The sequence below is a fragment of the Zingiber officinale genome, chromosome 7A, assembly GCF_018446385.1.
Source record: "Zingiber officinale cultivar Zhangliang chromosome 7A, Zo_v1.1, whole genome shotgun sequence".
In the NCBI taxonomy this organism is placed as follows: Eukaryota; Viridiplantae; Streptophyta; class Magnoliopsida; order Zingiberales; family Zingiberaceae; genus Zingiber; species Zingiber officinale.
The window spans coordinates 119,293,776-119,437,954 of record NC_055998.1 but is presented as its reverse complement, the minus strand read 5'-3'; the positions used below and the strand labels follow the sequence as shown (position 1 = coordinate 119,437,954).

At 37.5% G+C, this 144,179-nt stretch overlaps 7 protein-coding genes across 20 annotated transcripts; 4 read left to right on the top strand and 3 right to left on the bottom strand.

Moving 5' to 3' along the window:
* Nucleotides 1-3,044: 3,044 nt before the first annotated feature.
* On the top strand, nt 3,045-16,011 carry LOC122002220 (probable prolyl 4-hydroxylase 3). The gene is made up of 9 exons (XM_042557323.1): nt 3,045-3,365; nt 3,444-3,525; nt 5,109-5,206; nt 5,286-5,383; nt 14,346-14,475; nt 14,574-14,761; nt 14,897-14,974; nt 15,592-15,657; nt 15,724-16,011. The coding sequence occupies exons 1-7, from the start codon at nt 3,154-3,156 to the stop codon at nt 14,965-14,967; spliced, it is 879 nt and encodes a 292-aa protein (XP_042413257.1). The 5' UTR covers nt 3,045-3,153; the 3' UTR covers nt 14,968-14,974; nt 15,592-15,657; nt 15,724-16,011.
* Nucleotides 16,012-19,228: 3,217 nt separating this feature from the next.
* Nucleotides 19,229-27,258, top strand: LOC122002219 (katanin p80 WD40 repeat-containing subunit B1 homolog KTN80.3-like). 2 transcript variants are annotated; one of them, XM_042557322.1, is made up of 18 exons: nt 19,229-19,718; nt 19,959-20,089; nt 20,203-20,320; nt 20,405-20,631; nt 20,844-20,946; nt 21,155-21,225; nt 21,584-21,658; nt 21,724-21,867; nt 21,975-22,146; nt 22,249-22,779; nt 23,782-23,838; nt 23,906-24,030; nt 25,228-25,353; nt 25,789-25,863; nt 25,949-26,061; nt 26,257-26,376; nt 26,497-26,565; nt 26,711-27,258. In XM_042557322.1, the coding sequence occupies exons 1-18, from the start codon at nt 19,688-19,690 to the stop codon at nt 26,772-26,774; spliced, it is 2,352 nt and encodes a 783-aa protein (XP_042413256.1). In that variant the 5' UTR covers nt 19,229-19,687; the 3' UTR covers nt 26,775-27,258. The 2 variants fall into 2 exon arrangements, 1 of the variants encoding a protein (XP_042413256.1); XR_006117621.1 differs by lacking the exon at nt 26,711-27,258 and having other exon boundaries at nt 26,158-26,376.
* A 20,592-nt stretch (nt 27,259-47,850) lies between these two features.
* On the bottom strand, nt 47,851-63,837 carry LOC122002217 (ENHANCER OF AG-4 protein 2-like). 9 transcript variants are annotated; one of them, XM_042557314.1, is made up of 15 exons: nt 63,367-63,837; nt 62,509-62,585; nt 58,607-61,114; nt 58,013-58,529; nt 57,760-57,868; nt 57,388-57,500; nt 57,131-57,318; nt 55,958-56,531; nt 55,382-55,883; nt 55,187-55,270; nt 54,984-55,083; nt 54,667-54,875; nt 50,974-51,085; nt 50,763-50,904; nt 47,851-48,292 (listed from the first exon to the last, which is right to left on the bottom strand). In XM_042557314.1, exons 1-11 carry the CDS (start codon nt 63,475-63,477, stop codon nt 55,013-55,015), a joined length of 4,854 nt encoding a protein of 1,617 aa, XP_042413248.1. In that variant the 5' UTR covers nt 63,478-63,837; the 3' UTR covers nt 47,851-48,292; nt 50,763-50,904; nt 50,974-51,085; nt 54,667-54,875; nt 54,984-55,012. The 9 variants fall into 9 exon arrangements, with proteins under 9 accessions (XP_042413248.1, XP_042413246.1, XP_042413247.1 ...); XM_042557312.1 differs by having other exon boundaries at nt 50,763-50,889; XM_042557313.1 differs by having other exon boundaries at nt 50,763-50,885.
* A 1,731-nt stretch (nt 63,838-65,568) lies between these two features.
* LOC122002214 (eukaryotic initiation factor 4A-III homolog B) lies at nt 65,569-71,484 on the bottom strand. Its single transcript, XM_042557306.1, has 8 exons — nt 71,063-71,484; nt 69,320-69,560; nt 69,156-69,236; nt 67,700-67,807; nt 67,493-67,612; nt 66,826-66,993; nt 66,546-66,632; nt 65,569-65,869 (listed from the first exon to the last, which is right to left on the bottom strand). Exons 1-8 carry the CDS (start codon nt 71,356-71,358, stop codon nt 65,756-65,758), a joined length of 1,215 nt encoding a protein of 404 aa, XP_042413240.1. The 5' UTR covers nt 71,359-71,484; the 3' UTR covers nt 65,569-65,755.
* Nucleotides 71,485-71,796: 312 nt separating this feature from the next.
* Nucleotides 71,797-77,751, top strand: LOC122002216 (phosphomannomutase-like). 4 transcript variants are annotated; one of them, XM_042557311.1, is made up of 12 exons: nt 73,168-73,185; nt 73,268-73,312; nt 73,461-73,527; nt 73,778-73,957; nt 74,037-74,113; nt 74,830-74,865; nt 74,943-74,998; nt 75,079-75,178; nt 75,286-75,381; nt 75,487-75,576; nt 76,398-76,449; nt 77,497-77,751. In XM_042557311.1, the coding sequence occupies exons 4-12, from the start codon at nt 73,924-73,926 to the stop codon at nt 77,550-77,552; spliced, it is 597 nt and encodes a 198-aa protein (XP_042413245.1). In that variant the 5' UTR covers nt 73,168-73,185; nt 73,268-73,312; nt 73,461-73,527; nt 73,778-73,923; the 3' UTR covers nt 77,553-77,751. The 4 variants fall into 4 exon arrangements, with proteins under 4 accessions (XP_042413242.1, XP_042413243.1, XP_042413244.1 ...); XM_042557308.1 differs by lacking the exon at nt 73,778-73,957 and having other exon boundaries at nt 71,797-73,185; XM_042557309.1 differs by lacking the exons at nt 73,778-73,957; nt 77,497-77,751 and adding an exon at nt 76,739-77,475 and having other exon boundaries at nt 71,797-73,185.
* A 532-nt stretch (nt 77,752-78,283) lies between these two features.
* On the top strand, nt 78,284-80,593 carry LOC122002215 (probable 2-oxoglutarate-dependent dioxygenase SLC1). The gene is made up of 4 exons (XM_042557307.1): nt 78,284-78,616; nt 79,566-79,813; nt 79,885-80,215; nt 80,295-80,593. Exons 1-4 carry the CDS (start codon nt 78,335-78,337, stop codon nt 80,550-80,552), a joined length of 1,119 nt encoding a protein of 372 aa, XP_042413241.1. The 5' UTR covers nt 78,284-78,334; the 3' UTR covers nt 80,553-80,593.
* Nucleotides 80,594-80,635: 42 nt separating this feature from the next.
* LOC122002213 lies at nt 80,636-87,377 on the bottom strand. 2 transcript variants are annotated; one of them, XM_042557304.1, is made up of 6 exons: nt 86,815-87,377; nt 83,719-86,538; nt 83,018-83,071; nt 82,179-82,692; nt 80,955-81,323; nt 80,636-80,857 (listed from the first exon to the last, which is right to left on the bottom strand). In XM_042557304.1, the coding sequence occupies exons 1-4, from the start codon at nt 87,325-87,327 to the stop codon at nt 82,426-82,428; spliced, it is 3,654 nt and encodes a 1,217-aa protein (XP_042413238.1). In that variant the 5' UTR covers nt 87,328-87,377; the 3' UTR covers nt 80,636-80,857; nt 80,955-81,323; nt 82,179-82,425. The 2 variants fall into 2 exon arrangements, with proteins under 2 accessions (XP_042413238.1, XP_042413237.1); XM_042557303.1 differs by having other exon boundaries at nt 82,184-82,692.
* Between the last annotated feature and the right edge of the window lie 56,802 nt (nt 87,378-144,179).

The following is a 144,179-nucleotide window of genomic DNA, read 5'->3' as shown; positions in this document are numbered from 1 at the left end:
CGGTCAAGATACGTGTCAGACCTAGCGTGGTTAAGTAGAAGAACATCTTCTGCTGCCACCGCTTGAAATTCATTCCTATGAATTTTTCTGGCTTTTCTCCATGATTGATTGGCACATTCCCAATCGAGGCGGAGGAGGCCGACACATGTTGAGCCTGTTGCATCTCAACATTTTCTGCCGCCATGGTAACAGAACAAATCTGTTTTAAGTTTTGTTGGAAGTAAACCCGTTACAATCTGTGTGATCGTCTCATAAACTCTTTTCCATGCTTCTGAGTGCGTACTAGAGTCACAAGAACTTACAATCAAGTAGGTTTGAGCAGATAATCTCAAACTGTCGATTCTAGCGAGTCAAGCCACGTGCCGAGTAGATGAGTCGCGGACACCGTGAGTTGTCGAGCGGCGTCACGTTGCTGTTGAGAGTTGCTGACAGGATGTTGAGAGCTGCAACACGAACTTAGAGTGGATGCCGAGTCCAGCAGAGCGCTGTCTCCTTAAAACAGATTCGACCCCTCCGCGGTGCTCAGAGGATTAGGTGGACGTCTGTTTCCCAGGATAAAACGGTAAGATCACGAGCACAACCGAGCACTGGTTGTCGTGACGATCTGAACTAGATCCGAAAACTATCACTATTTCTGTTGAGCAAAATAAGTGCACAACAGAAGGGAAGGAAACATGGGGATTCAAGGAGGACAAAGCTCACAGATCACTTGAGTTTTTTTTTTCTCTTTTTTTTTTTCTGCTCTTGCTTCAATCCTCTCAAGGTCTTATATAGACCTCTATTAGCTTCTGTTCTACTTGTAATCTCGTTGCAAGCACAACGAGCAAGCCACGTTGTGGCTTGCTTGCTTGCCAACAAGCAAGCCACAACGTGGCTTGCATGCAAGCTGTGGCTTGCTTGCAAGCTTGCCACGTGGTGAGCAGGCAAGCTTGCCACGTGGCGTGCAGGTAAGTTGGCTACTTTCCTTGTTTTGTATACCGGCCAACAAGTTGTATGACTGATGTTCACAAAAACACCCCTCGGGTTGATGTCATCCGGGCCATGGATTCTCACCCCCTTTGTTCCGAATCAGTCGGAAGGCTTCACTTTCTTTGTAAGACTGAAACCCACACGTCGTATTTCCATTAAAATTTTTCCAACAGTATTAAACATCTCTCTGTCCAGTATTAGTAAAATCCAGGTTAACTTATGACATAGCATTGATCCACAACCCTAAAACTTATCTCGTACTGTTATATTAACCATAAACAAATGCAAGTCCACAGGACCTAATATCTAACTCAATTGTCATCTTACCAGCATATAATCCTTACACAGTTATTTCACTAGTTATTTCATCAAAAAACTATTTATGAACAATGCTAGTTTACACAACAAGGGCAACATTTGTAACCATAAAATATGCATGTGAAATGACGCCTAACTCTATCAATAATATTCACGAACAACACTTGTGAACAACTTATAAACAAAGCTCATTAACAATGTTTGTGAGAGAATCATTATTAGACATATTTGACAATATATATGGTTCTTTGTTCTTGAATGCTAGGGTTTTGAGTAATATTAGACATGATTAGTTGTATTCTGTTTTTGAATTGCATCAGAATCTCAGATTGTATCATTGCAAATCCTTGCTCCGGTCTTTGCTTTCACCTAACAACCTTTTCATTGAAATTGGAAGCTCCTTCATAACCCATCATTAGGTTCAGATCCTAAGGTTACTGCAGCTGCAGAATCCTTGTAATTTAACTGGCTATATTTTCACAGAACTTAACTCTTTCCACAAATCTCACATTATTTTTACGTGGAGCTCGAGTATCAAAGAATATTTTTGGACTTTTGAATGCAAAGCCAATTATGGTTGTTTAACTCCTATTTCTATTGCACCAATGGAATAATAGGATAGAGTTTTCCTCAATGTTCATCGGTCTTCCTGTTTACTGCCAATTTGCACTGCAGAAATGCTCAAATGGACGCTATAATGTTATTATTTCCTAAGTTTGTAGTAAGGATCCCAAATACTGGTATTTACTTTAGTTATCAAAATCTTTGTTCCTCTTAACACAAAGACTGTTATGAACATTGATTAACCTTCAATTCAAATTTCAAACTATATATAGGTCCAGTCAATTTGTTAAAATTATCTGTAATGTGTTAATAAATTCGACAACACTATGTTCATTCTATTGACTCATATAATTCTTGTAAATTGCATCATTAAGCCCAATAAAAGCTCAAAGTATGCTTGAGCTCACTATGTTTTCCTGGTTAATTATCCCCGTGTTATCAAAATTATATAAATCTAATTAAAATCATTTTAAAATAATTAAAATTATTATAACAACCTTTAAATAAATAGGTGCTATAACAATTATAGCAGTCACTAATATTATGGTAGTTATTTTAAATGATTTTTGACCTTAAGGTAATTTTAATTTTTTAAGATGATTTTAATTAAAATTAAATAATATGTATTAAATATATATATATATATATATATATATATATATATATATATATATATATATATATATATATATATATATAAAATGTGTTGTGTGTGTATATATAGTAATCTTTTATTAAATTAATTTGCTACTATAATATAATATTGAAATAAGATTATTTCTAAAATAAAAATGCTATTTTAAGGTTTTAAAAAAATAGGGGCACTTACCTTTTTAAAAATTCTAATTATGAGAGACACCCTTTTTACCTTTTATTCCCACAATTTTAAAATTATCCAAATGTCATTCTTGTTGGCTAAAATATAACTTTTTTTTAATAATAATAAAAAATATTCTCACAAATATTTAAATTTCCCACCTACCAAAACAGCTTAGTCAGGATTTACTGTCTTTATTAAAACGCACACCAACACTAACACCGGTAAGAAGTAAGCGCATAGGGACTAAGAACGAGGAGGGTGATCCAGGTAAAGCAGCTGATCCTTGAGGCCCGAGCCACGCGGTTCTACTACTGTGAGCAAACGAAACAGAGCCTTAAAATTTATATAGATTGGAAAAAGGAAATCCGCATCAGTTCGTCTCCCTTTTCCCAGCTTTCCTTCTCCGTTAGGATTCTTCGATTCACTGCCTTTGATATAGAAGCAAGGATCGGCGAGGAGAAGTGCAGGTTCGGGGTTCGTCTATGGCGTCGTCACTTCGGTCGCTGGCAATGAGGGAGGCCCGAGGGGGGCGGTTGTACGCCCGCATGTTCGTCGGTCGGAAGACCTCTAAATCGACCTACTTCCTTGTCCTTCTGGCGCTTCTCGCCCTCTCGCTTGTACTGCTACTGCTTCTCCCCCTCCATTTCGACGACGCTTCCATCCCCCGCCTCCACAAGCACTTCCTGCGTGAACAGTAGGTGGTGGATTTGTTGTTCTTGTTGATGATTTTTTGAGTCGGCGGAAGACCTGATTTTGCTAGTTGATGGTTCAGGGAGGGTTTTGGGCATCGAGGGCCACAGTGGACGGAGGTCGTCTCTTGGGAACCGCGAGCGTTTATGTACCACAATTTTCTGGTTAGTTTTTTGTTCTGCAAGGAAATCTGGTCTTTGGAGCATCGTTAACTATGTAATTTGCATGAGGCCCGAAAAGATCATTCTTTTTTACTGCATGTGTCTAAGGTACCTGAAAATTTGGGCGTGGGAATTAGAGATGATAGTAAGATGCTGTTTAGGCCTATTTTCAAGTGTGGATGGCTTAAAGTTGTTTATGTTCGAGACAAGTCTTGGACAAAGCTTGAAGAGAAATATGAAACATTTAAACCTCTTGAACCTCGGTCTTACCTAAATTATATTTCATCTCATGTTTTAGATCAAATAGTTAAACGTTTGAATAACTGATCTAATGACAAGAGCAGTGCAGCACCACATTCAAAATGTTTTTGACATTACAGCTCAACCTTTTTATCTTCCTCGCAGTTCCTTTTAAATGACCACATGAAGAACAATTTTATGCAGAATGATGATCACCAATTGTCATCTTGACTGGGTCCAAGTTATTATGCATATTACATTTTGAATTTATGCTAGGCTTACCATTTTTCTTCCAATATAACTTTTCTTTCCCAGCATTACATATTTGTTTTTTTGCGAGACCAGCCCTATTAACCTGACTTTAGCAAATACAAGAAAAAAGTGGGTAGAATATTTTTGGGGCATTTCTCATTAGTTTTTTTTTTTTTACACTAGTTATGGATGAATTTACTAAACACATCTAAGACACATTGTCATAGTACATGTTGCATGCCAATGATATTGCTAAACTCAAACTTGGCAGGGGACATTGCAATTGAACATTTTAGACTTAGTAACATAAAGACATAATATATGAAATTTAAATTTAATAATTAAGAGATGTAGCAAGATAATTGTTAAAATAGGAGATGACGAGTTACTTGTAATTAAAGATTTAAGTATCTAGGATTTTTTTTTTTTTTTTGCAAAAGAATGGAGAGATTAAATGAGATATTTTACATAGGATACATGCATGATGGTTGAAATGGAGGAGAACATTAGATGTTCTTTGTGATTGTAAGATATCTCTAAAGTATAAAAGGAAGTTTTATAAAATGATGATTAGACCTACTATGTTGAGCTGAATGTTGGACTATGGAGTGTATACATGAGCAAGAGAAGAGAAGGTGGATATAAGAACATACGAGGATAGATAGGAAAAAAATGAGAATATTAGAGAGAAAATCGAGGTTGCACCTATTGAGGGAAAACTTAAAGACATGTTTAACACGGTATGGACATGTACTTAGACAACCAATAAATGCCCTAGTTAGACGATGTGAAATCATGACAAATATGTATATTAATCAAGGAAAAAATAACCAAAGAAGACGGTTAACAACAATAAAATTCATTTAGACATAGATGTGGATAAAGTAGTGGATTGAGCCCAATGGCACAGGAGGATCCATATAGCTGACCCAAGGGATAAAGATCTAGTTGTTGTCGTTGTTATTGTTGTTCTCATTAGTTTATCTTTCTAGTTGTCCTATATGGCTTTGATGAGTGTGCATATGTATATTTCAAGTTTGACAAGTGAATGCTTGTATTAAAATTTTAATTTTCTTGTGCAATATAAATTGCAGTCCAAGGAAGAATGTGAGCATTTTATTATGCTAGCAAAACCTCATATGAAGAAGTCAACAGTTATTGATAATTCTAATGGCAAGAGTAAGGACAGCAGGTTAGCATATTATCGCAGGTCAATGAGAAAACAAAATTCAGAGTACTATCTTTTGACATTTTGAATCTTCATTATGTAGGGTCCGGACAAGCACAGGCACATTTCTCCATCGGGCGCAAGATAATGTAATCAAGGCTATTGAGACGAGGATAGCAAATTATACATTTATCCCAGTGGGTATGTTATTGTGATTTCTTTGAAAGGTTCTTATAAATCCCTAGACCGCATAAATTCTATGAAACAAAATAAGAATCGTAACAGGAAATACAAGAACATGAGCATGGATCTAGTTTCAATGAAAGCATGGCAAAGAAAACAACAAATATAAACATGACAAGGAACCTGATTGCAAAGCCATGATCCTTGTCCTTTAGCATCGTCTGAGAATCCAGGAAGAAGAAGAAGAAGAAGCAAAAGCAAAATGAAGAGATCTTCCAAGGGGCTTAGGGTTGACGGTGCCACAAACCTTCATTAACGGGTAACGAAGGAAGATGTCAAGATGATACCCTAAACCCTTGGGGGCCTCCCCTTATATAGACAATCAATCCGTTATCAACCCATAGATGATAATGGATTGGGCTCAAGGGTCCTACCCATTCAACCCACATTCAATAATTCGAAATCCAATAAAATTAAGTTATATCGCTTTATAAGGGTTTGATTTGTATTCATATGTATAACTTACAATTAACCCACTAAATAGAGATAATATCCAACAATCTCCTACTTGGGCTATATGTGAATTGTATACAAAATACAAGTAAAACTTTAGTTGATATCAAACTTTATGGGTACAAGATACTTGGTATAGGACTAAAGAGGTCATAACTACTATATATGTTGTAACAAGCCCCAACAGTAATTATAATATTAATGTCATTAATGACATAGACCAAGATGTGGATATGTAGAGTAGAAATTACATAAAATATTATCAGTACATGTCAATTTTTAACTTGTCCTGAATGACCCAAAGGTTCTGATCATATTTGTTAAAACTTTATGCTAAACTGCACTAGCAAATCCTGATCTAAGCCTTATGATTCTTAATGGAATCCATATCATATTTACAAACATCAAATGCTAAACAGTAGTATTAAATCATGATACTTTATTTTAGAGTATCTAACAAACAAAATTCCCATAAATATTTTGAACTTCAAGTACGCATAATAATCAAAATAAAATGTTTAACTTTATTGACATAGAACAATAAATAAATACAGACTCTTACTAGATGAATTCTTCTTCTATAAGAAGAATTCTCATATCCACAATATGCGCATGAAATACCTTAGGCACCAATCCCTCAGTTAGTGGATCTGCTAACATAGAATCTGTGCTGATGCACTCTATCATCGCCAAATGACTCTGAACTCTTTCTTTGACAATCAGAAATTTGATATCAATGTGTTTGGATTTCGACGAACTGCGGTTGTTCTTAGCATACAATTATGCACTTTTATTATCACAGTTGATGGGTTGTCAATGCCATAAGTGACTGCAGCGCTGTGATGAAGTTCCGCAGTTAAATCCCGTGATTAGATGCTTCATAGCATGCTACCAATTCCCCCTCTATAGTAGAAGTGGCTATTAGCATCTGCTTAACGCGCTTTAAGATATAACCCCTCCAGCAAACATGAAAATATAACCCGATGTGGATCTCCTACTATCTGAACATCCAACAAAATCATAGTCTGAATATCTAATCACCTTCAGGTGTTCTGACCTCCGATACGTGAGCATGTGTCCCTTAATTCTTTACAAATGTCGTATCACTCTATTGTTTTCTAGTGCGACAATCCTGACTAACATATCTGCCTAACATCTTTAATATAAATACTATATCTAGTCGTGTACAAACCTGTGCATACATGAGACTTCCCACAGATGACGTATAAGGGAATTGTTCTATCTCCTTTATTTCAAGTTCAAGACGTGGACACTGTTGTAAATTGAATTTGTCACCTTTGGACACAGATGTGTCACCAAGTGTACAATTTTGCATGTCATACCTTATAAGCGCCTTTTCAATATGAGCATGTTGTGAAAGTCCAAGAATGTCTTTTGAACGATCACGACAAATCTGTATGCTTAAAATAAAGAATGCTTCACCAAGATCTTTTATTTCAAAATACCAGATAGAAATAACTTGGTTTCATGTAGTAGACCTTTATTATTATTTGCAAGCAATATGGCATCCACATATGGGACAAGTGTAACAAACTTGCTCCTAATGAACTTGATATATATATATATATATATATGCACTGATCAATAGGGTTTTCTCTAAATCTAAAAGAGTTAACTACTTGATTAAATTTCCAGTACCACTAACGGGACACCTATTTCAAACCATAAATTGACTTCTTTAATCTACATACTAGATACTTTGAGTATGAGGACTCAAAGTTCTCCGATTGCACCATATATATAGACTCTTCAATGTCTCTATTGAGGAACACAGTGTTTACGTCCATTTGGTGTAGCTCTAAATCAAAATAAGCTACAAGCACTATGATTACCCTAAGAGAATCCTTCGTCGTCACAGGTGAGAAAATCTCCTTGTAATCAATGTCTTCCTTCTGAGTAAATCCTTTGGCAACAAGATGAGTCTTATACTTTTCGACATTGCTCTTTGAATCTCGCTTGGTTTTAAATATCCATTTACAGCCAATAAGTTTCGAACCTTCAAGCAATTCGACAAGTTCCCAAACGTCATTGTTTGCTATAGACTTTAACTCTTCTTGCATAACGTTAATCCATCTTTCAGGATTAGAGCATTGTTTGACCTCTTGGAAAGATACAGATCACTTTCCAACCCTATGTCAGAATTATGCTCTTGGAGATAAATATAATCACGTGAAATTTAGCACACAACATATCATGAAAGTAAATACATGGCATATCATGAAACTTAGCACACAGCATATCATGACCTTAAGTACATAACGTATCATGAAATTTGACCTAGCATACATAAATAGACATCACAGCATATCATACTCTTAACATATCATAAAGCATCGCATGTGAAGTTCATGGGAGGATCTAGTTAGGTCTCTAACCCTAGTAACAAGGGGTGGCCGAAACATGTAAAATGGTTTGGGTTAGCAAACAACAAAAAGAACAAGTGAACCCTAAACATTTATCATTTCTTAGAACATAAGGGACATCTTAAGCATGTTAGGTATAGGTTCCAAGCTTTCTAGTTCCTTTTTCATCAATATGAGGCAATACCTCAATCTGAATGATAGACTCCTCCAATTGCATTAGAGATGACACGGGAATATCTTGATTCGCTACTCCCACTGGATGTGCAATATCCATAATGTGCGGTATAGAAACCATACTTCTACTAATTGCACTAGTAGTGATCACAAGAGGATCGCTAACGTTTTTCTCAAAAGATACTTCCCTGACCTTATCACTCCCACTGTCCTCGATAAATTTAGTGTTTCCCGTTTCGAAGAAAGATTTATTAGTGGGATCATAAAATTTATATCCCCTTGATTTCTCAAAGTAACCTACAAAATTATAGCTAATTGTTCTTAAGTCCAATTTTTTTTTGTTAGGCATATAAGGCCTAGCCTCGGCTAGACAATCTCAGACGAGTGAATGTCTAATGCTAGGTGTCTACCTGTTTATATCTCAAATGAGATTTTAGTTACTGTCTTACTAGGTACTCTATTAAATAGGTAAACTGCAGTCTTGAGTGCAACGCCCCACAAAGACTTTGACAGAGAAGTGAAGGTAATCATACTTTCACTATGTCTTTTATGGTTCGATTGCGACACTCAGCTACACCATTTTGACTAGGTCTATCAGTCATGGTATGCTAAGACACAATCCTATACTTAGCAAAGTAAATCACAAAAGGTTTTGGACATTGTTCACATGATTCATCATATTGACAGTAATATTCACCTTCAGGTCGATCGACGACTTTAATTTTCTTACCTAATTGATTTTCAACTTCAGCTTTGAAAATTTTGAACATGTCCAATGATTGTGATTTCTCATGAATAAGGTATAGATAGTCAAATTAAAAGTAGTCGTCTATGAAGGTAATAAAGTATGTGTGTCCATTCCATGATGTCTTAGGGAATGGTCCATAAATGTCCGTATGTATTAGCTCTAATACATCATTACATCGATTTGCTCCCTTATTCTTTTCATTAGTTGTCTTCTCCTTAACACACTCTATGCAGATATCAAAGTCTGACATGTTAAAGGAATCAAGAATTTCATGTGACATTAACCTTTCTAGGCGTTGTCTGAATGTATGTCTTAAATGTCTATGCCACAATATGGACGAATTCTCGTTAGTCAATTTGCATTTCATACTTATATTATGCATTATCACGTTATCATTCGTAGGAGTTATGGTGTTTAATTGATTCTAAATCCAAAAACACATTAGTTTCTAAACAAAGCCTAAAAACATTAATTGACTCTACTTTAGCCTTCTTTCCATTCCCCATATAGATGTATCTTTCACCATCAAGTAGAAGTCGGCTCCTGAGATAACTCTGCATAGTGACATTTATGTGAGTAGTAACACCAGCATCTATCCACCAAATGTCAGTGGTTACAATAACCAAATTGACTTTTGGACTAACAAGAGTTAGAAATTTACTCTTCTTTATGCCAGTTGGCATACTTAGGTCAGTCTTTCTTCATATGACCTTTCTTCTTACAGAAGGAACAAGTGGATTCCTTATCCTGCTTCTTTTGCTCTTTATAGTCAAAACCCCTAGAATCTATAGTTTGATTTCCTTTTCCTTTATTGATTTTCTTTCTCTTCTTGCCCGAACCTTGGAATCAGATACTACGTGAGCACTTTTAGGTGTCTCACGCCTCAGTCTCTCATCCTCTTACAAGCACCGAGTTATAAACTCATTCAATGCCCACTTTTCTTTTTGAGTGTTATATGAAATCTTAAAAGTAGTGAACCGTGCAAGTAGAGACATCAAGACGAAATGCACTAATATAAACTCAGACATATCGAGTTTAAGAGCTTTTAGACTTATGGTGATATTGGACATCTCTATAATGTACTCCTTGATGTTTCCTCTGTCGTTGTTATACCGCATAATTACCAACTTCAAAAGAAGTGTGGTAGTCTCAACCTTTTCGTTTGTCATGAAATGGTCTACTAATTAACTAACGAAACTCCAAGCATCCTCTCCCTTAGTTATTGAACCTTTAATTGGTGTCAGAATGGAAAGTCTCATGATACTTAGACACATACAGTTTGATTGCTCTCACTTTTCAAAATCAGTTCTCTACAGTGCTAGCACTGATCAGGGATGCGGGGTGATCATGTTTCAATGCATTGTCTAAGTCCATGTAGGACTACGACAACGTACTATTTCCATTTAGCAAAATTTGAACCAATTAAGATCGGGATGTTATTACTATTGGCAGAAACATATTGCAGTGAAATTAAAAGAGTGTATATTATATAAGTTCATGATTTAATTGAAGCCAAGAACATGAATTAGATTATGCAAATAAAATGAAATTTTAAATGCATATAAATGGACTTTTTAAGAGATACCTAATACAACATTGCATTTTAATATGTGGACTAAAATATAATTTGTTAGTGATACTCTCTAATATAACTCAACCTTTAGTTGGCCACACAATGTGCCTTCCTTTGGACCGACCCATTGTACTCATAATTTAACACTTTATATGAGTTATAATTTGACTCATATCTCACAACAACCTTAATCAGCCACGCAATATGTCTTTCTTTGGACCGACATAATTTGTGGATGATCTGAACAAAATAAATTTTATTCTATAGTTGGAAGCTACCTTGAACATATATCTAGTATAAAAGAATTTTCCTTTGGGCCAATTACTTTTACCATAGATATATACGTCTACCAACATAAAATACACTAAAACTACCTAAGATGTCTTCCTTTGAGCAGACACATTCGTTCAATTTATTAGCACGTGTATAGATTAAAAAAAAAAGGGCAACCCGGTGCACGAAGCTCCCACCATGCGGGGTCCCAGGGAAAGATCTATTGTACGCAGCCTTACCCTGCTTTTTGCAAGAGGCTGTTTCTAGGATTCGAACTAGTGACCTTTTGGTCGCATAGCAACAACTTTACCGTTGCACCAAGGCTCCCCTTCTAGCACGTGTAGAGATAGATCCAAGAAAATCCTAGGAACTTCAATCGAACAGAAAAGCACTTGATCAACCTTAATAGCTCCGAATTAGGCTTATCAATCAATTGTTATCATACGACAATCGATTGGCTGATGCCAATTGATCACCACAATCGATTTAAACGCATACTGCACTCTACTTTAGGATCATTAATCGATTATTGATGTGTACTAATTGATTGGACAAACCAATCAATCCTGCTAATCGATCACAAATCCTTCTGTGATCGATATCACAAGTCTTAATTGATTAGCAATCTTGGCAATCGATTTGTATTCACCAATCGATCTTCCAGTCGATCCCAGAGCTTCTATGCTTTATTTTTCAATCCATCAATCGATTGGTGAAAAATCACCGATCGATTAAAATTGCCAATCGATTAGTATCTTTAATCGATTGGGTTGATCAATTAAATCGATCAAGTCATGATTTTAAGGTTGTTAATCGATTGGATAAATTCTGATTAGGCCGATCAATTCCAATCGATTTTATCGCGACTTAAGGCTTTTAAGTGATTGGCAAATTTGTAGCCTCAATCGATTGACCTAATGGATCAGAAATTGATCCTTTATTCTATCCGGTCGTCCTAATCGATTGGTAAAATTCACCAATCGATTGATGTAATTGATTGGCCCAATCTATTTCCATTGATTCTATTCGCTGATTTAGACTTGGTAATTGATTGTCAGACCAAGGAAATCAATTACACCAACACGATTTAACCTAAAATTAGGTTGAACGCCATAGTTTTCAACAAAGAAGACGGCAGTTTACCACTGTTCTTCGTGTTCTTCGTGAAACTCACAAAAAACTTGGAAAACTCAAGTCTTTCCTAGGTTTTCTTATGCAAGATCTTTCAACAATCTAATTCTAGAAAAACTGTAACTACTATGCAATTAACAGATCGACAAAAAACCAAACTTTATTGCCATACAATCAAAGAAACATAACCTATGACTCTAATACCAATTAAAAGGTTATCGTATATGTTGGGAATATAATCAAAGTCCCACATTAAAAATACATGGAAAAGTTCATGGTTTTAAAACGTGAAGATGTTTTCATTGGTATGAGGCATTTTTGGTAGAACCCAAAAATAAATCCATGAGAACTTAGACCCAAAGTGGACAATATCATACCATTGTAGAGATATGTGAATTCTTTTGGTCCTAATAAGTAGTATTAGAGTCATGGTATACCGGATGCCATGTGGGCTGGCCCAAAGCAGGTCAAAAGTAACCGAATGTTTGAGGGGAGGCACGAAGCAAGTCAAGAATGACCGAATATTTGTGGGGAGGTCCAAAGCAGGTCAAGAGTCACTGAATGCTTGTAGGGAGGCCCGGAGCAGGTAGAAGTGACCAGATACTTGAGGGGAGACTCAGACCATGAGAATGCGTGTGAGGGAAGGATTGTTGAGAGTACAATCAAAATCCCACATTGAAAACACATAGAAAAGATCATGGGTTTAAAAGATGAAGATATTTCCATTGGTATAAGGTTTTTTGGGTAGAGCCCAAAAATAAATCCATGAGGGATTAGGCCCAAAGTAGACAATATCATACCATTGAGGAGATATGCGAATTATTTTGGTTCTAACAGTAAATCCCTAGACCACATAAATTCTATAAAACAAAATAAGAACTCGTCACAGGAAATACAAGAACATGAGCATAGATCTAGTTTCAATGAAAGTATGGCAAAGAAAACAACAAACATAAACATGACAAGGAACCTAATTATAGAGCCACGATCCTTGTTCTTTAGCGTCGTCTAAGAATCCGTGAGGAAGAAGAATAAGAAGCGGAAGCAAAACGAAGAGATCTTCTAAGGGGCTTAGGGTTGACGCGCCACAAACCTTCGTTAACGGGGAACGAAGGAAGATGTCAAGATGATACCCTAAACTCTTGGGGGCATCCCTTATATAGGCAACCAATCAGTCTATAGATGATAACGGATCGGAATAAAGAGTTCTACACATTCAACTAATATCCAATAACCCGAAACTTAATAAACTTAAGTTAGATCATTTTATATGGGTTCGGTTTGTATTTATATCTACAACTTACAATTAATCCCATTAAATAGAGATAATATCCAAGAGTCTTGTGTTAGAAGTGCTAACTTTTTGTCTTTTTCCTAGTGATAGCTGCACCTAATGTTCTATTTTAGACTATGTCAGAAGAAAAATAGGATTCAAGGGTATGTGTGGAACTGGTATGAAAAGAGGGCATGAATAAGTCAAACCCTTAAAGCTACAAAGTATATTATCGAAGTGTAATAGAAAGTAGAATTATATAAGTTCTATAAAACCAAAATGTTGGGAAAATTGAATATCTTGGACCAGAAACCAGTGGAGTCGTGTAGGTGTTTGACTGTGACACTGTGATAGTATATTTTACACATTTGATTCTTGCTTTTCCCGTGAGTTCTTGAATGACTATATAAGGATTTTGTGCTTGCTATTATTATAAAACTTTGTTTTCAAATTGAAGACAATTATAACTTGTAATGGTGTTGGAGAATTATCATAATTCATCAGGATGTGCACTTTAAATTAACTGGCAAACAAATGCGTACACTTATGCTAAATTTCTTGTGGAAATAGAATGGTCGTCATTTTACTTTACGCAAAATGTGCATGTACCAATTATTAGATAATAATTGTGAATACTTTCTGGTAAGATTGATTTGTATCTGAGAGTTGTATTGGTTGTCAGGTTGACTTCAAGTAGGACTTTGCTACTCAATTACTGCTAGTTATTCTGTTCTGATTCGTGATTTTGATCGATTAATCTAGATTTCTACTGAGTTCAATGAGTTCTTACTAATTTAACACTAATCATTCTGTTTTATTTGTGATTTGACTGACTAGTATCGACTTCTACTTGTAGCTTGTTGTGTGCTTTATCTTTTTTCACTATCTTGTGTCTTATCCATATTTTGTAGAACATGGGGAAGGGCTTCAAGTTCTGCATTATGATGTTGGGCAGAAATATGAACCTCATTATGACTATTTCTATGACAAATTTAACATTAAGAATGGAGGTCAGCGAGTGGCTACTCTTCTAATGTATCTGTATGTCTCCATCTTTACATCCTCAATATCTATATTTTTATGTTTCTTCAAGTTATTATGCACAATTATTGTTGTTTTACATGTGTGTATATGTATAGTTCGGATGTTGAAGAAGGTGGTGAGACAGTTTTTCCCAATGCCAAAGTAAACAGCAGTTCTTTACCATGGTACAATGAGTTATCAGACTGCGGAAAAAGAGGTCTTGCTCTTAAGCCAAAGATGGGAAATGCATTGCTTTTCTGGAGTATGAAGCCTGATGGCACTGTAGATCCGTTAAGTTTACATGGTTGGTTGTTTCTCACTACCATCCTAAGGAAATGTTTTTGGTTGAATTTCATTCTATGAAGAAGCATTTGTTTCTTATTCCTCAATTTTAGCTTTTTTTTAGACATATGGCTATCCATTTTAACGATGCTTATAGGTTCGTGTCCTGTGATCAAGGGAAATAAGTGGTCTTCCACAAAGTGGATGCATGTACATGGGTACCATTGATGCAAAGGTATTCTTTATCTTAAGTCAATTGATGACTTTTGTTGTTTCATAGTTCTATAACATTTCTCCAAGTTCAAAAGCTAATTTTGGAGCGAAACCGTTTTCTCTATGTTGCCTTGGTGACTACATCTTTGCCCAATGCTTGAATAAGTTCATTATTGTCAGTCCTCTTCCATCTTGTTTATATCAACTATTATTTGGAATAGAGGGAGAAGTTGATGCAGAACAGCAACCATTTGAAAAGTAGAAAAAAGAGGAAGAGCCTAAGAGATAAAAGAGGGGGGGAATGAATTATATTTGTCTATCACTCAAAAGGCCTATCGTGGTTCTCTTATGGACTATGTTCAGCTACTTCAGTTGCTTGGATCCTTGATGTTCTGCAAACTTAACTTAGGGTCAGTTTACTTTTATGGAAAATAGGAGAGGAGGGAAGTGTCAAAGAATATGTACACATTGATAGAGTTTCAAATGTAATCTTGTTAGCCTTTCTCTTCCTTCTGACTTCTCATCCAAGTATTCACTTGCATCCCAAAATTTTACCTACACACTGCATGATTAGCAACCCATGTTTTATTTTTCATCCTTCTATATAATAATTTGTTTTTGGTTTATTTTTCTTTGCAGATCTCGCTTGCCAATCATTGTTTGTCAATCCCTCTTGGCCCGACATAATAGCAACATTCTTCGAAGGTAAAACAATTTCGTTAGCACGCATAGCATATCAATAGTTCTTTGAACAGATATGTTTGGCTGCAGATATGCAAACGAACACATTTTCCCAGTGGCAAACAAACATCCTGTTTATGAACAAATTTTCATCAGGACTTCAAAAGCATATTGCATCATGATATATGGAATAAAAATGTTTATCAACATGTATGCAATAGAATAAGAATGTGCCTTGGTTTTTTCTCTCTCAAACTTCAGCTTGTACCACAATTGATGAGAGTTGAACACCAGGCTTCATGCTTTGAGATCATACCAAACTTTAATAGTTAAAATGTTAGATATTTACATGTTTAACATGATAAAGATTATAGTTAGTCATTTTTTTTATGAAATGAGTGCCGTTGTTAACTCAGCATTGTGGATATATATATATATATATATATATATATATATATATATATGATAAACTGATGCTCATGTATGGAAGAAAACAAATAAATTACTAACTGCTGGGATTTTTTAAGTTTCACATACAATTTCTCTCATTTATGCTTGCGTTTATAAGACACCATGCGAATCAACTTAAATGCATTTTTTAAAACAATTTTATTCTGACACCAACTAACTCTTCTACTTTTATACTTTTGTAAAAAAAAAAAAAAAAAATTTGGTGCAAGTGGTTCACATGCCCTAAATATTAATTGCAATTATTAATAATTCATACTTTATTATTATTATTATTATATCATGATCTTTAGGATTTAATTGTCAGCTATTTATTATTGAGCTTTTTGTTTTTTGGGATAATAAATTTAGATATTGAACTGTTCTCCGTTATACGTATTATTGAATTTATTTTAATGGTTGATGAAAAATAATAAATTTATGTGAAATTGAATTCATCATTCTCAGTATTAATAAGGACTGGATATTGTTAATTAAAAATAAAAATAATATATGCAAACTTATTTACTAAAAGAATTATGATGCTCCAAGTAATATTCTTTTATCTTAATATAATTTCCAAACCCAAAGTCTCCTTGTTTTATGGAGCTCAAGCAATTATTTTGAGAACATCATTCATGACTTGGTCCGAACACCATCAAAGAAGCTCCAATACGAAACATCCTTCTCACTTAAAATTCGAGAGTGAGAACAGGAAATATGTGATTAAAGCATTAGGTAATGTTTTGCAATTGATATAATCACTTGTTTCCCTCTAATGCATGATGTGTTATCATCATAAGATTTAAGATTCGAATCGGTATATCTGAAGTAAATACTTTCTTTATATACTAGTCATTATTTTAATGACTTTAGTAGTCGTCCGTGATTTATCTTCTCTGTGTTGATCTTGAAATGAATAGACGAGAAATCTAGGGACGAATATATTCACCCTTTACCATCTTGATTATAGCCTTAGGGTCACCATCAATCAATCAATATCCTCATTTATTTTTAATTCTAGTATACAAAACAAATTAATCCTCAAGATAACAAATCCGGTTCCAGAAAAAAATTTTTATTAGTCATCAAAACAAAATTAAAAAATAATCACAAAAGAGACTTATTCAGTTAATATTTTTATGATTATCATCCCACTAGAAAAAATTTATAGCATGCACCATCGTTAAGATTCGATGATTAAATACCTAATTAACCACTTAAAAATATATAATTACTATACCATTATCACAAAAAAAATGTGGAACCGTCACATCAGCGGCCCCCCTAGAGCCGGTCCCACGGATATGGAGGGAGGTAAATGCAGGTACACAGGTGGAAAGTGCATGGCGGAGACGTTAACCTCAGGCAGTGACACCCCGAGGATCGACCCCTGGACCTTTCAGTCACAGAACCATGCACTCCCCATCTGTGCTACGCCCTGGGGACTACTACACCATTATCACAAGATCCTCTAAGTATTTGTTTGCGAGGAGGTGGTCCCCTCGGATGGGTCTAGTGGTTAGCACATGAGATGTTGTCACCATGAGGTCTAGGGTTCTAATCTCGGTAAAATCGAGGTAAATGTCTCCCTTATGTGCTAGTCACTATTCCAAAGACTAGTAACCGTCCGTGATTTACCTCGTCCGTGTTGGTCCTGGGACGGATTAGCGGGAGCGCTAGGGGCGAACGTATTCGTCTTTTTGCCACCTTGTTTGCGAGGAGGTGAAGGGAAGAGGAGGGAAGAGTAAAAAAAGGAAAGGAAAAATTTAAAATCCTGTTTGGGAGTAAATGAGTTATGGAAAAGAAAAGTAAGGAAAAGTAAATTTTAATTTAACTTTCTTTTATATATGAAACGAAAGAATTTCTTACCTCCTGATTTAGAGTATAAGAAAGTATAAGGAGAACTAAAAAATTATATATTCTAAGTTTATCCGTGTTCTATTATATTAATTTTAAAAATCATTGTTTTAGATATTCTTTGCATCGCGACAAAAACACTCGCACCTCTCAACTCACACTATCCGACACTCGCACTCTGTCGATACCGATGCCGATTTTGACATCAACACTGATTTCGATGTCGACGTCGATGCCAATGTCAATGCCGACTTTGACGTCGAGATGCTAACTTTAACAAATGAGCTACAATTACTTGAATACGTAAGTTTTAACCAATAAATATATATAAGATATACTAAATTTTTGAACACATAAGTCTTTAATAAAAATAAGAATAATTTTACAACTTTATATATTTTATTTTAATTATCTTCACTTCCCTCTCAAATATGATAACATATATTACAATTTTCCCTATTTCTCATATAAAAAATTATAAATATTTTACTTCCCGTCGGACTCCCATCCATGATCTCTTTCATCGTAAGGAAAGTTGAGGAAAGTAACTTATGAGTTGTCCTTCAAAATTTAATAAATAAATAAATATTAAAATTATGTATATTTCCCTATAGTGGGCATGTGTTGACGTAGAATGACTATTAATGGAATAAACAAAAGTTGAATTAGGAGAAAGGTTGCAATTGGCCTGACTCTTCAACAGCAAGATGGGACCCACTTGGTGAGCCGCCTAATGCAAAACTCATTTAGGATTATGAATGTCAAATTTCATGTGATTTAATAATTAAATTGGGAGAAAATTAGGTTTACTCTTCACACAATTATTAATCTAAATATGACATAAAATGAATCACGGATAGATTTTAACCGATAAAAAATGATAATTTCTGACATGAGTGATCAGTTCAATCTACATATATTATAATTGAGGATTAAATTATAAATATCTAAATGATAATTTTAATGTTCTACCAGGATACATAATTTTGGAGACCGATTTTAACTGATAAAGATAGATTGGGTGATATATTTAGTAATTTATTTTTAAATTAGAATGGGCAAATTAAGATGATAATGGGAAAAAAAACAAGCTTATCATGCAGCAGTCAAATCAAATTAACGACAAATTTAAAAAGGATTGGATGTCAAGCTCAACTCTTTCTGATAAGTTTGTTAGAAATTATATAAAACAAAGAGGTTTAGATTAAGTAATTGAGATTACAATTACAACTGCTCGAAATATTTTATATAAATTTGTTTATGAATAGTTGGGGAAAAAAATACATTTAAAAAAAACTCTGTGAGAGAGAGAGAGAGAGAGAATCGGGGAGGAAGAGAGCAGGTTTTTGAAGAAGGTCAAATCACAGCACACAGGCACAAAATTTGTCTCCCAGAGAGCTCCATTTTCTCCCTCCATCTCTTCCTACGGTCTCTAGGGTCTTCTCTTCCCCTCTCTTGGTCAAAGATCGCTGCTTTGTTATTGCTTGGTGGCTTATTGCGCGACGGCGGTTGCGGGAGGTGCAGTGGGCATCGAAGACGGTGGGGGTGGACTTCAGTGGAGTGGGCTTTCACCTCCGTGCGGGTTGATTTGCCGGAGGAGGAAATGCCGATGAGTTGGAGTTGTCAGATTCGCCGCGGGCCTGAGCGGCCCGATCTATGATGAGCGAGGGTGGTTCGGGCTTGCAGTTCGTGAGTGGTCTGATCCGTGCAAGAAGCAGCTGCCCTTTGTTTCTTAGACGCTACCAGCATGGCCACTGCCAAGCGCGCTTACAAACTACGTATCCTTTTGTTGGCACAGTTCTGTCGGATTCAAACTTTCTCTAGGTTTTTTTTTGTCTGTTGATTGTAAAAGGCCCGCGTTTGTTATCGAAAACGACTTTTTTTTTTCCTTTTTCTTTTTGGGGATTCCAGTGTGCAGAACATTCTTTACCTACTCTCTTGAGATCAATCTGAGTCATTTGATCTCAAGATCTCACTTTGCCTTATGAGATTTGGTAACCTTAACGAAATAAATCTAGAGGAATTTGTAGCACATTCTTCCAATGTGAATTGCCTAAAGATTGGAAGGAAGACTTCGAGGGTTCTTGTTACTGGAGGAGAGGATCACAAGGTCAATCTTTGGGCTATTGGAAAACCCAATGCCATATTGGTGGGCACCTTTCCACCTCCTAACACATATTCAAGCTTGTGGTGGCTTCCTGTATGATGCAAGTGTTCTTAGTTTATTATAACTGCATTTTTATTCTTTTTGGCAATATATAGAGCCTATCCGGACATATGAGTGCAGTTGAGTCAGTAGGTTTCGACTCGTCTGAGACACTAGTGGCTGCAGGTGCAGCTAGCGGATCAATAAAGTTGTGGGATTTGGAAGAAGCAAAAAGTAGGACATCATTTTTTCAGCAGTACTTAGTTATCATAGAAAGCAGTGAAGTTAGTTCATGTAACTTGGTTTTTCTTTGTGCAGTTGTTCGTACTCTCACAGGCCACAGGTCAAACTGTATAACAGTCGATTTTCACCCTTTTGGAGAATTCTTTGCTTCTGGATCACTAGATACAAACCTAAAGATATGGGATATCAGAAGAAAAGGATGTATCCATACTTACAAAGGTCATACACGAGGAGTTAATGCCATTAAATTCACTCCAGATGGGCGGTGGGTTGTTTCTGGTGGGGAAGATAACACTGTGAAGGTTTTTACTAAACCTTTGGAGTTCACATGTTTTCTCTAATTGGATTCTTAAATTATTATTTTGTCAATCATTTTTCATCAATATAATATCAAGTTTAATCTGCAGCAAGACAATTTTTATTGTGTTTTATTACCACAACAAGTCCTTTGTACATTTTTGTAGACGGATGAATTCCAAATCTAATGTATCTTGATTTCCAATCTTATTGACAGCTTTGGGATCTTACTGCTGGAAAACTTCTGCATGATTTCAAGTTCCATGAGGGTCAGATTCAGTGCATAGATTTCCACCCACATGAATTTCTACTAGCGACAGGTTAGCTTACATGCCACTTGTACTGGGATGAAACAGTGAATGTGTGTAAAATAAACCACCCACAAGAATTTTTTACTAGCAACATGTTAGCTTAAATGCCGCTTATATTGGGATGATACTATAAACATGTGTCAAATAGATTCTATAGTTAGCAATAGGCTATATGTTTTCAATTGCCAAAAGCTGAATTTTTCCATTTAATTTGCAGGTTCTGCTGATAGGACTGTTAAGTTCTGGGATCTTGAAACTTTTGAGTTAATAGGATCTGCTGGACCTGAGGTAGTCCATCATGTTAATTTTATTGGAAGTCTTGTTTTTTTCTCTCAGCTTAATTGTTTATGTCCATGAAGACTAAGATATTTGAGCAAAGGATAAGGTTCTAAAAACATTTGCAATATGGAAACACTTAAAGAATTAAATACTGATAATTTAATCTATCTAATAAAGTAATATTCACAATGTAAACATGAAAATCTATTGCAGTTTGATTCTTAGTTACAATGTAAACCTGAAAAATGACTCCACATGCAGCCTTTATTTGTAATCATTCATTTAACAGGCTTCATTAAACAACTGGTATGCTCTTGCATTATCACTGAAATTTAATGTGTGGTTCACTTGCTGAAATTAACTCCAGAGTTCTGGTGTGCGTTCTATGACCTTTAATCCTGATGGGAGAACTTTACTTTGCGGACTGCATGAAAGTCTGAAGGTAAACTTAATTTCTTAATTACTGTATTTATAACTTCTGTATGTATTAACTATGAATACCCCCAGGTTTTTTCTTGGGAACCAATAAGATGCCATGATGCTGTTGATGTGGGGTGGTCTAGATTATCAGATATGAATATTCATGAAGGAAAACTTCTTGGATGTTCATATAACCAAAGCTGTGTTGGAGTATGGGTTGTGGACCTCTCTGTGCGTCTTAACTCATTTGTGATTTTAATATTCTATCATTTATGGTTTTGGCAGAAGCATTCAACATCCTGTTAGTTTGTACAATAACCCATTATTCTGAACTACAGCGCATTGAACCATATGCCAATGGTGCTGCTGCCAAACTAAATGGGGAAGCAAAATCTACACCAAGTGGTAATTTAACTATGCAAACTGAGAGCAATATAAAGTCTAACATGGTGAAGTTATCCTTATCACAAAGCTCAGAATCTAATCCTAAGGAGACAAAATCAGTACCATGTAAGTTATTCATTTATCTTTTGTTAATTATCTTCATTACTAAATTCAGTGGTGTCTAAATGCAATGTAGTCTTCTCTTCTCTTTTTTTTTTCAAAATAAAGCAAGTACAGGCACAGCCATCCTTAGCACTCCTCAAAAGACAGGGACAAGTGCTTCCCCCAAGCCAACTGCTATAACACCTTCAGTACCTTCTGCTACTACTGTTAAAAGAAGTTCCTCAAAATCTAATGTTACCACAAGTCTTCAGTCCATCAGCAAAACAAATATTATACCTGTTATTGTCCCCCGAAATAGCCCCAGACCAGAGTTATCCTCTGATTCTTCTAAATCTACTGAAGTTGGAAGGACAATACAATCTGATATCCAGTCAAAATTTTCTAGTTCCCAAAATGTATCTAACGTCAGAGAAGATTCAGACAAAGAAGATGTCTCTAAATCTGGATTTGTGGCAAGTAGGAATACTGAGCAGATTGAACTTCTAGGACAAAATGCTATATCTTCTGACATTCCTGTAACTCAAGCAATGACAGTAGCTGGATCAAACAACTCGGATGATGTTCGACGTGTTACAGCAGCAAGGGTCAGGACTAATTTGTTCAGAGAGTCACCTGCAAATTATGATCAGGAAAATCGTAAGTTGTGAAAATCCTTATACTGGTTGGCATGATACTTTTGTGATTATTCACTCTTTTCCAGGTCACAACTTGACATTTTATATTGCCTATTTTTGTACATCTATGCTCTTGAATTCTTATAAGCTGCAAGAGTAGTTGGTTGAATGAGAAGCTTGCGGAATCTTTTGGGAGGATAATATCTCTTATGCAATGGAAAAAACTACTATTTGTAAATCCAATATGTACAAGCAAGTACTCAACATAAATTTGTTTTCCACATCCTCTTTTGTCTGATTGTGACTATGATTTGTTTATGTTTTTCTCATTCTTGACTTATTTTTGTTGAGACATACATGGTAGATGGGGTGCATGAGAATTGATGCATGCTCATAAAGCAAACTCATTATGAGTTACTTTATTAACCATGCAACTTGTTTTATGATATTGACACATAATTAGAGGCATAATAAAATACTTCTTGTATTACAACTTGTGAGATTTACTTCGTGTTTGATATCTATTTTCAGTGCACATTTTAATATGAATTTAGTGAAAGGGAACAATTTTGATATATTTTTTTTCATGCTTCCCCAGAAATGTAAAATTGCAGGAAGTTATCGAATTATAAGCCATCATTTTACTTTACTAGTTGTTGATCTGTGACAAATACTACTTCACAACCAAGACACTTAAAGCCTTGTGTGCATTTCTTGCCATTAGTTAACGGTCAACTGGGAGAGGCATGATCCTTGCAAGAATAACAATAGATGATTATAGTGCTGTATTAAGCTTGTTGAAATTAGGATAATTACCACTTGGTGATGATTGTTCGATATGACCAGCTCTATTACAACATCTGGAGAAATTGGATATAAAGTCAGCATTTATATTCTTTGCATCTTTTGCACTAATGTTAGTTCAGAACCATTAACTCGCTTGTTGGATGCTGACATTTTCACCAACTTATCAATCATGGACATTTTTTCATTGTTATGAATGAATTTTTTGGCTTATGTACAGACAATATTAGAATCCAAAAACCAACGGAAGCATGCTCTTTTGTTGTTCCCAAAGGAGGTATTTACTCACTGTTGCTTCTTGATTATGTGATTATAGTTCATATTTTAATTTTCTAATGCTTTAGGAAGAACAAGGTCGCTTGTTGCAAATTTTGAGAGGGAACAACGTAGGGCACTCTCTCCAAGCTATGATGGACCAAGCTTAAGTAGTTTTCCTGAGGCAGGAGCTGGTGCCATCTCATATTCTCTGGTAAATTTATCCAATCTGTCCTTTCTTTAGTTTCACTATATTGTTAATCATATATTTGCATTTGACTTTGAATTAGATGGACTGACTAATGAGTTAAATATGTTTGCAACCTAAATCATGAAAGAGATTATCTTTATTGCTAATAGAACCAATGGATACCTATTCCTTGTTTTATGTTTTCCCTGAACAATTTCCCTTTGGATAATAACAACTATTGTTTTGTGAACTTTACTGTTAATGCCTAACAGACATGCCAGTTCCTTTTATTTATTTAATCATTATAAACTGCAGGTCAAACATTGTTTCTGATATTTTTTTTTGCATTTTCATGGATGAATTTGAATGTTATTTCGGGGATTGTTTTCTCTTTTAATACATTCTTTTGTCTTAGAGCAATAAAAATGGTTTGTTTGTTGGGCATAGAATCTACAGGCTAGTTTTTGCGCTGTTTGTGTCTATAGGATTATAGAATAACGAGCACACTATTGACACAATTTTAATAGTGTGCTGCTTTAGAATCCTTGAGCTGGGGTGTATATGTTGTACATGCTCAACATTGATCTTCACTATTGATATACATTACCGGTGGACCTCTAAGAGAACAAATACACCTCTAATTGTTCAAACCAGTTATCTAATGTTTTAATGCTGAGACTCAAATTCTCACACGGGTCTCTTCCTTCCACGCAAATGCTCCTGAGTTTTCCTTTCATGAATCTATTTTGACACTGCCAAAACCTCCCATACTGCACCATTTTAGAGCTCGTCCTCTTCCAAAACACTGCATCAAAACCTCTCTTCCAACATTCTCTGTGCTTGTCTGTTGTTCTGAACAAATCGAAAGAACTTGTCTTAGCTTCGCTTTTGTTTAACACACCTTTTGCTGCTTCCATCCCAACGTCTACTCAGTGTTGCTCGTCTGTTAGAATCCTATCCTCTGGTCTCTCTTTCAGAAAACTTATCTGTCTCTTTTCTGAAAGATACATTACCTGTCTCTCTTCCAGTGCCAACAGTGATTCTCACTCCCCCACAATTCAGAATGTTGGAGTCCTCGAGTATCTCCTGAATGCCTCCTACCACTGGTCTTTCATAACTGTTTTTATTTTTTATTTTTCCAAAATTTAGGATATTCTCTAGATCACTTCATTTCTTCTGAAGTTACTCTTGACAATTTTTTTTTTTAATCATACCGAACAGAGGAGCCGGAATCAGTATGCTGAAGAAGAGACAATATCTGCTTTGGATGAGGATTCTATTGCTTTTCTATTGAAAAAACATGACCAATTTTTAAATTTGGTGCAATCACGATTGACCAAATTACAGGTAAACTTTTATTTTCTAGCAGCTTTTGCAGTTTTGGCTGGTGAATATACTATTTGCACACAACAGCAACAGCCAATGTTGCCAATCAAAAGTTAATTACTGCTTTGCTCTGTAGGAAAAAAATGATTAAACTATGCAGTCAACATAAGTAAACTTTCTGGATATCTATATTACAGTTTCATATGGCACCCTTTGGAAGCTCATGTAATTTTTTTTCTTCTGGTGATTGTATATTATTTGCATTATCAGCCAAGAAAAAAGTTCCAAGTGGTTATTGTAAAATCAAATTGGAAGCATGATTATGCATGACTAATCCTTTCTGGAATATTTCATTAGAGATGTTTTACCTTGATGATGAACAAGATGCATTATAGCAAGTATTTGAAAATGAGTTAACAATGTGAATGTTTTTTATCCTTTACATGCAACGTCCAGATAGTTCACCGGCTTTGGCAAAGAAATGATGTTAAAGGTGTCATAAATGCAATTGAGCAGATGTCTGATCATGGTGTATGTACCCTTATCCAAATTCATCAGATATCTTGCTACTTTGATAACAAAGATCTGCATCTAACTTGTGTAAGAATATAAGCAGGTATCTTCTGACGTAGTAGATAATCTCAAAGATAAAAGTGACCTTATCACTTTAGAGATATGCACTTCTCTTCTTCCACTTCTCACCAGCCTTCTTGAAAGCAAGATGGATAGGTATGGTTTCAGTAGTTCCTGCAGACTGTGTTTAGATGGCTTGTTCGATTAAGTGCTTCTAGGCATCAAAAGTTAAGTATGCATATTATCTACCAGTTGCATCTAGTTTGAAGCTGGAGTATCATTGCTCACATTGGTTTTCCTACAATATTCCCTCCCCCGAAATAGTTGTGATGCATGTCACTATCTTTACAGACATTCGAGTGTTTCCTTAGAAATGTTGTTGAAGCTGGTTAGGATCTTTGGTCCTGTAATCCGTTCAGCTTTGTCGGCGGACCCATCTTCTGTTGGTGTTGATCTTCAAGCAGAACAGAGGTCTGCTATTGTTAACATATATTAGTGTTTGTGTTTATTTTTATCTACTAAATTTTAGCTTTCTCCTTCAAGTTGTGATAGCTTCTTCTAACACTATCTCAAATTCTCAATCCATGGCAGGTTGGAGCGCTGCAACTTGTGCTTCATTGAGCTGGAGAAGATCAAACAAAAAATTCCTTCCCTGACAAGGTAATGAATTTGCTGGCACTATAAAACAGAGGAACTCAAACTAGTTATCAAAATGCCAAGTATCGTAGTGGCTCTTTAGTGATTCTCATCAATATACATGATTTTTCACATCGAAGGAAATTTACAAGGGTTTAATGTTCAACAGAAAAGGAGGATCTGTCGCAAAGACTGCACAGGAGCTGAATCTTGCTCTTCAGGAAGTGTTATGACTAACACATTCATACACATGTCGAGTTGATTTTCCATTCTTGAGATCCCTCCCCTCATTGTAAAGCAGATCATCATCGAGCTGCCTAAAACTGCATGCTCGTGTAAGGATCTGACTTTGTTCTGACATCTGACAGAGGAAGAATATGTTGTTCATCAGGCAGCTTATTGAAGAGTATATGAGTATGACCACAGTCGAGCTTGCAGTTAGATAGTGTTTGAATCCGGACACTGAATTTGAAATCAATGTTGCCTGTAAGATTGCTATTGTCCAAGGGCATTATGGTTTGTGTTTTCCAACATGACATGTTTGGTTGTTGTATGAGTTTTAATTTGCTCCATTGAATCATGTTGCTTGGCCATAGATTGTTAAGATGAAAAGGCTACAGAGCAACTTTTTTTTTTTCCTTTCCTTTTTCTTTGTAAAAAAATTTCTTGTATTGCAATTTGCACAGTGAAAAGGTTAAAAATGCCTCGGACCAACCACTTTCTGTAGGTGATGATGGTCAAAGTGCTGCACAAATTATCTCCATCCATACATCTGAATTTTATAACTCGTGAATGTGTTTTCCTTGACTTATGGCTAAGTTTAATTCTTAAACAGTGTACCAGTAGCTCAATGCACAGTCATCCATTTCATTAAAACTGGATTTTGGATCCTTTCTCTTGGCAACTTCAAGTTAGAATAACTAGGCTTCTTATACATTATAACATAGCTGCAGTACGGAAGTGCAGATGAAAAGCTGATCATTTGGAAACAGAAATTGCTAAATCCATGCTTCTAGTTGGAAGATGATTTTTGTTAGTCCAAGTTCCTTTAGTTCAAGTTCCTTCGATCCATGCCTCTTTCTCAGACGTGATTAACATTTTACAGTTTCATATGGCTTTAGGAATGCACAAGCTTTGAAGAGAAATGGTGTCTGTAGTTTTACATGGATGAAATAAATTGAGATACCAATTTCTGGATTGGGGTCTAATGAATTGTTGGATTAGTGTCAGACGGTAGGATTAAGTCCCATGGATGGATTAAATCCAATTAAATCCATACGGATGGGCTTAATCTTCATAAGATAGGTTTACACTTAATTAACACATACAATTAATTGTTATTAAGGAAACTAAATTCCAATTAAATGATATAATGCTTAATTGCATATAAAGAGATTTTGGATTAAATAAATGTGGATTCAATGTATAGATTCAATAATCTGGTATTAATGTCTAATAATCTGATTCATTAACATTAATGACCTGTTAATGATGAATAAATTTTAAGGTAAACAGTCACTATAGGATGAACTTGATATATAAGGGAAGATGCTCATGAATTAGGACATGTTCTTGAGCTTTTCTTAGCGATGTAAGATCAACTCTTCGCTAGCTATTGTTTGGATTTTCTATATTGTTTTAAACATTAATGATAGTTAGATCGTGTTGTTAATGCATCCTTTCGTTCATTATTAATATATCACAATTCTTACAATTGGTATCAGAGTTTAAGATTAGCTTATTGTCAATTTTTAAGGCATACAGATTATTTTTCAACGATTTAGCACATATACATCAATTTTTGCGTTTGATTCCATATGGATAAGTGAAATTGATGTATATCCGTTGAATGTAGTATGGATAAATTGGGATTTAACCTATGAATCTAGGTTTTCACATTATCCATGAATAACACGATTGGCGGCACGGTTTTAGGATTCTTTGGGCTGAAAAATCGCAATAAGAAATCAAGATTTTCAGTTACTAATTGATTACCCTATGGGTTCAATTGATTAAGATGTTCAAAATCACGAACAGAGAGTTCCCAAATCGATTTGGCTAGTCAATTGATGTTTGCCAATCGATTAGAATGAGGGCAAATTGATTGGGATTGTCAATCACGACGAAGGCTTCCAAATCGATTGGGCTAATCGATTGGTGTTTACCAATCGATTGGCATGAGGGCCAAATCAATTGGGTTTGCCAAATCATAACTAGGTTCTAAATCAATTGGGTTAATTGATTGATGTTCACCAATCGATTACATGAACCAAATTTGCAAACAGAGTTTCTGAATCGATCGGCTGATCAATTGGTGTTACCAATTAATTGGGCAATCGATTACAATTCATTAAGTTGTCCACAGAGAGTTTCTTAATCGATCAGTGAATTAATTGGCATTCGCCCATCAATTAGAGTGGATGAACTGTAAAAAGTGACCTTCGGAATCGATTAGGGGATCGATTACTGCGTACTAATCGATTAACAATGTTGGATAATCAATTGGCATGCGTGTAAATTGATTCCCATCTATTCTTAATCGATTAAGAAGGGTATCAATCGATTAAGAAGGGTGGCAATTGATTGGTATCTGATACCAATCGATTGATAACTGAATTTAACTTAGTTTTCAACTGTTTTCCTAGATTCTTCTCCGCTCTTGCTACTTAATCAAACTTATACTATTGCTAAAGCGAGAACTATTGGGGAGACTAGGTGTATTAGTGTCGAGGGATGTATATCTATGCTCCGGGTGATTGGCCTAAAGGAAAGTCATTCTTATATCGGATGTATGTTTAAGTAAGCTCATGAATTAAGTTAAACTTCTAACTCATGCGCATAGTGTGACGACCCAAAGGAAGGAGCACTATGTGGCCGATTAAAAGTATTATGTGTTAGTTGAAAATACAAGCTAAGGAAGCTCGTAAATAAAGTTTCATGCACATAATGTGTCCGCCCAGAGGAAAGTGAGTTATATGACAGATGAAGATAATTATGAGTTATTTGGAGAGTATCAATAGCAAGTTACAATTTAGTCCAAAGACTTAATGTAATGTGTTTATTGCATTTTGTTATTGCACAACTATAAAGACACATGACATGTTTGTTAAATTGAACTATGTTCTTTGCTTTTATTTATGTAGTATTCTCAATGTCTGTTAATCTGAACAATATTCCCGTACTTACTAGCACAAACTTTGGATAATGGAAAGAGCATATTATAGTGTTATTGGATTGTATGGATCTAGATTTTGTATTTAGGCATGATCGCTATGCACCTTTAACTGATAATTTCACTATGGATCAAAAGGTGAACTTTGACAAGTAGGAGCGATCAAATCGTATGAGTCTAATGATCATGAGGATGTCTATTCTGGAATCACTTAGGGGTTCAATAACTGAGAATGAGGATGCCAAAACCTTTCTTAAGGAATTAACGAACCGATTCAACTCAAACAAAAAGGTCGAGACTACTACACTTCTCATGAAGTTAGTATCCATGCGGTACAACGGAAAGAGTAACATTATGGAGTACATCATGGAGATGTCCAACTTGGTTACAAGGCTTAAAACACTAAAGCTAGACATGTCTAAAAGTGTCTTTGTGAACCTTATCCTAATCTCTTTGCCTACACAGTTCACTCCTTTTAAAATTAGCTATAATACTCAAAAGGAGAAATGAACATTAAATGAGCTCATAGCTCAGTGCATACCAGAAGAAAAGATATTGAAGGGTGACACATCTCATAGTGCTCACTATGCATCCTCATCTCAATATTCAAATAAGAAGAAAAAGGATAATAGTAAGAGTATGGGTAAACAACTTCTAGTGACCAGGACTTTAGGACATAAAGTACAAAAGCAACAAGATCTGGACCCAACCTATTTCTTTTGTAAAAAGAAATGTCAACTGAAGAAAGATTATCCTAGATACGTCAACTGGCATGTCAAAAAGGGTATACTTCTGAACTTTTTAGTTCAGAAGTCAACCTACCTACTATACTTAATAACACTTGATGAATAGATACTGGTGTAATTTATCACATAAGTGTAACTATGCAGGGTTGTCTCAGAAGCCGAATATCAATTGATGTTGAAAGATTCATCTATACCGGAACTGACAAGAAGGTAAAAGTAAAGACAATTGGTGTCTTTAGAGTTTCTTTGGGGATCAATGTACTTTTGAATTTGGAAAATACATTTGTAATGTCGTCTTTTAAGCGAAACTTAATTTTTATTTCATGTTTGAACAAATCTGGATACATTTGTTTATTTGAAAATGAAAAGTTTAGTATTTTTCGAAATTATATCTTGTGGTACGAATTCCTTGATTGACAAACTATACAGATTAGACACTATAACCTATATGGATAATATTATGATGCATAATATAGGTGTGAAGCGTGTTGTGACAAATCAAAATTCATCCATGTTGTGATATAGCTATTTATGACACTTTAAACAATGCCTAGAAAGGTTAATGTCACTAGAAATTCTCGATTCCCTCGATATGTCATATTTTGGAATATGCATTGAGTGTATCAAAGAGAAAATAGCTAACAAAAGTAATAAGAGTTCAAGGAGTAGTAGTGTCTTAGAGTTTATACATACATATATATATATGAATTGTTCTCTAAGGCTTCTTGGAACAGTCAAACATACTTTATAAGGTTTATAGATAACTATTCCCGATACAAATACTTGTACCATATTTATAAGAAGTCACAATCCTTAGACATGTTCAAACCTTCAAAGTCGGAGTTGAAAATTAACTTGGTAAAAAGATTAGCGCTGTAAGATCAGACTGTGGTGGTGAATACTATGGTAGATCTGACAAATTAGGTGAACAACGTCTTGAGTCATTTACGGATTACCTTGTTGAGTGCAGTATCATGGCACAATACATCATGCCCGGGGCACCTTAGATGAATGGTGTAGTAGAGCGACGAAACCAGACCCTTAAGGACATGATAAGAAGTATGATTGCATTTTCTTCTCTACCAAAATCCTTGTGGGGTGAGACACTTAAGACTATAGTTTACCTATTCAATATAATTCCTAGTAAGGTGGTAACAAAAAAACCTCAAGTTGTGGACAAGTAGAGTGTCTAGTCTTAAGCATCTACATGTCTGGGTTTGTCCAGCTAAAGCTTGACCCTGTGGACCTAACGAAAAGAAATTGGATTTAAGAACCGTTAACTATCATTTTGTAGGATACTTTGAAACTCAAGAGGTTTCAAGTTTTTCAACCCCTTGAGTAAATCCTTTTTCGAGACGGGAAATGTCAAATTATTGAGGATGGTGAAAGTGATAAAGTCAAGGAAATATTATTTGAGGAGAACATCGATGATCCTAATATAGTAACTACCGATTCGACTAACATTGAAATGATTATCATTCCATATACAGTTAAAGTTGTACAACTAGGAGTAGTTAACCACGATATTTTCATGTCACCTCCAATTCAATTGGAAGGTACATCATCTCAAATTGAGTATTTCCTCCTATGGTTGAGAATGACTCCCAACCACCTCAAGATCAAGTGCCACTAAGGAGATCCACTAGAGAAATGAGATCCACGATATCTTGTAATTCTGTATATCTCCAAGAGCATGAGTATGACATTGGGTTGGAAGATAATCCATATCTTCCCAAGAAGTTAAGCAATACTCTCATCTAGAAAATGAATCGAAACCATGAAGAAAGAGATAAAGTCTATGGTAGACAATGACGTTTGGGAATTTATCGAATTGTTTGAATATGTGAAACCTATTGGTTGTAAATGGATATTTAAAACCAAATGAGATGTTGGTGTGGGAAGCACCCGATGATCGAACCTGTGTTTTAATTATGCCAAAGCGTTCAAAATTAAGTTATTTTGTTATCTGATATGTTAATTGAGATTGCAAGAAAGTCCTAAGTTTACTTAGGTAAAAATCCTAGATGCGATTAGGCAGGTGGAAAACCCCTAGGAGTTGGTAACCCTAGGTCCTAGGGAGTGGTAACCCTAGGTCCTAGGGAGTGGTAACCCTAGGTGAGAACAAGTCCAAACTGCGGTTAGGCAAATGGAAACCCTAGGGGGAGATAACCCTAGGTTCTAGGGGGTGGTAACCCTAGGCGGAAAGTCTTGGCAGATCGAAACTTTAGGCAAAAGTCCTAGGGGGCGGTAACCCTAGATGAAAAATCTTGGTGTCGCGAACCAGGTGAAAAGCTTGGGCGGGTCATGGAGCGACGTCCAGCGGAAAGACCTGAAGAGTCGGGCGCTGAGCAAAATTCCAATTAGTTTGGAGGACCGGACTGGCAAACAGATATACTCTCCTGAGTAGAGTAGGTGCGGACGCGTTCCCCGTTAAGGGAACAGTAGGCGTTGATTTGACCTAGGGTTTCCGGTCAGGAATCCGAAGTCAGAACCGGACAATCCGGTGACTGTCGAACATCCTTTTATATTCATTATTATGTGCTAACTTTGTGTTGCAGGGTATTTTTGGGACTAACATATCTTGTAGGGACAAAGGAGCATGTTTTGCCCCAGATGAACAGTACCCGAGGCGCCCTCCATGAAGCTTGGAGGCGCCTCAGGTGCAAGGCAGAAGCTGCGCAGGAAGCCAGGCTGAAGGCACCCTCATGAAGGCTTGAGGTGCCTCAGACAGCCTTGAAGGCGCCCTCAAGGAGTATGGAGGCACCTTCAAGAGGATAAGTGGCAAAGAAGTCAGGCCTTATCCACGCGCGGCTAACCCGGAGGTTGGAGGCGCCCTCAAGGGGCTTGAAGGCACCCTCAACAGCCTTTATAAGGCAGTCTCGACCAACAGCTTGAATCAAACAACTCCCAAGCGATCTTTCAGCCGTGCACTGTGTTGGGTGATCAGTGGCCGGCTTGAAGGGAGGTTGGATAGACGACACCCCTAAATCGATTGATCTTCCTACACTTGTTAGTATGCGCAGCGAAATATACAAAACAAACAAGCTAAAGGAAATTAAACTAAAGACAAGAAAGAATGCAAACCAAGCTACATGATCATTTACATGGTTCGGAGATAAAGCTCCTATTCCACGGCGTGTCCTTTGTTGGGGTTGCAAGGTTGCAAACATAGTCCCATATTGAAAACACATGGAAAAGATCATGGGTTTATAAGAGAAAGATATCTCCATTAGCATGAGGTCTTTTGGGGAGAGCCCAAGAGCAAAACCATGAGGGCTTAGGCCCAAAGTGGACAATATCATGTTATTGTGGAGATATCTATATTCTTTTCGATCCTACATCCTTAAGGTGGACGATCCCTATCCGTCGGTGGATTACTCCCTGGAAGACCTCCGGCTAGCTCGCGTAACTTCTTGTGGGTGGAGAAACCTCACCACAACTCTCACCAAGGACTCTTTACAAGCTAGGGCACAGGTAGGCCTACTAATAGAGACTAACCACCTCTATTTCGTCAACTATAACCAAGCTCCCAAGCTTTAGTTATATAGGTCACGGGTTGAAAACCCCGCCTACCAGTTGACTGCCAAAACATGCAGTCGACTGCCCTCTGTGAAAATTCGACCGTTACATCCCAACGGCTCGATACCAGTCGACTACTAAACTTACAGTCAACTGGTGCAGTCGACTGATCCACACTGACCGAACGAACAGAACCATTCTGTTCGCACCCAGTCGACTGCACTAGTTGACTGCTATAACATACAGTCGACTGCTACAGTAGCGTTACAGTACTGCTACAGTAACGCTACAGTAAAACCCTAAAACTAGGATTTTAATCCGAGTACAATCTCTCGTGCACTCGTACCCTCACCCTTATGACTCACTTGATGTTTCTTTGCAGCCTTGACCTCTTGCCTTTAAGCCTACTTCCTTTGGCTCTCGTCCCTCGGATGCATTCAAGCCCGCGGCTCGTCCCAATGCCATCCTTCGCGTATGCCTCGAAGTCGCTTCCCTCGGCCCTTGTCCTCGCTGCCTTGTCCACAATCCCTCGGATGCTCCATCCTTCACCGGACCCGAAGCCATCAACCTGAGTCACATGTGTATCCTGTAAACCTGCACAACTCAAATACACATATCAAATACAAGGGTGAACCTAACTTAAACCCTTTGCTCAAACACCAAAACACATGGTCGTACGGACCATTGGAATTGTTCCAACAATCTCCCCCTTTTTGATGTTTTGGCAATACGTTTAAGTTAGGGAAGACAATAGCAAATAAATATGCTAAAACAAATGGACTTATGTTGCCAAGACTACACACTTGGACTTACACCGCCGAATGGATTTACGATGCCAAGGCTATACACTTGGACTTACAATGCCAAAACAATGCATCATGCAGTGGAACCTATCCCAAGGCTCCCCCTACACCTATGCTCCCCATTGAGTTAGGAATTTTCCCACATGGATTTTTAAGAACATATCCCAAGGCTCCCCCTACGCAAAGGCACTAAGGTTTTCCCAACTAAATCTTACTTCTCCCCCTTTGCCTAACATCCAAAAAGCTTTCGAACAATATCCCAATTATTGAAAACTTATCATCCAAATGACCCTAAACTCATGTATTTATCCCCCATGGATCTCATACATCTATACGAGCTGACCCGGTCAAAATCCAGTGCTGAAAACACTTTCAGACTGGTATCAGTCGACTGCAAAAAGTATCAGTCGACTGCCCCCATGAAAATGAGCTTACAGAGACATTCTGTGCTAAAAAATACTATTACCAATCGACTGCTAACTGTCCCAGTCGATTGGTACACTATTCATGCAAAAATCAGTCTTTTCTGGCCAACTTCAGAAATGCGCCAGAAATTCCATAAACCTCCAAAAATTCTCAAATTTTGTGGAAATGTCTATTATATCAATGTCTACTTGGGAAAAATATATACAAAAATATATTTATCACAAATCCGAAGATTGACACAAAAATACAAAACTAGCTAAAAAGTTCAATTGAACCTTGACCTAAAGTCCTAGTTTTGGCTTCCTCTTGATGTATTTATAATAACCCACAATGCATCCCTGGCATTGGTTTATATGGAATCTATGCATCCAAAATCAATTTTCATGCTATATGACCCCAATTGTCATATTTCTTGCATAAAACACAACCCAATTGTGCCAAAACCCTAGGTTTGATACTCAAGTCCGTCTCCAAACCACTTAGCACATTTCATGACCCCTCTAGACTCCCAAGTAAAATTCACTTGAGATTCATTGGCCATGGGTCCCAAATTGACTCTTTAAGCTCCCCCTAGAGCTCTTAGTCATAGCCACCTCCCTAGGTGACTCATCCACAATGGCTAGGCCACATTGGTGCACCTCTGGTGACACTTGGCCTACAAACCTAACTTTCTTAACCTTAGACATCTTGTCCTTGGTTAATTTTTTCTTACCTTTAAATGACTTTCCCTTGCCATTTATTGGCTTCTCCTTGCTATAGTCATATGCAACCCTAGCATAAGACTTTCCCTTAGCCTTGGAGACACTAGATCGATATCCTAGACCCGATCTATCATTGTTGGGTCTTTGGCTACCCAACACCATACCTAAACCCTTAGATCCAACATTGAATCTTTCTAGGGTTTTCTCCAACTTATCAAGCTTTGCCTTTAAAGCTTGATTTTTCCCTTTCTAGGTTCCTAAACCTAGAGTCAACATGTCTACCTTGGACATTCTTAGACCTACCCATTTTTCTAGGCATATGTCTCCCCTTCTTTGGATTAATACCTTGAGCCTCCTTAGGTCTACCATTTCTAGAGTTATCATGAATGAGTTTCCTAGGATTATGATCCATATATACCCTATTTCTATCATAATATCTAAAACCAAAATTATGCATTGGTAGATAATAAAAATTATTTCAAGCATGCATGGGAGTAAGAATTTAAATTTGATCTCAAATTTAAACTAGGGTTTACCTTACCCTTTACCTTTGGAGCTCCCCCTTGACATGAGCCTTCATTCTTCTTCTTCTCTTTCTCTCATTTCTTCAATTGTGCTAGCTTCTTGATCTCTCCCTTCTTGAGACATTTTGTGTGGTAGTGTCCCTTCTCCCCACACGTGAAGCACACAATGCGCAATCTCCTCCTTTGGGCTTCTTCATTCCTACAACCCTTGTTAGTGTTTAAATTTACTTGAATGAGTTTAGGAGTTACCTTCTTCTTACCCATTGGGCATCTACTCTTATAGTGCCCCTTCTCATTGCACCCGAAGCACACAATGTGATCTTTTGACTTTGCTTCGGTGGAGGTGTTCACTAGGTTGACTTCCAAGACTTCTTCTTCTTCTTCACTTATCTTGGATTCTTCTTCAACCTTTGAGGATGTAGATGCTATATCTTCCTCATCCACACTTGTGGATGGCCTTTCCTTTTCCTCAAATGTGACCAAATTCACTTCTTCTTCTTCTTTTGATGTTGAATTGGTCTCCACATCTGATTGATCCTTCTCTACTTGAGCTTCTTCATCCGTTTCTTCGGATTTTTCCTCCTCTTGTGTAGACAAAGGTTCTTCCCATGGAACCTTCTTTATCTTGCTCCACAAATCATGGGCAGTCTCATATTCACCTACACGACTCATTATATCATTAGGTAAAATATCAATTAAAATCGATATTACCTTTGAATTTGCCTTTGACCGTGAAGTTTGCTCCTCCGTCCAATGACGCGGTCGGAGTCTCTTTCCCTTCTTGTCCTTCGGAACTTAGAACGGCTCTTGGACCACCATCATGATGTCCCAATCCGTGTTGAAGAACATCTCCATCTTCATCATCTAATATGTGAAGTCCCATAAGCCTCCGCCTTCAAACTTTGGCAGTTCTATCAAGCCGGTCATCTTTGCTTCCTCGGCGGTTAGTCCGACAGAGAGCAACTTGGCTCTGATACCACTTGTTAGGTGATCGGTGGTCGGCTTGAAGGGGGGTTGGATAGACAGCGCCCCCAAATCGATTGATCTTCCTACACTTGTTAGTATGCGCAGCGGAATATACAAAACAAACAAGCTAAAGGAAATTAAACTAAAGACAAGAAAGAATGCAAACCAAGCTACACGATCATTTACGTGGTTCGGAGATAAAGCTCCTACTCCGCGGCGTGTCCTTAAGTTGGACGATCCCTATCCGTCGGTGGATTACTCCTCGGAAGACCTCCGACTAGCTCACGTAGCTCCTTGTGGGTGGAGAAACCTCACCACAACTCTCACCAAGGACTTTTACAAGCTAGGACACAAGTAGACTACTAATAGAGATTAATCACCTATATTTCGTCAACTATAACCAAGCTCCCAAGCTTTGGTTAAATAAGCCGCGGGTTGAAAACCCCGTCTACCAGTCGACTGCCAAAACATGCAGTCGACTGCCCTCTGTGGAAATTCGACCGTTACATCCCAACGGCTCGATACTAGTCGACTGCTAAAACTTACAGTCGATTGGTGCAGTCGACTGCCAAAACATGCAGTCGACTGATCCACACTGTCCGAACGAACAGAACCATTCTGTTCGCACCCAATCGACTGCGCGGTCGACTACACCAGTCGACTGCTAAAACATGCAGTCGACTGCTACAGTAGTGCTACAGTAACACTACAGTAAAATCCTAAAACTAGGATTTTAATCCGAGTATAATCTCTCGTGCACTTGTACCCTCACCCTTATGACTCACTTGATGCTTCTTTGCAGCCTTGACCTCTTGCCTTCAAGTCTACTTCGTTTGGCTCTCGTCCCTCGGATGCATTCAAGCCCACGGCTCGTCCCAATGTCATCCTTCGCGTATGCCTCGAAGTCGCTTCCCTTCGGCCCTTGTCCTCGCTGCCTTGTCCACGGTCCCTCGGATGCTCCATCCTTCACCGGACCCGAAGCCATCAACCCGAGTCACATGTGTATCCTGTAAACTTGCACAACTCAAATACACATATCAAATACAAAGGTGAACCTAACTTAAACCCTTTGCTCAAACACTAAAACATATGGTCGCACAGACCATTGGGATTGCTCCAACACACTGCTCTAAAGACGATCCAGAAAGTCTATAGCAAGAACCCGACGACCCGAAGCTGCAACTTTCATTTCTTTATTGTTGGTATAGCTTTCTCAATATTATTTTGTAATAACTTTTTGTAATCTTTTGCGCTATTATAGTTGTTGCCCAAAGTAAACGCTTAACGAGTGTGGGCCTTGGAGTAGGAGTCGTCCAAAGCTCTGAACCAAGTAAAAATACTTGGGTCCGTCTGTGTTTGTTTTAATTTTCGCTGCAATTACTCGTTAAGTTTTTCGAATACGAAAAGTGAAAGCCACGAGCGCTATTCACCCCCCTCCTAGCGTGTTTCGATCCAACAATTGGTATCAGAGCGGGGTCACTTCGATTTGGTGCAACCACCAGTCAAGCATTTTTTTCTGTGGTGATTTTCAGTTTTTCGGAGTCAATCGGAATCGATATTCTTGTCGTCTTCCGATCCAGTTTTTTTTTCGTAATCGATTTTTTTTCTTAAAGTTGGTGTAACACCACTCGAGATCACATATTAGTTTTCTTATTTCCCACACTACTAATCCAGGATCAAGTCCTGGGAAAAGTTCTATTTGTTTTTGTGCGCAAGATTTTATGGCACTCCAAGAAGGCTATAGCACTGTCCGTCCACCGCTCTTCACCGGAGAAGACTTCGGTTACTGGACGGGCCGAATGGAGTCGTACCTTCAGATTCATTTCGAGGTCTGGATGATCGCCAAAACTGGCCTTGAACTCCCAACTGACGACAATGGTAAACTGATATCGTGCGAGAACTGGGGTGCAAACCTTATAAAGAAGGTCAAGGCCAATGTCAAAGCGACGTATACTCTTCAATGCGGCCTAACCAAGGAGGAGTTGAACCGAGTCGGCCCATTTTCAAGCGTAAAAGAGTTATGGGAGAAGCTAATTGAGCTACATGAAGGTACTTCTGATACGAAAGTAAGTACGCATGATTTAATAGATGAATTATTTGAGTTAAATGAGCATACTAATACTACTACGACCGAGAAGGGTACAGCTTTGATTGCAGGTATAAGCAGAGCGCGCGAACCAAAAGCAAGACGCAGAACTGAACTAGAGTCAAAAGAAGAACCTGACTCTAACAAAGAAGAACAAGCAAGTTTCCTCGCTCTATCGGTACAAATGAATATTGTTGAAACCGAGTCCGAGTTCAAGTCCGAAATTGAGAGCAAATCAGAAATCGAGTCCAAGCAAAGCCACGGATCCGTATTCATTTTCGAAGGACATAACCCCACTGTAAGCTCTCTTATTTCTGGTACTAATTTAGAAAATTTAGTTTCTTATTTGTTAAAAAAATTAGCTAAATCCAACGTCCGGGTCAAGTCACTCCAAAAGGAGGTAACAACCCTTAAGGAAGCGATTAACTCGCGTTCTTTGACTGAGTCTGTTCAAATTGGAAGTTCAACTCAAGTCCAACAACTTGATGAAGAAAATCCCAATCTGAAAACTCAAGTTAAAGAACTTAAGGACATGTTGGAACGGTTCATGTTGGGTTCCAAGAATCTTAATCTGATTCTTGGAAAACAAAGAGTCATTTCCAATAGATCCGGACTTGGATTTAAGCGTAAATATAAATTTAAATCGTATCTGTCAATTGTAAATAGATCAAATAAAAACATAGTCCAAGCATGAGTACCTAATTTTAAGTTGGTTAATCAAGTTGGACTAGGTCATTATTGGGTCCCCAAGGATCAGATACATTACCTTTATAGACCATATCAAGGCTATGATCCAGGGGGAGCCAATAGAAAAACTATCTTTATAAATAAATAGAATTGTTTAATGATTGTTTTTTTTCTTGTTTTTATATAAATACTTAGATTAAGCTAGATTAAGGACTCAGATGTAATTTACACTTGACTGGTTAGTCCTAGGAGTTTTCAAAAGGAAAATTAAATATATAATATCTTTGAAAGACTCTGTCTAGAAGTGGTGGATGATCTCATACCTAAGAAGGCCTAGTGCCTCACCACAGCCTAGGAGCCCATCTTTGAAATGTGTATTTAATTGACCAACTGAAAAATCTAAGTCCAACTCAAATATAAATTAATTCTTAGACATAATTTAAATTAAAGTTAACCATCTCACAACAACATATAAGGTTCCCTGATTGATAACTTAAAAAAAGGTGAGATAGACCTAAGGTTAAAATAGTTATTTAATTCTATAATTAATTTAAAATCATAATTAATTTTGAAATCTTACTTAATTTTTATAATTAATTTTAAAATAATTTCCATTTTCAAAATCTTAATCTTAAGTTTTACATAATAATTCATTTTCAAATCATATTCAATTTTCAAAATCTAAATCCTAATTATTTCAAAATCTTATTAGAATTCAAAAATCCTAATCATTTAATTATTATATTTTCAAAATTTTAATTATTTCTAAACAATAATTTATTCTCAAATCATAATCAAATTTCAAATTATTAATTCTTAGATATTCAAAATTTTAATTGATCTTGTCCGAGCGCTAAGTCGACGGACGTTGGGGAAGTGGCACGCTCCGTTGTCTCCGACTAGTGGTGTAGCTCTCCGATGATCCTGCAAAGAAGCCGAGCCGGGAGGGGTTTTCCGGCGACGGCCCTCCGACGCTCAAGTCAGGCAACGAGAGAAGCAGAGTAACGAGGCTACAGTAAAGATGTGTGCATACCTTCGTCGGCGTCTGGGGTCTTTATATAAGACCCCGGGGAAGCGCGGGCATGTTTTCTGATGCGTGCACGCTTCCCCAAACATACCTTAACAAGTCAGTGTCAGAAAAGTACCTCTGGCGTCATTCCGCAATCGTCCGAGCATATCCCGGATGTGACGGTGGAAGCTTCCACCGCATGATTCTGTGTACGGCTCGGCCGCCAACTCTGCTGTTTGTCGGCGGCAGGTGTCTCGAGGATGATGTTATCCCCTGTCTCCTTTGTCCTCTTGCGTTCTTTGTCTGTTCCGTGGCCGAGCGGATCGGCCGCTCGATAGGCATATTACTTCTGCATCGGTCATATGCTCGAATGAGACTGCTCCTGCCTGTGTTGCCTTGTGCACCGGCCGAACGGACAGCCCGCTCGACCCTTGAAACCTGTTTACCTTAGAGCATCAGAAACCCGACTCCTAGTCGGGTTGTCTTTCATTCGGTTCAGAGGATTCACGGTCGGTCGGCCTGCGGGGCCCTGTCGGTAGGCCCGCCTCGTCCGGTCGGCCGGTCTCCGGGTTGACTATCTTGACCTTTGACCTCCACGTGCCATTGACCCCCCGCTGACGAGGGTCCCCCGTCCTTAACACCGGATCATTAATTATATCAAATTAATTTAATATGAAAGATTATTAATTTTTAATATATCTTTGAAGCTTCAAAATCTGAAATGTTTATTTATATTTTAAATTTTAAAATTCAAACCCATATCTCAATTTCAATATTGACAACTCCATCTCACACTCACTCATAAGCTGAACATGCTTGATAACCTATAATGAGTGAGATGGAAAATTAGGAACATATAAAATAATTTTTTTAAAGTACATGTTTGGACTCTAGGATCCTCAAAAATATTTAGACATTAATAAAGGGGGAGTGAAGGGAGTCGAGCTAAGTTATTTTTCAAAAAATAATTTTTTCCAAAAATTCAATTTATTTTTTTTTAAAAATGAAAAATAAATTATCTACAATAACTAAGTATTTGCTCAAGTATTTTTCAAATCACTTACTTAGCTAAGTAGTTTTTTTAGTTGTGAAAAAGAGAGTTTCAAAACTTAGGTTTATCAAATTTTATTTACATATTTTAAAGCTAGGGACTAAATTTATCAAAATATTTTTAAGTTAAGTTTTGAAAGCTAATTACTTGACAAAATATTTATTTTCAAAATTTGACTAAGTTTTCTTTGAAAAATCATGTTAAAATACTTTTGAAAATGTTTTAAGTTTGTAAAATACTTAACTATGTTATTCAAGCTAAGTATTTTTCAAGTTAAGTACTTAACTATGCTTTTGTAAAAACCCCCTTTAAGCTAAATACTTAATCAAGTTTTTTTTTAAACTAAACTTAGTTAGATTATTTTCTAAAACTTAGCTATTTGGCAAGGTGTTTTTTCAACGCAATCAATTTTAAAGCTGAAAATTTAGCTAAGTTTGTTTTTCGAAAAAGATATAAAAGTTTCTAAGTTTTTGTTGAAAAAGTTAGATATTTTTCAAAACATTTCTAAATTAGCTAAGTATTTTCAAAGGTAAATTTTGCTAAGTGCTACTATTTAGGGGAGCTTAAAATTACATAAAATATTTTTCTATATTTCTCTCTCTACTTGTTCTTTTTTATTTATGTCAAAGGGGAAGAGAAAAGTCAAAGTTAAGAATTAAGAACTTAAACATAATAAAAGGGGGAGCATAAGGTTTTTCAAATTGTTTCATTTATGCTCATGTTTTTGAAAATGTGACTGTCATATTTTTTCACTTAACTTTGAACGATGTTGCCATAATCAAAAAACGGGAGATTGTTTGTGCGGAAAGCATCTGACAATCGAACTTGTGTTTTGATTATGTCAAAGGGTTCAAAATTAAGTTATTTTGTTATCTGATATGTTTATTGAGATTGCAGGAAAGTCCTAAGTTTACTTAAGCAAAAGTCCTAAATGCGGTTAGGCAGGTGGAAAAACCCTAGGGGGTGGTAACCTAAGTCTTAGGGGGTGGTAATTATTGGGACCTTGACGTTCGCTAGAGGGGGTGAATAGCGTCTCACCCAAATCATTACTTCCTACACTTGTTAGTACGCAACGGAAAACAAAAATACAAACTAACAAGAATAAAGTTAAACCATATAAACAATAAGGAAAGACAATAAACCCAAACAAACCGTAACACATGACGTTTACGTGGTTCGGAGATTAGGGCTTCTACTCCACAGTTGTTCGTAAGGTGGATGATCTCGATCTATCCGTGGATTAGTCCCCGGCAAACTCCAGCTATCTCAAACCTCCTTGTAGGTGGAGAAACCTCACTACAACTTCAACCAAGTACACTTGGACACAAAAAAACCTTTGAGCACTTGTTGACTACTAATTATGGTTAACCATCACTAATTTCGTCAACTTCAACCAAGCTTCCAATGCTTGGTTATATAGACCACGAGTTGGAAAACTCCGCCTACCAATCGACAGCCAAAACCATCAGTCGGCTGTCCTCTGTGGAGATTCGACCGTTACAACCCAACGGCTATATATCAGTCGACTGTTCCACACTAACCGAACGAACAGAAGCATTCTGTTCGCGCCCAGTCGACTGCCCGGTCGACCGCACCAGTCGACTGATGAAAACACCAGTCGACTCCTATAGTAACACTACATTACTGCTACAGTAAACCCTAATTCTAGGATTGTACCCCGAGTATATTCACTCAACACTCGTCCTCGCCCGACCAACCTAGACCTAGTCTTTTAGCCTCATCCATCAGCCTTGCGTCCCTCGGATGTCTCCCCATCCTTTACGTCTTGCCTTCTGGAGCTTCCATCGGCCTTGTCATTATTGTCGGGTCTTCCTTTTCCAAGAGGTCGCACCTCCGGGACTTCGTTCATTGTCAAGTTACACTTGGACTTACGTTGCCAAGACTATATGCTTGGACTTACACCGCCAAGACCCATCCTTGGATTTTCCTCCTTTGCCAAGATCACACTTGGACTTTCCTTGTTGTACTTGTATCCTGCACACTCACAATGCATATCAAATACAATAATAAACCTAACTTAAACCTTTGCCCAAACATCAAAACCTAGGGTACCCAGATTACTCCAATAGTAACCCTAGGTGAGGAAAAGTCTTAACTACGGTTAGACAAAGGAAAAACCCTAGGGGAAGGTAACCCTAGGTCCTAGGGGGTGGTAACCCTAGGCAGAAAGTCTTGGCGGGTCGAAGCTTCAGGCAAAAGTCCTACGAGGCGGTAACCCTAGAAGAAAAGTCCTGGTGTCACGAACCAGGTGAAAAGCCTGAGCGGGTCATAGAGCGGATGTCCAGCGGAAAGACTTGAAGAGTCAGGCGCTGAGCAAAAGTTCAGTCGGTCTGGAGGACCGGACTAGCAAACAGGTATACTCTCTTGAGTGGAGTAGGTGAGGACGCGTTCCCGGCCCGCTGAGGGAACAGTAGACGTCGGTTCGACCTAGGGTTTCCGGTCGGAAATCCAAAGTTAGAACCGGACAATTCGGTGACTGTCGAACATCCTTTTATATTCATTATTATGTGCTAACTTTGTGTTGCAGGGTATTTTTGGGACTAACATATCTTGCAGGGACAAATGAGCATGTTTTGCCCCGGATGAACAGTACCCGAGACGCCCTCCATGGAGCTTGGAGGCGCCTCGGGTGCAAGCCAGAAACTGCGCAGGAAGCCAGGCTGCAGGACCCCTCATGAAGGCTTGAGGCGCCTCAGACAGCCTTGAAAGCGCCCTCAAGGAGTATGGAGGCGCCTTCAAGAGGATAAGCAGCGAAGAAGTCAGACCTTATCCACGTGCGGCTGACCCGGAGGTTGGAGGCGCCCTCAAGGGGCTTGAATGCGCCCTCAATAGCCTTTATAAGGCAGTCTCGACCAGCAGCTTGAATCAATCAACTCCCAAGCGATCTTTCAGCTGTGCGCTGCTCTAAAGACGATCCAGAAAGTCTATAGCAAGAACTCGACGACCCGAAGCTGCAAATTTCATTTCTTTGTTGTCGGTATACCTTTCTCAATATTATTCTGTAATAACTTTTTGTAATCTTTTGCGCTATTATAGCTGTTACCCAAGGAAACGCTCAACGAGCGTAGACCTTGGAGTAGGAGTCGTCCAAGGCTCTGAACCAAGTAAAAATACTTGGGTCCTTCTGTGTTTGTTTTAATTTCTGTTGCAATTACTCGTTAAGTTTCCCGAATACGAAAAGTGAAAGCCACGAGCGCTATTAACCCCCCCTCCTCTAGCGCGTTTCGATCCAACATGGGATTCACATAGCAATGTTGAAAAGTATAAGGAACGCTTAGTTACTAAGAGATTCACTCAAAAGGAGGACATTAATTACAAGGAGACTTTTTCGCCGATTTTGACGAAAAACCCCCTTAGAGTAATCATAACACTTGTAGCTCATTATGACCTAGAGTTACACCAAATGGACGTTAAGACTATATTTCTCAATAGAAACATTGAGGAAACTATATACATGGTGTAACAAGAGAACTTTGAGTCAAGAGATTCAAAACACCTAGTATATAAACTAAGTCCAATTATGATTTAAAGTAAACATCTAGTCAATACTACCAGAAGCTTGATGAAGTAGTTTTTTTCATATGATTTTAAGGAGAATCTAATTGATCAATGTTTATATATCAAATTCAGTGGAAACAAGTTTATTATACTTGTTCTATGTGGATGATATATTGTTGGCAAGTAATGACAAAAGTCTTCTAGTAGAAACCAAATCATTTATATCCGATGAATTTACAATGAAGGATCTTGGTGATGCATCATTTGTCTTATGCATATAGATTCTACTGATCATTCAAGGTACACACTTGGACTATCACAAAAGGCCTATATGCTCATTCGGTATGGCATGCAGAACTGTGCTCCTGGCGACACTCCAGTGGCAAAGGGTGATAGACTTAACTTACAACAATGTCCATGTCATGAACTTGAGATTAAGGAAATGCAACAATTCCCCTATGTATCTGTAGTAGGGAGTTTGATGTATGCTTAAGTATGTACATATCTGAATCTTGTATACATTGTGAGGATGTTGGTCAGATATTTGAGTAACCCTGGACTAGAGCCTTGGAAAGCTATAAAGTGAGTTATGTGGTATTTACAAAGAACAAAAAATTACATGCTCATATATCGAAGATCAGGTCATTTGGAGATCATTAGATATTCATACTCCGATTTTAGTGGATGCTTATATAGCAGGAGGTCGACTTCAAGTTATGTCTTCATGATGGCAGGAGGGGATGTATCATGGAACAATGCCAAACAGACACTTATAATCACTCCCACTATGGAGATAAAATTTATAGTTTGCTATGAAGCTTCCAACCATGGGATATGGATACAGAACCTTACCACAGATTTACAGATCATTGAGAACATTGACAGCCCATTGAGGATAAACTGTGATAATAAAACGATAAAATTATATTTCAAGAATAACCGAGTTCCTCAAAATCTAAACACATCGATATAAAATTTTTGGCGGTTAAAGAAAAAGTTCAAAATTGTCAAATAATGATAGAGCATATAAGGACAGATTCCATGTTAATGGATGCACTCACCAAGGGCTTGTCATCCAAGGTATTTCATCAGCATGTTTTGAATATGGGAATTCTTCCTTTTGATGAAGTACTCATTATGTAAGAATATGTATTTTATGTGATGTTCTATATTTATGAACATATATTTTAGCTCATTGTATATACTATAGATTTTCTATATATGTGCATAATTTTAACTTTTTCTAACATACGAATATTATATTTACCATTATAATTTTACATTTAATTATTGTAAATATGATATAGATTTTATTTGGAGTCATAAAGTTAAATCATAATTTACCATTATAATTTAGTATAATATTTTGATAAATATGATTTAGACCCGGTTTAGATCACAAAGATAACTTATTGAGAATGGACACTTATAGATCACATGTCATGTCATTCTTATACTACACATCCACATTTGATCTATATCATTAATAATATTAATATTATAATTATTATTGGATCTTGTTACAATTATAATAATTGATTTAATAGACCAGATTGTTTAAAGAAATATTTAACTCATAAAATTTGATATACTAAACTCAACTAAGGAGTTATATGGTATATAAGAAATCAAGTATAACCCAATTGAAAAATTATATGATTAAGTCGACATGGATGAACTAAATCCAATTAAATTCACATAGATGGACTTAATCTCCATAAGATGCGCTTACACTTGATTAACACACACAAAATTAATTATCATTAAGAAAATTAAACCACAATTAAATGATCTAATGCTTAATTACATATAAAAAGATTTTGGATTAAATAGACATAGATTCAATGTGTAAATCTAATAACTCAATTTATCAATGGGTTGTCAATTATGAATGACCTTTAAAGTGGATAGTACTCATAGGATGAGCTTAGTATACAAAAAAAGATGCTCATGTATTAAGACATATTCTTCAACTTCTTCATTGACCACTTCTTTTCCCCATTGAGAAGGAATACAAATGGTCGCCACCCACTTCTATAGAAGATTATTCCGCGCTTAAGGGATCTCCAACAACAAATAAGAAGCAATAATCCTTAGCGATAGATTCAAGTCAACTCTTTGCTTTAAAGATTGATAATAGTTAGATCCTAACATCCTTTAGCTCATTATGTATCACAATTCTTACACAACTTGACAAAAGATGACGATGTCCGCCTCCATACGGAGGAAATAAATCATGAATGACTGACCCTTAAAATAGCGACGGGTGCATGAGGACGCAATTCTTACACAAACTACTATGCAAGATGCTGTTGTTCTTGTACAAGCTTTTGTATGCTGTCTAGTTGCTCGATCGAGCCAGTGTTCTTAAATCGAGATAATACCAGTTGGTTTGACCAGTGCAATGTTGTCTTTCGTAGGGGCCTTCGCGCTCTCCAGCTTTAAATGGCAAGGTCGAGATGGAGCATGAACAATTTGTCACACCAGCTTAACCACTTCTGTCTCCCTCACCCACCAAACTTTCTGCTGAAGTAAATTCAATCTGGAAAACAAGAGCTTATTAGTACCATGCAGTAAAAGAATGAATGGTCTTACCACTCAAAACATAAACATAATTTTGGAAGAAATAAGAAATGATGACAAACACGGCAACTAATCAGGTACAAAAGACAAATAATACATGTTTTGAAGATAAAAATGAAAATTTGAATAGATATAAAGTTTTACAAAAGTATATGGAAACCAACTTAGTTATAGACATCGTAAGAAAAATTAAAGAATATGAAGAAAGATAATGTAAAACAAGATGGAAAATCAAAAAATTGTTAGGAAAATTAAAGATCATGGTTTTGAAAGGTATATGCACGCAGTATGTGGTTGAACCATAGCATAATACATAAATGCAACATCTTAAATATTGGCTATGAAATATTTTAAACAAGAAGAGAACCTCTAGTAATAAATAGATGATACAAATGTCATCAATGAAATTGATCTTTATTGATTTCATTAATGTAAGAAGTCCTTGTCCATCTTCCTGACAAGCATCTGTAATATGTCTTGTAAATAATTTTGGGCTAAATGATGAGTGAGTAAATACTTCAAACTCAAAACTTGAATCATGAATAACACATAAACACAGCACGTTTCAAGTACAACTAAAAATGAGTATATAATCAACCTCTAATATAGAATACCAAGCTCAAATATTTGCTATCAATTATTTAACAAGAATGTTATTTTGATAAAGGTATTAATAGATAAAGGATGAGTAGCTGAAGTAAAGAAGACCAGTCCTATGGATAAAATGAAATTTTTACAAGACTGATGAAACCACAAAAGGCCACTACCAGAGAGCAGTCAAGTGCAGCTATAATAGCCGAGAAAAATGAAATAAATAAATTAAAATGATGGAATATTCAAAGATGAGTTGTCCCAATTGAAGTTGTACAAAAAGTACATGTTTCCATCCTTTGATAGACAAGTTGAATCTTTAAAATATAATAGAAAGGTGTAAGAGTAGACAGAGACCATAGAATCCATAGTTAACAATGTAAAACTGATTTACGAGATATCACTAGTGAAATTAACATGTCTCAAGTATAGATTAATCTTACACTATACGATGTGAAAAACAAAATGATTTCCAGCAGACATATTCCTTATTTCTCATGAAGATAAGACCTGCCATTAGGGCCCAAACTTGTACCCAGTTCAGTTGAATTTGTTTCTACATGCACCAATACCAATTGTATTAGGACCAAACTTGTACACTGGTAATGCTGTATTTGTTTTCATAAGCAACAATAACAATTGTTTCGAGGCAAGCTTGATCCATAGGCATAGGCAGCTTAATGAATCTAGCCAACAAAGGCAAAATGCAGCAAGGTTGTGGCACCACAATGTAGTTAACGCATCTAAACAATTCAGTGATACTGTGATACTAGTGATAAGTCTTTACACGGAAATTAACCAGGGAAAAATATCTAAAAGTCTTACAAAGATTTCATATACATCTATCTTAATTATTTTATCAGCTGCAATTATTTTATCATCAATGAAATAACATTTTGATTTATTCAGTTCTTATTCTAATTAACTTAAATTCATCTTTATTTTCTAAAATGTTTCCTCACAATTCAAGTTTCAAATTTAATCTAATTATTCTCATCAATTATTATAATTAGTCAATTCTTTCATGCTAAACCATCCTTTATTTTTCCATCCCTTCTGCTCAAGGGACCTTTAATATTGAAGACCTATTCCACAGAAAAATACATCTGCATAGTGATAAGATTGAAATGTGAAAGTTACAAAATTCATCTATTTCAAGCAAACCTAATCAAATCCACATGAGAAGGAAGCAGGGGTACCTTGTGCTTCCTATTAAATCCCAAGGCATAGAACAGGGGAGAAAAAAACTATCATAGCCAAACAAGGATTTATATCATATGATATCAAAAAACAAAGAGCAATGCAATCACAAAGGGAAAAGTTGAGCTAAAAAGAACATGCTGGTCATATTTGTCGAGATTGAGAAGACAAAACAGGAACTATAAAAGCATCAATGTGGTCATTGATTTCTTTTTTAATGTGCAGAAAGGAAATACAAGAAAGCATTGCGACATGAATTACACCTTACATGTTGCCTCGCCTTGCTCATAAATATTGAATTGCTCGAATTTTGACAATCAAATCAGTGTAATTCAGTTTTTTAAACCCATACGAGATAAAAAAAAAAATTGTTGAAATCACAAACTCACATATACCAGATACCTAGATTCCAATATGAAATTGAGTTTGCAAGTACTTGTATTCCAGAAATTAATTTCTAATTTGACTTTTGAAGACACGTAACTTAAATGAACAACACATCAAAATTATAGGATCATCCAGAGAAAAAAATTGGTAATAGTGCCTATAAAACCAATATGAACAATACATTCAATTGCAACCAAACCAACTCCAATTCCAATTCCAATAGAATAATAAAATATATATTGATAAACTACCTCCCGAATTCATCAAACTGCATGCCTTCCATTTCTCTTATTGGATCATCCACAAATCTCTTAGCTCAAAGAGGACGTTAATGGGAACGTCAATATCATCAATATAGAACCGGAGGAGAGAATCTGGCTAAATTTTCAGTATCTGAACTAAACATTTAATTTTCAAAAAAGATAAAAACAATCAGATAGTCTCCAAAGGTAGCACATTCACCTTAAGACAATGGCGACAGTTCTCACAAGCACTGGCCCCTGATGGAGGGGGCCAATCAGTAGCTGTGATAATACTACCTGCAGAGCAGGAAATTGTGATGACCCTGCAATCCCTATAAGTTAAACAACTATCAACAAAATTAATTTTGGACAAGTGAAATTCTAGAATACAGAAGGAAAACTGGTATGGAATACCAAAGAACATGATCAAATCATTGAAACAAAATGGCCATTTATTTTAAACAAGTTGCTGTCACAGCAAGAACTGAAAGAGTGCTCTATCTAACCTAGAAGCTTAAATAATGGACCCAAAGGCACAAATGATCATTATTTGTGTCAAATCTCCCTATACAGAAAGAAAGTAGACATGTCTTTTTGTGTATGAGATACTGAGTGAGAGAGTTAGCTAAAAAGAAAAGATCACCTCTAAGGTATATTAGTGGACGCTAAAGTCTGTGGGAAAAAACAGATGTATTACATGAACTATCTCATGCTAGTGAATTGTTCTCAACCAACACAAAATACAAGAGCCAAAGAAAAATAAATAAATTGCTAAAGCATGAAGACAGAATGAATTTGAAAGCATATGCCATAGTTATGCAGGTAATCTCATTTCATCAGCATTCTGTATTTAGCACAGTCAATTGCAAGATGTGGTGCACACCCAATACTATACTGTCCTTGAAAGGGTTTCAATTATACCTTCTAAAGCAACACGGGCAATAGCAGTTTCCATGCTACTGCTTGATCCATATAGTGGACGCTATATAGTTGGGGCTAACACAGACAAACATAGCTTGCAGATGCTGAATTTACCACTTGTTCAGGTGAAACACCACAATGATTGCATGGCGCCAAAAGATAAACTGAAATAACCATGCCCTCAAGGCCCAAATTGGTTTATAGGTAGTGTTGTGTTTACTTTTATATGAAGCAATAGTTTAACACCTAAATTGATGCAGACGTAGGCATTTGTAGCAGAATAAATGTGACCAAAATGGCCAAGACATCCCATGGTTGAGGCACCTCAATAAACTTCAGAAAAAAAAAATCTAAACTATAGTCATACTACATTATTTAGTTAGGTCCATTTAAATTCAGTAAATAAAATAAAGAAATTGTGAACAGTAAAAAAATGATAGAAATAGTCCTACTTTGAATGTATGTTCTTTTCTTGAGAAAAGGAAAAGAGCATTCTGTGTAGTAAACTTGCACATGCAGACTATCTCAATAATCAAGCTATTATGATTCTGATGATTCCCCCTCTTAAAGTATTGATATGCATTGGTTTATTCAATAACACAGAACAGGAAAATCATAAATAGTTTATATGGATGGTTATAAGCTAATTTTTTCTATAACGATTACCTTTGTTAATATATGGGCATTTCTTCATCATTATCACTGAGTCATGTTTCTAACGAGTTCCAACTACTTGGGGTCAACCACAAAAACTTTATCTCTCCATTGAATTATAAAGACTACTGTTTAAAATGTCGAGTTGCGCTTATCACACACACACAGAATTTATTATTCTGTCTGCTAACTAGCACGTGAGAAGGGATGAGACACCCCGACACACCCGCACGACAAAACTAGGTTTGTGATTACTTTAGACAATTTCTGCTTAGTATTTCTCTTCCTCAGCTGCCTGTTCCTTTGTCTGTCAATTCCTCCTCTTCCTCCTCTTCCCCCTCTTCTTTCAATGCCTCTTCTTCTGTCCACCTCTTCCTTCACCACCTCTTCATGCTCTTCCTCTAATCGCCTCTTCCTCTATCCGGCCCCTCGTCCTCCAGCACACCTCTGAGGCTCCTACTCCCCTTCTTCCACTTCCTTGGGCACCAACATCCCCATCACCTCCTTAAGCACACTTCCAGCACTGAAACTGACTTCGAAGACACCGTCTCAAGCAGTCTAGGACTAAAATTCTTTGTCTCAAGAGTTCAATCCTTGAACAAGATTATATCACTAGTAATATTCAAATTAAAAATTTTATTACTATAACTAGAGTTTTCGTTGATTTCCTCGACATCTTACTCCTTCCAACTTCCACTCTAGTAGATCTAACTCTTTTACCTATAGAAACTATTACTCATCTCCAAACAAGTTCGTCTATAATGTGCTGAAGCTATACATAATTGCTCATGAATCTAACTCTTTTCTTTTATTTTGTCCTTTCTAATAACTACACACATCCATCTTAGCACATTTGACTATGCAACATCATGCATCTAAAATTTTTACAAAAGATTTACATCCATGTTAACTATTTCTGTGATTATTTTATTATTTCTGAAACAAAATTGTGATTTATTTAGTTTTTTTAATATCAGAGGAAGTTTACTGTGAATATAATTAGTCCAATTCATACTCTTAGTAGCTCTAACACTAGTAGCAGCATTATCATATGTATATTTTGTTTCTTCAATATAATTAGGAGATACTCCAAAACCTAACACATTAGTTCTATAGAAAATCTATCAAACTTTTTTCTATATCGATAGGAATAATATGCACACTTTTTCTTTTCTTTATATTTTTTCATTAGTTTTTTTATTAATTACATAACATTATGATTGATCTTCCAAACAGAAACCAAATAAATTATGAGAAACATTTTTCTCTTCTCTTATTTTCCTCAATAACTCTCCTCATGCTTCATAATAGTATGGCTCATCAAGTTTATCCACCTCTATAATTTTTAATCAGAACAATAATAGGTTTCAGATAATAGAAAAGTATTGGCATGAAGAGAAATGTTTCAAATATGCAAGGAGCAAACACATGCAGTGCTGCACTGTGGCAAATGCTTGCATATGTACATGCAGTCACACATTGTTCAATATTTAGAATTGACTCAAGGTGTTGAGAGCAAGCTATCTATTGGTTTGACATCATTTAGTAAAAAACTTAAACATGACAAAGATGAATAATTCGAGTTTAGTATTTAATACAAACATAAGTAATACGAAAAAAAGTTATAGAGATACATGATGATTAGAATAGGAAGAGGTTACACTTGGATCAAGCTTGACGCCAAATTTACTTAAAATAACTCCTTTGGCTAAGAGTTATCTCAAATGAGAAGATCTTGATTCACTTTTATATGGTAAAAAAACCTAATGAACCAAATTCTGATTCAAATGAAGAACAATAAGAGGATCACTATGAAGAACTAGAATTATCAATTTTTAGGGGACTACTTGCATAGCTGTGATTAGCCACTTGGTAAGTGTTACATTAGGCAATTTGTGTTTTGCCGGCTGACAAGTGTTAAATTGAATTTAATTACGAATTATTAAACAATATTAAATTGTATTTTAATGGGTAAAATTATTTCATGCATTTTGTTTAATATACCGTGTTTCAACAAATTGTTTCCTGCTTATGCTTTTCAAAAGATTGAAGGAGAGAAAAAAATAATGACTTCCCACATCTTTAACAAATTAAGTGATCAAGAAATACAAGTTTGATGACACCAGATTTTTTATGCCAGATCTTGCAGATGTCGAAAAGCATCTAAGATAATTGACTTTTGGTTTCAAGCTTCAACAGTTTAATATGGCTAATGAATTTTAAAAAGTGGATTTATCACAACCATGTGCACAAAAAATAAAGGTGAACACCAGGTAAAATGAGTATAAAAAACAAAATTCACATTTTCATTGAGATTCCCTATACAAAGTAAGCTTACATTTACGGAGTCAGTATTTTGGATGCAGTTGCTAAGACAATTAGAATGTACATAGTCCGGCCAACAATAGCACCAGAGTATCACTGCCTCTGATTCTCTGATCGTATCTTTGATTCTAAGATCAATTGTAACAAGAAAGATGAAGACCAACACATTTTTATGATATTAGAAGCCATCAATCTCCAGCTCCCAGACGTCATAGAACAAATCTGGAACAAAGTGCAAAAAAATTCCAAGTTAGATAATTGTTCAGTAAGACAAAAACATAGTAGGAAATCACTCTGCAAAAGTAACAAACAATAGAATAAAAATATTACCATATCCAAACATGTGCATAGAACTGACTTTAACCTGGTCTCCAACAATTAACACCTGACATATCCGGCCTGCCAGGCAAAACCTGGGGAAAACTATGTCCTAGAGGAATAAAAAGTGTAAAAAAACAATCAATCAAAGTGCAGTCAGTGGATATCCTGAGATGTAGGAAGCATTCTTTAACCGAGAGAATCATAAACTGAACCTGCAGAAGGCACAGAATTGTGTAGTGGGAGCTGATATCCCATAGAGTTAGAAGGTGCCATTTCTATGTTAGATCTAGGAAATCCTGTTCAATGGGGCAAATAAAAAATTAATCATACCAAAGTCCTAAATCCTTTTTCTTACAGAGTACAATAAAAATAAGGGCTTTCACAAAGAGAAACTTGCAGCCACATACCATCCTGTGTAATAGGTGCTCCTGAACACGATGGCCTTGTAGGTACCCAAGCAGAATGCTGATTATCTGGACTAAAACCACGAGTATGCACTCTCCTCTGTTCATCGGGTAAATATTGTCTGTGACTATTAGGAACAGATGGTAACGGGTAATGATTGTGCTGCTGCTGCACTTGTTGTTGGCTCATGGGAGTAGCATGGGAAAAGTGGCCAGCAGTTTGTGCAGCTGTAGGAGCATGAGGAAGTGAATGGTAAGGTCTTTGGTGGAAAGGTGCATTACCTTGTTGAAAATGGTGACTGTTGTGAGAAGTTTGAGGGGCTAAGTAAGATTCATTTTGCCCATATTCAAAGGGTCTAGAGGAACTGTAAGTATTCATTGATTGAGTATTGCTTATTCCATTTGCCATAAAGTTTGGACGCTGCTGCAAAACCATTTCATTGCTTAAAGCAGCCTCCTGCCCTTGCATCACAGTATTGTTAGGCAAATGAACCACCTGGTTGCACTGCACAGATATGCCAAAAGTCAAATGTGTAGTAAAAACAAGGCATTGTATGCAAAATCACAAGAGATCCTTACATTTGCTAATCTGAATTCTTCCTGCATCGAGGGATAAAATAAGGATGGGGATGAAGATGAAGGGGCAGGTGGAAGTGACACAGAAGATGTACATAATTGACCAGACAATGGAAGAGGGGGTGGGGTTGGTGATGGTGATGAAGGTAGAGGTGGAGGAGGTGGTGGGGGTGAAGGAGGCAAAGGTGGAGGGGATGGTGGCAGTGGAGGAGATTCCACAGGAGGGGGAGGGGCAGTAGGTAGAGGGGGCAGCTCATTTGAATCAGCCACTGCCAGATCGCTTGATTTACTAGAATCACAAGGTTGTGATTCACTGTTTTGAAAATTGTTGCTAGCTATCCCTTTCTCCTCTTTGGGCAAAATAACATCTTCCATTTCAAGTTCACCATCCACATCCTTTAGTATGTGAGGGTGTCGGTCACTCGGAGTAACTGCACCAGTATCTAAATGACCTAATTTACTAGCAGTTTCAGCGGACATTTTAATCCCAGAATCTCCATAAAGGTCGACATAAAGATCTTCCTCATCTTCAAAAACATTACATGATAATAACCCTGGCAATTGAAATGTAGCATTGCTGCAAGAAAAAAACAAACATACCGAAGATCAGTTACATGAATGCCAACCACAGACATACAAATAGGATACCTTAAATACAATGTAGTAAGGAAAATGGTATCTCATTTTATTCGTTGAACTTATAGGGAATACAACTTGACACACCAATCAATTAACTTGCTGAAATTTAAAGAATATTAGTATAGCAAGTAACTTCATGCATATGATAAAGGACCAGTATAGGCCATTAAAGCTTGGGCACATCAACATTCCAGCTTTGCAACCAGTGATATTGTCTTAATAAATAATGCCCTTACATGTTGCATCACCTTGCTGAAAAACATTGAAATGATAGAACTTTGACAAACCAATCAACATAATTCAGTTATTTTTAAAGCCAAAATGAGATAAAATCATTGAAATTACAAAATCACATGTATCAGATACCTATATTCTGACAAAAAAATGAGTTACTAGTACTTGCATTCCAGAAATTCAGTTCTAATTTTGACATTCGAGAACACAACTTAAATGAGCAAACACCAAAACCATACGATAATCCACAGAATAAAAAAAATGCAATTCTTATGGAATAATAAAAAAAAAGTGATAAAATACCTTCCATACTCATCAACCAGCATGTCTTCTATTTCTCTTATTGGATCATCCACAGACCTCTCAGCTCGAGATGGACGTCTCAGAAAAATCCCAGCACTTAAGTCGTCACTGGGAACCTCAATTTCATCAATATAGCGACGAAGGAGAGAGTCTGGCATAATTTTCCTCTCGAGCCATAACTTCAGTACCTGAACAGAACATTTAATTTTTCAAACAAAGATAAGATTATCAAATAGTCATTAAGGTAGCATAATCACCTTAAGACATTGGCGACGATTTTCACGAGCACTAGCCCCTGATGGAGCTGCAGCACTCAGTAGTCGTGGTAATGCTGCCTGGACAGTAGGAATATATGAAGACCCCGCAATCCCTGTAAGTTATCAAACAGACACTGACAAAATCAATTTTGGATTAATGCAATTCTAGAATATGAAGGGAAAAGTGAATATGGCATAACAAAGAACATGGTCAAATTATTTGAGACAAGTTATGGTCACACAAAGAGCTAAAAGAATGTGCTATCTATTTGACCTATAACCTCAAATAATGGAACAAATGGCACAAATGATCATTGTTGGTGTGTCAAATCACCGTATACAGCAAGAAAGTCAAGTCATATGTAAGCATACCTTTCTGCGTATGAGAACATTGAGTGATAGAGTCAACAAGGAAGAAAAGATCAACTCTACGGTGAAAGCTAGGTTCATTCTCCAACTTTTGGATAAGTAGTTCTACAATCTGAAGAGAAAAAATATATATAAATCATGAACTATTGCATGCTAGCATATCAAACTACGAGCCAAAGAAACTCAAAAAGTTTGCTAAAGTTTGAAAACAACACAAACTTGAAAGTATATGTCATAGTTATGCGAGTCATCTCACCTCATCAGCGATACCATATTTGGCACAGTCAATTGCAAGACGAGTTGCACGCCCAATACTATCCTTTGTCCTTGAAAGGGTTTCAACCATACCTTCTAAAGCATCACGGGCAACAGCAGCTTCTGTGCCACCACTTAGTGAACCTCCTGGAGGCCTGTATTCAGGACTTATCCTGTGCTCATATTCTTCATGATCGACTTTATTAGATAAAGAAGACTCGTGAGGAACAGACAATGGAGAATCAGAAGGTATAGCAGCATAGGCTTCTATATCCTTGTTAAATAAATTTGCCGATGTGAAGGGAATCAACACAGCAGGACTTGGACTCATTCCATGGATTAAATTTGGAGTCGATACTATAATGGGAATAGAATTTTCTGGGTGTACATATCGTGATTGTTCTTCTCTCCTTTTTTTAGCCTGAGCAGCTGCAATAAGGTTTCTCATTGACTTACTGGTATCAGAAAATGAAGACGCACTTATAGTTACCAGTTTTTCTTCTTTAGCCATTCCTGATCTGTGTTTCATGAAAGCAATCAGAAAATAATTAAATCATAATAAGACCTGAATTACTACCTGAAAACTAAGTAATACCTTTTCTCTCCTAAAGTGTCCTTTCCAGAGTTCCATTCAGAGGAAAATCTCTTTTCATGTTTGTTTTCAGTAAGAACAGTATTGTGTGCATTAGATTTGGAAGGTGCCTTCATATTGATGGATTTATTCAATGCTTTAATTTTCTCTGGCATGGATTGACTAGCGGATGAGTTTAAGCCCTCTGATTGGCTTTTTGAGAGTTTTGAGGGTGTGATTTGGGATTTTTTCCCAGGAGAATCAAAAGCTTTAACATGGGGCTTAACACATGTTTGATCTCTCAATTTTGGTGCATCATCAAGGGCTGCAGAAGCCTTGGGTGAAAGCAAAGGAGTTCTAGAACCACCAAAACAAGATTTCTGATATTCTCGCTTCATGGGACTCTGGTAAGTCTGGGGGCTATGAGATTTTTCGGCTTTTCTCTCATTCTTTTCAGCCACCTTGACAAGCAAGGTTATACCATATGAAGACTTCTGATCGCTGCTTAGACAAGCCTTCTCAGTTGCATCTCTATTGGTTGGAGAATCTTTGTTACTCTCTGTAACAGATTGAAGTTTCTGCTCAGAAACTGAAACACTTGAATCTGATAAAACCAAGTTCACAGAGGATGCTTTATGAATTGGTGTCTTAGTCTCTTCCTCCTCATCATCATCATCAAATCTACATGATCTTCGTTTGTACCGAATATGCGTACTCAAGGGCCTATCCCGCTTCTTCACAAGCTTAGAGTCTGATTGAACTAAATTTGCAGTAATTTTAATAGCAGAATGTGCCACTGCATCCATGTCCTCAGCATGTTTAACTGTTGAAAGATGAGCATCCATATTTGTAGCTGAAGTTAACTGATTTTCACTCCTGATGGAGATTCCTGATTTCTTTCTCTTTTCAACTGTACCATATTTCAGTTCATCAGTTGGGGGTAAGTCGCCATGCATTGATTTCTTGGACTTGTTAACATCCTCTTTGACCAATTTTGTTCCTTTAGTGGGGCATGAATCATTGCTTCCCTCGAACTTGTGCATTGTACTTCTACCCTTGAAGTTCTCCACTTCACCAGAGGGTACTGATTTGTCATTGGCATATTCATAGGAAGTATCAGTTGTTGCCTTGCGAGGATTATTATGCGGCTTTCCATTTTGAAGAGAATATTCCTTCGGCTTTTTCAAACTCTTTGGCATCTTTCCAGTTTTGGAATTGCTACCTATTGTAGTATTACGAGCTGATACTCTGTTAGAGTCATTTGAGGTAACCTTTGTGCCTTTTTCTACAGGCAGGTTGTTTCCCTTTCCATTACCCTTCAACTGCTTTTGTACAGCCACATTTGATTTAATCCCAGAAGCATTGTCCACATTTTGCTTTGGCTCAGTGTCCCCTTTTGTTGTTTGATGACCAACTTCCTGAACCTTAGAATTACTTATATCTCCCTTATTGGAATCACAGTAATCCTGAAGTCCACCTTCTGAGCCTATTGGAGATGGCTCTTCAGTTTCCTTTTTAGGTGGTGACATTATCATGTTCTCATTCTTGATATCATCAGGATTGGTATTCATTAATTTCTCTTTGCTGGAAGAAGCAGAAAAAGTTGATTTGGAAACTGCAACCTTTTTCTTCATTACAACCAGACCACGAATTTCTTTACTAGCATCTTTCATATCACTACAGTCATCAAGGTTGTCATGATCTGACCCTTTTGGCTCCATATTAGATAGCATTGGTATATCAGTGCCGTTAATTTCATCAGGACTACCACTCACTGATTTATTCTTCTTGCCAGAAGAAGGCAAAGATGATTTTGAAACTAAAACTTTCTTTTTCTTTGCAACAATATCAACATTTTTTTGAACTCTCAGAGAACAGCTTGCATCCTTCTCATGATGTTCATTTGCACTTTTGGAACCACAGGAATTCTCAAGTCCTCTAACAGATGAAACTTTTGGAAGTGGCTCTTCAATTTCAAATTCAGGTAAAATCTCCATATTCGTGCCCTCACTATCATCAGGACTAGTGATAATTGATTTCTCCTTGCATGAAGAAGAATATAAATCTGACTTGTAAACTACAGCTTTCTTCTTTTTTGCAATCTGACCATCATTAGTTGAGCTTTTTTTCCTTTTTAAGAGAGATTCAGCACCATTTAAATTACTCGACGATGGATCCAAAGAGGCACTCACCTCTTGGCTCCTCGAAACAAAATTAATGCATGGAGGCTCCCCACTTACATTATTCTCAACCTTTTTCCCGGGATCCCTCAAATGAGTTGCCCCATTATGTTCCACTGGATGTTCGATATCTTCAAAATCACTATTTAATGGAGAAGCAACAGAATCATTAATCATGTCCGCTTCATGCACAGATTCTGCTGATCTCTTCTTGTTCAGTTCTTCAAAAGCCTCACAAATCTCATCAACAGCACTAGCAAAGTGTTTGACTGTTTTGCTCTGGCAACGAGCAGTCAATTTAATCCTTGACTCATCAGTAAATACCTGAATGTCAGCTGGAACTACAAAGGCACTGCAAAAATATAATCTAATGATGAACGGCCATAGTAGTGGCAGTATATCTGCCATATAAATTCTGTGACTGGACAAATATAATCAATCATATGTAGCATGACTTCAAGTGAGGTTACGAGCATCAAGTTTCAATAACCAAAAGATATTAAGAAGAAAAAACGCATGCTTGATGAAACAAAATTCAAATTTCCCAAAGTCTTTATGGAATATATCAAAGGTATCAGGCGCACGACTGCAACTCAAACAAAATAGAGAAAGGGGTGATAAGAGGCTTCATCAGTTGCACATCTTTCCCGCTATCGACCAGTCCTCCACCAGACATTTTTTATTGAAATATACAGGGTCCTACATTAAGCAAGTTGGATTGCTCCATTTTCTAATAAATCTGCCTCTTGTTATATCTCCATCCATTCTACTCTTCCTTCAAAATCCAAATGGGCAATTTACATTCCTAAATTTAGAATCATGACCTACCATACAACAACATGAAGAAAAATTAAGAGGACATTAGCTGCAGAATATTGCTTAGCACACACAAAATTAATAGGGAATATATTTACCTAGTACCAAAATCATGTGTCCCAAAGGAAGAACTAATATTTGATTCCAGTTCAGTTCATACAATTTTTTTTTAAAAAAATACATAATAGAAAAATATGTAACAACTACAAACATACAAGGTATCTAATTTGTTTAAAATACAGCCCTCAGTCCTGATGCAGCCTCTTCTATTTCAGTTGTTAAGGAATATCCATACTTGAGAGAACTCCAATCATGTGCATGAAGCCTAGTCCAATTGGTTGGAGTTATAGCTACACTTTATTTTCTTTCACTTGCACGATACTCCAAGTCTCCAGCTGATGTTGGATTTTTTTTTTCAAATTTAAATAAAAATAAACAATGAAAAACAAGCTTACAAAGGGCTTACTGATTCTAAAACCACTTGTTGTCTTGTTTGTTTAGTTAGACTCACTGCAAACAAACAATGCAAGATGCAGGTGCAAGGCAACAGCCAAAAGTTTCTGATATATACCATGTAGATTTACTCCATATTTAAAATGGTCAGCAACATGTGTTATGGAGTAATGCTCCTCAGTTGCATGGTAATTTATGTTTCTTCAAAGATATCAATCAAATTATCAATAAATCTATCCAATCACAGATCGAACAAGCTGTCTGTGTTACAATTAGTCAAATCCTCACTCACAATCAATAACAACAAGACAACACTAGCTTCTCTAACAACCAAAAAAGATAGTCTTTGTTAAGTTAAAAAAAAACTGCTAATACCAAATTAATATCACAACCAAATGTACTATCAAGAAGAATATATAAAAAAACAAACAGAGTATCAGACAGTTGTAAACCTAGCAAAAGAATTAGCAAACTTACATTTCTGAAGTCCCAAAGAATTGAACAAAGTATTTTCTAGGATCTGGTGACCGTTCAAAATCTTCTGGCCTGCTTATCTGAAAATAAGTAGTAGCATATGTTTCAGTTTGATGTTAAACAGTAAGAAAATAAATAGAGGGAAAAAAAGGAAATAGAGAACAAATGCAGAGGAAATATGAAGAAGAAATTCCCACCTTAAAAAAAGTAAATTATCTTGTGTTTCACTCATCAAGAATTTAAGGAAAGTTTATTTGTGTAAAAAAAAAAACAATCGGTTGAGAATAACTTGTGGAAGCAAGGGCTTCATCTTAGATTCATGTCCTAAAAGCAAACAAAATCTCATATTTAACTAGAAAATCCTTAAAGGCAATGTGCATGTTTCTATAGGTATATGGATCAGAACCTCTTGCAAGATATACAAAAGTTACTCTGTCTCTTTAATTAGTAGATCTTTTAAACAAAGCAAAAGATCCAATAGATAGGAAAAGGAAACGAGGATTCTGATAAGCAAATGATAACTACATATCTCTCGGTTAGCAGTGTTCAACTAGTTTGGTTGAGCACGTTTGAATTTTAGGCGGTACTGAAGGCAAAATTATGAAGATATTAAGCAACACACAAATAAAAGTAAGGAAATAGAAACAAAAAAGTCATCATAAAAAATCTTAATAAAAACCATGACAATGACTGGGCAGAACGGGCAACCTCTCACACTTAATCCAAAAAAAAAAAAAATCAGGCTACAAGCTAGACGGATTATGCAGGGAAACATGTGATAAGAGACTCCTGACATCAGAAGCATTATAAACCCAATTTTCAGGATGATGTAGGACCAAGACCATAATAAACCGGACTAACCTTGGCAGGCCAAGCAGGGTAGCCTTTCACCTTAGCGAGAACAAGATCCCCCAGCTTGAGCTGCCCCACCGCCTTAACCCGGTTCAAACCTTTCCTACGCCCGGGGGCCATGGCGGTGAGCGCCCAAACCCTAACGCGCTTCCGTCTTTCCCCCCAGCAGACCCTCGGCAGAAAAAGGTCGAACAGATAGTCGAGAAAAACCCTAGACCCTCTTCCCGATGGAAGAATCCGACCAGCCGAAGAGCGTCCTTTTGCACCCAATTCGGAGGCGACGGGTGGTCGAAGGGCGCGGGCGGCGGAGGGCTACGGCGGCAGGATCGTGCGGTAGAGAAGCAGCGGAGCTGACACGCACGACGAGAGCATTAAAGCGGCGCCGACGAGTGGGGAACGGGATTAGGGGAGGCGAGCAACGGAAGGAGAGGCGATCGGAACTGGGTTACCAGGAAATATAACAACTAAGATACAACAGGTAGAAGAACCTAAATATTTATATGATTGATGTGTACTTTGTTATCGCTATGAAAAAACCCATGAAGAGGCCCAACAAGCCTTATTCTTTTTTGGTAAAATTTGCATGCAACCTCATTGCCAAATATAATTTTACATATAGTTTTCATTGGAATAAATTTTTATTTCCACTCTCAAATATACTTACCTAATTGTTCTTGATATTTTAAGTATAAAAAATTTAAAAATAATTATAATTCATCTTAAATTCAGTACATTAAATTAGAATCTAGTATATTTTTTATCAAATTGAGCATAATTCTTTTTCCACCTCAATTGGATGGAAAATATACTATATTTTCTTTAAATAGTACTCAATTGGGTGGAAAATATACTAGATTTTTTTTAAATGGTGTTCAATTGGATGAAAAATATACTAGATTTTCTTTAAATGATGTTGAATTTAGGAGAAATTATATTAAATAGGGAAAAAGTTGTACTCATTTAATAGAAAATATACTCGATTCTAGTTTAAAATGCTGAATTTAATAGAAATTATACTCATTTTTAGACTATTTATACCTAAAAATATGAAGGACAATTTTAATAGAAAATATACTCAAATATATTAAATTTTCTTTAAATGATACTCAATTGGATAGAAAATATACTAGATTTTCTTTAAATGATACTTAATTGGATAGAAAATATACTAGATTTTCTTTAAATAGTATTGAATTTAGGAAGAATTATATTAAAACAGGAATAAAAAATTTGCTAAATTTAATAGAAAATATACTCGATTCTAGTGTAACGTGCTGAATTTAAAATGAATTATATTTATTTTTGGACCTTTTGTACCTTAAAAAGTTGAGGGGCAATTATGTCATAATATTTACATAAGAGAGTTGAAGCAAATAAAACTTTACACGCGAGGAGTAGAAATAAAATTTTTAATGAGTGGGGATTACATGTAAAATTCAAGTTGTGATTGAGAATTTTTCTCTATTTTACTCTTCTTTTTCAGATTAATTAATTAATTTAATTTTGATTTTATATTAAATAATCAAATGACTCCTTTAATAAAGGTCACCTCGGCCAACGATGGTTAATAATACTATATATAAACTCTTCGTAGATCAATTAACGACATCATTGTTTTTTCTTATTGATCATTCAGATAAATCGAAAAGTATTGATAAATTCTGATGGATGATTTAGAGAGAGCATGACACCGTCATCGTTGCAAGAAGCAACCTGAGATATTGCCTGTAGAATTTACAATCATCTATGGTGTTAAGTTTTTATGAAGACCAAGAAAAAATATCTATCTTTTTAATAAATCTTTCATCACTTTTATATTAATTAGGTGTCGTTATTAAGTTTTTATAACAAATACTAATTTTAAATTTCATCTTATTTATAATTTACAAACAAATAAACCATATTCAAAGTTTATAAATTGTCTCGCTATAATTAAAATAAATTTATATCACTATATTAATATTATTTAATGTTAACCTTATCAAACTAATCAGCTTAAAAAAAGACAATATTACTGAACTTAATCAGACCATTTAGGTGCACAATTGTAATTTTTTAGATACTTGAGAGAATAAACTACCACAGGATGTCTGAGATGAGATTCAAAGAAATAAAATAAAATAAAATAAACTTTTCAATCTTCAGACCTTAATAAAAGAAGTTCAATTCCACTTAATAGACAACTCTAACAAATTAGTCTCACAGCACGCATTTGTAAAACTTCATATTGTATTCAACTCATGTAATCTTACATGTTGAGTTTACAAAAAAAAAAACATTAATTCCAGCACACAGCAGTGAAAAATTTCTTAGTTAAATGAACTTTTCCAACCTAATTGTTACAACAATTCCCTTGCAAGCATCCGAGGTAAATAGGGGCGGTTGATATTTGAAGCATTTAGATGAGATCGGCAACATTCATTGGCATTTCATCAATCTGTGTGCTGTAATATTGTTCGATATCTCTTAAAATACGAATGTCATCCTTCCTCACGAAATTAATCGCAACACCCTGGATCCACATGAATGGGAAAAAGTCACTTTAAGATGAAAAGGAAGATAAAGCATGCAAAGAGTAAAATAAAAACATAATTTATTTATTTTCTTTTGAAGTGACTAAAGAAATGTGGGTCACATGTGACTCTCTAGAAGTGAATAGGTATTGTTGATGGTCAGTTGGAAACCAAAAAAGAGTTCGACGTTACGGGAAAGATATATTCATGATGCATTGAAGGCACCCAAGCACTTGGATTTGGCCCATATCAATTGATGATACAAATGCATCCCTTTTCTTGCATTCCCAAGACTCCTATCGCATGTATGACCTTTCAAATGAATAAATTAATGCTCACTCATGCAGGCTTCTCTTGCTAGCCTTCTACTTTTACTTATTTTTCTACGCAATGAGTGTTCCAATTTGTGCAACAAATTAATGTTAATGCTAGAAACCATATATTTTCACAATTGCATGCAAATATATACTTTTCTCGTTGTCCCATTTTGTGCTATTGTAATGACCTTATATTTCAAACAGTGCACAGAGTGGGCATTTGATCCTGCTACATATAAATAACTAAAAAATACAATGGAAATGTTGGAATCAGGAACCAAAAGCTATCGTTCTAGTAATGTAGCATGCAGCCAAAATACACGACGCTGAATGCAAGTATGAGCAACAAAGAATTTACCTTACGTCCAAAGCGTCCAGAACGGCCTATCCGATGTATGTAGAGTTCTCGATTGTTTGGTAGGTCATAGTTTATTACCAGTGACACCTGAGAGAATCAAGAAGATTATTGAACATTACAACATATTAATTGAAAAAGATCATGAAATTATTGAGTGAATTTTTTTTTAGCATATGCAAAGTAGTGTTTGAAATGCAGAAGAGAGGGGAAAAAATTGATGGTTAACTACAACAATGAGTAACAAAAAAAGGTAAATCCACGTTTTAGTGAAAAGTCTTGCCTGCTGGACATCAATTCCTCTAGCCCATACATCAGTAGTGATCAGTACACGGGTTGCCCCTGATCTAAATTCTGCCATGATTGCATCTCGCTCTTTTTGTGGCATGTCACCATGCATAGAAGATACTGTGAAGTTATTACTGCGCATTTTCTCAGTTAACCAGTCAACCTGCCAGAGAAATAAGCAAAATTAATCTGGTTTGCAACTAAATTATTTACATCATAAAAAGTTGTGACACAGAAATAGATGATCGTCCTCTAACAAGAAAAATAGCTAATATTGAGGGGACCATTTTATTGAGAGACATTAGAGTCTTGTTCCGTGTAAATTAATTTGCCAATAGATCTTACATCCACAGTGTCAGTTCCTACAGTCCCATCCATGACACAACTCATTCCAAAGATCAAGCCCATTTCAAGACACTCAGATAGCATTAGTTCCTCACAACAACACCTGAAACCTAGTTCATTGTAAGGGACGTCCTAACATCAGTAATGCATGGGGTCCCTTCATTAAAGGTCTTGTAGGAAAAGATAGAACTTTGTGTGAGATGTTCCAGAATTAACTTGTACCAGTATGTTGCCTTAAAATTCAAATACATTCCACAGTTTGTTTCATTTCAGAATCATAGTTCCAAGCCTAATGGAGTTGTAACTTGCAGTCTAACCTTTCTTTTCGTGTTGCAGAAAATAACTGCCTGAGTGATAGTGAGAGTGTCGTAGAGATCGCATAATGTATCAAACTTCCACTCCTCTCTCTCCACAGCAACAAAAAATTGTTTTATACCCTGAAACAATAATAATAATAATAAAGAGATAAATAACATTGAAGAATCATAAGCTAATAACCGTGACAAAACTTGAAAATAAACTACCTCCAATGTCAATTCATCACGCTTGACAAGGATTCTAACAGGATCTGTCATGAACTTGTTGGTTATCTCTAGAATTTCATGGGGTAGTGTTGCAGATATCAGAGTAACCTACAAAATAATTCATAAAATTGCATGCTCAATAAACTTCTGACTTTTACAAGAACAGCAACACATATGAACCATGGAGGTAATGCTCAAGATTTGGAAGAACAGGATCTTAGAAAATTCAACATTGAGAGAAAAGTATGAAGGTCTATATTCTTTGAATACCATCTTTCTAGATTATCGTAAAAACCTGTGAATGCACTTATCAAACAGAAATCATTGGAGTTATTTCCTCTTACCTACAACAACCAACAACTCATACTTAATGCAGAAGTTGCATAAAAAACATAACACAATATTAAAACCATTTCACACAAAAAACAATGCTCAAATTGAATTAAGCATACTAAACCTGAGTGAAATTTGATAAAGTACATCTGATGCGATAGAATTGTGGCATCAGTTCATAAAATCAATGGTCATTCACTTATTATGTACATATACTGATGGTTTCATCAGGATCAAAATATTAAATATAATTATACAAGCAGGCCAAATCAAATCTTTATATTAAAGAAATGTTGAAATTTTGGAAGCCCCAAAAACTAATCTCTGAAAAATGACATACAGCTAGATAAGAGGGCAAAAAAATAACTGGGCTCCTTTTTTCTAAAAGGAGGTAAAGAACGATCAAACACAAAAAATAGATACTGCAGCTTATATTGAGACTGATAAAGAATACAAACTGTTAGTTTCAAGTAACAATCAGCACCTATCTTGTATTGTAACTAAATGTATCTCTAACATCAAGAGTCGTAAAGCACATGCCTACCAACTTAGAGTATGAGTAAGACAATTTTTCCAAAGTGAAAACGTAGAAATAATGTAATCAAATAGATGAAGGCATGGAGTTCCCTGACTGAGCACCAAATACACACTAATAATGTTGCACTTATTAGTTTAATGAGCTTGAAACATTGTTTATTTTACATGCAAATGTTTGTTGTCATTTGTGAATTCAATGACACTAGAAACAAAGTAAATTTGCCTGCACGAGAATATCTATTTCTTTATTTGTTAAACTATAAAAAGGTTGAGAGAATTTTAAATGCAAGCAAACACATGAATAGCAAGTATCCAAAGTTTCTCTTTAAAATTGTATACATATATATCACAATTTGAGATTTGGTTGGTTTGCACTAAAATTTGGATTTTGACTTAATTTGCATTCAGGCAAATCTCATTGTTGAATTAATGAAATGACATTACTCCAGGATGGTTAAGATTCAACTCTGATTACTAACTGTAATATGAAAATATGCTATTGATCTCAAACAATAACAGAAACAATACAGGTATAGTAAATTAAAAGTAGAAATTTTCCCTAAAGACCCTGATTGTTAATCCAAACCTGAAGTTCAGGAGGCAGGTATCTGTACACGTCATATATCTGGTCCTTAAAACCTCTACTCAGCATCTCATCAGCTTCATCCTATTCAAATAACACAAATTCGTTTAGAAGTAGAAATATATAAAATTCATACAAATATACTTATGGAAACAGAATCAACATACAAGGATTAGAATCTTGATGGCTCTTGTGCGCAAAGTCCTCCTTTTAATCATGTCGCAAACTCTGCCAGGTGTCCCAGAAACCACATGAACACCATACTCCAGCTTTCTAATATCTTCACCTATACTCTTTCCACCAATACATGCATGGGCTTGCACATTTATATATTCACCAATGGCTAATATCACCTTCTCAGTCTGTGCAGCAAGTTCTCTTGTAGGTGATAAAATAAGTGCCTGAACTCTGAAAAAATGTGCAAAAAGTTAACCAGAAGTACTAAATATATTAAATTAAATGTACGGCTTCGTACATGGAACTGCTTTCTTGTGTATTTCACAAGGTCCAAAAGGTACAATAATGTGCATTCAGCTATGATATGCAACCCCTCACATTAATAATAAACTAATTATGATACATAACTAAATACAAGAAGGTCTTCAGTGAGAAACAAAAGTTTGAGCAATTCAGATAAAAGTGCTAGTATCCAGATCAGCCATCCAAACAAATTCCATATGCAAGCCAAAATCAATTATTATAAGTAAAGTTATATACATCAAGTTAATATGGGTTATTGAAGCTCTAAAGAAAAGGAATCAGTCTACATGTATCAAGTTCTATTCAGTTATAAAAGCCCTGAAAGTCGAACAAAATAGCAGAAAACAGAAGGGAGAAAAGACATAGCACTTCCATGTCAGTGCATCAATTCCACCCATTATCAAAGGCACATTTATCCCAATCATAACAAATAGAAGTAATCAGCAACCAACTTGAAATTCAAAATATGCCAAAACCCTCTACTCTTAAATATTTGCAAATGAAAAGAAAAACATGTAATATCAAAATAATCAGTACGTTGCAAAATTCAGATTCCAGAAATATAGGAATCGATAAGAATATAGTTGTCAGTTCATTGAAATAAGTTAATTTACATATAAATGTGATATCCAGCTAGTCTTATAAGTGGTGATATTTTTTCAGTTTTTAATGGCTATATCCACTAAATATATACTTGTACTAGTATGGATTGAAAACAAAGAGAGAAGAGACAAAGAGGCTCATGAAGAAGATGGCCATGTATGTGACCCAATAACAATAAGTTTAAAGGGAGTTGAATTTGTCACAAGAGAAAACAGACAAATTACAACTGTGTATTATAATAGATGGATAAATTTATTATGAATGCATTATTGAAGAATGATACTAATCTTGTAGAAACCCAAAAAGTTGCCTAGATGCTCAACAAAACTACCAATTCCCCTCTACATCATCTTGATTCTTCATCTATCCTCTCCATATCTATGTTGATTATAAGGACATGGAAACCTAACAATTGATGATCACAAAAGAAAAAAAAAATAGAAACAGTTTGTCAGGCACTTGGATCCATTTCCAAATCATATATTTGTACCTAAGTCCAATACTAAATCATCATTTAGCTGATACAATAGAAGGCATAACGGCTTTTAACTAGGTGATGTCTTAAAAGACATAACAACAAACTTATTTCTAGCTGTCATTGTTATTAATCTATAAAAGATGTCAATTTTTCTGCTCTTCGAGTTTGAAAATAAATTACAAAACTTCCTAAAATAAGTGCACAGAAATAAGAAAGAAAAAATAAATTTGAATATTCAATACACGGCGCAACCAAATCAAATCTGGATCTTTGAGTCTAATAAAAATAAGAACGAGAAAAAAAAATCCGATGGATATGAATTCAATAAATGAAAAACAAAAAATCATACTCTCTAACGGCAGTATCAACCATCTGGCATACGGTAAGAGCGATCATGGAGGACTTCCCGGTGCCGGACTGCGCCTGGGCAATGACGTCGCGACCATTGATAATGGGAATCACAGCCCTTTGCTGGATAGCAGAGGGCTTCTCGAATCCATAGGCGTATATGCCGCGGAGGAGGTCGTCGCGGATGCCCATCTGGTCGAAGCTGGTGATGGCCTCGACGCCCGGGCTGGTCTCGAATACCAGGTTCTCGTCGTCTATATTGCGCCCCCTACTAGGCGCCGTGCTGGTGGCGGCCATGGCAACGAGAGGGATCGAGGCAGAGAGGAAGCGACGACGCTAACCCTAGCAACAACGGCCAAGTTCTCCAGGGACAACAACAAACGAGACAAGCTGCGACTTTATATTTTAGCCCCGTTTATAAGTTGCGAAAATTACGCTCTTATTTATTTTCTTTTTTGAATTTAACCCACAAACTTTCGGAAATTATCAATGAAGCTGAGAAGTGGATTATGAATAATATTATAAGATATTTTATAAATTAAATTATGAATATGAGGATATCTTAATGGCAATTTAGAAAGAAAATCATTATAGCAAAAATTAAAAAATAAAAAAATTAATTTGTCTAACTAATAATAATAAATATTTCAAGATAAAGAATATTCGGGTATGTGTATTCTATTTCTATCCAATTAAAAGTAGCAGCCAATTCACGGAATCCCATTGAAAGCGCATCGCGCATTCAACAGATCGATCGATCGCTCGCATTGTCGTACTTCGTACTGAATCAAGAACCCCCTCGATCGCCTCCCTCCCTCAGGTCTCTGCTGAAATCGACGCCGCCTTGCTCCGCCGCTGCCGTCTTCTCCTTCTCCTTCTCCCTCACCATCTTCCTCGTCGTCTCGAAAAGCTGCTGAATCGTCTCCATGTTCCGGAAAGCGTCGAGCCCTGCCTCCACTAGCTCCTCGTCGCCCCCAGTCTCTTCGACCAAATCCTGGATGCTCAAGATCGTCGACATCATCGTCGGCAGAGTATGGCCGAGCCTCTCCAGGCCCTGCTCCAGCGAAGCCGCCGCCGCCGTCGAGGAGCTCAACCTCTCGCGAGCTGCCGCGGCGGCCCCTCTGGCCGTGTGGCGGGCGACGGTGAGGGCGATTTCGCTGCGCGGTCGGGCGGCGGCGGCGGGGGGTGGTTCTAATTGAGGGATCGTAGGGTAATCGAAGGGGAGAGGGGGAATGGGAGTCGGGGAATCGGGGGGAGGAGGGTGGGAGGATCCAGCGAAGGGGGGGCGGATTGGGGAGTCGGCGGGGGGAGGAGGGTGGCTGGCGCCGGAGAAGGAGAACGCGATGGGAGTCGGAGGAATGCGGAGGGAGGAGGGGAAGGGGAGATCGGAGGGCAGAGGAGGGGTAGGAGGAGGAGACCCTTCTGGGGGAAGAGAAAGGGAGGCGCCGGCGGCGGAAGCGGTAGGTTTGGAACTGCGCGCGCGAGTGGTCTTTCCCTTCTTCTTCTTCTTCTTGGGAGCCATCGGAGTTCGATCGGGGAAGTCTGAAACATTGTTTTCCTATAAATAGGGATCGAAAGCATTACGTCATCATTCGCATTCATTTATTAATATTTTTTAAAAATCATTTTTTGCAGATTTTTTTTAAAAAAAATCAAAATTTTATTTTAACGAATCAAATAATTTTAAGAAATATAAATGAATTACGATTTAATTTATTTTATGATATTTATTTGGATTTATTTTTTAAGTGCCCTGTAAAGCATATCGAGCGGCCCGCGTCGACTTGCTTTTGTTTTCTTCCTTTTTCGGCGGCGCAATCTGCCATGAGATCTCGATTCACGCTTCGTCTTCACGCAGCAAGATCTGGCTACCTTTTCGTCTTTGGATCTGAGCGGACCTCGATCTACTCTTGTAGAAAGCCCTCTCCTTCTCAGCCATTGCTGCGCTCGCTAGATCTTATCGAGCCTTACTTTGCTGCCTGGGATCCCTCCTCGTACAGCAAAGCCATAAAAGCTTGATCTTTCAAGTATTTCTGTTGGGAGAATTGGAGGAGAATGGCTGCGAGAATGCCTGGCGTCATCGCTCTTTTTGACGTTGATGGGACGCTCACTGAACCTAGGAAGGTTGATTCTAGTTTCGTGGTACTGAATAATCCCTCCCGCTGTGCAACCGTCTCTTGCTTGAATGCTTGATTTCTCTTCTTAGGGGATAACGCCGCGAATGCTCGAGGTCATGCGGGAACTGAGGAAGGTAGGCACACTCCTTTGCCCCCTTTGTTGATTCGCCTCTAATGCGATGAGCTGATCTTGAGAGAGTGTCCTTCTGAATCTGCGAGTATTTAGTGGAAATATAGGATTTTGCTTAGTTTACCGAATTTTATGTGGCATCATTTCGGCAGGTTGTCACCGTAGGTGTCGTTGGAGGATCTGACCTGGTTAAGATTACAGAACAACTTGGAAATTCAGGTCAGCTATACCTTTTCATTGTGCATCTTCATCAAAACAGTATTAGTATTGCAGGATCTACTTTTAGATATAAAAAAAATTGATCTCATTTGTTGGTTATCTGTTAAGAATGAGCAAATGTCTAATTAAATAAAACATCCTGTTTCTGAAAGAGCAACTTTAGCTTTCACCTGTTGCTACTACTCCCAACCCCCCAAATTCTATCCAATGACATGCTGATTGAATGCTGATAGGATCATTTTAACTACAGAGTGATGCCCTTGTACCATGAATGACTAAATCTTCTTCCTAACATTCTTTCACTCACTGGATTAGCATCAATTCAGTTTAATACTTGAATTGGTTGCTTTCAAGATGAAGACAGTTTTATGTACTTCTTTCTACTTGAGTTGGTGAATGCAATATGCTGGTTTCCTGAGATTTCAATGTGGTATCAATCAACTACCGCATGCATCTTTTAATTCATAATCGATTGTGGCATACTCCTGATGTATACTGTTCTTGTGCAGTTCTAAATGACTATGACTATGTATTCTCAGAAAATGGTCTTCTTGCTTATAAAAATGGGGAACTAATTGGTCGACAGGTAAACTGTACTGTTTAAACTATAGCTTAGTTACAAGCTAATATTTGCTCGAGTAAAAATATCATGGCAAATGACTCCTGGTCTGTACTTCCCTCTGGAACATTTTTCCTGAAAAAAGAACTTATTGGTAGGTACGGAAGATAACTACAATTTATAGGTTTTGTCTTATGTAAGTTACAATGTAATACTTTGTCTGTTTAATAATTTGTTGTGTAAATCCTGTTTACTGCAAGTTAGTAGATTCATTATTGCCTTTTGCCTTATCTTTTGGACTTAACCTATGTATGTTTACAAGATGGTCTTATTTTAACTTGAGATTATTAACTATATGGAATACCTACAAGCATTCAACCTTCCATCCCTTCATGCAATGTTTCTTTGATAGAGTTTGATTCTAAGATTAGTCAAGGAGCCTTCTCAACCTTTTTCTTATTTCTACACTTCAAGTTATCAAATTCTCTTATTTTACTGCATAAATGAGATGGAGTTTAGGGTTCCAACGGATGTTAAAGTGTTATTCAAATGAGCTATAGCAATTGGAAGTGGGAGCCAAGGAGATGCTTACTTCAGTTTTGCTTATCTATCATTTGCCATCCTTTGAAAAGACACCCTAATGAAATTTACAAGATTACAGGCACCTATAACTACTAGCAGGTTCTTCTCTTCTTTCCTCCTCTGTTCTTGGTATTCTAAAAGGTTTCTCTGATGTTTTACAGAGTTTGAAATCATTCCTTGGGGATGATAAACTGAAGGTGAGATATTATACTTTTCAGCTGCTATCTGCTGCATTATTTTTTTGTTATGGCTAAAATATAAACTTCTTGTGCAGGAGTTCATTAATTTTACTCTCCATTATATTGCAGATTTAGAGATTCCAATAAAAAGGTGGTAAAAATTTTTTTATCGAATAGGTTATTGTTCAACCTTTATATCTTTAACTCATACCTTCTATTATCCGTGGTCAGGGGAACTTTTATAGAGTTCCGAAATGGAATGCTGAATGTCTCTCCAATTGGAAGGAACTGCAGCCAAGAGGAACGTGATGAATTTGTTCAATATGATAAGGCATGCACTTCTTTGCAAAAGTGAATGTGATAGTCAATATTTTGGCTTTAAGATTGGTTGAAACCTTTAACTATGATTGAAAGTTTGTGTTTTTGTTATCTTTTTAGGTTCATAACATACGACCAAAGATGGTCTCTGTGCTACGTGAAAAGTTTGCACATTTGGATCTAACATTCGCGATTGGGGGGGAAATAAGTTTTGATGTTAGTTAATTTATAAGTAACATCATGGGTTTATTTTTCATAGATCTATTATATGGCCTAAAGAACAAGATTAATCATGATTTTTTTACTTGTTTCTGACTGTAGGTTTTCCCAAATGGTTGGGACAAGACTTTCTGTTTGAAATACCTTGATGAATTCCAAGATATCCATTTTTTCGGTGACAAAACCTATAACGTAATTTTTCTTCTGTTTTCCTCGGGTGCCAGTTGTTTGTGTCTATTTTGCAACTATTAGACTTGCTAACATAAGTAGTTTCACGATGACTTTGTTCTACTCCATGACTTGCTTGTGAGTTGGATTTGATTTTACATATATGTGATTCCTGTTAATTGCAAATTACATCAATCTAGGATTATTATGCAAGTTTTGATAGTTTGCTCTGAAGACACCAGCAAATAGGGATTATTCATTGTTTCTCATATGGGTATTATTTTTTTGCTCTCGCACAACCATATGCTACTTTGGGATTATTTTCGTGACCTACTTAGTTGATTCTTAATATTTGTATTTCTTTAAGAGAGAATTAAAAACAAAAAGATTAGTAGTTCAACCTCCAGGATTTTGCATCAAGGATATCTATCTAATTTCCACCTAAGGTCTTGTTTAGTTCATGAACTTCATATGGATGATACCATGGGATTTGATGGGATACTTTTCTAGTCCAATTTTTGGCTTTCAGCAATATGGGATTTTGAGGGTATGGGTCTAAAATCCGATGTTGGAGATGGGATTGTTATTTTTTTTTTTTTAGCAATTTAACTATTAATTTATGAGGTCTCAAATTATTGAAATCTTGGAAAGTAATAATTATGTTTTCTCAAAATTCCTTTGTGATAGCAAACATAATGAAGAATGCCGAATCTGTCATCCTCAAGAAGAATTTCTTGTTAATATTTTTTTTTTCAAGATTATCTTTTGCTCGTCAACTTCAAAACATCAGATTCCTAAATAGAAGTTTTCTTTTCATATAAGGAATTTGTTTTATCTATGTTCAGGGAGGAAATGACTATGAAATATATGTGTCCGAAAGAACTATTGGTCATACAGGTATGCCTGGATATGCTATGTTTTTTTTTTAAAATTTTTATAACTGTCAACTAATGTTATTTCAGGGATGTAGATTTGCTTTATTCTCTGAATGATACATTTGAGCTTGAATAAATTTTTATCTTGATAATTGAAGTATGTGAAACAACCTGATTCATTGAATAAAATCAACATTGTTTTGTTTTGAATATGCTTTACCATCATGACATGTTGAAATAAGATTTTAGCACTAATTATATAACTCCTGTGCATAAATAGCTTCTTATATTTTGATGGCCTGGGTTTGTAGGTTATCCATTGAATGGAAGACACCCATGAATTTTGCTTATTGCAATGCAGATAGGATAGCTTGCTTAGTTAGACCTCAGATATAAAAATTGATTTATGGGTCAAATAATTGCCTCCTGTGAATGTACATATTCCAACCTCATTTCTGATAATGGGACTTTTTCATTAAGATTCTGTAATTCATGTAATTACTGTGAGATTTATATTTATCAATAAAGCTTAGGAAAAGCTTCTTGCCGTCCTACAATTGTATAGCTGCGCTATTGATGATAAAAGAAAACTTGCAATAAGAGCTCGCAGATTAAGAGGTTGTACAGTTTATGGATTCGAAAGGAGAGCCACTATAGTCTGGAGGGTGCCACTAAGTGAAAATTAGTGTTTGATTTTTTGTTGCAAAAGTTCTCCAGTAGGCTATAATTCCTCTCTTTCAAATTCATCCCTCGCATTTGTAGGGTGATGAAGTTAAACACTAATGTGACATGAGACCTTATCCCTTTAGCAGAACCCCACAACAAACAAGGGGCTCCGCAACTAGCACACCAGTATTTATCAATTATTATGAAACAAAACTTTTAAACCTTGCAATGATGGTAGATATTGATCTTGCTTGTTTTGCATAACATTTTTTAACCAACCACGCTCTCATTCAAGTTGCAGTAATCCCCATGTTATCCGGCTAGTTTCAAGCTTGCTTAGTGATCATCCTTAATACAAAGATCTCGCTATCGATGACTTCATTAATATCTTGCTCCTTTTCAGTCACAAATCCGGATGATACAGCAATGCAGTGCAGATCTCTGTTCCTGGGAAATTAATTGCAGATGAATTTGTTGATCCCTAGAGGTCACCATTCCTTATACTTCCTGATAGTTGTATACAGATTAAGTTTCATCTTCTCAAACATTTTATGTTCTCCAAGCTTCATACAGATGAATTCAACCCTGGATTTTGGGGCTTCGTAATAAATTAGTTAATAACTTGAATTTAAAGGAATACAAACTTCTTTGTTTCTTCTACGGGTGTGCTAATCGATTTTGATCAGTTTACTTTTTGTTTCGCGTAGTTGGAATTCAAGAACACTTGAGATGATCGCGTTGTATTAAATTTTTTACTGTCACATTAGATTTTACATCTTCAAATCTATTGGCTAGTTCATTAATTATCTTTTACATCTTCAAATCTATTGACTAATTTAACTATATAATCTATTACTAATGTTTTACATCTTCAAATCTATTGACTCAAATCTGTCGATTAAATTTACTGACTATCTTTTACATCTTCAAATCTATCGACTCAATCAACCTAATCTATGAAGTCCCCCCCATGTGCTTGATGTTAATTATTCACAAGTCAAGCCGAATCCAGCCAATGGCGAAGACTTTATCGACTTGCAAACGTAAAAGCAATTTGTCAATTTCAGGCGCTTGTGCTTTGACTTGTACCAAGTCAACGCATCCATTTTTTCTTCTCTACTTCTTCTCATCTCACCCTCTATATATATAAACTTCAAGACACACATTTTTCTCCATCCCCTTAACACAGTTTTCCAAATTTGTTATCATTATCATCAAATTTTTTTCCATTTAAATTAGATATGGAAAAGATAATCGAAGGCGAAAGGGGAGTAGAAGAGGCAATGGAAGTTGATGATAGTACTGTGATGAAAGGGGTTAGGCACCTTTGTGAGAATGTTGGCATCACACGAGTCCCTAGCAAGTACATTTTCCCCGTCTCCGACCGCCCCCAAATCATGTCATCGGCGCAAAAGCCCAAGATCAAACTTCCGGTCATCGACATAGGTGAATTGCTTTCGGAGGATCGTACAAGGGTTCTCGAGACTTTGGACCAAGCTTGCAAGGAGTATGGCTTCTTTCAGGTATTAATGAAGTAACATATCTTATATAGAGAGCTAAGACCATCTCCAATCCATAACATTATATTTGATGTTATTTTGACATTAAAATGGTACAATTTCAACACTAAACACTATTTGAGCTCCAACTAATCCACATCATATCACACCAAAAAAGAATATTCTTTAAAATATTCTATTTTTCTTAATAATATTTTTATATGATAATTATTATATTTAAAATTAATACTTCATTAATATTTTATAGATTAAATTTTTTAAAATTTAGTATTCAACTATATATATATATATATATAATTTTTATTTTTAATTTTATTACATAATTATTCAGCCATAAATATATTTTAAAAATATTATAAAATCATGCACAATTAGGATAAAATATTTTTTTATTTTTTATTTAAAACAAACCGTGCTACTTAATTAAAAATACAATATTACAATATCTTTGATTTGCCCACTCGAGTTAGAAACTCTTCGAATTGAGTACTATCATCTACGATGAGTTTAATATATGGAATTAGTGATATAATTAATAAATGTAATTATAATTAAAATATATTAAATAAATTTAAAATAATAATTTTAATAAATTAAATATTTACAAATATACATAATAAAATTTAAATATGCTATTGAATACACTTAATTTAAATTTATAATAAATAATAATTATATTTAAATATTATAAGTAAAGACAAAAAAAATAATTATTATAAATTAATTATATTTGATTTTATTAATTATATAATTTAATTTAAAAAACATAAAAACTCTTTCACACACTAAATATAGTGATGTGAATAGTGCATCATCATCAAATATGGTGATATAAATAGTGCATCACTAAAGATGGTGTTTTGATGATGAATTAGAGATGGTCTAGTTGATTCTAATTATATATAATCGCAAAAAAGAATTAGTCTAGTCAAGAACATTGTTCGTATCATAGGTGGTAAATCATGGCATCGACGGCGTAGTAATTCAAAGAATGATCGACTCGGGAAAGCAATTCTTTGAGCTTCCTTTCGAGGAGAGATCAAGGTACTTGACGACCGACACGAGTAGCCCAGTGCGATATGGGACCAGCTTCAGCGAGATCAACGACGAGGTGTTTTGTTGGAGGGATTTCCTCAAACTCACTTGCCACTCCCTCGACACAATCCTCCCCCTTTGGCCTTCAGCTCCTATCGGCTTCAGGTCATAAATTATTTCTCCTTCAACTCTTTTTTTATTATTATCATCGTCGTCGTCGTCATTACGATCTTCAGGGATGATGCCATTCTGTATTCGAAGAAGACTAGGACATTGTTTTTGGTGTTGATCGCTGCGGTGCTTGAGGCACTCGGTGTCGGAGCTGGAAACTGCGAGAGTAGTATGAAGGAATTTGAGGAGGGATCACATCTGCTGGTGCTAAACTGCTATCCGGCATGCCCGGAGCCAGAGCTAACGTTGGGGATGCCATCCCATTCCGACTATGGCTTCCTCACTCTGGTACTCCAGGACGAGGTCGAGGGCCTCCAGGTGCTCCATGCCGGCGACTGGATTACCGCCGACCCTGTCCCCGGCTCCTTCGTCGTCAACGTCGGCGACCACCTTGAGGTCGGCCATAATACAATTAATTCCATGCAAAATGTGTCGACACTCAACTCAGGGACTGAAATGAATCGTCGAAATTCAGATATACAGCAACGGGAGGTACCAGAGCGTGCTGCATCGGGTGGTGGCCAACGCGTCGGAGTCGCGGATGTCGGTGGCGTCGCTGCACAGCGTGGCATTCGACAGCATGGTCAGCCCGGCGGCAGGGCTTGTGGACGATGGCGACGCCGGCAAGAGGAGGCTGTACAAGGACACAGGCTTCGCAGATTTCATCGCCTACCTGTCAACCAGCGTGCCAAAGTCAAAGAGCTTCCTAGAGTCCAGGAGGTTGACCATGTGACGTGGGAGATTTCCAAGTCCACCCACGCATGTTGTTCGAGTCAATTAGTTGACAAAAACTGGATTATGGTGGCATGATAAGGTTGAGATTCAAGTACGTAATGAACTTATATTAATATTCGATAAAAGTTGAAAAAACGAACGTGTAACAGACATTTTAACAACGAAGTCAACTAATTGAACGTTGCATGCTCTTGGAAAGTGAACCCCACAGAAAAACGATCTATTCGAGCTGAAGAATGAGTGCCTAGTCCTAGAAAGTAAGGCTCCATCTTCCAACGTCACACGTAAATGAAGACCAGAATCCTGCAAAAATGATATCAAAGTGAAGCCCTTTTCCAAATGACAAATTACTGAAAATGCACCAGAAATTTTATGTTCACTAGGTAAGAAACTTGCTTACCACATCAACTTGAAGATGTTATAACATCCTTTGCACTTGCATGAACTCCAAGGCCAAAGCCAGCTTTACAGATTCGAATCTGATTTAGGCAGTGTATTCGTCGGGATCTTTATCTGTGTTGCAATGAAACTGAGTGTTGGAGTTGTTTCTATGTGACAGTATTGTTGACTTGCCTTCACTGTCACAGGGCCAACATCATTTACAAGAGACAATAGGCAATCTGAAATTGATTCTGGAATTCGATATGGATTTAGGAAAAATGACTTTCTAAGAGGATGGAGTTCGTTGCAGTAGGCAAAAGGCAAGAGTATTCATCTGCAGGATCTATATGGATGAACCTCGTGGCAGTTGAGAGCCCAAGCCTTTGATCTGCAAGGACGATCAGTTGCAGAAGTTGACAGGCAAGCACATTCAATGAGCTTAAACAAACAATTTAAAAATGTTTAACAAGTACAATAAGAACTATACAATGTTTGGATCATTTAATTTAGATGCTCAATACTACCTGACACTCGTAAGTACAAAAGGGATGTGAATTCTAACGAAGGTATTGTTGGCACTTGATAAAAAATTCATAGAATTTCGGATGCACATAGTTTAAAGAACAATTGCACATGAGAATTTAAAGAACGGATGCATGAAGATTGCATATGGTATAAGAAAAGGTTGCAACATAGAGGCACTCTTCTTTGGAATCTCCGTAAAGGCCTACTATCTTCACGTGTAGGCACATAAGGGATGTGAATTCAAAAAAGGGTTTCAACAGAGACCTCGAGTTCTATGAAAATTCATCACAGGATTTCAAATGCATATAGTTTAAAGAACAATGCACGTACGAATTTAAAAAACTTATGCATGCACATAGCGTATGGTATAAGAAACAGTTGCAAAACACATGGACACCCTTCATAGGGATCATCTCCAAAAAGGCTTCCTACAATATGCAACAGGGCAAAAGTAGTTTGTGACTGGTATTGCAAAGACAACCTACAGTTCGTCATTGGTGCAGCAAATAGATAATCTTATTTGAAGATGATATATGCCCAGGACCAATACCAGTGATATAGATAATAACCATTGTTTTGAGGATGGTGAATGCAAGAACCAAAATCATGTTTCTTTTAATCTCAATACAGAACTCATAAAAGAGACATACTATCATTAGCTCAATGGAAATGCTTAATTCCAAAGTAAAATAAATGAAACCATGAGAGTAGTTATTACCATACCATTTTGGACAGATGGATGGTGAGAATCCAAAAATTGTTAATATGCCCACAGTACATGAAGCATACTATGTAAAAGACAGTCTGCCACATCAGAAACCAGAAGTTGGAATGTAAGAGCTCCTCCCCATAAGAAATATAATCTTCATGGATAAGCTCCAGATCTTAACTTTGCCCCTGTTTAACTACATGCTGAAAAGTCAACATGTAGACTTCATAATTCCAGAGAAAAAGTTGCCAACGCATCATCCTTGAATTTTTTGCATCATCTCATCATCTTCATGTCCCAATGAGATAATTTGCAAAGCAGTTCCTTCCACAAGCCATGCAGTTAATTCTGGCTTTTGTACTAGGGGGTTGAGTGGTTGGAGACACCCATTATCCATTCGAACACCATATACAAAAGGGAGCTTTAATGTAAGGAAGCTCTCTGGTGGAAGAAAGACTTGACAACCAAAGCTGAATCGTGTTTGTTGCTCACGATTGGGTACAGATGGAGGCAGACAACCATCCTACATTACATATGCATAAAGTTTCAGCTTAGTAGTACAAATTAAGATTAGTTAACCAAGAATCAACAAGCCTGAATCAAAAAATGTCACGGAATACCAAATCAAATTCTACTACAATAGTAAAATCCTGTCAGTATCATTTAACTGTATCTCACTGGGAATCATCCAAAAGAATCCAAATGCACATTTTTCAAGAAGGACGTTAGTGACCCACATATATAAAAAATGTTTCATAGTAAAGTGTACAAAAGGAAGCTAAAAAATGTAAAAGGAAAAAACTAGGTATTCTGCTGAAGATTAATATCTGAAAGGCATTATTACTTACATCAAATTGTACTACAGGGCATGTCCCTAACACGGTGGGGAATTTGGGTGTCACCTGTATCACAGAAAGGAGAAAATACTTGATGTTAAAAAACAGCTTTTAGTATCATGCTATTCGATACTTGAAAAAGTAAGATGGATTGGCAGCAGAAAACCATCAGCAAACATTATGATGAGTTCCAAATGCTGCAGAAGCTATATAGAATTCCATTTTACCACATTTGACTAATCACTAATCTCTATAACTACAGTTATCAATATTGTCATCCCATGGCCATGGCTAGTCAATAGTAGATCCAAGCAAGAAATTCTTATGATCATTCGCAAGGACAACAAAAACAAATTATTGTCACCATATTTTAGAAACTTTCTTCACACCATGTCTATGAGGATTTAAAATTCAAATTGGAAGAGTTAGGAGAGAAATGTGATGTATTGTCGTTATTCTACAAGGAACCAATACATTGAATTTATTGAAAGTTCAATTTTACACTATAATACCATTGTTATTCTTAGGTTATAGACTATATAGTAGTTAGCTTCTTAGCAAATAGACCAGATTTAATGAAGATTGAATCACATTGTAATCCAAAATAATGCACATACTAACGAGGTAACTAGGAAAACATCTTCTCTACAGAATGGAGAAAAATAATAATATTATAAACAAAAAATAAGGCAACAATCTAAAATGTTACTTACTAAAAAAATGCGCTGAAGCTGTGATACAGTATCTGAGATTTTCATCTTATCCTTGCTTGACAAACTTTTGCAGTAAGGACAGTTCATATACACAGGCAGCTTCCTGTTCAAAAGAGAAAATGCAGAAGCCCCATCATCGAGCTTAACACATGAAATATTTCTGTCAAACTTTTGCTGGTAGCCAGCAGGTAATGGGTGTCCATTTGCAGGTTCCGACCTTGCATTTTCCGACCTTGATAATAGTGTGATACTACCATGTCGACCATTAGATTTATCTGATCTTTCTGCAGACCTATTAGTTCTCTTTATATTATTTACAGAAGTAACCGTTGCCATTGAGTTTTCTGGATCCTTCTTGCGCAAACCACTCCTCGTTTCTGTTTTTGTCTCAGAACCATCACCAGAAGAATGTAATTCATTCACTGAAAATTTAGACTCAAGATCTTGGAGGTGATCAAGAGACAATAGAAACCGATGGCCGTAGGCACATTCGTGCTCAAAGCCAACAAATATGTTGACTTGCTTTGAACAATCATCCCTAAAAATCTTCTCACCACCATAATTTACCGACACAATATTGCTCCCTATCTGCAAAACAGGATTTTCATCAATTTGCTCATTAGTTGCTGATCCAAGAACATTTCCCTGTGTGCCCCTATGCTCAGTTTTTTGAGGGCCTTCCCTGCTGCCCACTACAGAAACTTGATTAATAAATTGTTCAGATGCAGCTTCTTTTCCTAAACATGTGTCTGCACTTGCTTTTGGTGGTTTTTTATGTTGAAGACTTGGAAAAGGATTTCCACCACTAGTGCCTGCAACAACCTCAGAGAAAGGTTTTTTCACTGGAAATGATGGTAAACCTTTACCAAAGCTAATGCTTGAATTATTAAGGGGTCCCATCTCTAATTTCTTCACCATATTCTCTGATCTTCCAGATTTAGGTTCCTGCTGTAACCGATCAGCATCATTTTTCTTTGCTTCTTCATCTGAAATAAATGAAAACTCTGGCATTACATCTGTGGAAGAAGACTTGTCTGCCATGGATAAAGGCAAACTATTCACTTCCTTCTGTTTATCAAGAGAAATTTCCCACTTCAACAAGTACTTCTCCGTGGAAGAGAACCCATTTTGAAGCAAGCCTTTTGATGGTTTATAGTATCTTGCTCCTGCTATACGCATCAAACGCCATGAATTTTGAGGAAGTGAACCTACAAGAATATCTCTAGGTAATATAAGGTAAGGGAGGAGATCTTCACAATTAGCAAAACAGCTGAAATTGATGTTTGCACTTTCAAAGTCAAAGGGGTCATCACGTAGACGTCTTGATCGACCACAAGCGCAGGCATGAAGGAAAACATATCCACTGGAATGTTGTTTCTGGTCATCATGTCTTTGGTGCATGCACGGTTTTCCTGTCAGACTAACAGTATCACAGAGTTGTCTTCCGGATTCCCATATTTCTGTGCACTCCTGTTCCAATTTCCTTGAATATGTTAGTGTGGCTGGCCCTTTGACCATGGAACTGAATGCACGCAAAGCCCTCTCCAAATGGGTCTTATGCAAAGCAGTTGGATAAAATGGAGGCAATTCATCTAAATAAACATTCTTAGCAGCTGGAAGAGCTCTTTGGCACCAAGAAATAGAAAATTTGAAGTTTAATCCTTTGCTACTTTCCAAACAAGAGACAGCAGCTGAAATAGCTTTCCTATCTTCAACAGAAATCTCATTTTCTTTTGTCTCATTTGCACCTTTTTCAAGAGATAATTTCTTAAGTTTGCCTTCTTCATCAAGGAAGATGTCGTCGACAGAAATCAATGAATCAAGGATCAAATTACTCAGAGACAGCCAGTGTTGTAAATTTGGAAGATCAGGAGAAGTAAGAGTCTTTCCAGCTGCAGCTGATGCAGCGGCAGCAGCTGCTGCAGCAGCTACAATTCCAACACCAGCAACTGTTCCACTACTTGCATTACTATGCAATCCTCCTCTTCCTCTGATAGTGTCAACCTGCCTGTATAAAAAGTCCTTGATTGCTTGAATATCGTCATTATTTGCATTCTGGCAATGGTCTTCAAGGGAGATTAAATCAAGTGTACTTTTTGAGTTAAATGCATCTTCAATAAGATCTGTTATGACGTCCAGTGATTCACCTCTCCGGATCAAAGACCTATCTAACATAGCGACAACCTTTGATGAATCAAACAAAAACAAAGGTAGAGTACTCAGACTAGTGGCATTTCTTGAGCCATGATTACTATGTTCTGTGCCAACCAATGTTCGGCATCGCTTTATTAAAAATCGAAGTTGCGTTTCCAGTGATGATTGCAACTTTTTTTTAAAACCGCCTTCTGTTTTACCGGACGGGCGTGCCAAAACAACAACAGGACCAGAACCTTTGGAACTCGAAGTAAGCTTTGGCAATCCACCAGCATTACTACTAAGCTGAGCTACAGAAGGGACATCAACAGATTCCTCAGAAATGGTGGAATGATTGGACTCATCAAGCAAGTCACCAATAAACACAAAGAGAATGACTGGAGTACACTGTCCCGGCAACACAGATGAATTGCTACCTGAACCTGACATCAAAGAGATAGAAGAACCATGACGGCTTGTGACTCCACGTCTACTGAGAGAAGGAATGGATGTGATTCGCGCAGCAGTAGGGTGTGAGTTCAAAGGGGTATTTGTCAATGTTGGGGCGACTTTGCTTCTTATGAAAGGTGATAAGGCATGTTTTGCATTTTGGAGTATTCTGAACCTTTTCAAGATATGTGTGTCAAATCGGAGACCTTCATGAAGAAATATGATCACATGGCAGACCTGAATGGAGTTGATATATCACCAGTTCACATTAGAATTAAAAGTTCACAAATAACTGCAATTTTGTGTTAGTTTTAAATATGTGAAAAGTCTGAAGCTTCACTGACACCTAAATCTGAATCGCATGAACTGGTGTTTTTTATTAGTAATGCCAGCAATTTTTCACTTTCAGCAATCAAAGTAAGAATACTCACTAGGTAAATCGTGATCATGGGCTCGATAAATCTGTATAAACTAAATTCCATTTATCATGAATCAAAGAGAAAAGAAGCTCACAGAGAACATGAAGAGCATTCCACGCAGATCATCAGCTTCCAACTCCTCCAAAGCTGAAGCAGACGCATATTCCCCTTCGACTATTCGAGATGCAGAAGGCAGAGACAACTGCGATAAAGAAGAGGAGAACTGCAGAAAAACGACGCCTTTCTCCTTCTCGTGGTGGTAGCTGATCCTTCGATGGCGGAACCATTCCTCTCCTCGCCTGCTCGACTTGAGCCTAGAAGCGAACAGATCCTTGTCGAGGTTCCCGCTGCCGAAGACGTTCGCGTCGAGGATCCTGTTGATCAGATGGGTTGACTCGATGCTCGATCTGCTGCCGACGAAGCCCACTACAACGACGCCTTCAGGAGGAGGGGAGGATGAAGGGGGCGAAGGAAGTGAAGTGGAGGTGCTGCTGGTGGCGGCGGAAGTCGCGGAGGAGATGGAAGAGGAGAGAGAAGGGGCGATGGAGGTGGTGGGATGGGGAGGACGAACGAGGACTCGGACGGATGAGGGATTGGGCTGCGCCATCGGCGACGGCGCGGTCGTGGACAGGACCGGGAGTAACGTAATGGCCGATCGAGGTTGACCGGGCTGGGCTGCAGCGTAAACCTATTTCAATTTCGCCCTTTTACTGTTTGAACTTGAGCCCGAGTTCGACTGGGAGTGCGTTCTATTGATTCGAACGAATTAATAGAACCGGCCACGTTCGACTGGGAGTGCGTTCTATTGATTCGAACGAATTAAGGGGGCGTTTGGTATAAGCATGGGAATAGGAATCGGAATGGGAATCATTGTATTGTGGAATGAGAATGGGTATGAGCATAGATATCACTCTTAAAAGCAATGTTTGGTTAGTTACATACTTTCTATCGGAATAAATCAATATTTCCTTTTTTACCCTTAAAGGAAAATAAGAGAAAAAAATTAAATGTGAGAGAAAGATGAATGTGAGAGAAAAATATGATGAAAGAGAATGATGAGAGAGAAAGTATGATGAGAAATAATGAAGAGAGAGAAAGTGTGATGAGAGAAAATGAGAAAAGAGAATGTGATAGAAGAGAGCATGATGAGAGATAAAATATGATGTGAGAGAAATTATGATGGGAGAGGATGAAGAGATAGAAAATGTAATGAGAAAAAAATGAGGGAGAGAGAGTGTGTGATGAGAGAGATTGAGGAGAGAGAAAGTATGATGAGAGATAAAGTATGATGAGAAAAAAGAGAACAGTGAGTGTGATGGGAGAGATGATGAGAGAGAAAGTATGTTGAGGAAAAAAAAGGAGCGAATGTGACAAGAGAGATTGAGGAGAGAGAAAGTGTGATGAGAGCAAAAGTCTGATGAGAAAAAAAAAGAGAAAAGAGTGTGATGGGAGAGATTGAGGAGAGAGAAAGTATGATGAAAGAGAAAGTATGATGAAAAAAAGAAGGAAGAGAGTGTGATGGAAGAGATTGAGGAGAGAGAAAGTATGATGAGAAAAAAGAGGAAAGAGAGTGTGATAGGAGAGAGAAAGTGTGTGATAAAATGATGAGAGAGAAAATATGATGAGAAAGAACAAGGAGAGAAAAGTGATATGAAGAAAAAATAAATAAATAAATTTTGATATTTGATATTAAGGGAGAAAATTTTAGTTTTAGGTCAAGGGTATTTTTGGAATAAGAGAATATTTTGATTGATGAAAATAGGGTAATGACTCATTGAAGGGGAGGTACATGGGAATGAGTTATTACCCAATTTCAAGGATTCATTCCCTTATTCCTATTCCTATTCCTATTCCTATAATTCAAACATTAACAATGACAATCAATGATTCACATTCCCATTTCCCACTCCTATTCCCCTAAACCAAACGCTCCCTAAGAGTATCCATAATTATTGGATCTCTTGAAGAACTCCTTCGTTGTTATATTCATGCCACATTAAAAATAAAAAATCTTACATATCTTTCTATTATAAAAAAATCTTTCAATAATTCTTTCATGAGTTCTAATTTTTTAAACCTCCACATCATATATATATATATATATATATATATATATAACTCTTTCCTAATTAAAAAAAATATTTCTAATATTATATTTAAATTAAAAAAATATTTCTAATATTATATTTAAATTTAAAAAATATTTTAAATATTATATTTAAATTTAAAAAACTTATTTTAATTAAAAAAAAAAAAAAAAAAAAAAAAAAAAAAAAAAAAAGTGAAAGAGCAGCTCCATACCTATGGAGCCGCTCCTTCCCAAATGGGGAAGAAGCTCCCTCCCACTATGGGAGGGAGCTTCTTCCAATTGCCACATCAGCAGTAAAAGAACCAGCCACCGTCATGCCTCGGGCCATACCCGAAGCTTCTTCCATAACTAGAATAGCCGGAGCAAAACCTCTATCTAAAATCGAAGGGGATGATATAATGGACAGATTGGCGATATTATTTACTGAGAAGACTTTGGTAAGGAGAGATACTAATACCTGACGCTCCTTTCGACACTCTTCTGTGCAAAAAGCCCATAGAATGTTAGGCTAAAAATCAAGGGATGAATCATTAGCATAGACCTTTTAATGTTTAAGTCAGTATATATCTGAGCAAAAAGTAGAGCAGACTCACAGTAAGAATGAGAGTGTGTATTCTATAGTTGTCTTGTCAGTAGAGAGAACTTTCCTTTATATCATCTCTCGTAACCTCCGTAGTAATAAGATAACAAGGAATATTTGGTATTAGAAGTTGGCTAATAACAAAAGGTGTACAGTTTGAAATTTGTACAGCTATCCTCCATGGCATCTTTCTGTGATATGTATATGAACAATCTTATATAACTTCGCAATAATGATAGAAGTCGTTTAATCACCTCCGTAAGAAGGTTTCATTGAATATATATGTTTTAACCAAGAATATTCTCTAACAAATGGTTGTTACTCCATGATAGGTTGCTATGATTCTTTGATAATGTTGTCCCTTGAAATTATTTATGTTGGATCTTTGGTCAAACAGATGTATTTTATACTAGCAGAGCAATATATGAGCAGTCGGGTACCAAGTCGTGCAAGGTCGTTCAACACCTGAGACGCTCGGCTATATATTATTTGGTGTTGGGGATATTACATTGAAGTAATAAGGGGCCAAGTCCCTTAGGCCCGGCCAGTTCTATGACCGACAAGATATATGCTGGGATACTTGCCTCTAAACCAAGGGGACAAGTCTCGGGAGATTCGATTGACACTATTATTCGGCCGAATTTGTAATAAAAACTATTTGGCTTTTGTTCTTGTATTCATACAAGAAACAGGAATACTAAGTTGTATAAACCTGACCGGCATTATGACAACTGCTATAAGGAGGGCTGGTATATGAAAAGACCCACAGGTTCGACCAGCTGTTGGATTGATCAACTATATACTGAGAGTCTTATTATAAGCGGAGAGTCGTTTTGTATGCTCGATCGGATATATGTCTAACCGGTGTAGTGGTTCGACCATCCCTTAAACCCGATCAGCTTACGGTTGATCGGATATATAATAGGCGTCAGTATAGGAGTGAAGCACTAGGTCTCTTAAGTCTGATTGGCTTTTGGTCCGGTCGCTCTCCTATTGAAGGCCTTAGTATTGGATGGGGAGCGAAGTCCTATTGAGAGTGACACGTTGGCTGCCACTTTTATTGAGAGTGACACGATAAGTCCAAGTGGGTCAAGGTTGACCAGACACTTGGCACAAGGAGAAAAGTCCAATTGGGTGAAAGGGTTGACCGGACACTTGACGAAAAAGTCTCGACAGGTCAAGGTTGACCAGATGCTAGGCATAAGGAGTCCCAATAGGTCACGGGTGACTGGATGTTGGGTTAGGACACTCTAGACTTGACTTGGGAGAACTATGGTTGGTCAATTTGATCAAGTGATCAAATTGAACTAAGGTCAATCGATCAAATGATCGATTGAGCACAGTGCTGCGATAAACAGTAGCCTAATCGATCAGGCGATCGATTGGGTACCGCCAATTGATCGGTTGATCGATTAAGGTGTTGGAAATCACGCATATCGCGATAAACACAGAATCGATTGGTCGATCGATTCAGGCGTTTCCAGCGAGAGCACAGAGGCGCTCTGAATCAATCAGCCGATCGATTCAAGCCTCTCCAATCGATTAGACAATCGATTGGGATACGACCGTTGTGCAAGATGCAGGTTTTGGACGGTCGCGATTACTGGAATCTGACGTGGCAATCGATTGGGAGGATACCCAATCGATTGGAAGCCCTAGAAGCACATATATAAAGGCGACGAAGAGTTCAAATGATGTAATCATTCTTCCTGATCTTCACGCGTTCATCCACGACATTCACCGCTAGTTCTTGGAAGCTCTTGGAGACAAGTGCATGTGCACTTCCAAGGTTCAAGAGGCATCAATAAGCAACAAGTGAGCAAGAAGAGAGTTTGTATTTGTATTCTTGTATTTTTCTTCTTGCGTGTGTTGTATTTGTTGTGTGAGTGTTGTACAAGGTTTCTCCACCTCCGGTAGTTACCGAGAAGGAGTGTTTTTGATAGTGGAGAGTGTGTCGTATGTGGATCCTTGGATTAGTCACCTTTTCTTGATGTGGATACCAAGTAAATCCCTGTGTTAGCGTTGTAAGTATTGCTTCGAGTTCATTCCACTGCAAATCATCATCACGAAGCAAAACAACGAAACACGACGAGCTATTCACCCACCCCCCCTCTCTTGCACAAATCAACCCTAGCACATATCAACCTCTTCCAGCCGAATATTGGCAAAACATGAGTCATCTGTATTTCACGCCGTCGATTGTTCATGGATATGGTACCCCGCACACAACTGGTATGCCTTTCACTCCTTCGATGTCGAATGAACCTGCAACTCTGACTTTTGTCCCGGAGATTCAACTTTCCAATCATGAATCCCCAATTGAGGTGGTCAATTTTGAAAAAACGGTTTCAAATGCTAAGGGTACAAGAAAACATTCAAGTTGAACAAAGGTTTAAGACGAGGTTTTAGGGAGAAGTTTTGTCACTATTAGCAATGATCCAATAATTGGCAATTATCAAAAGGTGGATGATTTTTGAGGACGTATTGCAAGCTACTACAATAAAGAATAGTCCCCCAGGTTCAAACACTAGAAGTGCTAATGTTATACGGTCACATTGACACAATACAATCCAAAAGAAGGTACATCGATTCAACATAAATTATAATAGTGTTTACAGTTCATATCAAAGTATACGTGGATTCAACAAAAATATCGATCCAAAAATAATGGCGTTGCATTCAATCTCAAGTATACGTGGAGAATTGTCAAAGACCGTCCAATGTTTACTCCACAGTCTGTTGATCACTTTGTGGCTACAAAGAATACGAGGATCTCAAAGTCAGGAGCAAGCAACACCTCCTCCAACTAAGATGTGAATATAGACTTGGATGATGAAGATACTTATCCAATGGGACAGAAGACAGTAAAAAGAAAGGAAAAAGACAAAGTAAAATTGATCATAGAGGATCTGATAATAAACTACAACAATATTTTTGTAAAGTTCACTGAGTACACAAGCATGAAGAAGTCCGAAGTCAATTTGAAACAAAAATAACTCGGAGTAGAGGAGATTAAAGCAAAAGCAGCCTTGTCCAAATCTAAAGCTAAGAATCATCGCTTGAAGTTGAAGGAGTACGAAATATTGAACAAAAACACTTCGCAGATGAAAAGGAGCAACTTATCATACATGAATGTCTATGCCAGGATATTAAGTTGAGATGGAATATCTAAATTGTTTACTCAACGTTCATTTTATAGTATTATTGTATTTTTGAGTGATTGTAATTTTTAATTATTGTATTTCTCATTTCGATTAATGTGATTTTCAATTATTATAATTTTACAAAATAGTCGTTGTTGGAAACTAGCTGTTGCAACTAGTCGTCGGAAACTAGCCTTTGCAAACTAGGCATTACAAACTAGCTGTTGCAAACTAATCGTTGCAAATTAGCCGTTGCAACTAAGCCATTGCAAACTAGCCGTTGCAAACTAGCCGTTGCATAAGAAAAACAATATATATAGACACATTGTGCTACGAGATTTTCTTTCGACTATCATACCATTTCTCAAACACATATATTAAAACGTGTTTCCTCCAAAAATGTCTCATTCTACAGGCAGCTCTAGCTCAAGTTCCAGCTCGACAAGTGAAGACGAAGTCCATGTTGAAATCGATGAGCGAGCTTATAATTCGATTGAAGAACTGATGCTATTGGTTCTTTAACAACACCAACAACTTATGGAAGCATATTAGAGGAGAGGCGCACACAAAAGAAGAATGTTCGTCTAAAGAAATCGTGAAGTCGTGCATGAGAGACTCGTCAATGATTATTTCTCTATAAACCCGGTATATCATGATGAAATATTTCGAAGACGATTTCAAATACGAAGCGAGTTATTCCTCCGCATAGTGAATGCATTAGAGAATCATTTAGGCTACGTTTGGTAGGATATAATCTGGCTTGTAATGTAATCAGGATTACATTACAAGGTTGATTATTTTGTTTGGTTTAATTTTAAACTTGTAATGTAATGTAATCTGAATTATAACAGATAGTGAAGTTTTGTAATCTGTATTACAAAACAAATACTATGTAATCCGATTACATTACGAGGTCATCATTTAACCAAAATTTAAATGTCAAATATACCCCTAGTCCACTGCAGTCGCTGCTCCCCGCCGCCCGCCGCCAACGACCACCGTCGCTCGTCGCCGGTGGCCACCGCCGGCTATCGACGGTGGCCACTGCCAGCCGTCGGCGGCGGCCACTGTCGGCCGTCACCGGCGACCACGACAGGTCGTCGCCGGCGACCCCCGCCGACCACCGCCCGCGACCACCGCCGACAACCACCGCCGGTCGCAGCTGGCGACCACCATCGCCGCCCACGACCACCGCCGGCCGCCCGCAACCACCGTCACCCGCCGTAGCCGCTGCCAGCCACCTCTGGCCACCGTCGCCGCCGGTTGTCATTGTCGTCGGTTGCCGACGACCGGCGACGATCAACGGTTGCCGATGGCGGTGACCGGCGGAGGAGGCTAACGGCGACGACCACTAGTTGCTGCAAGCTTCGACAGAGGTGCGACGATCGTATGTAGAGGTCGCAGGATATTTTTGTCATTTAATAATATTACGAATTACATTGCTTATAAAAAATAATAGACATCAAACAAAAGAATGTAATCACCCTTATAATCAAAGATTACATACATTACATTACCAAACGTAGTAATGTAATCAAGATTACATTACATTACATTACAAATTTGATTACATTACAAGTTACATTACATTACACTCAACCAAACGTAGCCTTAGCGTTTTTTCAACATAGGGATGATGCTGCATAAAGAAAAGGGTTATCACTACTATAAAAATGCACCGCTGTGATTCGTCAACTGACTTACAGAGTCCCCGCCGATCATCTTGATAAGTACCTACATATGGGTGAATCAACTATCATCAGGTGTCTTTTCAAAAAAGGTAGATCCGCTACCTTAGTGGCCCCCCTAGTGCCGGCCCCACGGATATGGAGGGAGGTTCATGCAGGTACACAGGTCATAGGCGCATGGCATCAGGTGTCTTTTCAAGTTCTATGAATATGTGGCAAAAATATTTAGTGATAGGTACTTGAGAAGGTCAAATGCTGATAATGTTCAACGTCTTCTTCAAATGTATGATGAGAGACACGGCTTCCCTGGCATGTTGGGTAGCCTTAATTATATACATTGAAAATGAAAAAATTATCAGTTGTTTGGAAATGTCAATTTACAAGGGGATATGGGTCACCAACAATCATACTTGAAGCGGTCATATCTCATAACTTGTGGATATGACATGCATTCTTTGGGGTCGCCGGTTCACGTAATGATATTAACGTGTTATATGAATCTCTCATATTCAACAACGTCTTGCAAGGAAATATATCGGAGATTAATTTCACGGTGAACGACACTGCATATACGAAGGGTTATTATTTAAAAAATGGAATATACTCCGAGTGGACTACTTTCGTTAAGGCTTTTCTTGCATAGAGGATCCCATGAGGAAGTTGTTTAAGGAAAGATAGGAGTCTGCAAGAAAAGATGTTAAATGGACATTTAGGGTGCGCCAATTTCGATGGGCGATTGTCAGAGGTCCAACTCGTTATTGGTATAGGAAAAAGTTAAAACAAATCATGTTAGCATGTATTATTTTACATAACATGATTGTTGAGGATGTGGGAAGTCATGTGACAAATTGGTATAACGATGAAGATGATGAACCCGCATAACCTATCCATAGCTCAAACCACGGATTTCAGAATTATTTTCGGAGAAATTTTGAGCTATGTGATACTCAAGTTCATCATCAACTTCGCGCTGACTTAGTTGAGCATATCTGGGGGCAATACAATAACAGTCTGTGAATTAGTAGTTCATATGTTATTTTTAATTTCATCGTAGTGTAGTTTATTTAAATTGTTGTTATATTTCAATTTCATAATTACATTATAATTTTAAATAAATGTTGTTTTCCTAACTTTGTAATTTTATTTTTTCACACACATATATTTTATTTAATAATTATATTTTTAAAATTTAATATTATTTTTGAAAAACAGTAAAATTATTTTTTAAAAATGTGAGATTATTATTAAAAATAATAATAGTAATAATTTAAATATTTTAAAATATATTTATTTAATATGATATAATTTTAAAATAATTAAATGGATTATGAATTCTATAAATAATCGGTATTAATGTTAAAAAGAATATGAGTGAATAAGATATATTATTATAATGAGTATGTGACAATAGATTTTTTTTTTTTTTTTTTTTAAATATGTTATAATGATGATATATTATGAATGCTCTAACACCTATTGTCGTTGGGTCTTCATATTCCTTCCCTCGCCGCCGCAGCCAAGGCTGCTCCCTAATCCTGATCCGTAACCCGAACCGAATCCCAGCCACAAGTAGAGTTGATACCGCCACCTCCACTGCTGCCACCGTATCTCGAACCGTACCCGTAACCATGATTCCCTGAGTTTCCATCATTGCGATATCCTCCTTCGCTGCTGCCTCCTCCACGAATGGCTATTTCTGCGGCAGTGAGACGGAGGAAGAGAAGTAGAAGCAGTGCAAAGGCGAGGACTCGGTTCCTGTCCATGGCACGCGACGTGAGCTTGAGTAGAAGAGCACCGGCGTAGGAAGCAGAGGATGCGTGCAAATTTGGTACACTTCGATTGTGGTGGCCAGGTGAGCCGACGTCAACGGTAATAGTGGAAGAAAGAGACGCCGGAGCTTTTTATGATGCTATCTTTTAATTTTACGTCGGATCCAGAGATAGATCGATGACGACGCCGTTCAATTCCCAGTACAGGATTTGACGTCAATTACTGAATCTTATTTCAAAACGACTTAATTTTACGTCAATTGTTTTTCTATTTTTTCATAGGCCGCCTTGTTGGATGCATGAATGTTACTGGACGACCCATCTCCAGCTATAAAATATGTTTGTCGATTCAATGATAATTTTCTATTGGTAATCCATAAAATTCCACTTCTGATAATAAAATTATTTTTATGTCAATTGTTTTTCTGTTTTTTCTAGGCTACCTTATCGGATACACGAATGTTACTGGATGACCGATCTCCAGCCACAAAATATGTTGGTTAACTTTTGATAGTTTTTTTAGTTGATAAAATATATATATCCTATTTATATCGATTAATTTTAATATAGTCAATTGATTCTATAAAAATTTTCTTCTGAATAAATTAGAAATACTTATAGTGGAGAGTTCATCAGTCTAATATTCCAATATTCTTATCAATTGTCCATTAAAAAAAGTTTATCCATGAATTTTGAAATATATATATATATATATATATATATATATATATATATATATATATATAAAGAGAGAGAAAAATATTATACTACGGACCATTATTTACGGATTGCTACGGACTAAATGTCATGTCATTATTTTATTAATTTTTTATAAAAATTTTTCTTTTTCTTTTGTTTTTTTTCTTCTGCTTCGTTCGTTCTTATTTCGCCGAGAATCAGTTCACCGCTCCACCTGCCACCGGCCATCTGGCCACCTCCCTGCCACTGGCCATCTGGCCACCGCCGGCGGCCTCCGGCCGCCTGGACCCACCCATACTATAGGCCAAGGGGTGAATCCGTCGGAGATCGCGGCTGCTGCCGCTGCCCACCGTCGAGTTGAGAGGGGATCTAGTCGCGCCAAATTCCGACAAGATCGCGACCGGATTCCGGAGCGATCGTGGCCGGAATTTGGCGCGATCGCGTCCAGTCGCGAGCGCGATCGCGGCCGGATTCCGGACGCGCTCGCGACTGGACGCGATCGCGCCAAATTCGGGCCACGATCGCGTCAGAATCTGGTCGCGATCTCGCCGGAATCTAGCACGATCGCGTCCAGTCGCGAGCGTCCAATCGCGATAGCGTCTGGAGTCTGGCCGCAATCGCCCCAGATTCCGGTGGGATCGCGGCCGGATTCCGGCGGGATCGCGGCCGGATTCCGGAGCGTCCGGAGGTAGCGGGTCAGGCGGCCGACAGACAGGCGGGTGGCAGCGGCGACGAGGTGCGATTGCTTCGTTACAGCGAGAAGAAGAAAAAAATTAAGAGAAAATATTGTATTAAAAAAATAATATAATATCACATGTCAGTTGGTTCGTAGCAATCCGCACGATAGAGTTGTCTGACTGGTACAATTAGCGTGTTTATCATGCATAGTGATGTCGGGTGTATATGTGACGGGTATGTGGTATGGGGGTTGTATACCTGGTTGACCACGTTGTGTGTTGGAGTATGTATATACGGTTGTGGTGATTATTGGGGGTGTTGGGATACACTATGGATGATTGTATTTATATTGTGACTATTCACATCATGTCATCATTCATTGCATACTGACGACCGATGTCTTTCTTGTGGTGAGACGGTCGTCAGTTGTCTATAGCTGCCATTCAGTCACTTTTGGAGAGTGGTAGATAGGAGTGGAGCTAGTCCTGTCGCGCTTGCTCAGCCGTTCAGTGATTATACTCTGTCAGCCTCGACCACTCTGGAGTAGTGGGTCTTGAGGGTACAGTAGTCAGAGGGCTTGAGTTGTGAGTGGTCAGGGACCCTTACAATCATATATATATATAACAATCATATATATATATATATATATATATATATATATATTACAATTTTAGATGTCTATTAAACTGAAAATGTGTTCCGTCACCGTAATATGGGTTAATTATCTCGTGAGATCTGCTACTATTTATTTGGTGAAAAATCCAATGGATAAATTAGAAACATGTTTTTATCTGGTTTTTCTAGACCTAGGTTCATATAAGAATGTGGTTACTATGAATGAACAATTCAAATTTTGGACCCAATATTCAACAAGAAAGATATTAATAAAAAAAAGTTAATGGTTAAACAGCATAATTTAATTAGGTGTAGCTTCATAACACTATAAAAAAAAATGCCGCATTTTGGAATAATTCTAGGACGAATTTATAAAATATTTTCTTCACAAAAAATTTTTGGACAAATTTTGCGATGAAATATTTTTCGTCCCAAAATTATCGTGGCCAAATTCTAGTACAAAAAATTCAAATTCATTACCAAATTTGATGACGAATTTGATTTTCGTTGTTAAATTCGTCGCTAATTCTGTAACGAAAAATAAAATTCGTCATAAAATTTCCTAAGTAACTGTGCAATGAAATTTAGATTTTGTCCAATTTTAACGATGAAAATGATTTTCGTAATAGGTTCGGCAACGAAAATAGATTTGTCATCAAATATGAGATGACCAAATTTATTGATGAATAATAATTTCATCGATAAATCTATAATAAATACGGATTTATCTAATTTAACTGATCTGTGATGTGAATCGATTTCGTTGCAGAATATGGGATGAATAGGTGGAGATAGTTTATAATTAGCTGATAAATATGAGACGAGATAGTTTATTCTGATATGGATGCATTCAAAGACAACCTGAATTCCATGATCTCACCATGTGAGTTAAAGGAATACCGAAGAAACTCGAATTAGTGAAATTAAAGGTGATTCACTCTGCATAATCAAGCAAAGTTTGCCATCGATCATGTAATTTTCAAGTATTGTTGTCATAGTTCATATCACTTGCATTCTGTCTCTTTTCTTTCCTTGAAGATAGAGTACTGCATCAGTGTGGCAGTCGTTTTATCTAACAGAAACTTGAGACTGCCTCAGTTAATTAAGGGAAGAAGAAAATTTAATTTCTATGAGATACTTGGTAAAGCTCATCCTCTAATAATTAATGATATGGTGAATAGAATGAGACCCTCAACGTAAATGTGGGAGTCAGACAAGTCAACCGGCGTGACGGTCAAAGTCCCAAGAGACATGGTGGTCAAATCTCGGGCTAGCTAGTAGAGGAGGATCATGAAGACTAACCTAATCCCTCAAGGAGAGAGTGAGAGTAAGGGCGTAATTTCTGGAGTCCCGGTCGAACATTTAAAAAACCACTCGGGCAACCCTGGGTAGGTTCTGTTGGACACCAAACAATCTGTAGCCGGAGATTTACAGAAAATTAGCTGAATCTAAATACTCGAATTAAATTCAACTCACAGTTAAGATGACCTGAGCAGATAATCTCAGGCTGCCAGCAGGGGCTGATTTTTCTGACCTCAGAGTCTGAGCAATCAGATCGTCCGAGCAGACTGAAGGATAGGCAAGCAGGGCGGGAGACCAGTCGGGCAGATCAGAAGGGCGAGTGGCCGACCCAGCAAATGAAGAGTCTAACCGAGCGGACAAACAGAGCACCGGACCGAGGCCTACGATCGACGCAGTTTCCTTGAAACAGTTTCGTCCCACCTCCGGCTGTGCTTCGAGGTTTTCTCGGATCGTCTGTTTCCCAGGATACAACGGCAAGACCACGAACGCAACCAAGCACTGGTTGTTCGTGGCGAACTGAGAATGCACTTGAGTGCTATCACAAATAGTTTAGCCAAGCGGATGCACGACTGAGAGAAAAGAATCAGGGAACGAAGGTGGAGGAATTCTCTTGCTTTCGCTTTGCTTTCGCTTTATTCTTCTCCGCTTTGCTCAAGATCCAGCCTCCTTATATAGGAGCTCTCATCTTGCCTGCAATAAATGATCAAATTATGATCATTTAATGCTGAGTTTAATTTCGTCATTAATGGCTTTAATGTCTTCATTAATGTCGAGACGTTATAGAATCATTATTAATGAGATTAATGTCGTCATTAATACTGAGACGTTACGAAATCACCATTAATGAGTTTAATGCTGCCATTAATGTCGAGACGTTACGGAATCAGCATTAATTTCACATTAATGCTTCTATTACATCCTTGAGCAAGATTCAAGTGGCTATATGTTGGTTCATTCTTTTGGGTAAATTTTACCTCAATCGGTCCGGCATTCGACATGCACAAGTCGTGCTCGCGCACGAGTCAACCTTGGTTCGGTACAATCCGGGCCCTAGATTTGCACCCACCCCTGCGCACTCACGCGTGAGAGAGTCTCTCCCCATGCATATGTTTACAACGTCAATGCATGTGTCATAATTTAAACCAACAATAAAGCTAAGAGACTTCTAATGTGGGACTAAACTCATGCACAATAGAATCTTTTCGTCTCCATCTCTTTATCTCATTCACATTTCCAACAATCCCCCACATGAATGGAAAACAGGGTATGTGATAGCATTCAACAGTTGAGTCAAGTATAGGATAGGTAGGTTTTACCCTTTGAACCCTCCCTTGTGAAGATTTGGTTGCTTACTGGCTGATAGTAGACATGATGTCTTTGAACTATACTGCCGTCTGTGTAAGCAGTGACAAATCTCACCCAAGACTCTCCCTGATACAACTCAGTTCTCATGAGTGTGTTCGTTCTTGGTCATGAACATGCCTGGTTCTGTGAGAAGCTCTAAGAATTATGCCTCCAATTCTCTTCGAAGCGGCCCCACTTCTTTCTCACATGGGTGATCCCTCAAGAGTTCCAACTACTCTTTTTGATCATTAAAAACTCATCGGCTTACCCACGTCTAGTCACTGTTTCATTGGGCTACCCCCACAGTGTGTCTTGTCAGTGCAGATTAGTTGTCCCTTTGAACCTAGTTTTTGGGATCTCCAGTCAACATAGGTTGGGTGTCCTCTGCACTGATCGCTGACAACGACATCAAGCACATTCCCTGTGATGAGCTTGCAACTAACTCTCGATTTAACCCTTTGGTTAGCGGATCCGCTAGGTTATCCTTTGACTTCACATAGTCAACAGTGATAACTCCAGTTGAGAGTAGTTGTCTAATGGTATTGTGTCTACGACGTATATGTCTAGACTTACCATTATATAGATGGCTCTGTGCCCGACCGATTGCTGATTGACTATCGCAATGTATGCATATCGCCGGCACCGGTTTCACCCATCGTGGAATATCTTCTATGAATTGTCATAGCCACTCAGCCTCTTCATCGCACTTGTCAAGAGCTACAAACTCAGATTCCATCGTGGATCTGGTTATTACGGTTTGCTTAGAAGATTTCCAGGAAATGGCTGCACCTGCTAGAGTGAAGACATATCCACTCGTAGACTTAGAGTCTTTTATATCGGATATCCAACTTGCATCGTTGTATCCTTCGATTACAGCAGGATATCTCGTATAGTGCAGTCCATATTCACGAGTATACCTCAAGTACCTCAGTACTCTTGTTATCCCTTTCCAGTGCTCAACACCGGGATTACTCGTGTATCTACTCAGTTTGCTTACTGCGTAGGCTAAGTCTGGTCGAGTACAACTCATCAAGTACATCAGACTTCCAATCACTCGAGAGTTCTCTATCTGCGAGATACTTTCACCTCGATTTTTCGATAGATGTTGACTCGTATCTATCGGCGTTCGTGCCAAAGCAGTATCACCCTTGGTGAATTTTTCAAGAATTTTGTCCACGTAATGGGACTGACTAAGAACAAGTCCTTCTGTCATTCTAAGAATTTTGATTCCTAGAATCACATCAGCTAGGCCCATGTCTTTCATGTCAGATCTTGAGTTCAACATATCTTTTGTGAATTTGATTATCTTATCATTACTCCCAATGATAAGTATGTCATCTACATAGAGGCACAAGATGACATAGTCACTCTCGGTGACTCTCATGTAGACACATTTATCACATTCATTGATCTTGAATCCACATTCCTTCATGACATTATCGAATTTCTCATGTCACTGCTTTGGCGCTTGTTTCAAGCCACATAATGACTTTGTTGGAACCCCAAGGTTGTTTTGGTGTGATCAACAAGTTAAGTTAGGTCCTGCGTTGTATTTAACCTTGTATCTAAGTGTGCAGGAGCTTAGGAGCACAGGTACTCGAGCGGAAGACGCAGCTAGCGAGAAGGACGGCACGCGGTGCGTCCAAGGGACGAGGTGCTGCGGAAGAGTACACCGGCGGACGAGAAGGAAGTGCGCGCGGTGGTTCCGAGGTACGAAAGCCGGAGCGGAAGATTGCTCGGGGAGCAAGAGACGCAGCTAGCGCGAAGGTCGGCACGAGGTGCGACCGAGGGACGAAGTCTGCGGATGAGTACGCTGGTGGACGAGAAGGGACACGCGGTAATTCCGAGGGACGAGAAGCCGGAGGGAAGCACGCTCGAGAAGACCGGAAGATGGGTTCGGGTGAGCCCTATTCCGGATGTCAGAGATCACCCAAGCAAGCGGAGCCGGAGCAGAAAGACCCGGACCAGAGGCGAGCTGAACCAGAGAAGAGAGCACGGACCAAAAGTCAACTGGGTTGACTTTTGGCTCCGGGGCGCCCGGAGCTGTCCGGGGCGCCCGGAACCATCCGGGGCGCCCGGAACCATCCGGGGCGCCCGGAACCATCCGGGGCGCCCGGAACCATCCGGGGCACCCGGAAGGGACTTTTTCACAGGATCGAGCTTTGAATCGATCCAACCGTTGGGGGATAAATTTTATCCCTCCCAGGGCGCCCGGAACCCATCCAGGCACCCCGACCAAGGCTATAAATATAGCCTTGGTCCAGAAGCTTTTGAAAAACAATCACGATCATTCTATTTCCAAACACTTGTGTGCTTTAGTTATAGTTAAGCTTCTGTTTTCTATGCCTAAATGCTGTAAGAGGCTTCTCCGCCTGAAGGAGTTTTTGAGCTTAATCTTCCTTGGATTAACAACCACATCGGTTGTAACCAAGTAAACCTTTTTGTGCCTCGTCTTTTCTTTTATGCTTTTACTTATCTGCTTATTTCATTTTACAAGTGTTAGCTTAATCGTTCGAGGAAGGGTTGTTTGTTTTTAATTAACAGGTTATTTACCAACCCTTCTAGCCGGCCCAACAAGTGGTATCAGAGCCGAGTACGCCTCAGAAGGACTAACCGCCATCTGAAGCAACAAAACAATGGCCGGAGATAGCGACTACCCACCAGCATTAAAGGGGGAGCTTGCTTCTTGGAAGCAACAAATGACGGTATTTCTTAACTCTGATATTGGTATTTCTCTAATAATGAAAACAGGTTATGAAGCACCGAAGAACACGAACGGAGAAAGACTCGATCTACGCCTCTAGAACAAGAAACAGCGTGACGAGTCAATGGCAAACGGTCGTGCAGAGTTTCACATTCTAACCGCAATACCAAATGAAGATTTCGATAGAGTTGGTGAATACAACAGCGCAAAAGAACTTTGGGAAAAGTTCTTAAAACTCTACGAAGAACCAACTGAAGCCGAATCTGACTCTTTGATGGACACCGAGCTGCCGACAGAACAGTCTGAGATGGAAGAAATTACCGAGACAGCCCCAACAACCGAAGTACATCCCGAGAGTGATGAAGGGGGAGAATCTTCGGATAAAAGCAACTCGACAGGGGAAGAATCAACTACCGAAAAGGTAAGTCAGGTATGGACTCGAACCTCTGATCAATTACATGACTCAATCGAAATATTGCCTGAAGAGTCTTTCGAATCAGAAATTGAATCATCGAAAGAATTTTTCAAATTAGAAAATCAATTGTCAAACTTGCCTTGCAAATTATTATTAAAAGAATTTTGCAAGTTAGAAATTTTGTCGAAAAACTTTTGTAAATTGCAAAATATTTTTTCGAAAGAATTATGCAAATTAGAAATGATGTCAAAAACTTTCTTCGAATATTTTCTCGAATTACAAATTACTTTCTCGAAAGAGTTTTGCAATTCAGAAAATGAGTCATCAAAAAAGTGTTTCGGATTAAGAAATCTATTATTAATAAATTCCTGTAAATTAGAATTTTTTTCTTGCAAATTACAAAATATTCTTTTAAACGAATTTTGCACATTGTCGAAAGAATTTTTTATAGCGTCGAAAAATTTTATCAAGTTAGAATCTATGCTATCGAAATATTTTTGTGAAGTTGAAATTCAAAAAATAATAGAAATTAACATGATACAAATTGTTGCATGTTTAATATTTGTGGCTTTAAATTTGAAACAGTGTGATTTAAGAAGTTTTGATAAATTAAAATGGAAATTTAAATCCTGTTGATAAAGAGCATTAGAACAACAATTAAATAAATGCAAAGAAAATTTTTTTTACGTTAACAATTCTGATAAATTTTCTTGCATAAATATTTGGGCTTAGAATGATTTTTTTTGTGAAAATTATTACAAAATTTTCAAAGATTCTCGAAATTGCTCTTAATGACTTAGAAATTTTTTTTGATTTGATTTAGAGATATTTTTTTCTAAGTCTTTAACCCTTAGATTGTTTTTTTTAAACCCCATTTTTATTGTGATCAAAGGGGGAGAAGAGAAAGTATAAGTCTAGGGGGAGGTAGAAATATTGAAAATTAAAATTTTTTTGAAATCTAATTTTTTCTACCCTTTTGCACTTAAATTGCAAATTAAGTTAATTGACTTAATTTTATTTTATATCTGTGTTGACCCTAGCTTAACTTGGGTTGATCACACCAAAAAGGGGGAGATTGTTGGAACCCCAAGGTTGTTTTGGTGTGATCGGCAAGTTAAGTTAGGTCCTGCGTTGTATTTAACCTTGTGTCTAAGTGTGCAGGAGCTTAGGAGCACAGGTACTCGAGCGGAAGACGCAGCTAGCGAGAAGGACGGCATGCGGTGCGTCCAAGGGACGAGGTGCTGCGGAAGAGTACACCGGCGGACGAGAAGGAAGTGTGCGCGGTGGTTCCGAGGTACGAAAGCCGGAGCGGAAGATTACTTGGGGAGCAAGAGACGCAGCTAGCGCGAAGGTCGGCACGAGGTGCGACCGAGGGACGAAGTCTGCGAATGAGTACGCTGGTGGACGAGAAGGGACACGCGGTAATTCCAAGGGACAAGAAGCCGGAGGGAAGCACGCTCGAGAAGACTGGAAGATGGGTTCGGGTGAGCCCTATTCCGGATGTCAGAGATCACCCAAGCAAGCGGAGCCGGAGCAGAAAGACCCGGACCAGAGGTGAGCTGAACCAGAGAAGAGAGCACGGACCAAAAGTCAATTGGGTTGACTTTTGGCTCCGGGGCGCCCGGAGCTGTCCGGGGCGCCCGGAACCATCCGGGGCGCCCGGAAGGGACTTTTTCACAGGATCGAGCTTTGACTCGATCCAACCGTTGGAGGATAAATTTTATCCCCCCCAGGGCGCCCGGAACCCATCCAAGCTCCCCGACCAAGGCTATAAATATAGCCTTGGTCCAGAAGCTTTTGAAAAACAATCACGATCATTCTATTTCCAAACACTTGTGTGCTTTAGTTATAGTTAAGCTTCTGTTTTCTGTGCCTAAACGCTGTAAGAGGCTTCTCCGCCTGAAGGAGTTTTTGAGCTTAATCTTCCTTGGATTAACAACCACATCGGTTGTAACCAAGTAAACCTTTTTGTGCCTCGTCTTTTCTTTTATGCTTTTACTTATCTGCTTATTTCATTTTACAAGTGTTAGCTTAATCGTTCGAGGAAGGGTTGTTTGTTTTTAATTAACAGGTTATTTACCAACCCTTCTAGCCAGCCCAACGGTCCTACAAACTTCACCAATCTACATACCTTGTTTTTCTGTCCTGGCACAGAAAACCCCTCAGGTTGGTCCATGTAGATTTCCTCTTCTAAATCCCCGTTTAGAAAAGATGTCTTTACATCCATTTGATGTATTTTGAGATTCCATAGAGCGGCAATAGCTAACAATACTCTAATGGAAGTTATTCTCGATACCGGAGAGTATGTATCGAAGTAATCAAGGCCTTCTCGTTGTCGGTATCCTTTGATTACTAATCTAGCCTTGTATTTATCGATCGTGCCATCTGACTTCATTTTCTTCTTGAAAATCTACTTGCAACCTAGTGGTTTACTTCCCGGAGGAAGATCCACAAGTTCCCAAGTGTGATTTTGCAAGATAGATTCTATCTCAGATGCAATTGCCTCTTTCCAGTGAGGTCCATCAGAAGAGCCTACAGCTTCTGAGTAACTACGGGGCTCACTCTCCAACATGAAAGTGATAAAATCCGATCCATAGGATTTTTCTACCCGAGCTCTTTTGCTCCGTCTAGGCTCAACCTCCACTGGTTCCTCATTGTCATCATTTTCTTCTTCACCTTGTGTTTCATTCGCCCGTTTCGAGGAGCTAGCATCCTCACAGGTCTTATATGAAAACACATGCTCGAAGAAAGAGACATTTCTCGATTCGATTATCGAGTTCTTATGTATCTCCGGTATGTGTGACTCATACACACAAAACCGATAAGCACTGCTGTTATGTGCATATCCAATAAATATGCAATCAACAGTCTTTGGTCCTATCTTAATCCTTTTAGGATCAGACACCAACACTTTGGCAAGACACCCTCACATTTGTAAATATTTGTAGGACGGTTGTCTTCCATTCCACAACTCATAAGGGCTCTTATCTATTTTCTTCCGAGACACCTTATTTAAAAGGTAATTAGCTGTTAACACAGCTTCCCCCCACATGAACTCTGGCAATCCAGAGCTTAATAGAAGAGCATTCATCATCTCCTTAAGAGTTCGATTCTTTCGCTCAACAACCCCGTTTTGCTGAGGAGTATAAGGAGCTGTTGTTTCATGTCTGTGTTGGTTGCTACTCGGAAAACCTAGAGGTTCCACTGTACAAAAATTTTGTACAAAAGTCTGAACCTTTTCCTAGCTACCATGTGTTCTTTTAAATTAAATTTTGGATCGCCTGTGGAACTTAACACGTTTGATCCAAAACTTAATCTATTCGTTCTTTTAGGTTTTGACTTGGGTCTCCTGCGGAACTTAACACGTTCGACCCAAATCACCTTAAGTTATTAATTCCATTAAATATTAATTTCCATAATTGGTTCCCAGTACTGACGTGGCGAGGCACATGGCCTTCTTGGATATGGGAGCAACCACCACCGACTAGACAAAACCTTTTATAGAAAGCTAATATTTAATTTCCTAAAATAACTTTAGGTTAACCGAAAAGAACAATCAAATCACAAGGAAAAGAAAAAACAAAAGAACATAACATCAAAAAACATATTCGAAATTCTAGAATCGTAAGCCTCTTGTATTTGGTATTATTTCCATAAATAACTAGTATGATGCGGAAAGAAAAATTACTAGTTATACCTTGTAGAAAAACCTCTTGATCTTCTACCGTATTCCTCTTCTAACCTCGGACGTTGTGTGGGCAACGATCTTCCGAGATGAGAAACCACCAAGCACCTTCTTCTTCTCCTAGCTAGGTTCGGCCAACACAAAGAAGCTTCACCAAGGACGAAGAACAAAACACCAACCAAGCTCCAAGGGATACAAGCTTTCTCTCCTTCTTCTTCTTCTTCTCCAAGTAGTATCCGGCTACCAAAAGAACTCCAAGCAAGAGATAAGTTTCGGCCACCACAAAAGAGGAAGAAAGGAAGAGGATGGCCGGCCACAATAATTTTCTTCAAGGATGAATAATTTCGGCCACCACCAATGCTCCAAGGGATGCTAGAGATGAGACTTGCTTTCTCTTCTTCTTCTCCTTCCTTGATCCGGCCACAAACAAAAGCTCCACCAAGAAGATAGGTTTCGGCCAACAAGAGAAGAAGAGAGAAAGGGAAGGGCCGGCCACCACACCAAAGAAAAGAGGGAGAAAAATAATAGAGGTTGTTCCCTATGAAGGCACCCCTACCCCTTCTTTTATATTCCTTGGCTTTGGCAAATAAGGAAATTTATTTATAATAAATTTTCCTTAACTTTCCTTGACAACAATTAATTAAGAAAAAATTAAATAAATTTTCCTAATTAATTGTATGTGGCCGGCCACCTCATCTAGAGCAAATAGGATAATTTTAATCAACAATTAAAACTTCCTTTTTTGTCTTTGGAAATTTTAAAAAATAAAATTTCCTTTTAAAATCTCTTCATGGTTGATAAAAAGAAATTTCTATAATTTTAATTTTCAACATGTGAATAATTTTTTTAGAGAGAAAAAATATAATATCTTTCCAATCTACAAATAAGGAAAGAGATCTAATCTCTTTCTTTTAATCTTTTGTAGATCTTTTAAAGAGAGATATTTTAATTTTAATTCTCTGTAATAAATTATATCTTCCACATAATAAAATTAAAATTAAAATTCTTTTAATTTAATGGGGGCCGGCCACCTAAGCTTGGGTTCAAGCTATGGACCAAGGCTTGGCCGGCCCTAGCTTGATCCTCAAGCTAGCTTGGCCGGCCCCTACATCATGGGTATGAAGGTGGGTATAGGTGGGTATAATACTCTATAAATAAGAGTCTACGATAGGGACCGAGAGGAGAAATTGGTATTGGTCTCCCGATAAAATTAAGCATCCCGTGTTCGCCCCGAACACACAACTTAATTTTATCAATAATAATTCATTCCACTAGAGAACTATTATTGAACTACCGCACCAATCCCAAATTACATTTTTGGGCTCCTTCTTATTATGAGTGTGTTAGTCTCCCTGTGTTTAAGATGTCGAATGTCCACTAATTAAGTGAGTTACTGACAACTCATTTAATTAATATCTTAGTCCAAGAATAGTACCATTCAACCTTATCGTCATGTCGGACTAAGTCCACCTGCAGGGTTTAACATGACAATCCTTATGAGCTCCTCTTGAGGACATTATCAACCTAGTATCTCTAGGACACAGTTTCCTTCTATAATCAACAACACACACTATAAGTGATATCATTTCCCAACTTATCGGGCTTATTGATTTATCGAACTAAATCTCACCCATTGATAAATTAAAGAAATAAATATCAAATATATGTGCTTGTTATTATATTAGGATTAAGAGCACACACTTCCATAATAACCGAGGTCTTTGTTTCTTTATAAAATCAGTATAAAAGAAACGACCTCAAATGGTCCTACTCAATATACTCTAAGTGTACTAGTGTAATTATACAGTCAAGATAAACTGATACCTAATTACACTACGACCTTCTAATGGTTTGTTCAATTCCATTTTGGTCGTGAGCTACTGTTTATAATTTATAAGGTACTGATAACATGATCCTCTGTGTGTGACACCACACACCATGTTATCTACAATATAAATTAATTGAACAACTACATTTATCATAAATGTAGATATTTGACCAATGTGATTCTTATTACTAGATAAATGTTTATACCAAAAGCTAGGCTTTTAGTATACACCCTAACAATCTCCCACTTATACTAAAAGACTAAGCTGTCATATCTGCTGCCATACATCTGATTCCTAACCCTTCAACATGTCCATCAAAAGCTCTTGCCTTAAGGACCTCGGTGGAAGGATCTATAGGTCATCACTTGATGCAATCTAGGCAGCAACAACTTCTCCTTGTTTATACGATTTCTCGTATTGGGTGGTACTTGCGCTCTATTGTGTTTACTTGCCTTTATAGACTTATGGTTTCTTCGAGTTTGCTACTGCACCAATATTATTACAATAAATTGTAATAATCTTTGGACAAACCAGAAATCATATCTAAGTCTATCTTGAGATTATTGAGTCATTCAGCTTTTATAGCTACCTCAGAGGTTTGCCATATACTAAGCTTCTATGGTGGAGTTCAGAACAACACCTATGCTTATCACTCTTCCATAGTTATGACTTTACCTCCTAAAGTAAACACAAAACCCCGAGGTTGACTTATTATTGTCCCTATCCGATTGGAAGTCAAAATCCATGCAACCCACAAGGACCAAATTAACTGTCTTGTAAGCTAGCATATAATCTCTAGTGCCTCTAAGGTACTACAATATATGCTTTACTGCAGTCCACTGTCCTTGTCCAGGGTTACTTTGATATCTGCTAACTATGCCTTTGGCAAAACAGATTTCTGTAGCATACATTAGGCTTCCAACAGCCGTAGCATAAAGAACTGCCTTTATTTCCTTTATCTCCTTTGATGTCTACAGAGACATATCTTTAGATAAAGTTACTCCATCCTTAAAAAGTAAGAAACCTTTCGAGGAGTTTTGCATGCTTAAAACGAGCAAGGATTTTCCGATGTATCAAGCTTGGGATAAGTAAAATATATTTTTCTTTCGATCCCTTATTATTTTGATCTCAAAAATATATACATTCTCCCAAGTCCTTTATATCGAATTATTTGGACAACCATACCCTTACTTCTGACAACATTTTGATATTGTTTCCAACTACAAAAAATGTTATCTACGTATAGTACAAGAAATACCACCACGCTTCCATCACACCTTTTGTATACACAAGACTTATCCAGTTACTAAATAAATCCATAGATCTGGATTACTTTGATAAACCGGATGTTCCAAGACCTTGAAGCTTTGCCTCAGTCCATAGATTGGTTGAGCTTACACAAGATGCTCTTAGCCCTTTGCAATGAACCCTTCTGGTTGCTTTATATGGATGCTTTTTTCAAAACTTCCATTAAGGAATGCTGTCTTGACATCCTCTTGCCAAATAGATAAAAGAATCCGGATAGACTTAAGCATGACTACCAGTGAAAAAGTTTCCTTTTTCATCAAGCCTTGCTTTGAAAGTTACTACCTTCCTGTCTATCCCTCTTTTCCTATTATAGACCTTTTTATACCCAACGGCTTTTACACCATTTGGTGATTCTACAAGCTTCCAGATTTTAATTAGAATACATATATTCTAATTCTTTTATTCATTACTCTTTGCCAAGATGCTGCATCTTTATCTTGGAGTGCTTCATCATATGACCGGAGATCAGGTTCATGTCCTCCAGGGATCGAGTCCAAAAACTCTCCCAAAACATGAACCTATTTAGGTTGCATAACAACCCTCCCACTACAACAAGACACTTTCTGTAATTGTGTATCAATTTGTGATACGTGTTGCAGTTTTCTTGTGGTATCTCATCTTGTACAGTTGGTACTAGGTTAGACATGTCCTTTATTATTTAAGAACAAATTTACTTATGAGCACGTGGTTCATTATATAGTCATTTTCTAAAAAATCAGTCATTGATGCTAACAATGACCTTCTGATTTTTAAGACTATAAATCTACTTTTGTTTATCTAGGATAACTTACAAACAAGTGAACTCCTATCCAACTTATCATTGTCTCTCTTTAACATATGTGCTGGATTACCCGAATCCGAATATGCTTCAAAATAGGTTTTCACCTATTCAGCAATTCTATATGAGTAGAGAGTTCTAATTTGGAAGGTATTATATTCACTTTCGTTTTCAGAGTTTATCCTTAAAACAAATTTGGTAATTTTCTGAATAACTCATCATCTATCTAATTATTCCATAAGAGTCCTTTACCTTCTTTCTACTACACCATTCTGTTGGGGTGTACCAGATGCAGTTAGTTGGGATTGAAATCCAACTACTGATAAGTGACTCCTAAAATCTCTCAAGAGGTACTTGTTACTACGATCTTCCATAGTGACTTTTTACTTTAACATTTCTCCGCATCAACCTTGTACTCTTTGAACTAATCAAAGTACTTAGTCTTGCGGTACATTAAGTAAATTTATTTGTATCTTGAATAGTTGTCAATAGACAAAATATTCAATACTACCTCTTGTCTGGATAGTCATAGGATCACACAAATCAGAATGAACCGTTTTCAACATATCTTTGACTCCATACCCCTCGGACTTAAAAGCTTCTTGGTTATTTTCCTTCCAAATAAGACTCACAGGTTGGAAAGATTTCCACTACTAATGAACCCAAAAGTTCATCAGCTACCAATGAATCCTACTTAAGTTAATATAACCTAGCCTTAGATGTCAAAGATATAATTGGTTCATTTTCGAAGGTTGCTTTCTCTTAAGTTAGAAGATGTGTTATTAATTTCCATTTGTTGCATCATGGGAGTTATTGGATTATAAATTGTCAACCAACATACCAGAATAGATAACTTGCCTATTTTTCTTGATAACAACTTTGTTATCAAAATAGACACAATATCTATTCTATAATAGTTTAGAAACTGAAATCAGGTTCTTTCTAAACTTAGTATGTAAAGACAATTCCTAATAATCCAAATTTTATTCCTATTAGAGAATAACCTCTCCCACTGCAACAACTGCTACTTTTGCAGTAGTGCCCATGTGGACGGTGTTTTTTATTTTCATTTAGTTGTCGGGTTTCCTGGAACCCTGCAATGAATTACAGACATGATCAGTGGCTCCCATATCTACACACCAGGTACCGGTAGATAACTCCACTAAACATGTATCAACTAATGAATAAAATACACCTATATTGTTCTTAGTTCTAAGAGGATCTACCTTAATGTCCAAATTCTATTTCCAATCAATTATAATTGGGACCACTAAGTCTATCCTAAAGTATATCAGCTAGGGATTGACCTTCTTCCTAAGAATCACAAAAATATTTGGTTAAGACCAACTCCTTAAAAATCCCCATGAATTTTGTATGTCACGTTAGTGTGGACGTATACAAATTCAAAGAGGAAATTTTATTATTTAATTTTATTATCTCGTCATCCTTACTTTATGACGAATAAAATTAATAGTTGATCTATCTTTAATCAAATATTTGGTCAAGACTCTAAATTTAAAATAATATTGATTCCTCTAACAATACTATTTAAATTTACCAACACCTCAAAACACCGTGAATTTTGCATGCCACGTTAGTGTGGACGTATACAAAATTAACATTTGTAAGAGGAGGGTTTTACCTATTAACTATCTTGTCAACGTAACTTTATGACAAATAAAATTATCTCAAACACCGTTAATTTTGTATGCCACGTTAGTGTGGACGTATACAAAATCAATCATTTGTAAGAGGGGTTTTAACCCTTTAATTTTATTATCTTGTCAACCTAGTTTTATGACAAATTAATAGTTGGTCTTATTTGGTCACACAAATAATAGCAGTGACTCCGATGGGGAGGATACTATTAGATGTGTCTAAGTGTATACCATTACTTGACACTAAGTCCATTAATAAGATTATGCCCCTTCCGTTGGGGAAGATCACACGCTCTTAATTAACTTTCTATAGTCATCCAAAAATGGAAGTCTGTTCTAGTGATCTGCAAACAAGCTCATCCGTTATGGAGGAAGGCACTCAGAGCCAACGCGCAAGCTTGTTTGCATCACTTACAAACCAGTAATGGAGACCATGGGATTTACTTAAAAATCCCTCTCCCACTTAGTTATTTATAAATGAGGAATTTTTAACTATGCTAGCCTACTAAACTTGTAAACTAACATGCACACACAACACAATATAAAAACAATAAATAGAAAATCTAATTTTCAACTATTATGGCTTTTATCTCTAGTTGTCCTCCATGTGTTGTCATCCCAAGGTGCTGCCATATTTGGCCACCGCCACCGGGTCTAGCTGTCGCATCCATCTTGCTCCTAGTTCCGCTGCGCCTCTGGTCCTTAGAAGGTTCCATGCTTTGCAAGATTCGATCCGCGACATAAATAGAATTTTACATTTTGATCCTATATTCCATAAAAGGAATGTACATGTATCTAGATCAAAAAGAAAATCCTAATAAATCTAAATACAGCTCCTGCTGTATTTTATTACAATCATGCACACACATATAAATGCCCTTGACATGTCCAAGGGTCCAATCACACACATAAAACTATAAGCCATAATAGTTGGATCCTGCATCCACAAAGTTAGCACATCCTACTATTATCCTGCCTAAATTATGTATGACATGTGCATAATTAAACTAATACCAAATACACAGAGGCAAAACCCTAGCTGGATACCTTGTTGGTTGCTATTCGGAAAACGTAGAGGTTCCACTGTACAAAAATTTTGTACAAAGGTCTGAACCTTTTCCTAGCTACCATGTGTTCTTTTAAATTAAATTTTGGATCGCCTGCGGAACTTAACACGTTTGATCCAAAACTTAATCTATTTGTTCTTTTAGGTTTTGACTTGGATCTCCTGCGGAACTTAACACGTTCGACCCAAATCACCTTAAGTTATTAATTCCATTAAATATTAATTTCCATAATTGGTTCCCAGTACTGACGTGGCGAGGCACATGGCCTTCTTGGATATGGGAGCAACCACCACCGACTAGACAAAACCTTTTATAGAAAGCTAATATTTAATTTCCTAAAATAACTTTAGGTTAACCGAAAAGAACAATCAAATCACAAGGAAAAGAAAAACAAAAGAACACAACATCAAAAAACATATTCGAAATTCTAGAATCGTAAGCCTCTTGTATTTGGTATTATTTCCATAAATAACTAGTATGATGCGGAAAGAAAAATTACTAGTTATACCTTGTAGAAAAACCTCTTGATCTTCTACCGTATTCCTCTTCTAACCTCGGACGTTGTGTGGGCAACGATCTTCCGAGATGAGAAACCACCAAGCACCTTCTTCTTCTCCTAGCTAGGTTCGGCCAACACAAAGAAGCTTCACCAAGGACGAAGAACAAAACACCAACCAAGCTCCAAGGGATACAAGCTTTCTCTCCTTCTTCTTCTTCTTCTCCAAGTAGTATCCGGCCACCACAAGAACTCCAAGCAAGAGATAAGTTTCGGCCACCACAAAAGAGGAAGAAAGGAAGAGGATGGCCACAATAATTTTCTTCAAGGATGAATAATTTCGGCCACCACCAATGCTCCAAGGGATGCTAGAGATGAGACTTGCTTTCTCTCCTTCTTCTCCTTCCTTGATCCGGCCACAAACAAAAGCTCCACCATGAAGATAGGTTTCGGCCAACAAGAGGAGAAGAGAGAAAGGGAAGGGCCGGCCACCACACCAAAGAAAAGAGGGAGAAAAATAATAGAGGTTGTTCATCATGAAGGCACCCCTACCCCTTCTTTTATATTCCTTGGCTTTGGCAAATAAGGAAATTTATTTATAATAAATTTTCCTTAACTTTCCTTGACAACAATTAATTAAGAAAAAATTAAATAAATTTTCCTAATTAATTGTATGTGGGCGGCCACCTCATCTAGAGCAAATAGGATAATTTTAATCAACAATTAAAACTTCCTTTTTTGTCTTTGGAAATTTTTTAAAAAATAAAATTTCCTTTTAAAATCCCTTCATGGTTGATAAAAAGAAATTTCTATAATTTTAATTTTCAACATGTGAATAATTTTTTAGAGAGAAAAAATAAAATATCTTTCCAATCTACAAATAAGGAAAGAGATCTAATCTCTTTCTTTTAATCTTTTTGTAGATCTTTTTAAAGAGAGATATTTTAATTTTAATTCTCTGTAATAAATTATATCTTCCACATAATAAAAATTAAAATTAAAATTCTTTTTAATTTAATGGGGGCCGGCCACCTAAGCTTGGGTTCAAGCTAGGGCCGGCCACCCATGAAGCAAGCTAGCTTGGCCGACCCCTTTCTCATGGGTATGAAGGTGGGTATAGGTGGGTATAGTACTCTATAAATAAGAGGCTACGATAGGGACCGAGAGGAGGAATTGGTTTTGGTCTCCCGATAAAATTAAGCATCCCGTGTTCGCCCCGAACACACAACTTAATTTTATCAATAATAATTCATTCCACTAGAGAACTATTATTGAACTACCGCACCAATCCCAAATTACATTTTTGGGCTCCTTCTTATTATGAGTGTGTTAGTCTCCCTGTGTTTAAGATATCGAATGTCCACTAATTAAGTGAGTTACTGACAACTCATTTAATTAATATCTTAGTCCAAGAGTAGTACCACTCAACCTTATTATCATGTCGGACTAGGTCCACCTGCAGGGTTTAACATGACAATCCTTATGAGCTCCTCTTGAGGACATTATCAACCTAGTATCTCTAGGACACAGTTTCCTTCTATAATCAACAACACACACTATAAGTGATACCATTTCCCAACTTATCGGGCTTATTGATTTATCGAACTAAATCTCACCCATTGATAAATTAAAGAAATAAATATCAAATATATGTGCTTGTTATTATATTAGGATTAAGAGCACACACTTCCATAATAACCGAGGTCTTTGTTTCTTTATAAAATCAGTATAAAAGAAACGACCTCAAATGGTCCTACTCAATATACTCTAAGTGTACTAGTGTAATTATACAGTCAAGATAAACTGATACCTAATTACACTACGACCTTCTAATGGTTTGTTCAATTCCATTTTGGTCGTGAGCTACTGTTTATAATTTATAAGGTACTGATAACATGATCCTCTGTGTGTGACACCACACACCATGTTATCTACAATATAAATTAATTGAACAACTACATTTATCATAAATGTAGATATTTGACCAATGTGATTCTTATTACTAGATAAATGTTTATACCAAAAGCTAGGCTTTTAGTATACACCCTAACAGTCTGATCCCATGTTCAGCACACAACTCAGCGAACGGTGACACATATTCACCGCCTCGGTCACTTCGAACCACCTTAATCTTTCTATTAAGCTGGTTTTCAACCTCGTTCTTATAGAGAGCAAATTTCTCTATAGCTTCATCCTTACTTTTGAGAAGATACACATAACAGTATTTTGTGTTATCATCTACAAAAGTGATGAAGTATTTATTTCCACCACGCGTTGGCGTACCTTTTAGATCGCACACGTCAGTGTGGATTAGGTCAAGTGGTTCGTTACTTCTTTCAATATGTTGAAAGGATGACCTTGTCATTTTCGCTTCAACACAAATCTCACACTTGTGTTTTGGGTCAAGGTGGAATGTAGGTATGCTTTGCATGTTTATTAATCTACGCAATATATCGTAGTTAACATGTCCTAGTCTACCATGCCACAAACACGAAGACTCAAGTATATAAGTGGAAGAGCTTTCAGTTTTATTTATCTTGGGCCTAATGGCCATTACATTGAGCTTAAACAGCCCATCAGATACATAGCCTCTTCCTACAAACATCCCATTTTTGGACAATACAACTCTGTCTAACTCAAAAACAATGCGAAAGCCATGCTTGCTCAGAAGTGATCCGGACAGTAAATTCTTCCGAATCTACGGAACATACAGCACATTGTTCAGAGTGAGGTCCTTGCCCGAGGTCATCTTCAGCACCACCTTTCCTTGCCCCGTGATGTCCGAGGTTGCTGAGTTCCCCATGAACAGTTTGTCTCCAGTGACTTCTTCGAAGTTGTGGAGCAGCTCCTTGTTACAGCAGACATGTCGAGTGGCTCCAGTATCGATCCACCATTGTCGCGGGTTTGAACCGATCAGGTTCAGCGCAGAGGTCGTCCATTTCTGGTCCCTCGTTCAGGTTGGCCTCCTGCTTCTTCTTCGGCTTTCTGCAGTCCGAAGATTTGTGACCCACTTTGTCACAGTTGAAGCACTTCCCAGAGAATTTCTTCTTGCTGATGCCTCCTTTGGGTCCTATCTTGGAAGACTTGGGGTTCTTCCGTTTCGAGCTTTGTCTGTACTCGACCACGTTGGTTTTGACAGTAGCCGGAGAGAACAACTTTCTCTCTGAACTCTTGTTGTCTTCTTCGATGCGAAGTTGAACGATGAGTTCCTCCACATTCATCTCCTTCCGCTTGTGCTTCAGGTAGTTCTTGAAATCCTTCCAGCCGGGAGGCAGCTTCTCGATGATAGCAGCCACTTGGAAAGTTTCACTCAGAACCATCCCTTCTGAGTGGATCTCGTGCAAGATCACCTGAAGCTCCTGGACTTGACTGATCACCGTCTTGGAGTCAATCATCTTGTAGTCCAGGAATCTGCCCACGATGAACTTCTTTGCCCCTGCGTCCTCCGTCTTGTATTTCTTGTCTAGGGACTCCCACAGTTCCTTAGCCGTACTCTTCATGCTATACACAGCATACAGCGAGTCGGCAAGGCAGTTGAGGATGTAGTTTCGGCAAAGGAATTCGGAATGAGTCCATGCCTCCACTGTACTGATGGTTTGCGCATCAGCATCCTCAGTGCGTTTGGGAGGGTCCTCGGTCAAGAACCGAGCCAGATTGAGTGTGGTCAGATAGAAGAGCATCTTCTGCTGCCACCTCTTGAAGTTTAGTCCACTGAACTTCTCTGGCCTTTCCCCATGACTGATTGCCACAGTTCCAATCGGGGCGGAGGGGGCCTGAACATGTTGAGTCTGTTGCACCTCAACATTTCGTTCCGTGACCATCTCAACAGAATCGAGTCTGTTTCAAGACTGTTGGACACCAAACAATCTGTAGCCGGAGATTTACAGGAAATTAGCTGAATCTAAATACTCGAATTAAATTCAACTCACAGTTAAGATGACCTGAGCAGATAATCTCAGGCTGCCAGCAGGGGCTGGTTTTTCTGACCTCAGAGTCTGAGTAATCAGATCGTCCGAGCAGACTGAAGGATAGGCAGGCAGAGCGGGAGACCAGTCGGGCAGATCAGAAGGGTGAGTGGCTGACCCAGCAAATGAAGAGTCCAACCGAGTGGACAAACAGAGCACCGGACCGAGGCCTGCGATCGACGCAGTTTCCTTGAAACAGATTCGTCCCACCTCCGGCTGTGCTTCGAGGTTTTCTCGGATCGTCTGTTTCCCAGGATACAACGACAAGACCACGAACGCAACCAAGCACTGGTTGTTCGTGGCGAACTGAGAATGCACTTGAGTGCTATCACAAATAGTTTAGCCGAGCGGATGCACGACTGAGAGAAAGAATCAGGGAACGAAGGTGGAGGAATTCTCTTGCTTTCGCTTTGCTTTCGCTTTCTTCTTCTCCGCTTTGCTCAAGATCCAGCCTCCTTATATAGGAGCTCTCATCTTGCCTGCAATAAATGATCAAATTATGATCATTTAATGCTGAGTTTAATTTCGTCATTAATGGCTTTAATGTCTTCATTAATGTCGAGACGTTACAGAATCATTATTAATGAGATTAATGTCGTCATTAATACTGAGACGTTACGAAATCACCATTAATGAGTTTAATGCTGCCATTAATGTCGAGACGTTATGGAATCAACATTAATTTCACATTAATGCTTCCATTACATCCTTGAGCAAGATTCAAGTGGCTATATGTTGGTTCATTCTTTTGGGTAAATTTTACCTCAACCGATCCGGCATTCGACATGCACAAGTCGTGCTCGCGCACGAGTCAACCTTGGTTCGGTACAATCCGGGCCCTGGATTTGCACCCACCCCTGCGCACTCACGCGTGAGAGAGTCTCTCCCCATGCATATGTTTACAACGTCAATGCATGTGTCATAATTTAAACCAACAATAAAGCCAAGAGACTTCTAATGTGGGACTAAACTCATGCACAATAGAGTCTCTTCGTCTACATCGCAGTGGCTACGCAAAATGGGTGAAGATATATTTTATCTAGTCCAGGCCCTTGGCCTGCCTTCGACTAGGAGCACCTTGCCAAGGCGCCCCCGGCTGGACAAAAGAGGTCTGAGCGTCCAGACTCCAGTCAACTCCATGTTGACTTTATGTCTAGTCTTCTACTTTGGATTCGCTCGCTTGAGTGATTTTGACCATCCAGAATAGGACTCACCCGAACCCATTTTCCGGCCTTCTCAAGCAACCTTCCGCTCCGGGTTCTCGCCCCTCAGAAATGCAGCGTGCTTCCTTCTCGTCGACTCTCTTCTGTGCTCTCCTTCTCACTAGCTGTGTCTCTTTCGCTCGACTTCTTGTGCTCCTAAGTTCCTGCATACTTAGACACAAGACATCAAAAGACAACAGGACCTAACTTGACTTGGTTGATCATATCAAAACTATCACGGGGTACTTATAATCTCCTCCTTTTTGATGTGAGCAAACTAAGTTAAGTTAGGGTGAACTAAAACAAGATGTACCTCCCCTAGACTTAACCTCTAATTCTTTCCCTTTGATCACATTAAAAATAAAGGTATAACTTGAAATAAATTCAAAATAGAGTCTAAGGGATAAAAATACCAGAAAAATCATGAACTTTAAATTTCAAAAATCTATATTTTTACAATTTATAAACTATTTTTGAAAAAAAATAATTTGAAAAAATATTTTTATTTGTAGGAAAATTATGAAAATGTTTATAATGGTTAAACAAACATTTCTAAAGTGGAGATAAAATTTTCATAAAAAATTGAAATTAATTTAAGTAGTAATAAATTATTTTCTATATAAAGACATATTTTCTTTAAAAATTATGTTAAAAATAGTTTCTAAGTTCAACAAATCTTGAAAAAAATTCTAAAAGTGTAATAGAGTAATTGCTTTGTCACAAAATAAATAAATTTTCAAAAATTGTACGTTAAAAAAATTTTAATATTAAAAATTAGTATTTTGATAGACAATTTAATAACAGTCAACAAATTTCAAAAATATTTTTTTTACAGAAGACATGATGAGTTTTCAGAAAAAAAAATTAAAATTTTCAAAAATAACTCTAAAAAAAATTAAATTGAAAATATAATTTTTGTTAGAAAATTTATAAGAAATAATGTATTAAACAGAAAATTATGAAATTTTTTCTTCAGATAAGTAATTTATAATCTTTCTAAAAAAAATTAATATCTAATTAATTTCAAACATAAATTAAATAAAACAATTTATTTAGAATGTTAATTATTTTTTTAAAAAAAATATGCATCAAAATTTAAAAGTAAGACATGCATAAACAATTAATCTAAGCATAATTTTAGAACATAATCTAGATTCTTTCTAACCAAATTAATCAAAATTTTTCTCAGAATATATTTTTACGATATTCTTCTAATTTGACCCTTAATATCTAAAGTGTCAGTTTAGTATTTTAAAATTTGAAATAGCTATATTCAAGCATGCAGAATTTTTTAAATTTTTTATCTCTACTTTCAATATTTCATTTCCAATTTTTAGTTTGTCGAAATATTCTAATCGACAAGATGTTGCTAATGTTCCTTTTAACTTATTATTTTCTTTTAATAATTTTTTTATTATCATTTTCTAATTGACAATAATTTTTTGATAAAATTTTAATAAATTTAAATAGCTGGTCAGGTGGTAGAGACTACACTTGACTTACTTTGTCAATCTCATTATCTGAATCTCCCCTGTAGTGCTCCTTTTTTTTGACGTTGCTCTCCCTTCATGGATACTTCATCGATACTCTCGATGCTTATCTCAGATGTGCTTGCTTGATCATCTTCTTAGTGACTTGCCATCAGTGCAAGTCCAGCATAGGCTACGACTTCTAAATCTGATGACAACGTTTCGTCCTATATCACCTTTAGATTTTTTGTGTTTCTTCTAGGTTGGTCTTTTGTCCTTGTCTTTATCCTTGTTATTTAGTTTTGGGCAATTATCTTTGACATGTCCTTCTTCATTTCAATGATAACATCTCACTCTTCTTTTTCTTCTTTTGGCCTGAACTTGATTGAATTTATTAACTTTAAAGAATTTTTTAAGCCTCCTTACTCATTTCGTTATCATCAAGAGAAGTTTCGGACTCCGGTTCATCAATTTTTGCCTTTAAGGCAATATTTTGTTTGGTCTTCTTCTTCTTCAGATCTGCACATTTAGTTTCATGTACTTCAAATATAGAAAATAATTCCTCTAAAGTACTTACCTCTAGGTCCCTAGAGATGTAATATGCATCTACTATGACCATTCAGTTGGTCTAGCGAAAGCGTTGGGCGCATACCTTACTGAATCTCGGTTGGTTACCTTTTTTCCGAGATTTGAGAGTCTGGTGATGAGTTCTTTGATCCTTGAGTGGAGGTGTGTGACGGTTTCACCTTCTTCTAATTGGAGGTTGCTGATTTGGTTCCGGAGTAGGTCTCGTCTCGCAAGTTTCACCTCCGAGGTCCCTTCGTGTTGTTCTAGAAATTTCTCTCAGAGCTCCTGGTTGACTTATAGGTTCTGATCCGGTTGACTTCTTGTGACGATAAAACATTCAGTAGATGAACTTTTTCCTTGTTGTTTGTCACGAAGCCGACTTGCTCCTTTTTCGTCCATTGATATTCTTCTTTGTCGTTCCCTTACTAATCCTTCGGTGCTACAAAACCATACTTTATAATTATTAATAATTCAAAATCCATTTTGAAGAATACCTCAATTTTCTTTCTCCAAGTCGCGAATCCCGTTCGAACTTAGGAGGGTAGATGCTCGGTCCGACCATCATCTTCTATGCTTCGATCGGTGGTTAGTCCTTTTAAAGCAGTTGAGCTCTGATACCACTTGTTGGTCTCTTGCGACAGGCAAAGGAGGAGGTGAATTGCCTTGCACAAGATAAAACAAACAAGCACCTTTCTCGACTTTACAGCTTTGAATAAGACAAACACTTTACTAAAAAAAATCTAAAATGAATAAAAGAAATATGAGACAAAAGGATTTATTTGGTTGGCAATCAGATGATTGCTACTCCAAGGAAAGTTGCTCAGTAGACAAATCTCCTTCTCGAACAAAAGGTCGGAGGCGAAGAAGCCTTGTACACGGAAATTAAGCTCGTAAACTAAAGACAAAACTAGAATTGAAGTATAAAATGTGTTGTTCTGAAGGAGAAGACCAGAGCTCTATTTATAACCCACTGGTCTAGCTGTCTGGGTGCCTAGAAGGGCTCCAGGCGTCTGAGTGTGGATAAAACTTTATCCAAATCGCAACGACAACACAAAATGGGCGAAAATATATTTTATCTGATTCGAGTGCCTAGAACATCTCCGGGCGCCCAAACCTCCTTCAACCAGGGGCACCTCACCAAGGTGTCCCGGCTGCACAAAAGAGGTCCGGGCGCTCGGAGTAGCTCTTAGCGCTCGGAATGGCTCTGGGTGCCTAGACTCCAGTCAACTCTACATTGACTCTCTATTCGGATCTTCCACTCCGGCTCCGCTCGCATGGGTGATTTTGGTCATCTAGAATATGGCTCACTCGAACCCATTTTTCAACCTCCTCAAGCAACCTTTCGCTCTGGCTTCTCGTCCCTCGAAAATGCTGCGCGCTTCCTTCTCGTCCGCCAGGGTACTCTTCCACAGTGCCTCATCCCTCAGACGCGCTGAACCCATCGACTCTCTTCCGTGTCGTCCTTCTCCCTAGCTGCGTTTTCCTTTTGACTTCTTGTGTTCCTAAGTTTCTGTATACCGAGACACAAGGCATCAAAAGATAATATGACCTAACTGCTAGAATGTATACTAAAAGCCTAGCTTTTGGTATAAAATATTTATCTAGAAATAAGAATCACTTTGGCCAAATGTCTATATTTGTGATAAATGTAGTTGTTCAATTAATTTATATTATAGATAATATGGTGTGTGGTGTCACACACAGAAGATCATGTTATCAGTACCTTATAAATTATAAACAGTAGCTCACGACCAAAATGGAAAGGAGCAAACCATTAGAAGGTCGTAGTGTAATTAGATATCAGTTTATCTTGACTGTATAATTACACTAGTACACTTAGAGTGTATTGAGTAGGACCATTTGAGGTCATTTCTTTTATACTGATTTTATAAAGAAACAAAGACCTCGGTTATTATGGAAGTGTGTGCTCTTAAGCCTAATATAATAACAAGCACATATATTTGATATTTATTTCTTTAATTTATCAATGGGTGAGATTTAGTTCGATGAATCAATAAGCCCGATAAGTTGGGAAATGGTATCACTTATAGTGTGTGTTGTTGATTATAGAAGGAAACTGTGTCCTAAAGATACTAAGTTGATAATGTCCTCAAGAGGAGCTCATAAGGATTGTCATGTTAAACCCTGCAGGTGGACCTAGTCCAACATGATGATAAGGTTGAGTGGTACTACTCTTGGACTAAGATATTAATTAAATGAGTTGTCAGTAACTCACTTAATTAGTGGACATTCGATATCTTAAACACAGGGAGACTAACACACTCATGATAAGAAGGAGCCCAAAATGTAATTTGGGATTGGTGCGGTAGTTCAATAATAGTTCTCTAGTGGAATGAATTATTATTGATAAAATTAAGTTGTGTGTTCGCGAGCACGGGATGCTTAATTTTATCGGGAGACCAAAACCAATTCCTCCTCTCGGTCCCTATCGTAGCCTCTTAATTATAGAGTACTATACCCACCTATACCCACCTTCTTACCCATCCTATAGGGGCTGGCCAAGCTAGCTTGGAAACCAAGCTAGGGCCGGCCAAGGGTATGTTCATGGGTGAATTCATGTGGCCAACCCTATTAAAATAAAAAGGAATTTTAATTTTAAAATTTTTCTTATTTGGATAATATAATTTAAAAGAGAGTTTAAAAATTTAAATCCTTCCTTTTATAATATTCTACAAAAGATTAAGAGAAGAGTTAAAATCTCTTTCCTTATTTGTAGATTAAAAGGTTGATTTTAATTTTGGTAAAAACTTTCCTTTTAATTATATTCATGATTTAAAAGAAAGTTTAAAAATTAAAAATTCTCTTTTATTAGTTTCTACAAAAGATTAAGAAAAGATTTAATATCTTTCCTTATTTGTAGATTGAAAGGAGATTTTAATTTTCAGAGATAACTTTCCTTTTTGGAAATTATCCACATGTTTAAAAGAAAGATTTTAGTTTATAAAATTTCTTTTATTAACCAATCATGAAGGATTAAAATTATTGGAGAAATTTTATAAATTTCTAGAAACAAATTAGGAAGTTTTAATTTTGTTTTAATTAAAACTCTCCTTGTTTTGGGGAGAAGAGTGGCCCATTATAATTTGAAAAGAAAAATTATTTTAATTAAATAAATTTTCCTTTTCAATGGCAAAAGAATTAAGGAAGTTTTTATTAAATTTTCCTTATTTGCCAAGACCAAGGATTATAAAAGAGGGGGTAGAGGAGGCTTCAATGCTAACGACTCTATTCTATTTTTCCTCTCTTTTCTCCTTGGGTGTGACCGGCCCTTTCTTTCCTCTCCTCTCCTTTGTGTGGCCGAAACCTTATCATGGTGGAGATAGCTTTGGTGGCCGGATCTAAGAAGGAGAAGAAGGAGAGAAAAGAAGCCTCTTTTCTAGCATCCCTTGGAGCATGGTGGTGGTGGCCGAACCTCTTCATCCTAGGAGAAGTTTTGATGGCCGAAACTTGTAAGGAAGAAGAAGGTGCTTGGTGGTTCTCATCTCGGAAGATCGTTGCCCACACAACGTCCGAGGTTAGAAGAGGAATACGGTAGAAGATCAAGAGGTTTTTCTACAAGGTATAACTAGTAATTTTTCTTTCCGCATCATACTAGTTATTTTTGGAAATAATACCAAATACAAGAGGCATACGATTCTAGAGTTTCGAATTTGTTTTCGATATAGTGTTCTTTTGTTTTTCTTTTCCTTGTGATTTGATTGTTCTTTTCGGTTAACCTAAAGTTATTTTAGGAAATTAAATATTAGCTTTCCATAAAAGGTTTTGTCTAGTCGGTGGTGGTTGCTCCCATATCCAAGAAGGTCATGTGCCTCGCCACGTCAGTACTGGGAACCAATTATGGAAATTAATATTTAATGAAATTAATAACTTAAGGTGATTTGGGTCGAACGTGTTAAGTTCCGCAGGAGACCCAAGTCAAAACCTAAAAGAACGAATAGATTAAGTTTTGGATCAAACGTGTTAAGTTCCGCAAGCGATCCAAAATTTAATTTAAAAGAACACATGGTAGCTAGGAAAAGGTTCAGACCTTTGTACAAAATTTTTGTACAGTGGAACCTCTAGGTTTTCCGAGTAGCAACCAACAATTGGTATCAGAGCTAGGGTTTTGCCTCTGTGTATTTGGTATTAGTTTAATTATGCACATGTCATACATAATTTAGGCAGGATAATAGTAGGATGTGCTAACTTTGTGGATGCAGGATCCAACTATTATGGCTTATAGTTTTATGTGTGTGATTGGACCCTTGGACATGTCAAGGGCATTTATATGTGTGTGCATGATTGTATTATAAAATACAGCAGGAGCTGTATTTAGTTTTGTTAGGATTTTATTTTTGATCTAGATACATGTACATTCCTTTTATGGAATATAGGATCAAAATGTAAAATTCTATTTATGTCGCGGATCGAATCTTGCAAAGCGTGGAACCTTTTAAGGACCAGAGGCGCAGCGGAACTAGGAGCAAGATGGATGCGACAGCTAGACCCGGTGGCGGTGGCCAAATATGGCAGCAGCTTGGGATGACAACACACGGAGGACAACTAGAGATAAAAGCCATAATAGTTGAAAATTAGATTTTCTATTTATTGCTTTTATATTGTGCTGTGTGTGCATGTTAGTTTACATATTTAGTAGGCTAGCATAGTTAAAATTCCTCATTTATAAATAACTAAGTGGGTGAGGGATTTTTAAGTAAATCTCATGGTCTCCATTACTGGTTTGTAAGTGATGCAAACAAGCTTGCGCGTTGGATCTGAGTGTCTTCCTCCATAACGGATGAGCTTGTTTGTGGATCACTAGAACAGACTTCCATTTTTGGATGACTATAGGAAGTTAATTAAGAGCGTGTGATCTTCCCCAACGGAAGGGGCATAATCTTATTAATGGACTTAGTGTCAAGTAATGGTATACACTTAGACACATCTAATAGTATCCTCCCCATCGGAGTCACTGCTATTATTTGTGTGACCAAATGATACCAACTATTAATTTTATTTGTCAAAAAGTTAGGTTGACAAGATAATAAAATTAATGGGTTAAAACCCTCCTTTTACAAATGTTGAATTTGTATACGTCCACACTAACGTGGCATGCAAAATTCACGGTATTTGAGATGTTGGTGAATTTAAATAATATTGTTTGAGGAATCAATATTTTTTTTAAATTCAAAAGTTTTTGACCAAATATTTGATCAAAGACAGATCAACTATTAATTTTATTCGTCATAAAGTAAAGTTGACGAGATAATAAAATTAATGAATAAAATCTCCTCTTCAATTTTGTATACGTTCACACTATCGTGGCATACAAAATTCATGAGGATTTTTAAGGAGTTGATCTTAACCAAATATTTTTGTGATTCTTAGGATTTAAATATTTGACAATCACTAGTAGTCATACTATAGAAAAAGACTTAGTAGTCCCAATTGTAATGATTGGAAATAGGACTTGGACATTAAGGTAGACTGTCTTCTTAGAACTAAGAACAATTTTGGTGCATTTAATTCATTAGTTGAAACATGTCTAGTGGTGTTATCTACCAGAACCTGGAGTGTAGATACAAGATGCCATTAATCATGTCTGCAATTCATTGAAGGGTTCCAGGAAACCCGACAACTAAATGAAAGGTAAATCACCGTCCACATGGGCACTACTGTAAAAGTGGTAGCTGTTGCAGCGGGAAATGTTTATCTTTTGATAAGAATAAAATATGGATTTTAAGTAATTGTCTTTACGTACCAAGTTTAGAAAGAACCTGATTTCAGTTTCTAAACTATTATAGATATTATGTCTATTTTGATAACAAAGTTGTTATCAAGAAAAATAGGGAAGTTATCTATTCTGGTATGATGGTTGACAATTTATAATCCAATAACTCCCACGATGCAACAAATGGAAATTAGTAACACATCTTCTAATTTTAAGAGAAAGCAACCTTTAGAAATGAACCAATTATATCTTTGGCATCTAAAGCTAGGTTATACTTGAGTAGGATTCATTGGTAGCTGATGAACTTTTGGGTTCATTAGTAGTGGAAATCTTTCCAACCTGCGAGTCTTACTTGGAAGGAAAATAACCAAGAAGCTTTTAAGTCCGAGGGGTATGGAGTCAAAGATATGTTGAAAACGGTTCATTCTGATTTGTGTGATCCTATGACTATCCAGACAAGAAGTAGTATTGAATATTTTGTCTATTTTATAGACAACTATTCAAGATACAAATAAATTTACTTAATGTACCGCAAGACTAAGTACTTTGATTAGTTCAAAGAGTACAAGGTTGATGCGGAGAAATGTTAAAGTAAAAAGTCACTATAGAAGATCGTAGTGGCAAGTACCTCTTGAGAGATTTTAGGAGTCACTTATCAGTAGTTGGATTTCAATCCCAACTAACTGCATCTGGTACACCCCAACAGAATGGTGTAGTAGAAAGAAGGTAAAGGACTCTTATGGAATAATTAGATAGTGTTAGGACCAAAAGTAGCTAGAGGGGGGGTGAATAGCTCGTCGCGTTCGCTCGTTGCTCGACGTTGCTTGTTCCTTCAAAGACGTGCAGCGGAAATACAAAGAAACAATCACACAACGCTAACACGGTTGGTTTACTTGGTATCCACCTCACAAGAGGTGACTAATCCAAGGATCCACACCAACACACACACCCTCCACTAAATAAAACTCTCCTTTATGGTAACTACCAAGGGCGGAGAAGCCCTACAAGACTCAATACAAGAAGAGAGGGAAATGATACAAGAAATACAAGCTTACAAGCTTACAATGAGTATAAACCCTAACCCTAGCTTCTCTTCTTGGCTTTGATCCGCCTCTTGACTTAGAGAACTTCCAAGATCCTTCAAGAACTGGCGATCTGAGCTTTGTGAGTGCTGTGGAGGAGCTGGCGAGAGGTCTAGAGTGAATCGGTGAAGTTCTGCTGAAGGAATCGCACGCCAACAGCTATAAACGACGCCAACGGTCGAATCCCAATCGATTGGATTGCTCCCAATCGATCGGGGAGGCTTTGGATCGATCCACGGATCGATCCAGAGCGCCTCTGTGCTCTGGAAAAATGCCTGGATCGATCCACAGATCGATCGAGCGCTTATCGCGCGAAGCAGCAGCGTCCCAATCGATCCACTGATCGATTTGGACATCTGGATCGATCCACGGATCGATCCAGAGGCTCTCTATTCGCTTAGGAGAAGCCTGGATCGATCCACTGATCGATCCAACACTTGGTTTTTGCCCAAAACCAAGTTCCAAGCCTCTCAAACCAACATCCGGTCAATCTTGACCTGTTGGTACATCATGCCTAGCATCTGGTCACTCCTTTTACCTGCTAGGACTTCCCACCAAGTGTCTGGTCAATCCCTTTGACCCACTTGGACTTTTCTATTCATGCCAAGTATCTGGTCACTCCCTTGACCTACTTGGACTTCCATCAGATGTCTGGTCAATCCCTTTGACCTATCTGTATTTCCTCGTGCCAAGTATCCAGTCAATCCTTTGACCTACTTGGACTTCCCAACACCAGATGTCCGATCATCCTTGATCCATCTGGATTTTCCCTTGCCTTGCTTCACTCACCAGGACTTTCACCTAGCTTCACTCACTAGGGTTTTCCATCTGCCTAGCTTCACTTACTAGGACTTTCCATCTGCCTGGCTTCACTCACCAGGACTTTCACCTAGGTTCACTCACTAGGGTTTTCCATCTGCCTAGCTTCACTCACTAGGACTTTCCATCTGTCTGGCTTCACTCACCAGGACTTCCCTGTCAAGTATCCGGTCAACCTTGACCTACTTGACTCTTCTTCAATCAATTTCTTATTGTCAAACATCTAAACTCAAACCAAGACTCAGCTTGGTCACCCAGGTCAACCTTGACCTGAGGGATGTTGCACCAACAATCTCCCCCTTTTTGATGTTTGACAATACCACAATAACACTTACAATACCACATGTAAGTTAGGCTAATCCTATAGCCTCAATCTTCATGCCACTAGGTAATGAACACATAAATTAAGCTCTTCATTCTCCCCCTACGAGGGCAAACTCCCTCTAGGTAATGAAAGCCTAACTTACTCCCTTTCATTCTCCCCCTATTGGCACACATCAACCCATCTTTGGGCACACATCAACCCATGCCCCAATTTTGGGTACACATCAACAAATCCATTTGTTGACGACTCTCCCCCTGAAGAGTTGCTCATCATTGTTCACAACATCACTCGTTGTGATCAACACGATAATGAAGGTCTCATACCCTTCATTTATCCTTAACTTCTCCCTCAATGTAGACAAATACCCAACCTTGAGCATTTTCTAACCACTTGAGTTCCCACTTGAAATAATGAGGATATCCACTCCCCATTTCAAGTTCAAAAGCTCATACATGAGCATTTTCTTTAAAAAAAAAGGTTAACCACCTTCCAAGGTTCATGAAACATAATTTTTCATGTCTTTAAAGAGTCCCTCCCCCTAAAGACATGGTGGTGACTTCTGTCATTGCACCAACAATGACTTGGAATCCCTAAACCTTTAGGAAACCCAAATTTAGAAGTTTTGAGGTTCAAATACTCAAAATTTGAAACAAACCTCAACCTAAACTTCAATGAAGCCTTCCTTAACCAATCCATCCTTGTTTTCACAAGAAAACACCCTTTGTATGTATACAAATGTATTTTAGGGGTTTGGAATGGTTACCTAGACTTAAAGAGGTTCAAAGAAGCTGAAATCAAGCCTTCCCAGTCAAAATCAGCAACTTGGATCGATTGGAGTTGGGTTCCAATCGATTAAACCTTTCTGAATCGATCCACTGATCGATTCAGACTACCTGGATCGATCGGCTGATCGATCCAGCGAGCTTCTGCTCGCGGGAGACTTGCCTTCTGAATCGATCCACGGATCGATTCGGGCACTCCGATCGATCCGATAGTTGCTGAAATTCCATTTCAGTCAACTTCAGAAACCCCTAGAAAATTCTACAAAAATCTAAAAATCATGAAATTTCGTGTAGACATTATTTAGGGCATACTTAATCATGGAAAAATAGCTTTCTATGAAAATACATCATATTATCAAAGATTGACACAAACTTGAAAACTTGCAAAAACTTTAGTGTTTTCTTCAAGTTTGTGTCTAACTATTCAATGGTGATTACTATCAAAAGATAGCCTTCACCAAGGTTTTCCAAAAACATTTTCAAAACATTTTTAAAACCAATATCCCATCATGTTCCTTGGGCATAATGCACATGACTTGTACATTAGCTTTCCCAATGATGGGAAAACACATAACTATGTGTTTTGATGAACCTAAAACTCAAAAGAATGCACTAAATCATCATCTTGAGTTTTGTTCATCTTCCTAACATCTCACTTGTATCTAATGTACACTAAAACACGTACAAGTCACCTTATAGTCCTTGTGAGATGTGAGATTTTGATTTTTCCCTAATCTAGGGATCATGCATATCTATCTAGGCATTCTAGAGATATTAGACATCCACCTAGGATGTCACTTGTCAATAATTGTTGTTAAATGTCATTCGTCCTTAATTACAAGGAATTAAACTTAATGCATGATTATGTTATGGCATACATCAAAATAAAATAATTTTCAAAAGAAAATATCCTATTACTACATGATGTATGAATGTCATGACATGGTATTTTTGGAGTTTTCATAATAAAACAATGAATTCAAAAATAGACATGATGTCATGGCATATGATGGGCAAACAATCATGGCAAGGTTTAGCATAAATAAAATATACCTAGATTATCTATCTAAATATCCTTAATCACTTAGCTAAACTCAAAATATACCACTTGTTTTAACTTAAAACGATACCACTTGTTTTAATTTAAAACATTAAACCTAGATTGCCCTAAATGCTTCAAAGAAATGCCAAAACCTAAATTGACATTTCTTATTTCTCTTGATTTGTTTATGCCACTTAATAATTAAACATATCCTCAAATGTTGGCATATTTCATTTTTCCACAAGAGTAGCACTAAGAAAATACCAAAGTCCCAACTTGGTATTTCTTATATTTTTCTAATTTGTGCCATTTTAAGATAAAATCAATTTTTCCACCAATAGACACACGTTACTCTTTCAAGGAGTAAATAGTAGTTCCATTTCATTTTCAAAGGTTAACAAAAACCTTGAAAATGCTCCTTGAGTGTCAATTTCCTCAAAGTTTGGTTAACTACCCTTCTAATCGGAGTTGACACTCTCTAACCCATCTATGGGGTAGAGAAGATGCTCCTAGGAACCCAACACCTATTGGTGCTCCTTGGATGCTCTAGGTATTCACTAGGGATAACTTCCCTAGATACCTTCCTAGTGACCTTGTTTGGCTTCTTGGAAGCCTTGGTCACACTTTCTAGGTCAACTCTAGGGATAACCTCCCTTGTGACCTTGTTTGTGACTTTCTTAGACTTCTTAGAAGTCTTAGTCACATTTATTGCAAAAATACTCTTAGGGATGACTTCCCTAGTATTTTTGGCTTGACCACTAGACCTAGGGTTTGCTCCATAACTATATGGAACTCTATGGTAAGAGTGCACATCCTTCTTAGCCTTTGGTTTGTATCCAAAACCTCTATGGCCATTGGATGGCTTTTGTACCCCTAAACCTAGGTTATGCTCATTTTGCCCTAATAGGATATTTTCCATCCTTTTTAGGGTCTTTTCCATTTTATCAAGTCTTGACCTCAAGACTTGATTTTCCATCACTAAGTCCTTAGTTGTTGGTTTTCCATTAAGTTCATGAGCATTTTTGTGTCTAGACTTGTAGCTACAATCCTTAGAGTTCTTGCCTAGACTTTTACCTACATTCCTAGCCTTAGGTGTAGTAGTTTTAGCATGAAAAGCTATATGTTTTTCTTTAACGCTATCATGCTTTCTATTTTCATGGTAAATAGCATTAAAATGATATAAGTTAGAACTATCATGCTTTTTACCATAATGTAAAGGGGTGGGCTCAATAAATGTTACCTTCTTCTTTACCTTGGAGGCTCCCCCTTGACTAATGCCTCCTTGAGCCTTGACCATCTTCTTCCCCTTGGGGCATTGACTTCGGTAATGCCCTTTTTGGTTGCAAGAAAAGCACACAATGTGCTCCTTGCTCCTTTTTATTCCGGGGATGGTTTCCTTGGGCTTCTCCTTGCCCTTTTTTGCCACTTGGCCCTTCTTCTTGGCCAAGTTGGGACACTTGCTCTTGTAGTGCCCATGTTCCCTACATTCAAAGCATATAATATGATTTTTATTATTAATTGAAATATTTATACCTTTGCTTGTAGGGATGACATCTTTTCCTTTGGATCCGGAGGTAGAAGCTTCCTCTAGATCGGACCTTGATTCTCCTCCATTTGTTTTTCTTGACTTGTGGAGGTAAAGGCTTCTTCCTCCTCTTCTTCTCTCGACCCGGATGTAGAAGCTTCTCCTTCTTCTTGATCCGGCGTCACCAAAGATTGCTCCCCCTCAATCCTAGAGGTGGAGGCTTCATCATCTTGAATATGAAACAAGGAGTATGCTCCCTCCTTGTTCCATTCGTTGCATTCCCTTGAGGATGAAACTTCTTGGATTTCCTCTTCTTTGGAGGTTGAGCATCTCTCAACCTCGGAGTCCTCCTCTTGGTCTTGCTCCAAAGAGTCACCCTCTCTGGATTCTTCTTGCTCTTGTACAGTGGAGGGGATCTCTTCATGAAGCTTGGCCAATTTGCTCCATAGTTCCTTTGCATCTTCAAATTCTCCAATTTTGCAAAGGATGGTGCTTGGCAATAAATTGACCAAGAGCTTGGTCACTTTGTCATTGGCCTCGCACCTTTGGACTTGCTCTTGGTTCCACTTGCTCCTCTTGAGAACTTTACCCTTTGAATTTCTTGGAGCCTTGAAACCTTCCATTAGGGCAAACCATTGCTCTATCTCCATCATAAGAAAATTTTCGATTCTTGATTTCCAAGAATTGAAACTCGTAGAAGTGTATGGTGGAGCCACCCTTGTGTCAAATCCAAGTCCATCTTGGAATTGCATCTTGAAGTTGAGCTTGATAAAGTCTTGAACTTGAAGAATTTGCTCCAACTTCTTCACCCTCTAGCTTTTCTTGTTACGCTTGACCCTTCCGGTGATGATTTCGGTGAAGAGCGGCATCGCTCTGATACCACTTGTTAGGACCAAAAGTAGCTAAAGGGGGGGTGAATAGCTCGTCGCGTTCGCTCGTTGCTCGGCGTTGCTTGTTCCTTCAAAGACGTGCAGCGGAAATACAAAGAAACAATCACACAACGCTAACACGGTTGGTTTACTTGGTATCCACCTCACAAGAGGTGACTAATCCAAGGATCCACACCAACACACACACCCTCCACTAAATAAAACTCTCCTTTATGGTAACTACCAAGGGCGGAGAAGCCCTACAAGACTCAATACAAGAAGAGAGGGAAAGGATACAAGAAATACAAGCTTACAAGCTTACAATGAGTATAAACCCTAACCCTAGCTTCTCTTCTTGGCTTTGATCCGCCTCTTGACTTAGAGAACTTCCAAGATCCTTCAAGAACTGGCGATCTGAGCTTTGTGAGTGCTGTGGAGGAGCTGGCGAGAGGTCTGGAGTGAATCAGTGAAGTTCTGTTGAAGGAATCGCACGCCAACAGCTATAAACGACGCCAACGGTCGAATCCCAATCGATTGGATTGCTCCTAATCGATCGGGGAGGCTTTGGATCGATCCACGGATCGATCCAGAGCGCCTCTGTGCTCTGGAAAAATGCCTGGATCGATCCATGGATCGATCCAGCGCATATCGCGTGAAGCAGCAGCGTCCCAATCGATCCACTGATCGATTTGGACATCTGGATCGATCCACGGATCGATCCAGAGGCTCTCTGTTCGCTTAGGAAAAGCCTGGATCGATCCACTGATCGATCCAACACTTGGTTTTTGCCCAAAACCAAGTTCCAAGCCTCTCAAACCAACATCCGGTCAATCTTGACCTGTTGGTACATCATGCCTAGCATCTGGTCACTCCTTTTACCTGCTAGGACTTCCCACCAAGTGTCTGGTCAATCCCTTTGACCCACTTGGACTTTTCTATTCATGCCAAGTATCTGGTCACTCCCTTGACCTACTTGGACTTCCATCAGATGTCTGGTCAATCCCTTTGACCTATCTGTATTTCCTCGTGCCAAGTATCCAGTCAATCCTTTGACCTACTTGGACTTCCCAACACCAGATGTCCGATCATCCTTGATCCATCTGGATTTTCCCTTGCCTGGCTTCACTCACCAGGACTTTCACCTAGCTTCACTCACTAGGGTTTTCCATCTGCCTAGCTTCACTTACTAGGACTTTCCATCTGCCTGGCTTCACTCACCAGGACTTTCACCTAGGTTCACTCACTAGGGTTTTCCATCTGCCTAGCTTCACTCACTAGGACTTTCCATCTGCCTGGCTTCACTCACCAGGACTTCCCTGTCAAGTATCCGGTCAACCTTGACCTACTTGACTCTTCTTCAATCAATTTCTTATTGTCAAACATCTAAACTCAAACCAAGACTCAGCTTGGTCACCCAGGTCAACCTTGACCTGAGGGATGTTGCACCAACAGATAGATGATGAGTTATTCAGAAAATTACCAAATTTGTTTTAAGGATAAACTCTGAAAACGAAAGTGAACATAGTACCTTCCAAGTTAGAACTCTCTATTCATATAGAATTGCTGAATAGGTGAAAACCTATTTTGAAGCATATTCGGATTCAGGAAATCCAGCACATATATTATAGAGAGACAATGATAAGTTGGATAGGAGTTCACTTGTTTGTAAGTTATCCTAGATAAACAAAAGTAGGTTAATAGTCTTAAAAATCAGAAGGTCATTATTAGCATCAATGATCGATTTTTAGAAAAGGACTATGTAATAAATCACGTGCCCATAAGAAAATTTGTTTTTAAGGAAATAATAAAAGACATGTCTAATCTAGTACCAACTGTACAAGATGAGATACCACAAGAAAACTACATCACGTATCACAAATGATACACAATTGCAGATAATGTCTCGTCGTAGTGGGAGGGTTGTTAGGCAACCTTAAAAGATTCATGTTTTGGGAGAGTTTATGGACTCGATCCCTGGAGGACATGAACCTGATCTCCGGACATATGACGAAGCACTCCAAGATGCAGCATCTTGGCAAAGAGTAATGAATAAAAGAATTAGAATATATGTATTCTAATAAAATCTGGAAGCTTGTAGAACCACCAAATGGTGTAAAAGCCTTTGGGTGTAAAAAAGTCTATATTAGGAAAAGAGGGATAGACAGGAAGGTAGAAACTTTCAAAGCAATGCTTGATGAAAAAGGAAACTTTTTCACTGGTAGCCATGCTTAAGTCTATCCGGATTCTTTTATCTATTTGGCAAGTGGATGTCAAGACAGTATTCCTTAATGGAAGTCTTGAAGAAAGCATCCATATAAAGCAGCCAGAAGGGTTCATTGCAAAGGGCTAAGAGCATCTTGTGTGCAAGCTCAATCAGTCTATGGACTGAGGCAAAGCTTCAAGGTCTTGGAACATCCGGTTTATCAAAGTAATCCAGATCTATGGATTTAGTAACCGGATAAGTTTTGTGTATACAAAAGATGTGATGGAAACGTGGTGGTATTTCTTGTACTATACTTAGATAACATTTTTTGTAGTTGGAAACAATATCAAAATGTTGTCAGAAGTAAGGGTATGGTTGTCCAAACAATTCGATATAAAGGACTTGGGAGAATGTATATATTCTTGAGATCAAAGTAATAAGGGATCGCAAGAAAAGAATATTTTACTTATCCCAAGCTTCATATATTGAAAAAATCCTTACTCATTTTAAGCATACAAAACTCCAAGAAAGGTTTCTTACCTTTTCAGGATGGAGTAACTTTATCTAAAGATATGTCTCTGTAGACATCAAAGGAGATAAAGGAAATAAAGGCAGTTCTTTATATTACGGCTGTTGGAAGCCTAATGTATGCTATGCACGAGATCAGAAATCTGTTTTGCCAAGAGCATAGTTAGCAGATATCAAAGAAACCCTGGACAAGGATAGTGGACTACAGTAAAGCATATATTGTAGTACCTTAGAGGCACTAGAGATTATATACTAGCTTACAAGGCAGTTAATTTAGTCCTTGTGGGTTGCATGGATTTTGACTTCCAATCGGATAGAGACAATAATAAGTCGACCTCGGGGTTTTGTATTTACTTTAGGAGGAAACGTCATAACTATGGAAGAGTGATAAGCATAGGTGTTTTTCTGGACTCCACCATAGAAGCTGAGTATATGGCAAGCCTCTGAGGTAGCCATAAAAGCTGAATGACTCAATAATCTCAAGATAGACTTAGATATGATTTCTGGTTTGTCCAAAGATTATTACAATTTATTGTAATAATATTGGTGTAGTAGCAAACTCGAAGAAACCATAAGTCTATAAGGCAAGTAAACACAATAGAGCGCAAGTACCACCCAATACGAGAAATCGTATAAACGAGGAGAAGTTGTTGCCGCCTAGATTGCATCAGATGATAACCTAAGGTCCTTAAGGCAAGAGTTTTTTGAAAGGCATGGGAATCAGATGTATGGCAGCAAATATGGCAGCTTAGTCTTTTAGTATAAGTGGGAGATTGCTAGAATGTATACTAAAAGCCTAGCTTTTGGTATAAAATATTTATCTAGAAATAAGAATCACATTGGCCAAATGTCTACATTTGTGATAAATGTAGTTGTTCAATTAATTTATATTGTAGATAACATGGTGTGTGGTGTCATACACAGAAGATCATGTTATCAGTACCTTATAAATTATAAACAGTAGCTCACGACCAAAATGGAAAGGAGCAAACCATTAGAAGGCCGTAGTGTAATTAGGTATCAGTTTATCTTGACTGTATAATTACACTAGTACACTTAGAGTGTATTGAGTAGGACCATTTGAGGTCATTTCTTTTATACTGATTTTATAAAGAAACAAAGACCTCGGTTATTATGGAAGTGTGTGCTCTTAAGCCTAATATAATAACAAGAACATATATTTGATATTTATTTCTTTAATTTATCAATGGGTGAGATTTAGTTCGATGAATCAATAAGCCCGATAAGTTGGGAAATGGTATCACTTATAGTGTGTGTTGTTGATTATAGAAGGAAACTGTGTCCTAGAGATACTAAGTTGATAATGTCCTCAAGAGGAGCTCATAAGGATTGTCATGTTAAACCCTGCAGGTGGACCTAGTCCAACATGATGATAAGGTTGAGTGGTACTACTCTTGGACTAAGATATTAATTAAATGAGTTGTCAGTAACTCACTTAATTAGTGGACATTCGATATCTTAAACACAGGGAGACTAACACACTCATGATAAGAAGGAGCCCAAAATGTAATTTGGGATTGGTGCGGTAGTTCAATAATAGTTCTCTAGTGGAATGAATTATTATTGATAAAATTAAGTTGTGTGTTCGGGGCGAGCACGGGATGCTTAATTTTATCGGGAGACCAAAACCAATTCCTCCTCTCGGTCCCTATCGTAGCCTCTTAATTATAGAGTACTATACCCACCTATACCCACCTTCTTACCCATCCTATAGGGGCTGGCCAAGCTAGCTTGGAAACCAAGCTAGGGCCGGCCATGGGTATGTTCATGGGTGAATTCATGTGGCCAACCCTATTAAAATAAAAAGGAATTTTAATTTTAAAATTTTTCTTATTTGGATAATATAATTTAAAAGAGAGTTTAAAAATTTAAATCCTTCCTTTTATAATATTCTACAAAAGATTAAGAGAAGAGTTAAAATCTCTTTCCTTATTTGTAGATTAAAAGGTTGATTTTAATTTTGGTAAAAACTTTCCTTTTAATTATATTCATGATTTAAAAGAAAGTTTAAAAATTAAAAATTCTCTTTTATTAGTTTCTACAAAAGATTAAGAAAAGATTTAATATCTTTCCTTATTTGTAGATTGAAAGGAGATTTTAATTTTTAGAGATAACTTTCCTTTTTGGAAATTATCCACATGTTTAAAAGAAAGATTTTAGTTTATAAAATTTCTTTTTATTAACCAATCATGAAGGGATTAAAATTATTGGAGAAATTTTTATAAATTTCTAGAAACAAATTAGGAAGTTTTAATTTTTGTTTTAATTAAAACTCTCCTTGTTTTGGGGAGAAGAGTGGCCGACCATTATAATTTGAAAAGAGAAAATTATTTTAATTAAATAAATTTTCCTTTTCAATGGCAAAAGAATTAAGGAAGTTTTTATTAAATTTTCCTTATTTGCCAAGACCAAGGATTATAAAAGAGGGGGTAGAGGAGGCTTCAATGCTAACGACTCTATTCTATTTTTCCTCTCTTTTCTCCTTGGGTGTGGCCGGCCCTTTCTTTCCTCTCCTCTCCTTTGTGTGGCCGAAACCTTCTCATGGTGGAGATAGCTTTGGTGGCCGGATCTAAGAAGGAGAGAAAAGAAAGTCTAGCATCCCTTGGAGCATGGTGGTGGTGGCCGAACCTCTTCATCCTAGGAGAAGTTTTGATGGCCGAAACTTGTAAGGAAGAAGAAGGTGCTTGGTGGTTCTCATCTCGGAAGATCGTTGCCCACACAACGTCCGAGGTTAGAAGAGGAATACGGTAGAAGATCAAGAGGTTTTTCTATAAGGTATAACTAGTAATTTTTCTTTCCGCATCATACTAGTTATTTTTGAAAATAATACCAAATACAAGAGGCATACGATTCTAGAGTTTCGAATTTGTTTTCGATATAGTGTTCTTTTGTTTTTCTTTTCCTTGTGATTTGATTGTTCTTTTCGGTTAACCTAAAGTTATTTTAGGAAATTAAATATTAGCTTTCCATAAAAGGTTTTGTCTAGTCGGTGGTGGTTGCTCCCATATCCAAGAAGGTCATGTGCCTCGCCACGTCAGTACTGGGAACCAATTATGGAAATTAATATTTAATGAAATTAATAACTTAAGGTGATTTGGGTCGAACGTGTTAAGTTCCGTAGGAGACCCAAGTCAAAACCTAAAAGAACGAATAGATTAAATTTTGGATCAAACGTGTTAAGTTCCGCAGGCGATCCAAAATTTAATTTAAAAGAACACATGGTAGCTAGGAAAAGGTTCAGACCTTTGTACAAAATTTTTGTACAGTGGAACCTCTAGGTTTTCTGAGTAGCAACCAACAATTGGTATCAGAGCTAGGGTTTTGCCTCTGTGTATTTGGTATTAGTTTAATTATGCACATGTCATACATAATTTAGGCAGGATAATAGTAGGATGTGCTAACTTTGTGGATGCAGGATCCAACTATTATGGCTTATAGTTTTATGTGTGTGATTGGACCCTTGGACATGTCAAGGACATTTATATGTGTGTGCATGATTGTATTATAAAATACAGCAGGAGCTGTATTTAGTTTTGTTAGGATTTTATTTTTGATCTAGATACATGTACATTCCTTTTATGGAATATAGGATCAAAATGTAAAATTCTATTTATGTCACGGATCGAATCTTGCAAAGCGTGGAACCTTCTAAGGACCAGAGGCGCAGCGGAACTAGGAGCAAGATGGATGCGACAGCTAGACCCGTTATTTTCTACTTATTTCCTTTCCTTTCCTTTTGGTTAATTTCTTAGATTTGCTATTTTATTATTAACTGGTTAATTGTCCTACAATTTTATTAGCCATCTTCTTCCAAATGTAAGTAAGAGTTTCCCTAATGCTGTGTTTTTTTTAATAAACTTTATCATTTTTTGTGTTTGAGTTTCGCTAACAAGTAATATATATAGTTCATAAGTTTACTATGTGATAGTAATCTTTGGATGGCATAGGATTGATTGGCTTATCTATGTTAGGGATAGTGCGAGAAAAAGGTGTTGATCCCCGGGTAGCTTCTGGAGTATGCAAACTGATCGTCGAGGCTAGTGTTCGACACTATCTCCGTAAACGATATTGCTCCGCTACGGTGCTTAACGGATTGTTGCAATTCGTTCCCAAGATACAACGACGACGAACGTCTCGGAATCGTAGCACTCCGACTTTCGAGACCAGCGAACCTTCTAGTAGACTTCTTGGACTCTTGAATGCACAAGATGAGATGAATGCTTGAGGAAGAGAAGAGAGGATTGAGTGAATTGAGTGAATTTTCCATCATCTGGAGGGTTCTATTTATACTGAAAGAAGAGGTTGATTGTCCTTTGGGTGAGTGGATGTGTTCCTTGGGCTAGATCGATCTAGATCATCCATTCTGAAGGGTTGTAACCCTTCACCAAGCCCACTTCAATCTCATCCATCAGATTTGAGGAGTTGTGACCCTCAGATCCCGCCTATTGTCATTGGATCCTTCAGATCAAGTCTCATCCCAGGCCGTCAAATCGTTACTCTTTGCGATCCAACGCTCTAGATCGCATCACAAGCGATCCATCATACCTATTTAATCAACGGTAGCCATCCATTCCCTAAGTTAACCGTCCGGTCATCTCCCTTTGCCCACGAGGATGCCGCATAGGCGCTGCCATTACGCACGTGCGCACGTGGCGGGTGGCGGGCTCACAGGTGCGAGCACCTGCTTGCCCTGGGCTAAGGGGTAACTTGTCCTTTTATTTTTTGTGTTAACTCCATTAACACATCTTCATTAATAAGTAGAGAATACATATCGAGAATTTCCGATGTGGGACTATTCTCCCATGCACTTTATTAATGAATAATAAATGTTATTTTGGGCTGACTTTAAACATTAATTTCTCATTCACCCTTAATCGGTTTTGAGCAAATTAATAGTCTAAATCTATCTACGCGAATCGTAGATTTCAATTTTGAAGTCAATTACGACTTTCAACAATTGATGGCTTCCTTCCTGTAAATCGTTTTGGTCCATTTAAGGCCACAATATCCAACAATCCCCCACATGAATGGAAATTAATGCAATGCGTGTATACATGCTGACATTTTACAAGAGTCCAATCGATAAGTCACTGCATCGGGAGAGGTAGCTTGTGGCTTTGAACCTTCCGTAGTGAAATGCTATCGAGTATACTAGGCTGCGCAGTGAACGTGATGTCTTGAACTGCTCAGCTGTTGGTGTATACTTAGACAATAACACCCACACAGAGATCTATCTCACGTACTTTAGGTTCTCATGGTTGGTTCCGTTTCGGCCATGGATACCATCTTGGATTCATGAGTGTTTCATTGAAGCGACCTCACATAGGTGACACTTCTATCAAGAGTATCCTACCATACTCCACCTTATCAGGTATAAAAGTCACTAAAAGCATAAGCTTAACCTCACTACATGAGGTAGGACAGCACAAATTCATCCTAGGATTGGGATAGAGATAAACTATCTAATGTGCTGGACCACAACTTCTGTAACTTCGTTATCCCATTGAACCAAGATCTTGGGATCTCCAGTCAACAAGGTTGGGTTACCGCTACAGTCGTTTTCAGTTGTAGATTTTTAATCTCATTCCTCTTGATGAGCAGTATACTTGATCTCGACTCAACCCCTTCGTTAGAGGATCTGCCAAATTATCTTTGGACTTAACATAGTCGATTGCAATCACTCCATTCGAGATCAACTGCCTAATGGTATTATGTCTACGACATATATGTCGTGACTTCCCATTATACATATTACTCTGTGCCCTTCCAATCGCCGATTGACTATCACAGTGGATTAGTACGGCAGGCACAGGTTTCATCCAACTCGGAATATCTTCCAAGAAATTCCGCAGTCATTCAGCTTCCTCAGCTGCTTTGTCTAGTGCTATAAACTCGGATTCCATAGTTGACCGAGCAATGCAAGTCTGCTTAGTGGATTTCCAAGATACTGCTCCCCCACCGATCGTGAATACATATCCACTAGTGGATTGGAGTCTTTTATATCTGATATCCAATTAGCATCACAATATCCTTCCAACATAGCGGGATATTTTCCATAATGTAATCCATAGTTCATAGTATATTTCAAATATCTGAGAACTCGCATCAATGCTTTCCAATGGGTGTCGTTTGGATTACTCGTAAAATGACTCAGTTTGTTGACCGTACAGGCAATATCCGGACGTGTGCAGTTTGTGAGATACATCAAACTGCCTATTATTCGAGAATATTCCAACTGCGATATGGTCTTACCATGGTTTTTCGCTAAGTGTTGACTTAGATCCATAGGTGTTTTCACTGTAGAGAGATCGTACGCATTGAATTTTTTCAATACAGATTCTACATAATGGGATTGTGTTAAAACTATCCCTTCTGATGTCCTGAGAATTTTAATTCTCAATATAACATCTGCTTGACCCATATCAAAATTTCTGGTCAACATTTTCTTTGTAGTCATGATTACATCATGATTACTGCCCATTATTAGCATGTCGTCTACGTATAGACAGACAATTACATAACCTTCAGGTGTGTTTTTGACATAAATGCATTTGTCACATTCATTTATTCTGAATTCGTTTGACAGCATTACTTTGTCAAATTTTTCGTGCCATTGTTTAGGCGCTTGCTTAAGTCCGTACAACGACTTAACAAGTCGACACACCTTTTTCTCATTTCCAGGAGCCATGAACCCTTCGGGTTGCTCCATATAAATTTCTTCTTCCAACTCACGATTTAAGAACGCAGTCTTAACATCCATTTGATGTATTTCAAGGTCATACAGTGCTGCAATGGCTATTAGCACTCGTATGGACGTAATCCTTGTCACCGGTGAGTATGTATCAAAGTAATTAAGGCCTTCCTCTTGCTTGTACCCCTTGGCTACAAGTCTGGCCTTATACTTGTCAATTGATCCATCGACTTTATACTTACGTTTTAGTATCCACTTACAACCTAATGGTTTATTACCGAAGGAAGGTCTACTAATTCCCAAGTATGATTATTCATGATAGACTCAATTTCACTATTGACAACTTCTTTCCACATTGGAGCATCGGGTCTAGAGAGCTTCACTTAATGTTCTTGGTTCCATTTCGACATGAAAGTCATGAAATCGGCCCGAACGATTTCTCAACTAGTCCGTTTGCTACGACGTGGCTCTTCACTTTGATCGTCAATAGTCCTTTTATAACAGCTAAGTTCGGTAACGTCATTTTTGTTTGAACTTCCGTTGTTATCACTTTCAACGTTTCCCTTTTTATTTGGGAATACGTTTTCAAAGAATATCGCATTCCGAGATTCTATGGTTGTTCCCACATGTATATCAGGAATGTCTGATTTGTGAACTAGGAAACGATATGCACTACTATTATGGGCATATCCGACAAATACCGCATCGAACGTTTTAGGTCCGATCTTTACTTGCTTTGGTTTAGGTACTTCGACCTTTGCCAAGCACCCCCACACTTTCAGGTATTTGTA

Bases quoted from the DNA above. Each gene is read 5' to 3' on its own strand.
- LOC122002220 (XM_042557323.1), top strand. From the start codon at position 3,154: ATGGCGTCGTCACTTCGGTCGCTGGCAATGAGGGAGGCCCGAGGGGGG. The intron at 5,384-14,345 runs GTATGTTATTGT...CATATTTTGTAG, and splicing joins TTATACATTTATCCCAGTGG to AACATGGGGAAGGGCTTCAA. The intron at 14,762-14,896 runs GTTGGTTGTTTC...CGATGCTTATAG, and splicing joins AGATCCGTTAAGTTTACATG to GTTCGTGTCCTGTGATCAAG.
- LOC122002219 (XM_042557322.1), top strand. From the start codon at position 19,688: ATGGCCACTGCCAAGCGCGCTTACAAACTAC. The intron at 20,632-20,843 runs GTTTTTACTAAA...TCTTATTGACAG, and splicing joins GGGAAGATAACACTGTGAAG to CTTTGGGATCTTACTGCTGG. The intron at 21,659-21,723 runs GTAAACTTAATT...GAATACCCCCAG, and splicing joins GACTGCATGAAAGTCTGAAG to GTTTTTTCTTGGGAACCAAT.
- LOC122002217 (XM_042557314.1), bottom strand. From the start codon at position 63,477: ATGGCCCCCGGGCGTAGGAAAGGTTTGAACCGGGTTAAGGCGGTGGGG. The intron at 55,271-55,381 runs GTATGTGGCTGC...CCCATTGAACAG, and splicing joins AGCACCTATTACACAGGATG to GATTTCCTAGATCTAACATA. The intron at 55,084-55,186 runs GTTCAGTTTATG...TTATTCCTCTAG, and splicing joins CAATTCTGTGCCTTCTGCAG to GACATAGTTTTCCCCAGGTT.
- LOC122002214 (XM_042557306.1), bottom strand. From the start codon at position 71,358: ATGGCCGCCACCAGCACGGCGCCTAGTAGGGGGCGCAATATAGACGAC. The intron at 67,808-69,155 runs GTTTGGATTAAC...ATTATTTTGTAG, and splicing joins ACCTGCCTCCTGAACTTCAG to GTTACTCTGATATCTGCAAC. The intron at 65,870-66,545 runs GTAAATTCTTTG...ATGTGGATCCAG, and splicing joins CTGGACGCTTTGGACGTAAG to GGTGTTGCGATTAATTTCGT.
- LOC122002216 (XM_042557308.1), top strand. From the start codon at position 73,117: ATGGCTGCGAGAATGCCTGGCGTCATCGCTCTTTTTGACGTTGATGGG. The intron at 73,313-73,460 runs GTAGGCACACTC...TCATTTCGGCAG, and splicing joins TCATGCGGGAACTGAGGAAG to GTTGTCACCGTAGGTGTCGT. The intron at 75,382-75,486 runs GTTAGTTAATTT...TTCTGACTGTAG, and splicing joins GGGGGGAAATAAGTTTTGAT to GTTTTCCCAAATGGTTGGGA.
- LOC122002215 (XM_042557307.1), top strand. From the start codon at position 78,335: ATGGAAAAGATAATCGAAGGCGAAAGGGGAGTAGAAGAGGCAATGGAA. The intron at 79,814-79,884 runs GTCATAAATTAT...TACGATCTTCAG, and splicing joins TCAGCTCCTATCGGCTTCAG to GGATGATGCCATTCTGTATT. The intron at 80,216-80,294 runs GTCGGCCATAAT...GTCGAAATTCAG, and splicing joins ACGTCGGCGACCACCTTGAG to ATATACAGCAACGGGAGGTA.
- LOC122002213 (XM_042557304.1), bottom strand. From the start codon at position 87,327: ATGGCGCAGCCCAATCCCTCATCCGTCCGAGTCCTCGTTCGTCCTCCC. The intron at 83,072-83,718 runs GTAAGTAACATT...TCTGTGATACAG, and splicing joins AGCTTCAGCGCATTTTTTTA to GTGACACCCAAATTCCCCAC. The intron at 82,693-83,017 runs GTAAGTAATAAT...TATGTAATGTAG, and splicing joins GCCCTGTAGTACAATTTGAT to GATGGTTGTCTGCCTCCATC.